This window comes from Myiozetetes cayanensis, unplaced genomic scaffold (assembly GCF_022539395.1).
Source record: "Myiozetetes cayanensis isolate MyiCay16 unplaced genomic scaffold, myiCay2020 scf5-8, whole genome shotgun sequence".
NCBI classification, from domain to species: domain Eukaryota; kingdom Metazoa; phylum Chordata; class Aves; order Passeriformes; family Tyrannidae; genus Myiozetetes; species Myiozetetes cayanensis.
Genome location: NW_026087742.1, coordinates 47,244,994 through 47,387,661, shown reverse-complemented (window position 1 = coordinate 47,387,661; position 142,668 = coordinate 47,244,994). Strand labels below are relative to the sequence as shown.

Sequence of the window (142,668 nt, the reverse complement as noted above, 5' to 3'; positions counted from 1 at the left end):
GCAGGATGGGTTGCAAAAATATTTATGTGAGGTTTTTAAGGAGATAGAAGTGAAATAAAAATAATAATTGTAAAGCAACAGTAATACGTCAAAACTTAATTGCTATGTTTAACACAGCGATACATGCTTGCTGAAATTTTATAGGATGAATGAAAAACATTTTTTAGTAACAGGCTGTTGCAGGCCACTGGAAATAGAGACTGAATGGCTGTCCTTTACATCCTTTACGTCCTGTAAGTAGCTACTTGCTTATATTTGGAAACCCAAGAACAGTTATGTGGTCTGTAATAGAAGAAATAACATAGTATTGAGAATTTCTTTTGTTACAAAAGCTGTCACCATTAAGTTATATAACAGTTCAAACAGTAAAAATCCATAGCTTCAAAGAGGTTCTTGAAAGTTTTACTCTTTCAGTACTTCTTTCTAAAGGAGTGGCTATTGATTTTTATTTTTATTCATACTTGAAGACAAGGTTGAGTTAAATTTACGTGAAGGAGACTAATCAGATGCCTGCCTGGTCAGTGTATCTCAGCTTACCCAATTACTTCTATGCATATCATGCATATCAGCGTCTGAATTGAATCTGCACTCCCAGCCCCACACTTATTCCTCCTGGAAACTATCAGATTTTCATTAAATTGAACAACTACAGACTGTTTAAACTCTCAGTGCTGCTCATCAGCTTAATGCAAGTTTGTCTAATGTTGTGTCTCACAAAAATTGAGGTCTTTCTGTCCAAACTGACTTGCTTTTTGACTTCAGAGGGAGTATGTCTTTCTGTTACGGCAGCATTCCTTCCCTCCGTGAAACTTGGGGCATATGCAGTAAAGGACTTCGTTTAGTACAGCAAAATGAAACTTCATGGAAACATGGTAAATGAGGAAAAAATGAGAATTAAAACAATGTAAAACACTTAAAATCTTCTAAAAATCCTGGAAAAGAAGTAAAGGTGACTAAGGACTGAATAGAAAGGTAAATGGCCTCTAGTTTAAAAAGTGCTAAGATAAATAGATTTAGGCTACAAGTTTGTGTATGTGAGTTAATGAAAAAGTTATTACTCAGATTTCAGTAGCACTGGGTAGAAGTTGCCCCCTGCAATGATGAACTTACAGAGCCCTTTTCAAAACAACTATTTGCTGTTGGAAAAAGATGAGAGAAGTGCGCATTCCCTTGAGTGCCTTCTGGTATCACAGGCTTAGTCAATATAAAGTATGTAATTTCTTACATCCTAGGTTGCCTCAGTTTCTTCTCCTGAGTCTCCCAAATCCTAGAATAGAACCATTAAATAAAGGGAGATTTCAGCACTAGGAAAGAAGGTAGTAAAAGAAAAAAAAAAAAAAACAAAAAAAAACCAGGATGATTATGATAAAAGCTGGAGACAGTCTCTGTGAGAATACTAGTGTGACTTCATTTCTCTGAACAGCCATTTAAGAGGTGGTCCTCCTTCCTAAACCAGTAATAAATTGGGATGGGTGCATATAATGGTAGGTATTTGACCAATGCAGCACCCAATGCAGTGCAATATATACTGGATAACTATTCTGGGAGTGGGGGGAAAGGGGTTGTAGGTAGGAATTACTTTCTCATTAAATAATGCTACTAAGGAGTATTTGGTGAGCAGGTACACCTGCCACAGCACATTTTTCATCTTACATTTGCACAGGAATGTGGAGAAGAGAAGAGAATGGGGAAAGAAAGGAGGGAGATGGAGAAAGGATAACAGCTTTTTGAGGCTTCTTGTGCTCTTCCAGGATATGTTCCTTGCCCTCCTAAGTGGTTACTCTGATAACTTGTAGTACTTGTAATCTTCCTTGAGCACTGTATCTCATTGGGAAGTTAACAAGTTCATGAAGTTTCTGGGTACGTGGACAATTCCTTGGCTGAATGAGAAACACTCCACTGTGTAGCACTCCTTGTGAGGGATGAGGCAGACACTACTTAGTGACAGCCACATACACTTGGCTGTGCTCAGCAAAAGGGTAAGACTGTCCTGTCAAACTATGCAAGTTCCTTTTTTTGAAGCTGTTAGCAAATGGTTGTTTCCTCCAGCAGTTCCTGTAACTGTGTGCAGTCTACATCACAGTAGATGCTGTGTAGATACTAAATAGTGATGTGTGCTGCATCCCCTGTTTTTTTGGATATCAACACCCCTTAAGTTCACCTTATTTTCCTGTTTTGTGGAGATAAGTCTGTGGTAGGCTTTCTAATATGTTGGTGTTGAGGTGTCATCTTCATACTCAGAAGCAGATGGTTTAGCCTGTGTTGCAGAAGGAGATAGAGTCTTGTATAAAGGATCAGAGTAGAGGTCAGGTGATGTTTATATATTGTGTATTTTCAGAAAACATATAGATAAGGGAATAGTAGCTCTGTCCCAGCACTATACATGGCTCAACAAATCTTTCCAATTTGACACATAGCACTGAGGTTTATCTAAAGGAGGCCTGGATGTGAGGGTACATATCTTGTTGAATCTTTTGGGCTGGATAAAATAGGAAGGAAGAGATTCTCCAGTATTTTTCATCTCCTTAGGCCTGGTTGGATCCTGCCTGTTCAGGTGTAGAAGTCTAATAGTGGTGTCAGCATCAGAAGCTTAATTGTCTCTTGACTGGAGTGAGGGAGACTGAGTACTGACGCCTTTAGAGGAGTGTCTGTGAAGGTGGACAGTAGCATTTTGGGTTTATTAGAAGCAGCTGTTAACTCTTATCTCAGTGGTAGGCTTGAGTGTACAGTACATAAATGATCTGGAGATTTTGGAGGGAATTGAATATTTGATGCCATGTTTCCAGAAAGTTGAAGAGATAAGTGAATGTTGCACTGCATGTTGTGCTCTCAGCAAAGCAAACATCTCAGCAGGTCAGCGATTTCAGAAATAGTGCAGTCCTGAAAGAACATTTTTTGAACTCCTTTCTGCTGTTGAAGCTGAACAGAGTTCCCATCTGTCTGAAACTCCACATCAAGAGCTTCACAGAAGCACTTAAAGAAGTTATGTACTTATGCATAAGCAATAAGATGCTAAAGGAATTATATTTCATAGTAGTAAAGCTCTTAACCTTACCATAAAATCATTACTTTCTGTACCCATGTTCACTGTAAAAAATGTTCGTCATAATACTGATCATCAGAAGAAAAGTCCACACTGATGTATCTTCTTCCTTTTGCCCACTTCATAAGGTGAACAGTGTGAGGTATACACTTTTGCTACAAAAATCTGTTTACTTGGATACTTTACTGTATATCTGTTAATTCCTCAAGAAGCATGCAAATCTTCATGTTACTCATTTTGTGGATAAAAGCACTGTGTAACTACTGACCCTGATTTAAGAATGTATCAGCTCTAGAAACAGTGGAATTGTCTGCAGGGCTCACATGTCAGCAAAAATTAGCTGGTTCACACATGAAGCTTGGCAAGGAAATCACTGCAGCGGCACCAGTGCCATCCCTGCTCCCTGCCTGCCTCTCCCAGACCGCTTCCTTTAGTCAGCCAAGGTTACCTTGTGTGTCTGCCACTCCTCCACAGTTGCTACTCACTGGCACACCACTAGCCAGCCACTCATCTGCAGTGGGTGGACAAATGGTCTTCTGAAACCCTGTTGGTTAATGGAAGAGAGACAGCTATATATACAGATTACCTGACACAACGTGAGCAAATCCAGACAGAAAGGAAAAACAAAGCAGATTCCATACATTGTTACTCTTCGCAGACACTCCAAGTCTCATTTCTTTGGAGTCTTTCTCTTCCAGAAATGATTTTAAGGAAATATTTAAAATATCTCCCAAAAATTTCAAATAAGGCACCAGAGGAAAAGATCGGTTGCAAGTCTACATCTTATAAGCAACTGAGAACTGTGTTCATTTGGGCTGTCTACAGGCTGGCACTGCAGCCTCAGGAAGAGGGCAAATATGGCCAGTGCTTTTCTTCAAATATGCTGTGAACAACCTATCGACCGTGTGACTGGAAGTGTTAGGAAGCAGCAGTGACAATCCAAATTACCAGCAGTTCCATCGTAAGTATGTGTGCCCAGGTGCCCTGTCTCTGCAGATGTTTTGCTCCTGGTCTGGGCTGAAAATGTAACATTTTTGTTGAAAAAGGCTTTCAGATCTCGTTAAAAATAGCCTAATGGGAACTTTGGATTTGACTGACAAGCTACTTGTTACTGTGCCATTTTGCCTGTAGTAGTCTCTTAATTTTGACCCAAAGAAACAATGATCTCATTCCTTGGGAGGGAGGACAGAGTGACAAAATCTGGAGGTCCTGTGACGACACTGAATCTCTTCTTTGTCAAAGCAAGTTATGAAATCATCTGCCTTCCAGCCAAAACCACTGGGGAGTAAGCAGAGTCCTTCACAGAAGGCACAATTTGTAAGAGAAGGTGGGGGGCATGGGAGGTGTGCTGCCCCATATCCTGTGTCTCCTGGAATTGATGCATTTCCCCACCTCTGTCAGCAATCACAGTACTAAAGTGGGCAAAAACTTTTAAGGTTCTTTATATACTGTTATCCTCAAAAATTCTGCTGGAGTAGTCTCACCGAGGTGTTTCACAGTTATTTTGGGAGCAGGGGAGAATGAGATTCCCACTCTGCATCTCTCTGGATCAGGCTTTACTGCCAGCCAGGTAGTCTGTACTTCTTGGGATTCTGCATCCATATTTGTCTTTGCTAGAGAGCTACATAAGGGATGATCTGAAGTGAGAGGATAATTTTAATAAAATAAAACTGTTTGCATCATTCAGTTGGAACTTTTCTGTTCCTACTCAGCAATACATTGTTAAGAAGAACAGTTCTGTCTTTAGAGAGGCCTCTCTCTGTTAATTCTTAAGAAAAATGGAAACAAAAGATGCTTTAAGAAAAGGATGAGTGTGTAGCTGATGTTTCCATCCAAGTTCAACTTGCCTTGAATGGAAAATGAGTTGAACCAAAAGGTTCCTTACCAATATTTCCATTAGTTTCCAAGTGATTAGCTACAAAGGATATCGTAAAACCTGAAGTATTTTAAAACATTTATCTAAATTGAGACAATAGTCTTACTCTTGCTTTGCAATACGACATCCAATCCGTGTGACTTTTCCCAAAGTATACTCTAGTTTGCAAAACACAAAAATTACTAAAGAGAGGTTTTGAAACTTCCTGTGCAGATGCGTACTTTTTTTTTTCCTGGAGCAGTTGTACTGGGTTGTTATGACCCAAATATTCTGTGGGCAAAGCCTCTGTGCATGAAGTCAAAGGCATCTTGTGTGCCTGTCTTGTGAAGTGTAATTTGAAACAGATTTGAACTTCAGTGAGGCTTGCAGAAGAAGGCATGTTTGCAAAGTATCAGAAGGGATGTGGCACAGCATGAACAAGAGAAGAAACATATACTGCTTCCTTAAAACTGCTACTGTCTGCAACCAATGAGTAAATTGGGGTTTTTTTGTGTGTCATCAAGGGCTGCAGATGAAACCCACTGGGATATGCAAACCTGTACAGGCCTCAGCATATAACCAGCAGAGATGGAAGAAAACCTTTACAGGAGTATGTCATGTAATTGGAACCTCCTCATTGCTTGCTTTTTACTACAGTTTTTGCTCTAGACCAGCTGGGAATAAAAGCATTTCTTTGCCTTCCTTTCAGGTTTGGTTTTCACAGAGGAAACTTTAAAGTTCAGTATGTGCAAAGCTATCAGCTTCTGCATGCTAGGCTATATAAGTGCTAGTGATTTTTACAGTTTTCTTCTGCTCCATATTCTGTATAAACGTTTAAACTTTAAGACACAAATCAGAAAAACAAAAACAAAACACCTAAAACCTTTCCTTTAGACAAACATTAGTGTTCCTTACTGTTCATGTATTTTTGCAGAATTTCAGGTGGCAGAACTACTGTCTTCCTGTGTCCATTGGCACTTCTTCACAAATGAGGCAGTTTATAATTAGGGTCATTACTGGTGCACTGTTCCATAAAGCACCATGCCTTGCCAAATGACTGATGATTGTGATAGAAGATTTGGAATTTGTTTGCCTTCTCACCAGCAATATCTTGAAAGAAGTGTCAGCTCATGGAGAAGAAAGGTGGGATTGGGCACTGGATCTAGAACAGAAATTACTGGACTTAGGTTGTAAATAAGGGGATCAGATGAATACATCTTAAAAACCATTCTTACCTTGAAACTGTTTTTACACTGGCAATATGAGTAACAGGTGACATTAAGAGGCGGTCTGTATCATCCTTAAGTCTTTTAGGCCACCTAAACATGAAAATAGGACAAATCCTCGTGTGTCAGATCACAGACCCTTCCAAAACTTCACAGATAGAAGATTTTGAGAAAGCGTTGTTGAAATCAACTATTAAGGCATGAATATTTGTGACCAAGGTACACCTCTTTTCACTCGAGTTTCTCGTACTACAGTGAGGGGGTGAAAATGCCTTTCGGGGCAGAGCAGTGGATTTGGGTTTTTCACCGCAGCGCTCCTCCCAGGGTTGTTTGCATCAATAAAGCAGATGTAAACAGCGAAGCTCACGTAAAGAGGTATTTCTCCTGTTCACTTGTCCTCTACAGTTGACTTGTGCGGTGCGAGTGACAGTAAAAAAGCAGGGAGAGGAGCGGCAGCGAAGGACAGGTGAGATACGGCTCAGCCCGGCCCTGCACCGGGATGCCCGGGAACCATCCGTGCGGGACCGCTGAGAACTTAGAAGCGGGGGGGGGCGCTACCTGGCCACTCCGGCGGGCTCCTTGTCACCCAGGGGTGAAAAAAACCAAACCCACTACCTTCCGGTTCTTATTCTGACATGTGATTTACCCATTTCTAGGAGAAAAAAAGAAAAAAAATCGGATAAGCTCCCAAGCAACAAAACAAGACATACTCCCCCCCCCCCCCCCAAAGGTTGAGGAGGGGGCAGCGCCGCGGACCCCACCGCGGCAGCGCAGGACAGCGCCGTGTGCCGGCTGGAGCCGGGCGAGAGGAGCGGGAACACGCGGGCTCGGCGCGGCTCCCGAGCCCCGGCTGTGCCCCGGTTTCCGCGGCGGGGCGGCGCGGCCGCACGGCGTGTTGGCGGGGGGGGGCGGCGCGGGAGCGCCCACGGCGGCGGCGCCTCGTTGCCCCCGGCGGGGCGGGCGCGGGGTCCGCACGGAGCTGCGGGGGCCGGGCGCGGTGGGGCCCGCGGCCCTCGCAGTTGGCAGCGCAGCGCAGCGCCGGCCAAGCAGCCCCGCCGTGCTCGGGCCCCGCCGCCGCCCGGCTCCCTGCGCTCACTTTTATATTTGCGCGCCCTTTCCCTGCTCCGTGACGTGTCCCGCGCCGCGCCCAACCCGCGCCGCGCTCTGGTCAGGACAATGGGAGCGCCTCGGCCAATGGGCGCGGCGCTCGGCTTGGCGGCGGCCAATGGGCGCGGGGCTGTGCTGAGAGTAATGTTACCAGCGCCGCGAGTGTGAGGAGGCTGCGTATCGATCCCGCGCTCAGCCATTGCGGTGCACCGGGCTGCACAGCGACCCAGCCAGCGCTGGGGCCGGGCGGGCGGCCGCGGGAGCGTCTCTGGGGCTCGGGGCCGAGCTAGGGCTGCGTGCCGACTCTGTCTGACGCGGGTGAGTACGCGCCGAGGGCCGCCGGGCCGGCCGGGCGCGCTCGCCCGCCCGCTCGCAGCCGGGCGGTGAGCCGGCGCTGGCCGTCGTGGTGCCGCCGCCGCCGCTGCCTGACCGCGAAGCGCGGGGCAGCGCCGGCTCGGGCGCCCGCACACAAAGGCGAGCGGGGCTGTGCCCGGGAGACCCTCTCCCGGGCGGCGAGACCCCCGGCCGGGGTGGGGCGGGGGCGGTGGGCGACTTCGTTAGAGCGGGGTGGCGGGAGGCTGGGAGCGAGAGGGAGAGAGAGACGGGCGAAGGGAACCGGGCGAGTGACCGGGGGTCGCCCGCCGCGGGGGGCGAGGGCCGCGCCGTGCCCCGCCGTAAGCCGCTTACACGGTGCCTCGCCATAGCCATCGCCGCGGCGGCGGAGCAGGCGGCAGGGCGGCGGGGGCTCCGGGTGGGCCGCGCCGCGCCGCCGGGGCTGCGGGGAGCGCGGGGGAGCGGGGCGCGGGCCGGGGCGCCGCTGGCCCCGCGGCCGCCCGGCTGTAACATGGCTGACGGGAGCCGCGAGCGAGAAAACAAGGCGAGCGGCGGCGGAGCAGCAGAGGAGGCGCTCGGGCGGGCGGGGGCGCAGTTCGGGGGAACTTTTTTCTCCAGCAGCCGCCGCTCGCCCAGGCGCGGGGCCCGCGGCTCCGGGGCCGCATAGCTCGGCAGGGGCGCGGGAGTGAACCGGGGTCCCCGCCGGGGCTTCGCCCGCGCCGCCGGGGTTCAGGCAGGCGCTGGAAGCGCGCCGGCCGCCCCCCCCAGTCATCCTTTCCCCCCGCTCCCACCCACCTCCCCTGTCTCCCGCCCGCCCTCCCCGGCTGCAATGGCTGAGCGTGTGCGCCAGGGTAGCGGCGCGCTCACACAAAGGGAAGGGAAGGGAGGAAGGAGCCATGTTCTCTGCGCGGCGGCGGCAGCTGGCGACGCCACAGCGGCCATTCCGCGCCACCCGGGCTGCGCTGCCGCCGCCGCCCTCGCGGGCGGGGGTCGCTGCCCGGCCTCGCCGCGGCCCCTCTCGCCGGGGGTCCCGCGGCCCGGGCTCGCCGCCCCGCCCGGCCGCGGGGGGTGTGGTGGCGGCGGAGGGGGTGGGGAGCGGCCGGCTCTGCTCCTCAGCGCACAAAATGGAAGGAGGCTCGGCGGCGGGTGACCTCCTCCGCCAGGAGCCTGCGCCATGGCGGCCGCTCCCGCCGACACCGCCGCTGCGGCGTCGCGGCCGGCAGGGAGGGACGGAGCGCAGGCCGGGGCTGCCTCGCCTCATGGCGGCCGGAGCGGGCAGGGCTGGGCATGGGGACGTCCCCCCCGCCTCGGGGGAACGGGGGCGGCGGCGGGAGAGCGCTTTGTCCCGCCGGGGCTGGGGGTCGCCGCCTGCGGGCAGCCGCACCCCGGTGGGTGTCCGGCGCCCGGGCATGTGCTCGCCGCCCGCCGGCCTGCTGCGAGCCCTCGTCTGAACGCGACATAAAACTTCCACAGCTTTTCCCTAATAACGGGAGTATTTTTTTTCCCCCTCTTTTTTATTTTCTTTTTTTCCCCCTCCTTCCCTCTCACCCCCAGCAGGTCTCTTGAGGGACTTCTGAAGTTTCCCTCTGCCCCCTCACAGGGAAGCGTCCAAAATGGCGGGAAGGAGGAGGCTTTTAAACGCCAGCCCTTGGGCCGCGGTGCCCGGTGCTCCCCGCGGCCCCTCCGCGCCCTCAGAGCCCCCTGCCCTCACCGCCACCCCCGCGGCCAGCTGGGAGCGCCCCGGCCCGGCCGAGCCCCGGTGCCGTCTGGCGCTGGAAGCGTCTCCATGGCAGGCAGGAGCGGCTCCTGGGTTCCTCAGCCTTCTTGTTTACTTGATAGAAACTTCAAACCGGACGTGTTTAGTCACAGAGCAGAAATCTGTTTCTGTCTATCCGCCAAACCGATAGGAAATGCAGCTTCTGTGGCAGTACGGGCAGACACTGCGTGCCCTTTTTTTTTTTTTTCCCCTTCTTTTAATTCCCGCTGAAGAGCAGAGATTGTCAGGGTGCAAGTGACTTTTTCCAGGGAGCTATGGAGAAATAGTCTAGATGACTGACTTGGGTGTGAAAGTTTCAGGAAGGTATTTTTCAGTCCTTGAAAGAATCAGATAGTCCTCGTGCTGAGCACAGCTTTGCTGGCTGTGTGTAAATGTCATGCTTTTCCCTGCCTAGGTTATAACAAGTTTGACCAAGTGCAATGTTTCATTACTGTATTTCTTCTATATACAAAGAGAGAGTAGGTTTTTGCAGTACACATAAAGGACAGTGATAATATATGGCACATAAAACATAGAAAATAATAAAGAATACATATATTTTGTAAGTGAGCACCCAAGGCCTACAGGGATGTAGAAACATGGGCTGTAGAAGGAAAGAATTTAGTAACCCAGAAGGTCAGCTGGGACAGGATAGCTGTGTACTTTTTCCCTCCTCTTGATAGAATTTATTCTACCCAAGCACATGATTTAATACACTGGTAATAATCGTAGTGTGCAGTCTCCACTTCAGTACTTGCCTTCAGATTTGTTAGAAGGAAACTTTTTGTTTGTAGGAGACTGTAACTGGACATTTTGAAGGCCCTTGGAGATTTGAGGTTGCTTGCATCCAGGTCACCTCAGACAGAGATGACAGAAATCTTCAGTAAATTTTCCAGAAGGGAAACTTCTTCCCATTGTATGATTTGGGAATACTGCTCCAGCAGGCCTTGTTTGGCATGATCCTTCATTGTGACTTATTTCCCACCTTGGTTTGTTGAAAGTACAAGTTCTAAAGGTGTCTGTCTTGCTTTGTTACAGAAAATCAGCAAAAATGGGCAAAGGCGATCCTAAGAAGCCGAGAGGTAAAATGTCTTCATATGCCTTCTTTGTGCAAACCTGCCGGGAGGAGCACAAGAAGAAACATCCAGATGCTTCAGTGAACTTCTCAGAGTTCTCAAAAAAATGCTCAGAACGATGGAAGGTAGGAACAGTTGCTTAAAAAGAACCCTTAAATGACTGTTTTGTGTGAAAATACCATTTGAGATTGTAAATGCTTTATTTAGAAATTCAGGTTTTAGGTAAGTGTGAAGTGCAATTGAAAGATTAGTGGTAACTGTCCATTGTCCTTGTCTTACCTTTAGCTCCCCCAGCTGAAGTTTTTGAGTGGACTTCAATACGTTTTTGAATTTTGAATCTTAAAATACTGTTTTGACCCATCTGTATCCCTTTTGAGATATTCTGTAATTCTAATTACCTTCCAGACTATGTCTTCTAAGGAGAAAGGGAAGTTTGAAGATATGGCAAAGGCTGACAAGCTTCGTTATGAAAAAGAAATGAAAAACTATGTACCACCTAAGGGGGAAACAAAAAAGAAGTTCAAGGACCCAAATGCACCGAAGAGGCCTCCGTGAGTAGATCTCTAGTTTTAGGTTGTCTTGTTCGAGACCATCACACTGGTGTATATCTATAAAATGATAATTTTATCCAGGTTTAGGAGCTTCAGAAATACACGACTACGTGTTTTTCCTGCATGGTGGTTTATAGATAGGTTGAAATATTAGTTATGAATGTTTGGCTTTTATTTTCAGGCAGACTGTCCAACTCTCAAAGTTGGAGTAATGGCAGCCTTTAAAAGTAAATGCAAAAATTGAAGATGTGTGATGCTGACTGATATTTCTGATTTCTGTAAAGAGAGTAATTCTAGTGTAATACAGCATTATAGTGTTGTGGGCATCCCCTGCTGGCTTGAGCAGAATTTTTGATTGACAGTCTGTTTAAAATTAGAGACTTTTACACTGAACAGGTTAGAGAGATGAAAAACCAGCTGGGAGAATTAAAACTTCAGCTGCTACATAATGACAGCTGGCTTCAGGTTCTTCTACTACTACACACCAATGCTTTCTAAAAATATATTTTTGTGTGTGTGTGTTTGAAATGGAGCTAATGCTGAAAGGAACAGGGAAATTCCTTTACAAGCTAATGTTCTTATTTGGGCTGATGCTGTCATTAGGAAATCTTAACTTCCAGAACAGATGCTGCAGCCTCTTAGCCTTTAACAGTTCTGACGTAGCATTTGCTCCCTAGTGTTATTCACTCATTCTTTCTTTTTAAGATTTCCTGTGTATGGTATATAAAATTTGCTCTTCTGGGGGTCCTACCAAAAATGGGACCAGATGTGTGGCATTACTTAACAGACAACAGTGTGTATAAGTTCACAAAGTAGCTCGTTCAGTTCTAATACCTTCCACTGTAATCACCATTTCTCTCTCTTTGGGTGCTATTCCGAAATGCTCCTAAGGAACAGTAACAAAGGTCTCAAAAGTTGCTGAGGTAGTGAAGTCTAAAGTTAAAATAATCTTGTCTTATTTTTCCTCTGTAGTTCGGCTTTTTTCTTGTTTTGCTCTGAGTTTCGTCCAAAAATCAAAGGAGAGCATCCTGGTCTGTCTATTGGAGATGTCGCAAAGAAACTGGGAGAGATGTGGAACAACACCGCTGCAGACGATAAACAGCCTTATGAAAAAAAGGCTGCTAAGCTGAAGGAGAAGTATGAAAAGGTAACATTGATATCTATGGAGATGGTTGGAGGGGGGGGTCAAGCCTCAATCTAGACAGTTGCAAATTCATAATATTATCCATAATTACAGATTTCATTGTATTTGTTGTAAAATACCACATAAGGGGGTGTATGGTTCATTGCCGTAACACTAAATTGCAGTCCTTTGTCTTGAACTATTGGCATTCATTTGTAATTTTGGGCTGTCACTGATGGCTTAATAGATGCCGTGGTGTTTGTATCGTTATTAAATTCATAGGTCACGGTGGTATGTGAGTTAAGGGTCTAGTAAGTAACACTAGTAAAGAATGAATTTGTTCTCCCTAATTTTGGCCGTAGTGATGAGCATCCCTGAACATTAGGATAATTGATACACATGGATGCATTTTAAAATTTATTCTTGGGATAATGACAAAACACTAAGGAGATGCTAGTTTTAGACATGTGTTTTTCCTAGACCTACTTTGTGTCCATCTCCTTTCTAGTAATTAACTTAGTTAATTATACATATAAAGCAGCTTGTCATACAGTTTTTTTAATTATTAAAGCTAAATCCCGTCATCATATAATTGGAGCTGTAGAATTCTGCTGTGCACACAGGGTTGTGCTGTGCGTGGTTTTGTTTCTAGAGGCAGATTCCCATCCCAAGTATGCAGGAGCCAAGGGAGGAGGGAATGCACATTAGAATCCCCTGATGATGCTTTACAGTGGGTCAGTGACCACCTATAGCTAATGAATAGCACATATGTCTGCCTGTGTGCCATGGCCTTCCTCTGGGTATTGCTTCTGCTGGCAAACAAATCCATTTCAAAATCTTAGCACTGTAGTGAGCAAGGTGGAACCTTTGAGCCCTCATTACATGCTGGAGAGGAGTTGCAGGTCTAGAAGCTTTCCCACATGATGCTTTGTGTACAGTATCATGGTAATTGTTTGTACCTGCAGCCAAGGCAATTCATAAGACATTTTCTTTAAATGGTAGAATTATTAGTCTTTATACAGAGATACTTTAATTTTCACTAGTATTGTCTTTATTTCTTACACTTACAAATGGGGTTTTAAGTGGAGTTATCTCAATATTTCACTGCTTGGCCTTTGACTTAGTGGCTATTGTATATTCTCAGAATTTCATGCTCAGCTTCAAGGGAGTCCAAGGGACCTGTAAGATTAGTGGTGTGGTGTTTATTAGGTGGGAACTATTTAAAGGTTTGTACCATCTGCATACACTTGTTGACATTGCTCTGTAGCTGGTGTGTTTAAGTCTTGTAGGTCAATTCCCTTACCTAATTGTTCTTACTGTTGTGGCACAAAGTCGGGAAGTCTTAACTGCTTTTCTGATTAGGCCTTCCAGGTACGGTTCTGGCTTCCCTGTAACAGGAACTGAGTTTTGTGCGTTATAAACTACTAGAATAAATTTACTGTGTGCAGAAGGTGGCACTGTCTACCCTTTAATCAAGTTCTTATACCTTTTATTTTGTACATTTCTGTTAGGCAGAGTTTTGTGTAACTGCTCTTCACTGAGGCACATAACATTGGAACTGTTAGGTTGGGTCATTCTGTGTGTTCTGGGTGGATAATTACAGTTTTGTGCCTCAAACAAGGGTTTTCCTGTGCATTTCTTTAGGCATTGTAGAAGGTAGGGCTAGAAAGGGACCTTAAGAGGTCTCCCTACTTCATTTCCTTATGGGATAGTGGACTCAGCTGTGCCTTTATCATCAGAGGCAGCAGCTTATCTGTCCTGTTTGCAGAAGCCTAAAACAGTGGAGATTCCTTAGCAGTCGTAAGCAGTGTGTTGTCTTGTGCCAGTATTCTTTTTGTGTTAGAGGATTCCCCTCTCTTTGGCATTGGGCTTCTGTTCACCTTGTAACTGAAGCTGCAGCTCCCAGTCCTACCCCAGTGGATGTGGAGAAAGGGCAGATACTTCGCTTGCTCTGGTTTCACAAGTACTGTTTGGAAGTGGCTCAGACTGCTTGGCTGGTTAAATCTTTGAGACTCTTCCTGCTTTTTCTCTCCAAGGATATTGCTGCATACCGGGCCAAAGGGAAGGTTGATGGAGGCAAAAAAGTAGTTGCCAAGGCTGAGAAGAGCAAGAAGAAGAAGGAGGAGGAGGAAGATGAGGATGAAGACGAAGAGGATGAAGATGATGAAGAGGAGGAAGAAGAGGAGGATGAAGATGATGATGATGATGAATAAGTCTCTTTTAGAGCAATTTCTTTCTTGTCTATAAAGCATTTAACCCCCCTGTACACAACTCACTCCTTTTAAAGAAAACAAAATTGAAATGTAAGGCTGTGTAAGATTTGTTTTTAAACTGTACAGTGTCTCTTTTTTTGTATAGTTAACACACTACCGAATGTGTCTTTAGATAGCCCTGTCCTTAGTGGTATTTCAATGGCCACTAACCTTGCCTGGTACAGTGTGGGGGTTGTAAATTGGCATGGGAGTTATAAAGCAGGTTCTTGTTGGTGCACAGCACAAATTAGTTATATTCGGGGATGTAGTTCATTTCTCATCTTCAGTTGTCTCTGATGCATCATAAAAATAATTGTTGTTCTGTTAACTGAATACCACTCTGTAATTGCAAAAAGGAAGAAAAAAAGTTGCAGCTGTTTTGTTGACATTCTGAATGCTTCTAAGTAAATACAATTTTTTTTTTATTAGTATTGTTGTCCTTTTAATAGGTGCCCTTGAGAATCACACTTTTTCTTTTCTCTCTCTTTTTTTTTTTTTTTTTTTTTTTTTTTTTTTGAGGGGAACTCATCTTTTGCTTTATTGAATGCCCATATGGGATCACGGGAATATTACAGTTTTCATCTTTCATATAACCAGCTGATAAACAAAGCTTTGATCTGCATACCCTGCATTATCATGATAGGGTAAGAAAAGAAATATATAGGCATATGACGAAAGAATATACTTCCATAACTGGAAACAAAACAAAAAAATTCAATCTCAACAAAGTGATACTTGTTCTGATTTTTGTGAAATGTAATATTCTATGGAGTTGCATGAATTTACCAGTCTTGGAGAGTTGAGAAGTACAGAGTTCAATTTTACAGAAATTAAATACTTTGGGGGGTGGGGAGGGAGGGAATGTTAAATTTTGTCCTAGAAGGACCCATAGGAAGAGTGTATGTCCATCCGGTGTAGAGAAATTTACACGTGTGACTCCGTTACCATGTAATGGAAGTTATATTTGTAAATCTCTGAACACCTGCGAGCGATGAGCGTACCTAAAATGTGTAAAGTTAAAAGCATGAAATGACCATATTATTTTTTGGTGACAGGTCTGGTGATGGCCACGGGCTTTATACCATGAAACTCCTGGTAGCAAATGGCCCACAAGAAATGAATTTTCTTTCTAAGATTTCTATAAATGATACCATTATTATTTGTTAAATCTATGTAAATTCATATTTGTATTCTTGAAATTCTAGTTTTAGCCCTTTAAAAAAAGTTGTATATTGTCTCAAATTGAAAATGAGATAAGATGTATTTTTCCTGTTAGGTTTTATACCGCACTCTTGATGTTTGCCCATTTTTAAGTTAAATATAGTTGTATGGAAAAGTACATTTTATTAAATTTTGCATTAAAAAGTTAAATGTTTATGGTATACCAACAATGTCTAATTTGGTCAAATACAGTTCTCTTCCAAAACCAAAGCTAAGGGGTTTTTTGCATATTTAGTAAAACTTCAAGTGCTGGCAGCTGTAACTATTTTCACATATACCTGCTTACCAGTTTGGGGGACAATTTGGCAATTTTGTGGTTACAAAATTATGGTTCTCTTAAGTGCCAGTGTTTAAAAAAAAAAAAAAAAAAAGCATTCTTGTAATTTTACACGCTTTTGTGATGGAGTATTGTTTTGTTATACAATTTTGACTTTCAGATTCTTATTTCAATTTGCATTTATGTATAACTTCAGGAGAAATATTGAACATCTGAAATCCTGGATGATACTAATAAACTAATAATTGCAGAGGTTTTAAATACTTAAGTTAAATGGCTCACTTAATATCCTAAGGATTTGGGGTTTTTTTTGTGTGTTGGTGTTCTCAGATATGTACATCCCTGCTTTATGTTTCAAGCAGAAGAATGATGCTATCTGCAAGGTCTCAATATAGAAAGCTTAGGAGAGAGACTTTTTTCTCCTTAGACTGGATATTACACATTCAAATGCTCGTAACTGATGACAAATAAATTTTCTGTGCTGAAGGGTTTTTTTGTTTCCCCAGGTCATCAGAGGAAAGTAGACACATTTCTTGTTTTTGGAACAAACATACTAAATGAGATCCCTATAATCTTTTGCCTTTGTTCTCAGTACTTGATGTTGACAGAAGTAACTTAAAGGATTCAGCTGAACTTAAAAGATGAGTAGCGAGTGCTTACCCGGCAGTCAGGCGTGGCCTATTCCTTGTCTTTGGGGTTAGAACATTGATAAAGTGTGTAAAGGCTGAAGAGGGTCAGTAATACAATAACTATAAATGCTGGAACCCCATCTCGTGCTGCAGAGGCTGATGTTGGGTAGGAGCAGCACCAGCACTTAAATAATCCTCTCGGTCAAAACTCTGATTCTTGACACAGGTAGGTCAGACTTGACCATTCCAAGATTCCTTGATCTGAGGTCAGTTACTGCTGACACTTGAGGTTGAATATGCCTCCCCTTGATCTTTAAAAGTGAGCGCTTTCTGGGGAATAATGAGCAGTGAAATTGCAATTGTGTAGGCAGTGGTTCCCTACAAAGAAATTGGACAGCACTGGCATCACTGTTAGAACAGTATAAAAGTGTTTCCTAGGGCTTTAACCTTCACATAAATGCTAAATGCTTGATGTAGAGGAGAAAAAAAGGCCTTTCCTATTCTAAACAACAAAAACGTATTGGTCTGGAGAGAACTTGAATGTTAATAAGTGGTAGTAATGATACCTTGAATGCCAAATGGAGCCAGAATGATTTTATGGGTGTTTATCTCAAGTTGGTCACGAAAGGAGATACAGCTGCAGCCGCCTGCTTTCTAGGTATGCTCTGTAACTTTAAACTGGTTTAACTAAACATAGAGGCAGCGTTCATCCCTTCTGCCAAGATTGCAGCAATCACACCAGCCCTAGTAAAAAGTTGAGCTAATTTCACAAAAAGTTTCTGTCCAGGCAGATGGGCCCCCGCAAACCTAAACTAACAGTGGCTGATTTCTGCAGCCTAATTACGGTGCTGCTGGCACTGCCGACACTGAGTCTCTTTACAGCTGCTTTTGTCAGTGTAACCAGCCCATCATGAAGGATGAGAAAGGCCAAGTAATAGCTGGGTTTAGGCTTGCTAGAAAGTAGGAAGATGGATTTGAGTGACTCCTCCAGAAGAGGAGCCAGGCAGACTGCAGCCACAGCATTAGCTTCTCTAGATGGGTGGCAAGCCGAGCTTGGAAAAAACCTCTCCTAATTCTTGCTAGCCTAAGGGTTAGACCTGCTAGTTAGAATAAACATTCCTATTCTGCCTTCCTAGCTATGCCTGACAGGAGATTAAAGGAATAAAGCCAATGTGCTGTGTTGGGTTATAATTCGTTATTCAATACAGTGTAACAGAGACATGGCAAAATACAAAGATAGTGTTTAATACAAGAGACGATTAATTTTTACCGTTTCCACACTGTGCCATTAGCAGCTGACTAGCTACAGGCTTTTAGGACTCAAATGTACCAACTGTTTCATTAATAACAGTAAAATGCCAAATACTGTCAAACAACATTGCTTTATGATATTCTGTAGTTTACAGGTCTGCCCTTGACTACAGATCACATTTTTTGGGGGCTGCTTTAGAAGAAAATAACTGTGTGTGCCATTTTCCATTGTCAGGCTGCAGTAGGCATTATTTTAGCACCTGAAATACATTAAGGGACATTTTACAAATGTGTCAGTCCAATGTGGGACCTAAATGTGGGAGTGTGTTTTCCCCAGACTTTGCTGCTGGCTTGCACTCTACATCTGAAAACCACTTTTGAGATGGTATTAATTTAGTCTAGAATAGATTCTCTTTAAATTAACACCAGCCTTTATTCCAAAATAATGTACTTGTAGACAAGCTGTCAGATTTTCTTCCAATATCAGAATAAGAAGAAACAGGAAAAGTAAATCTCTGAGAGTTTTTTTATCATTTTGCTGAAGTTGTCTTGTATTTTTTATTTTGTATATGTCGTGCCCTGGCTTTTCTTTTGACAGTACTTCAAGCTGAAAAACAAAGATGGATTTTTTTTCCCCAATGAATTTATTATGAAGAATGAAGGTCAGATTGCTCTTACGGCTGCTTTGTGCTGCTGAAAAATACAGCGTGGCTTCTGCTTCGAGAGCACCTAATTTTGAAATCCATCTTGCTGAAGCAATTGCTATTAGAGGTGACCTGCAAGAGGGAAGAGCCTTCCCTTTTCCCACTTTATGATGGAATAAAAGACTTAGGCGATAAATTAGCTTAGTCTACCTGTTTGCCACATCAGAAGCTCAAGCCTTCCCTGCAGCAGGAGTGCTCAAGATCAAGCTAAGCAGCAAGACGGCACAGCAGCACAGAGCAAGGAGGACAAGCAAATGTGGGGGTTTTTAGCTACACCTTTTAAAATCTTGCTTCTATTGTTAAAAAGTGTTTGACTTAAATGACGGTCATTTGGCACAAAGGAAGTTCATCCCTATGCTTCCAGAAGCCTTTTACCTGTTAAGGCAGCAAAACCTCAATTCCTTTATTTCTGACCTCCCAAAAGTTCCCTGGGAAAAACAGGAAAGACCAAGCACTACAGCTTGAATGCCTGGAAAGGACCCATCTCCCCGCATATCTTACAGCAGCAAGAGGTCACCATTTAAATGGTTTTTGCAAGATGCCATTCAAAAAATTAGGGAAAACCAAGGACGTGTGCTGTGATGTTTGTCAAGTGCATTTGTTACCAAGGATTTAAAACCATCCCAGGCCAGGGGGAAAATGCCTATCTCCTAAACACCAGCCAGAGGCACTACAGATGATGCAGGCGTGCAGCAGTGCGGGGACACCAATGGCAACTGGAGTGGGGGGGTGCCCTGGCTGCCCCTTCCTTACTGCCAGTTTGCTCCTGGTACTGGGGAGATGCTGGGCATGAAAATTGCTAGGAGGAAGGACAGTGTGGAGTTCCAGCCCACGGCCACACCATGCAGAGCACAAGTCATGGGTCGTGCCAGGGTTTGGTGCCTCACACCTGGCTTGAAAATGCCAGATGCACGGAGAGCACAGCACCAGGCTGCAAGCAGGGATAACAGGCACCAACCCTCTGAAGACTTCAGTTACACAGTTCAAAGTAAAATCACAGTGCTCTTTAAAAAAACCTCTCAAATTTGTGTGGTGGTGATCCTAGAGGAGAGAACTTTGTTGCAAAACGTGCGCTGGTAAATGATTGAATTACAGTGACTCATGTTTTATTATCAGACTTGTCTGCAGCAGCGCTTACGCTCGCTTTGGTTTTGTTGACACACATTTCTACTGACGCCTGCCAATAAGGAAGGTGCTGTGAACTAGCACTGTAATGTAACACTGGTACTGGGAAACACAGGTGAGGACTGATCACAGCCTGAGCCCCTCAGCACAGGAGCAGCTTTAACGGCAGGTTTTTGGGACTGAAGGCTTTGGGTTTGCTATGTCACCCACCGGTGGTGAAGTGCTAGTGGGTTTGTGCTCAGGGGCGGGGGCTGAGAGGCACAGCACCTGCGTGGGTGTCAGGGCATTTCACAGGACTAACCCCTTGGATCCTGCCTGGGACTGATGGCTGGTCCAAGAGTCTCACGCTGGGAGGTGTAACAGTTTCCCAGTAGGAGGCTGCCGGTAAACCTGCCTATGGCAGGGACCCCTCCTTGCACCAGCCTGGCTATGACTGAGGCTCCTTCCAACACTCTGTCCTTTGAGGTGGAAGAAGGAAATGATCTATTTTTGGGGAGCATTTGTACCAGATGTTCAGTAACAGCAACACCAGCTCTAGCATTTCATGCTCTGATTCCGTGCAGGAGCACCAAGGCTCTGCCTCTGCCGGGGGTCAGCCAGTAGTGACCCTGCCCCTTCCTCCTGCCCTGCCTGACATCCACCGCTGCCAGCCCTGCTCCAGGAGGAAGTGGTGAGTTCACCTCCCCCCAGCTGCTGGGGGCTGGATCTGCACTCCCCAGATAGGACAGGAGTGTTGTCCTGTTGCCCCAGCACCCCCAGGCAATCAGTGCCATTCCTGTGGTGCCAGGGGTGCTCAGGGACACCCCTAATACCAGGAGCAGCACCTGCCTTCCACACACCCGCAACACAGAAGGGGAAACCATGTGCTATCACATTCTCAGGATGTGCTACTGCCTGGGATTGATGCCTCTGGTCTGTTGGCCTCGACACTCGTCTTTGAGTCCCCTGTTCCTACTGACGTGGGTTTTTCTTTCCATCTGAATCATTCAATATGATTTTGGAGCACAATGGAGCTGTGATTTTTTTCGAAGCCGCCAGCCTGCAGGAAACAGAAGGTCTCTGAATAAAAGGGAGGCTCTTGTTACAACTTCCCTCTTATTTACTGTTCCCAGTAGCAGAGAAGTAAAAAGACAATGAATGAAATGGAGGATTAATCATGCGTAGCACTGAAATATAAACAAGGAGGCTACACATCCCAGAGCGCTGCTCCAAGCAATGACTCGTGCCTGCAGCGTGCAAAAATCTTGCAGCCCCATGACCACCTGGACTTAATGAAAAAGGGCAAAAGGCAGAGGAGACTCCATAGGTGGTTTTTCAAAGGTAAACTTGCAAACTGGGAATTTTACATGGACATTTCTCTGTTCAGTGCTGTCAAAACTTGAATTCAAGTTGATATCCCCTTTGCTTAATCACTGGTCCATGACTTTTGCAGAGGAAACTCCTTATTTTCCCATTTTTCCACATTAATTTTAAAACAATAAAAGTTCAGGACAACTCCTTTGTTCCACAGAAGACTTTAAAAAATGCTTCAGAGAGAACCTACTGTGCTGCACGTTGTGTAGCTTTGCTTCTGAAAGGAGCCTAATGTTGTCATTAGGCTTGCTCCCTTTTCCACTTGCTTTTGATTTGGTATCCAAATAGCAAAAGATTACTAATAATTTTCCTTACTTGTTTTTTTTTTAATCAGAGTATTGATTAATACAGTAAAACCTGTATTTGATTTTCAGCTGTAGATTTTAAGCATTCACCCCAGTCTTTGCAAAGGTGTTGAGCACCTCACGTTAATTGGTAATAAATTAACCTTGGGAGGTTGTTTGTGTGACGCAGATTACATGCATACACAGCTTTGTGAGGGACTTCAGTGAAGTCCTACATAGAAACAAATGTGAAAACGAGGATGCATAACACAACTCAAATTGCCTGAAATATCTGTAATAAATAGTTGAATAGTTGTATCCAAATATCTGCACCGGTCAGGTAAGTTGATTTTTCTGGCCTTGGAATGATGTATTTAATGTGAGATTTGAAGTGAAGTGGAGAACGTAGCTGTAAAACTGATTGGGAAGCTGCTCCTTATCCTTATTCAAAAACTCCAACAGAGCTCTAAACTGTTCTTTTTACAGTTCTCTTTAGAAAGCACACATGAAAAAGTTAGTGAAAATTTATTTGGGCCACCTGCAATAATAACACTGAAGTGACCCAAGTCTGAAAATACCACAATACGTCTCTAAGTGAATATAAAAAGCCAGAACATGTGATATAATTAAGCTAAGAACCAAACCCAACCGATGTGTGTTAATACAAGGCTTGGAGGATTATGTGAATACAAGTCTAGGAAACCCAAGCGGCGGTGTTGCTTAACTAATCCCTGCTGTAACCCCGCTACCCAGCCTTGGCGGCCCGGGGCAGGCAGCGGGCAGGGAGCAGTCAGCGGGCAGGCAGGAGCAGGAGCACTGCCAAAGGCTCCTGGCCTTGCTGTCTCCCTGCTTGCCTGAAGGCTTTAACAGCTTGCACTGAGGGATTTGTTTCACTTTCTCTTTCCGCTGTGCAAGGCTGCACTGGATGGGTTGCAGCATCCTCCATCAATTATTTACCCTGTTTGCATGGAAATCATAATAAAATATATATTCTTTTTAATAATAGAATTAAATTTTTTAATACTATCTCTGAAGCCACGCTGATGCTGCACTAAACTAGTCAGTGATACCCTTTTAAGTGCCCTTTTGAAATACTTTCTAAGAGGGGAATTGCATTAACCTCTCAGCTGCAACTCCCCTGTTTACACACAGCAAAGGTGCTGCCAGCCTGGGCCTGCCAGGTCCATCCTGGCCAGGTCAAGAAGGGTGACCCCTGAAGGACCCACCACCCCAATTCCCTGGCACTTGCATCCTCCAGGTGACTCATCTCCAGAAGTCTGATTTGCCAGTGGTCTGTGGTGAGGAAGAGAAGGTGAGGAAGAGCTGCCTGGAGTCTCTCATCACAGTATGAATGCTTCCCAGACAGGTCCTTCATTGCTTGCCTATTTATTTTAGGGTAATTAATAACAGAGAACTCCTGAGCAACCCAAATTTGGACAGTCTTTGGAGATCCAGATAACAAATTCTGGGAAGAGTCTGTGTTTTTAATCCTTCTACCCACTACAGCAGATGTTGGAGGATCTCAAGTCAGGATGTGGGTTTACCGTGTGACCTGCTGGGTCCCCTGTGGTTGTGGCATCCCCTGAGCTGGAGAGACTGGTTCTGTGCCAGCATTTTCCCATGAGAATGTGCACACTGACAGCCTTGGGAGATCACGGAATCTGTGTAGCACTGGCTGACTGAACCACACACTGCCAATGCAGCCAACAGCAAATGTGGCTAAAAGGATGATTTTCCAAAAAGCTGCAGTTCCTCAGGGCAGTGAAATACTGAGTTTGACTCAATAGTTCATCCCTATAAAAAAACCCTCCACTCCTTCAAGAAGACTTACATTCTACACAAATGATTTTCATCACATGCCAGTGAGTTGCTGTGAGGGAGGGAGGAGCTGTGATGGCAATGGAGCCGACTCTGCACTGATGCGGCCTCACTTTGAATATTGTGTGCAGTTTTGGGCACCACAATATAAGAAAGATATTTAGCTCTTAGAGACCACCCAAAGGAGGGCAATGAAGATGGTGAAGGGCCTTGAGGGAAAGCTGTAGGAGGAGTGGCTGAGGCCACTTGGTCTGTTGAGCCTGGAGGAGACTGAGGGGAGACCTCATTGCAGTTACAATTTCTTCGTGAAGGAAGGAGGGGCAGGCACTGATCTCTTCTCTGTGGTGACCAGTGACAGAACCCAAGGGAATGGCCTGAAGTGTCAGGGCAGGTTTAGGTTGGATATTAGAAGAAGGTTCTTCACCCAGAGGGTGGTTGGACATTGGAACAGGCTTCCCAGAGAAGTGGTCACAGCACCAAGCCCGACAGTTCAAGAAGTGTTTGGACAATACTCTCAGGTACATGGTATGACTCTTGGGGATGGTTCTGTGCAGGGCCAGGAGTTGGACTCAATGTTTCTGGTAGGTCCCTTCCAGTTCAACACGTTCTGTGATTCTGTGACTTGAAGCAGGTACTCTGAGACTAGGAACTGCAAAATGTTACCTACATCAGCAGCACTGCTGGGGAGGTGGGGGGTGGTCAGAGTGGGGCATAAGTAGGACTCTGCTTTCATATCTTGTTGTTGTAACTGAGCTGCCAGATTTAATGTATTCCATTTCCAGGGGTTGATGGAAAATGCAGGGATGTTCGTGGTGCTGGATATATTGAGAACTGCAAAGAAATAATGGTACAAGATGACCTGACTCCTGGACTTTGCCCCACTGCATCTCTGCTGGCCCAACGGGTCCATCATCAACATGGCCCCATTGTCCCCTCATACCCATGAGTGGCAGGTGTTGAGTGGGGCTCTTGGCATCCATGGGGCTCCTTTTGGAAACCCAGCATGCATCGCCTACTTGCCTGCTGCTCATCCTGGTATTGAGATTTCATGTCAGTCTTGTCACATTCCACTGCTAGGAAATGCTGTTGGGCCCCACAGTTTTGGACCTCCTGGACAGACATCCCATTGCTCTTACAGGCATTTTCCCTGAGGCCTCTTGAATTCAGGAGAATAAGAAGATGTTAAATGAGCTCTGAATTTGTACTGAAATACTTCCATAAAATCATAGGATCATAGAATCACTTAGGTTGGAAAGGACCTTTAAGATCATTGAGTCCAACTGTTAACCCAGAACTGCCAAATCCACCATTAAAATGCCACAACACACATCTTTTAAATACCTCCAGGGTTGGCAACTCCACCACTTCCCTGGGAAGCCTGTTCCACTGCTTGAAAAATGCTAACTAAGTGTGCTGGATTTTTTTTTTCCCCTTCCCCCCTAACTTTCTAGTTTCAGATTCCACTAGCAGAACCTTGATGAATCTTCATGATGAGAAGATTCCCAAAGTTTATAGAGCTTTGCTTGCTTTTGGACTTGGTCATGACTATTCCAGCAACTCACCTGGATTTTTATATAACTGCCAGTATACAATAGATGGAAAAAAAATAATTATATATTGTGATAAAGTTTGAGGGTCTGTCCCTGCCAGGGTCCTCACAGGCTTTACTCTCCTTGCCAAGGCTTCTGGATGCAGGACCCCTGGCAGGGAGCCTTAAACCTCAAAATTAAGGGGAATTCTAAAAAGGAAGGTGTGTGTTCAGTGTATCACCCAGCCAGGGTGAGGAGGAGCACAGGGAGAGGGGTGCAGGGTGCTGCCTGCTGACCCAGACTCCTGCGCCCCTCTCCTCCTGTGTCCCCCGGGATGCCGTGGGTAATAGGAGCTGCACAAGGTGGTGACAAGCTGCCGGCATTCCGGGTGTTTGATCCGAGGAACTCACCAGTGAGATGGGAAATGTCAAGATTACGTCACATGAATAATTTTTTTTAAAGCCCTGAAAAAGACCTTGTTAAAGTCCGTGTCTCTGCGGTGTGATCCCAGCTGCTTTGGTTTTGCTTTGCATTTCCACTTTATGGGAACAGGCAGCCATATCTTCCCCCCAGATATCGCTTTACTTTTCCCTTCCTTTGGTTTTACAGAGGTTTTGTTCACCATGGCCTTGCCACTCACTGGGGTTGGTGGAGCAAGTGCCCACTTTGCAAGGCCGCCCAAAGGAAAGATGTGTGGGATGCCCTCCGGGCCTCGTGGAGCAGCCCATCGCTCCAGCATCTGAAGTCCTCAGCCAAGTGCAGGCCTTGGGCCTTTGGGGGTGCTGGCTGCAGCCCAGCTTATCTGCACTGGGAAAGGATGGAGAGGACGTGGGAGTGGAGCTGCCAGCCCCTTCCTCATGTGTTTGCTTATGTTCTGGGTGGACACCCTGGGCAGACGAACAGTGCTGCAGGGAGGTGTCAAAACTTCATAGAGCAAAACTGCACCTCGTTATTCCACTGATTTTGCAAAACTATTAAGGAGCATCCAACAGAGTATGTGACCCACACATGTTTAATTTCTTTTACTGTTTCTGTTATGATATATGCTGGATGTGTTTTTATAAAATGAAGATTTATTGGAACCTGGAATTTTATGGCTTTAAGGTTCAATTGAGTCCAGATTGTGAGTTTCTCCTTTTGGAAGAGGAGAGGAAGGTTTAAAAGAGCCCATCTGCCTGTGGCACTCATGAAACTCTAGGCCAAGGATGACACCTTTTCCCTTAAATTCTACTATAATGTCAAAGCAAAAATTTACCATCAAATATTATGTCTTCCATGTGTGACGCTGTAGATATAGATCACAGCAGTTCTGTTTGGCTTCTTTCTTTTAAGTTACTATCTGTCCCATAAGAAAGTCAGGACTCGGTGTAGGATCCAAGGAGGAGCGGCAAGACAGCACAAACCCAAACCATGCGTAATTATTGACAATGTGCCTTCACTTCAAAACGTGCTCTTGCGCTCTTGATTTTTCTCGTAAAAGCCTAGCGATGCCTTTGCTCCCTGCAACGCTGAGGAAAGCAGCATGTTTTTAAAACATTGTAAGAGTAACTATTAAACACATTCCGTGTATTCATGTAACATTAATCACAAACCAAAGCATTTTCTTGGATGGTAAACATAGCTTAGAAAAGAATAACATCACTTCAGAAGAAAACTCAGACGTTTGCTCTGGGATCTGCCCAGGGAGGTGGTAGATGCCCCATCCCTGCAGACATTCAAGGCCCCTGCTCATTGCCAGGGGTTTGGACTAGATGGCTTTTAGAGGTCCTTTCCAACCCAAACCATTCTGTGATTCTAGGAAGTAGCTCTATTGACTTCTGCAAAGTTATTTTGCCTTTGTGCCTGCCAGGCACGAGCAGGGCTGAGGGTCCTTGTGCTGGGGGATTTCAGTAAGAGAAGGTCTTACGGCTGCCTGCTCAGGAGCCTGGGGGAGCCAAAGTGTTTCATCATCCATAAGCAACATGGCAAGAAAATAAGGAAATGCTGTATTTCTGCTTTGCTGCCAGTGTCAAACAGCCCCAAATGCTCTGGTAGGAAACAAACAGCATCCAAGGAAGCGGAGCCTGAGTCCAGCTCTCCGGTTACCACGACATAAGTAAACAAACAAGTTTATCACAAGTAATGAGGGCATTGTGCCAGCTTCAGTTAAAATAATGAAATGAAAAAAAAAAAAAATTCAAACCCAAACCAACAAATCATTACAGCATGAGGAAAGTCCTGAATTAAATTGATTGTTCATGCCAACTCCAGAAATACATCTTGTCATAAACTAGGGCCTCCACATCTGCTTCAGCACCAGCAGATTCTTTATAAACAGCCTCTTTAATTTTATCTAACAGCCTGTTCGCAGACATGCAGTCCAAAAATACATCTCCTTTTCCTCCTCACACTATCCTGAGCTTGGCAGGGCACCAAACATGAGGTTCAGCTCCTAGTTCAAAAAAGCCCTTCTTTAAGCATCGACTGAACTTGATTTAATAAAAACTCTGTCCAGCTTCCTCCAGGCAGCCCTAATGGGATGCAGAGCCCTGCACTTCTCAGGGGCTGTTCCAAACCTTCTCCCTGTCAGGCAGTAAGATTTTTTTTATGGTGAAACAAAATTACCTTGCAATGGAGTTGTGGAACATGCTGGTGTTCTCCAGAGTGTCTCCTCTGAGGAGTACAGAGCTTTGCTTTCAGCTATGCCACCCTCTGAAAATGAGAGTAAGCAGGCAGGACAAGCCAAGCAGAAGCCACACCATGGGATGTCCTGGTGCCACAGATACCCCAAGGGATGCTCCAGTGCCGCTGGTATCCAGCTCCCCCTCCTGCTGGCCCTGCCTTCCCTAGAGGAAGGAGAGAAAAGCATCAAAGCCCTAATTTGGCTTCCAACCCCCAAGTTCCCCTGAGAGGGGAGATGAATCCATCATGCCCCCAGTGTGACACTGCACTGCCAAGTGCTTGTAGGTGCTCCTGAAGGAAAGACTGGGTATTCACTGACATAGAGAGGGTGTTACACTGGGGCTTATTCACAGAGGTTAGCCCTGACACCAGTTGCAGGACAACCACCTTTGCACCTCCTGATGCTGATGTTCCCAAGCACAGCACTGATTTTCTGTCTGCTGATTGCCTGGGAAAGCTGGAAGGGACATTTGGCTGCCTTTTAATGCCAGGATAAGAGTAGCTGATGTCACCTTAGAAGATGAAATACCTCCCTGCTTAATTGCAGGTCCAAATTTCCCAAGGAAACTCGCACAACATTGCATTCACCACAATGCAGGATTTAGTGCTCATTAGCTCAGTAGTTGAAAATGTTTCATAATTATCCTGTTTGACAATCCAAGGCACGGATTTTGAGCCTCAAAGTTTGCGGTGATAAAAAAATATTAATGGCCTGGCACATCATGATGTCCAGGGGAAAAGGATGCTTAATAGTTTCTCCTTATGGTTCAGTTGTTTATTTAAATTACTTGGAAACTAAACCAGCAGCAAACATAACCATTGCAGCACATTGGGCAGCACAGTTAACAATAAGTAGATTTTATTTAGCAAAGGATTAAATGGAGTAAAATTAAGGAGGGGGAAATTTCTTGAGAGTTCTGTATGGCAGATCCCATTGCCAAGACATGGAGGAGGATCAACAGAAATCCCCCAGAGCCCATACAGTCACTTGGTCCTGCTGACAGAGGCAAATAAACAGCACAGGTGTCAACAAAGGAAACTACTGCTTTTGGCAAAGGCTGCTGCAGGTCTGTAGTGATGGAGGGACTCTCAGTTGGTCTGGGGGATGCTGGTGGCACCCTGGTGTTTTTCATCACCTCCTGGGAGGGATTTTCTGACTCATCCTTGTGGTTGTACCAGGGAGGCTTGGGAGCATTGTGTTGCTTGGCTGTCAGTCCTCAGCAGCACTTGTCCTCTGCAATAGGAGGAAAACTGGGGTTTGCTGTGGGGGGCTTGTGGTGCCTCCAGTCAGGTACCAAATTCCACTTTACAAAGAGCACTGCATTCATCCTATGATACCTTACTGATCTGAACATGGCCGATGCCAGTCAGATGAATTTCAGATGAATATTTAGAAGAAACAAATCAAAGACAGTTAAATGAATGGGAGAAATGGGTTTAGCTGCCCAGCTGTGAGCTGCAGTACACTGATCCTTTCTCTAACATACTACACCAGGAATGTAATTCAGTTCTAAATTATTAAAAGTCTTTCTGTTTTGTAAATCACATTTCAGAAGGTATTTTATTTATACAAGAACCCACTTGTTAGCAGTATCAAAGTGCTAGTGACACCCATGCACGCTCTGCAGGATTTCCTGTCATAACTACATTTCACATCTCCCTAGCACAGGTTCAGATAAGCCCAGCTGAGATGTACACATGGATCTTCCTGGCACCTCTTTTTTTTTGACCAGTCCCATGACTGGCGGGGTCAAATGGAAAAGCCACTTCTGAGTGAAGAGGCCCAGAGGGATATGGTGGGCAGGGGAGCAGGATGTAGGCAAGCACAGGCACATCTACTCAGGTGGTGGCTCTGCCATCTTTGGAGAGTTCCTAAAGTTGGCTGGATGAGGCTCTGGAAAACCCCATCCCTCTCCAAAGTCTTGCTGACTCCCACTGGAGCTTGCAGGCAGTGATACTCTGGCTCTGCCCATTCTGTACAGAGTGCCTCTCGAAATGCCCTCATGCAGAGATGCTAAAAGCCTCCTCCCAGTGAAGGCTGGAGGACCCAGCTCACTTGGGCTTAGCTGATACTGCACGAGGAATGATAAGGAGGAGGCTTGAAAAGGTCACACCAAGGCTGCAATTTCCAAACCAGTGTGAAGGAACTGGATGCCTTAACACTCTCCAGCTTAAACCCTTTTTCTTGGCTGTTAATGGAGTGCGCTGTAAAACAGCACTTTCTTTACCTATTCAAGGAGAATTAGAGGGAGGGACCTGTTAATACCCGGGAAAACACTCTTTGTCTGCAGAGGCTGTTCTTCCCCACTGGTTGCTGGCAGAAAATAAGGGCTTGTGAACAACCTGAGTCAATGTGGCTGCAACAACAGCAAAAGTGGAGGAAAGGAAACACAGCCTCACAGGAAACTTTGACAGTAAACATAGAAATAACAGATCTGAGGCACCCATAGGTTTCCTGGATTCATTTCCCTCCTTTTCCAGCATTTTGCTGAGCACTATAGTACTGTTAAAGCCACTATCACACTAAGAAGTTTTTTGGATTTTCTGCCTGCACTAATACTCATCACTTTTACATTGAAGGCATCGCTGTCTTAATTCTGGTCTGCAGCCAGAGGGACTGGAAGCAATAGAAGAAGTGTGAACTTTCTCCTTCATCTCAGAGAACATTAACTTCAAAGCCCAGCCATAAACTTTCAGATGTAATGACTATTTGTCCAAAAGAGAAACACATCAGTCTGATCAATGACTGAAAGGTTAAAACACAGAGGTTACATTTGCTAAACACTTGGGAAAAATACATGGGTATAGTGGGGTGTGTGTAGGCGGGAGTTACTACTGAATTATTTGGTCAGGTAGGCCCAAGGGGCAGTGTCAAGGTTGTTGTGGGTGGTTGTAGGACCAGCACTGAGTGCTTTCTGTCCCAGAGGAGGATGGGTTGCCATGTCAGAGTGTGCTTCAGTGCGCCCTTGGATGCAGACCTTCATCACTGAGTGGGGACCTTGTGGCTGTGCTGGCAGCCACACTACTCTGATGCTATTCCAAAATACTGTGGGAGAAAACATTTCTTCTTGCAGCTGCTCAGACAAAGCATTCAGGACCACCATCACTTCCCTCTTGTGTCCTTGCTTCAGCTGTGTGAACACTGACCAGAGAAAAACCTGCCTTGGGTGCAGCCGCCTTTTCCCTTGAGCACCAGGGCACAGGGTCCAGGCAGTTGGTGTGGTAGCACAGCTGGTAAGGCATGCTCAGAGATTTCAGGCATCTTTGGTAAGATTCCCCACATCCTTCTTACTTTTTTTTTTTTTTAACACGCTTTCCATTTTTCTGATGAAAATTCCATGGAAAAAGAGCGTAAGGATGTATTTTTGTTTCCGTGGCTTGTGTATGAGGAATCTAGATGGAAGAGAATTATATCATGTGACTTTTTTCCTTAGGATAAACATTGCCCTTCCTGATAATGTTCCTTCACCCCTCAGCCACTAGGGCTTGTGGGAGGAGCCCAGACCTCATCCTCTCCCTGGGCGGTGGGTGCATGATCCTTGTACATGGCACGCAGTGCTTGGGGTGAGCACTTTGTAGGATTAATCAACTATTCGGTGAAAGTGTTTTCAAAAGAAGTAATTGGGATGACTTGCTGCTAGGCACTGGCTTCTGCTTACTGGGGCTCCAGGGTTGGGGAATGTGGTCCAGACCTGTGTGATTCCTGTCGGAGGATGGAGAGGAGGAAGTGCCAGAGTATGAACACAGATTCTGAAAGGTTTGTAACATCTTCTGCCAACATGTTTTTTGAATCAGCCTTGCGTGAACAAGCGAGAGCCCGGAAGAGCTGTGTCATCCTTGAAGGACAGCTGGGCTTGCTGGGGGGCTGCTACATTTGGGATGGGAGACAAAGGGTTGCTGCCACTGAGGGGGGAAAAATATATGCTGGTGGGGTTGCTGGCTGCTCCACAGGCTTTGTTAGCACCTTGCTTTCTGCCCATGCTGTGCTTGCCTGTTCCCTGTTGGAGGGAATGGAGCTGATGGAGTGCACCCAGGCTCCTTGCCATACAGGTGGTGTTGGGAGGAGATAGTGGCTCAGGTGTTGAACCCTCTACCTGCCCCTAGATGTCCTCTGGCCTCAAGGAGGTCTCAGTGCCTTCTCCAGGCTGTCCCCTCTCCCCCCCTGCATTCCAAACTGAGCTCCTCCCAGCATCCTGGGGAACAAGCTGTGGGGGTGGCCATGAAGTGCTGGAGCTGAGGATGGCAGTGAGAGCTGAGATGACATGCTGGAAACGTAAAGAACTTTGTGCTGAATCCACCTGGTCATCCTTCTCCTCGTGGCACATCACCTTCTGCCCTGCCTTGGTCCCAGTGGAGACTCCAGGGACAAGGACAGATAATAGTGGGTAGAGGTGGGACAAGAGAAGCAATAAAGGGGCAGGTAAATAATTTATTTTAAGGGGCAGCTGGCTTTATGCAGGTAAAACCAGTGCTATACCAGCAGGTTCCCCAGTCAGTCGATCCCCATGGGTGTTGGTGGAGCAGTGCTCAGCTTCCCCTGTAACACCACTGTTGGAGAGAGGCAGTCGAACTCCTTCCCCCTTTTAAGCCGTACCTGTGCTTTGTAGGTGTGTTTCAGTGCATTTTGGTCTGGTCTTTGTGAAGGGATCCATTATAGCAATCCCTTTTCAGTGCCTGGAGTCCTATTTTCTACCTCCACTGGATCATGTCCTGGGCTTCAAAGCCTACAGGGAGCAGTGACCCATTTTATTACACTGTCATAAAAGCAATGGCCTTTCTCTGTTCCTGTATAAATAATAAATAGTAATTATATTTGTACATGGAGGCCTGCCAGAGGCCATGAGTAGGAGACTTGAGATTTACTTTGAAAAAAAAAGAAGAAAACAAGAATCCTGACAGCTTTTTACCTGGCTGCACAGCTGTGCTGAAAGAGGTGCCCTGCAGATCAAAGGGAAGCCGCTCCTGTTCTCCCCAGGTGCTGCAATGCTTCACCTATTAGAGCAGATATTAATTATCAGGCAGCAGTGCTATGAACAGCACAAATGTGCACTTTGCTCTTCAGAGGCTAGGGAAGCCAGAAGGATGCCAGATTAGATTTAGGAAAGCACATATGGATGTGTTGCCTTCTTCAGCCTTCCTCCATTGCTCTGGAGGAAGACAGAAAGCACGGCTGTGGACAATCACAGCTGTAGAAGCATAATTGCAATTGCTGTCTGAGAGCTGCTTAGTGCTTCTGATAATCCTTGAGACCTGCAGTGAGTGACTACAGTATGAAAGGATAGTATTTGGGGGCAGGGATAGAGCATAGGAACAACTCTGCAGAAGGATTGAAAAAAACACCACCTCTAACCTTTCAGTGTTTACATTTCACTGAGGGAAAAGATGGTCTGAGGCAAAAGCACAAGTTCAGAGTAAAGCCCAGATTTCCCCATATGGGATTTCAGGTGTTTGGAAAGTGTCTCTTGTGCAAAGTCCTATACCGTGGCTTTCTCTAAAGGCTGAGATGCCACTGTACCTCAGCTCTCAACCTTGTCACTGGCCAGAACTACAGAACCAGTCCACTGACAGCAAACTCCACCAGTTCACTTCATACGTTCAAAGGGATGTCTAGCTTCTGGGAACGTACTGGGAAGGTGACAGCAGTGAAGTCTCATTTCAGTGCTGGGATCAACTGTGTTTCAGAAAAACCTCCCTCTAAACCTCATACACTGCGTAACAGATGGCACATCTGTTTCTATTTCCAGCATGATCTCACTAATCACTTTTTAAGAATCTAGCATCCAGGGTTAATCAACATGAGCTGAATTACAGTAAAGGTTCCTACAGCAATGGAAAAATCCTGTGCAGCTCCCTTTCCTCAAGTTATCCTCTTGGATAGTGAGGTTCATCCTCTGTCTGAAATCTGCCCAAAGCCTCAAGATCCCTGAAAAGCCAGGGCCTCTCTCCAAAGAGCTTCTGCCTCTCTAGGCCTTTGTCTATTTGACAAGGCAGATCTGGCAATAATTGATTTTCTGTTTGGTAGTCAAACTAAAAGCTAAAAATGCACGATACAGGTCAACACCAAAGCCCTCACAGGAATGGAAGGGCAGATTCCCAAGGAGACTTTGTCCTCAGCCCCAAGGCCTATGAAGAGAAGCTATCATCCATTGTAACCCACTGTCTACAACATAGGCTCAGAGCATAGGATGCAAATTCAAACCCCTTCTGTTTCTCATATGGAAAAGTATTTTAAAAAATGTTTCCTTGAAGCAGTATCACACCCAGTGTGCCAGGCAGCACCTGAGGCATGTTGAGAGAGAGGAGAGCAAGGCAGGAGACTGGCTTAGCCTGGCCATGCATATGCTGATCAGTACAAACAGGCCAGAGCAGAATGGCACTGCTGAGCTCACAGGCACCGTGCCTAAAGCTTACTTCCTGAGGATAAAATTTGTCTTGGAAACAGGTATTTGTAGTGATCAAGATTTGGTTACTTAATTTCCATATAGAGGATTTTTAGCTACTATCATTGGTGTCTCTATGCCTTTGTCTTCAGGACACAAATCTTTATGATCCCATCAGGTTATGCCATCTGTTGTCTTTTATGTTTTAAACACCTTCCTAGGGACAAGTACAAACACAGCAATGTTAATGTTTGTTACCAGGATATGGCAATGGGTCTTCACAGGTGGTTTAGTTGAGAATGGCCACAAGTCACAGAATCACAGAATGGCTTGAGTTGGAAGGGACCTTAAAGATCATCTGGTTCCAACCCCCCACCATGGGCATGGATGCCACCCAGTAGACCAGGTTGCTCAGAGACCTGGATGTCCTCTGAGGACAAACTCCTTGGCCCTGATTTTTTCCCACCTCCATCACCATAGGCACCAACATCCGTCACCAGAGTCCCCCAAAGCCCACTGGAGTCATAACAGGCTGTTAAAACGGCAGCCTCGGTACTTGTAGGTTGAGTACAGCCAGTGGGGGTGACAGCCACATGTTTGTAGGTATGCTTCTTTTAAAGCTGATTTATTTCAACAGGGCTTTTACAGTGTCCAGCTAGCAGTGGTGGCCAGCAGTGTCCAGGATGAGAAGACACTGGGGCTGGTGAGGGACTCCTGGAACTCTTTGGGGACCACCTGGGTTAACCTGCTTTGGCCGACCCTGCTCGAGCAGAGGCAATCTTGGCCTAGGAATCTCCATTCAGTGAGATTTATTTAAACCTCTGTCATTAAAGCACAGTTATTTTAAAGTATTCCATCAATTCTCAATTCAGTACAGGAAATGTGGCTTTCAAGGCCAACAGCACATTGAACCTTTACCTGTCTGTGATGTCAGAGATTCAGAGGGGCTTTAACATCTTAACAAACCAGGGAGTACAAAATGTGCCATACAAGTCAGATGTTTCTATGCAACAACCATATGATCCAAAGTTTCTCACACAAAACCAATTGCTGTCTGGACAGAGTGGAGCCAAGTCAGTGTGATTCAAGTTTTTAGAGTCAATTTTGTAAAACATCAGAAGGAGTTACTTAGTGCCACCCAGTGTTGGCAGAAAGAAAAAAGAAGGTTAAATATGATTGCAACTGGGTGTAGCCCATTGAAACAGGAAAAAAATCCCAGCTCTTGCTTTCTGTATCAGGGGTGAGTAATTCCACAGAAAACTGTGTAGCATTGACGTCCAGGAGATAGGTGTCCTAGAGCTGAAATGAGGCTTAGCCACCTTGCTAAAAAACCCTACTGCTTTGTATCTTCACTTTTCAAAGCAGGTAATCAGTTTGAGATGCAGATGGTCCCTTTTGTCATAAGACTCACTCCCCTAGTCTGACATCAGTGTAAGTGAGAAAGTTGTGCTGACTTTTCTGGTTAGGTGCTCAGGAGTTTAGATGAGAAACAACTATATAAGATGTATAACTTTCCTAGAATAAATAAATACAGTTAAACATTACCTTTTCCCCTCTTTGTCTCAGATGTTGCACATGACCTGACTTTTCCTTGAATCCTTTAAAATTATATAGGATCTCATGTATATCAGACATGAAAATACTCTCCCAGTTAGGATCTTTGGATGGCTGAATAACTGCACTTATGCTTTTGTCCTTCAAAGGACTATATAGAATCACAGAATGGTTTGGGTTGGAAGACACCTTAAAGATCATCTAGTTCCAATCTCCCTGCCATGGGCAGGGACACCTTCCACCAGACCAGGTTGCTCAGAGCCCCATCCAACCTGGCCTTGAGCATTTGAACACGTCACGGTCCCATTTAACAGCTATGGAAAGTGAGATGCTGAGCAGGCATTGTCTTCCCCATCGGATGGGAGAGCTAGGGCATGGCCAAGGGGGAGTGGAGGAGACCTGGAGCCAAAAAGCCAAGTGGGAAAGCTGGGAAGGGGAAAGCAAGGCCCTGAGATACCTCAAACCCATCAGATACTGGTGGGTCAGGGCTTTCCAGGGTTGTGGCTTCACCTGTTGTGTCCATGGCAGAGAAATCCTCCTTCTACTATTTTGGGCTCCTTCACTTTGCTCTGAAGTATTCTCATTGCCCAGAGGGAAAAAACCAGACAACAGTGGTTTGAGTGGTTCTCTGCCAGTTCTTTATTATTTCAGCCCCTAGAAGAAAAATGCCGAGGGGAGACTGACACAGGAGTTTATCTCAGATTGATACAACAAAAACCCAACATCAAAGGGCAGGGTGGCTGCCCTTTGAAGCCACATCACCTCCATGAGCTTCCATGCTGGTGCTCCATGTTTCTGGGAGGGAGGGCTCCCTACTGACATTTTAACTTTTTTCCCACCCATGAAGCCATCTACCAGTCACACAGCCGATCCCTTGGATTTCTGCCTGCTGACAAGTCTCCTTTCTCACTTACCTTTCACTGAGTGCTGGGAAATAGGCCAGGCAGTGCAGCCACACGTTACGTGCTGAAAATTCCTCTTCTCGGGCCAACACACTCGGGGTGTTTTTTTCTTTTCTTGACAGTCTCGTGAGGTTCCTGGGGGATCTGGGAGCTGGGTTGGCTCTGCTGGCTCCAGCTGAAAGACCTCCATGATCATTAATTGCATCTGCCTCACTAGGGCCCTACATATCCTAGGTGCTCTCCACAGCAATGAGAATCTCTGTCCTCCTCCTACAGAGCTCATAATTTAAAACCCAAGGCAGAAAATCACTAATTCCTGTGACGACTGCTCAGCTTGTGCCTCAGGAATTCATCAAAAAGATAATTTTCCTAAAGAAGGCCACAGTACACAGTATGCACAGAAGGAGTTGGTGGAAGAAGGAGACCAGACAAATACAGCATTCTTGGGAAGAAAAAAGTATCTGTGTGTATCCCCCCAGTTAGGAAGGTTTACAGCGTAGGTTCACAAAGAGAGACAGTCTCTGCTCCGGAGGTTTTACAGTCCCAGCAATCAGAATGAAATAGAAGGAATGGGAAAGGCAGAAGCAGGAGACCTGTCAGTCCCTGTGTTACACAGAACAACTCTGCTCAGTTTGCAAGTCTGAGGCATTTTTAAGCCTATAAATAAACTGGGAACGTTAATGATGCCATTAATCTCCACTGGCTGCCGTCCCAGCTATTTTCAGTGGCGAGGTTACCTTGCTTCTCCCAGCAAAAGTAGGTCTCAAGGGGAGGGTCAGGCGAGCAGTGGGGATGGATGCTTTGTGCCCAGGGCCGGGGCCAATACCCTCGGTGTTGGGACACTGCCACCATCCTTGGCAGCCCACAAGGAGGAGGTGTCCCAAGTGCCAGCACGAAACAGACAAAAACAGACATCAGATAATAAATGATGGGAAAAAGCAGAGTGCTGCTGGCTGCAGAGGAAAGCCTGCGACTGCCCCAGCCTGCAGCCCCTATAGCAAAGGTGTCTTCTCCATCTTCTGCAAGGAGATACCTCGATGGAGACCCTCTGCTCCTCTGTAGCTGCTGGGAGCCTGCTGCACCACCTCTGCCTTTCCAAGGACAGAAAGTGGTGGGGCTCAGAGCTACAGAACAGGGGGGAGCCCAGGAGGGGACAGGCCAGGGTATCCCAGCACACTAGCCCAGGGCAGGGAGTGGATGGGGTGCAGGTCCCTGAGGAGAAGAAGGTCTGCCCTGAGACAGCTTCTTGCCCATCACTCCAATAGTCATTGCTTCCCTCATAGGGAGAGGGAAGACCTCCCTTTTCTTTCCACCCAGGGGGAGCAGGAATGTCATAAACCTGGACAGCAAAAGGTGCTTTTCCTCCTTTCCACAAACACCAGGGAAAAAAAAAAAAAAAAGGAGGTGGATACGTGTTGGTCTTCCATTCTTGCATGAAGCCAAACTGAGATGGGTCAATATAGAGGTGTCCCAGCACATCCTTATGTTTGCAGTCTGGTGTGATACAAGAAAAGCTCTGTCTCTGCTTTTCACTAAGGTCTCACTATGGAATCCTGTGATGAGAGAAGTCCCAGGACAACATCTGCCAAGGAAAAGAAGGAAAAGAACAGCCCTGCACCTGACCTCAATGCTTACATTGCACCCAGAACTGGTTTGCCTCTAGACAATACAGCTCTGAGGTTCATCTTACAAGTATACCATGCATTTGTTTATTTTATTATTTTTAGTACAATATGTCAGGAAAAAATATTATTCCTAAAAGAAAATGAAGTTCACACTTACTGGAAAAAGGTGCTTTCAAAAATCAAACCTACACATTGCTTTCCTTTGACCTGCCCGCTCAGACATCCAAGACAGTTGTATACCACCACAGAGGGTTAGAGAAATTAATGTTCCAGTACCACCAGAAAATAACACTGGCCAGTTTTTCTTTTCTCTTCTGCAACAAGCTCAAGATGTTGAGACATTCATCAAGAAATATTACAAAAGAATTCGTTCACACTCTGGTCCCAGGTGACATGTGGCTGCTGTACCTATTAGGACTTACTCTCCCTAAGCATTCACTGGCATAGGATTCAGTTTTCCAATCTTCTCAGGAAGTACCTACTGTTTTTTGTTCTTTGTGTTGCTTAGTGTTGTTTCCTGAATTCTTATGTCTATAGTGGTCTGAATGCCTTTATAATGTACCAACTAGGAAAAATTAAGAGAAATTTGGATATTTTTCTTTTCTTAACAATGATATTTTGGGGCCAAAGTCAGCAACTTCTCTGTGGAAGATCCGGTCTGCATGACCTGGATTGAAGCTCACAAACAATGCAATCTGTTCTTCCTCAGGAACTGCTATAAAATGCATTTAATTTACTTGAGTTTTGCTGTTTTCCCTCAGTTACATCCACTGGACAATCTGAAAGCACTGCTGATGCTATGGCTTCCATGCTGCACCTGCTCTCTACCCTCTTCTAGGGGACATGCAGGATATGATCATTGGTATAAACTGCAGGAGCATCACTCTCAGTAGGGAACTGGGGGAAGAAAAGGCCCTCAAAGGTATTCTGGGTCTGGAGAAACAGCATGTCCAATAAGGAACGAACTTGAAACTGCAATCTTGCACAAGATACACAGAGATACTTCAGACAGACTTAAACATTCACCTTGACAAATTAATCAGCTTGTCAAGCAAAGGAAGTCATTGTGGTCAGAGTGGTCATGGAAGGTAACTAATACTCTCCATCTGCAGCATCGGTCAATTAAGGACTTAATATATTACCAGAGAGGAGAATTGAGATGTAAGAGAAGAAAACATATACACAGCAAAATATAAAGGCAAGAAAATGGAAAAGAAATGCCAGAAATATTTCATATTGACCCAAATAAATAACAACCTCAAATGAATTGGTTCAGGCTTGTTTCATATGGTAAAGATACAGGCTAAGCCAAGCAAATTGTCTCAGGCTAGTAGCACAGAAGAAATTATCTCCCTAGAGCAAAAAAGGCATCTGTTTATTTATCTCAGTTATGAAAATGTCCTTGCCAGATATTGGCTGAGCTCTCTCAGGTCACTTACCTCCTCCCAGCTTCAGAAGAGACCCCTAAACCACTATCCCTGCAAACACAATGAATCTGCACATCCTGAGCAGTTATCCCTCTTCTCCCCAGGAGCACTGAACTACCTGAGTGGTTTCAGAAGGCACAGACCTTCCCTATGCCTGGAAAATCCTGCTACAGAAAAATGTGCCTGCTACTAGTAGTAATACTGGAAGAGATCCCTGCACTCCCCTGAAGCCTCACTTGCACAGAATCACTCTGTGGGGACAAGGTTACATTAAAAGTGCCTTTCATGGCAATAGCAGGCAAAATAATTCCTCTTTGCTGACCCCACTGCTGACCCCAGAGCACGGCTCTGTTCCAGTGCTTTCTGGCATCAGAAGGGAAATACAGAGGACCAGGGTCCACAACTGATCAGTCATAAATAAAATCCAGCAAAAACTTGTTGTTACTTAGAAGAAATCACCAAACAAAGAAAAACCTAAGTCAGGGAGTTCCCTGCTTTGCACATCAATGATGAGGTGATGCACTGCAGCTCAGAAGTTGGAGGGAGCAGCTAGAGAGGTTGGAAGGAGGAGGGAGCAGTGGGCATTGCTGCCAAAGTTTAGCCTCAGACTATGGCCAGTGTTTCCACATTTCCACAAGGATAGGGAGCAGGGTGACACTGTCTCAGAGAGGCAATAGGTGGATCGAGGTGGGAGAGCTGAGCTCTGCACCCAGGTTTAAGTGAATTGATACACACAAGCCCTGACTGACAGCACTGGCGTCTCCAGGAAGGCCTGAGGACTCACACCTGCTCTACACATTTTAGGCAGAAAGAAAAGTAGTGATTCATCAGATCAGTCATAAAAATATGAAATTCTCTTTTGTTAATGCTGACAACTAACTCTTATGTTTACCTGGGACCATGGGTCCTGATGCCTTTCCTCAGGGATACTCAGGTATGCGGCAGTGGAAGCCCATTTTCGCCTTCTATAGCACCAGGATGATTCTGTGCTGGCCAAGCAAGAAAATGATGTTGGTGCTCTGGTTCTAAGTAAGTGCTGAACAGGACACAAGAACACTGGAAATGCCCACAGCTGCATAAATGTGGCATTCCAGTGTGCCCTGAAGCAGCAGAGCCTCCTCCTGCTCCTGGTCTGAGCGGACTGCGTTAGTTAGTTTGAGTTTCTCAGGGTCCTGGAGGAGACATTAGAGGGTTGTGAGATTCAGTCTCTAATTAGGTCCCTGTAGTGGTGAGATTGCTTCCTTTATAATCACTCAGTGGGAACTAGTACTTTATCCTCTGTACTCAAATTTTTATTTCTTTCACCCTCATTTTCTCTCCAATGCCTGGAATCTCCAGTCCACTGGATGACAGCTGCAAAAGCCTCTGACATTCACTTTAAGGATGATTCTTTTAAGCTGCTTCACATTTCCTTCTGACAAGCTCTTCTAGTGATATTTACTGCAACTAATGAATTAACTCACAGCTAGACCACTTGCTAGCCTTTTCAATCCAGAGCTGTTTTAAATCTTGATTAGCTCGTTTGATTTGTAAATCTCACAGGACTGCTAAGTCCAAGCTGTTCTGTCTTACTCTGTGTTCAGGAGACAGTTCCCAGTTATGCAGAACAGCAGTACATTCAGGGGGACTCCACCTCTCCAGCAGGTAGAAAAACAATGTATTATCCAGAGGAAGCTGCTCAGTTCACAGGGAAAGTTATTTAGATAACTGGAAAAGAAAAAGTCTCACTAATTTAAGCGTCTGTGAAAAACAATGCAATGCAACATTTCACAAGCATCTTGCACAAGTGATATTACACAAATGCACCTTTCTCCATATTTTTGCAGATCCTCTTTTCTGTTTCTAGCTTCTGAGCACATCCTTAGTAGTCCAGCATTTCAAATTAGGGTCCTTATTTGAGTTTCAACATGAAATTAGTCTAATTTGTATATATTCTGCCCTCTCAAGTCCAAAGCTTCTTATAGGGATCAGCAGGTGTTCGGCTCTTGTGGCTGTCAGGTCATTTGCATTTTGGCAACCAACTGTGGGTTTAGGCACCTGATTTTCAGCGATTTGACTCCCAATTCTAAAAATTTGTCCTGGAGGTAAGCAGCAAACTGGAATTTGCAGCCCAGAGTACAGGAACATGCTAGTTATGTAGTTGCCTAAGTTCAGGCTGAAAAGTGAATGCACATGGACGCTCTTCACTTGTCTGAAGACTTACAGCAAAACAGGAAGTTATTAATATAAGAGCCCGAACTGGCTTGAGAGTCAAACAATATCAAACAAAAGGTGTCACCCCCTTTTCCTGTTTATCTCTTGCTAGTTTAGAAGACAGGGGAGATAAATAGTCAATGAGTTTCTCAATTTGGTGCAACAAGACAGTTGAAATCAAACTGGCAGACTGTACATCATCACAGTAAATATATGGCATCTCTCTCTTCAAGACCTTAAAGTTTTTGCTGTACTTTTAAACAAACAGGCAACCTGTTTTGAAATGATGGGGTGTAGCAGGACAAAAGAATGCAGTGCAATAGCATTCAAGAGTTTAGACAAAGTGAGCAATAAATGAAACTACAGGGGAGGGTAATCGGCTGGTTTGATATAATTATCTCAGGAAAACACTGGAACTAAAGAACTTCCTCCTCAGAAAGTGTCATTTGATTTTCAAATAACACAGGTCATTAGGACTACAGTTCCATGTTGTGTCTGCATGATGGTTTATCAAAGCAGGATCAAATTATGCCAGGGTCCTGAGAGGAAGCTCTAGGGTAAAGAAAAAATACTGTGCAGGCTGGCTTACCACAACACAGTGTAAAATGAGCAAAACTTGCTGGACTCATGGCCCAGCCTCATCACATCAACACAGCAAAGCCCAGACTGCACTTAGCCCTCCGTTTTCACTGCTGGTGAATACAATATTTTCTTTCAAACAAGGACAATTTTAAAAATTGTCTTTTCTAAAAGGGAACTGGACACAGTCCCTCCTTGAAAGATGAGATTGACCAGGGAACTCTGCACTGAACTGCATTTAGCATTGGGGAAAATGGAGTGCTGACCTGTTGGGATGTGGGGCCATTGGGTGCCTGAGCTCTACATGTTTCGTAAGCCACTGTGGAGGTAACAGAACCTGTGAGCTGCCTTCCTGACCTCCATATTCTCAGAGGATTTCTCAGAAGACTCATGCTGGGCCCAGAAAAGCTGGTACTGAACAGACAAAAGGTAAACTCCAAGAATATTTATTTGGTTTGACTTAAAATTGGGAAGGTGATACTTCCCAGTGTAAGTTGGGTTTTCTTTAAAAAACTAAACACAAAACACTATCAGTAGGTGTCAGTTCCCTTGGAAAGGTTTCCTTTGTCTTGAAGGAACAAGAGGACTAATGTAAGGACTAATTTTTTGGGTTCTTTCACTCTTTCAGAGTTATCTGGAGGTTTGGGCCTCTTTTTTTTTTCCCATACTGTCTTGCTGAGCCACTCACAGCTATGCAAAATAAGTGTCTAGAAGGTGATCACTCTCACAGAACCCTATGCCTCTCAATTTACACTAGAAAAACACTCTTTGTACTGCAGAAGATTAAAAAAAATGGAGGTGAATCTTCTTTTCTGCCCTTGATAAGGTTTTAGCTGCAAACGCAAGCAAGAGTCACACCATTTTCTTTCCACAGAGGCTGTAGATGTCAGACAAAAACATCACAAATTTCCTTGCTACCTAAAGGAGATCTGCTGTACGTGTCTTGCAGGTACCACCGTCTCTGACGAGATTTGTTACCTACACCACTGATGGATGAATCCTCAAGGGAAGGCCCAGCAGTTGGCTGTCCCCCAGACAGGCCTCTTTTCTCCACTCAGGTCACTTTAGGGGGTGCTGAGTAAAGATGGGTAACAGCAAGCAGCTGCCAGGATCCCAAACAGATACTTTTATGATTGTGGCTACAGTCCTTACTAGACTCTTTCATTGTCCCAAGCTTCACCCCTACAAGAGAAGGAAAAGACTGTTAACAAGAGGGCACAGGACCATGGGATGAAAACACGGATGACCCCACCAGCTGGCAGATGCTGTTGCATGTTACAGCTCAGTCAGTCTCACAGCTTCTTGCCATAGATGTGGTCAGCTCCTTACTGGCTCTGGTCCTGTGTTCCCACTCCTGCCTTTGCTGACTCCTACCCCCTGCAGTGAAATGCTGTTTCACAGATCTAAACCAAAGAAATCAAACTAAATCAAGTAAGTCTCGTGAGTCCCAGGCTAGATTCTCAGCTGCTAGACCTTTCGTACAAATTGGGAAAGGGAAAAAAATAAGAAGGCAGAGACAGGACCTTTAAAGGCTTGGATTCACAGTGATCCCATACTATTGGCCCTGCCCCTCCTTCTCTCCCCAGCTATTGCTCCAGCAAGCTCCAGTTTCAGACCACAGTGTTTCTCACAGGGCTAGCCCATGGAGGAGGATCCAAGCTGCTCACCAACTCCTTGCTCAGAACACGTTGGCCTATCCTGTAACCAGCAAGCACAGCACTGATGGAAGGAATAACCTCTCACCTCAGCATCACCTGGGTGCTGAGCAGGAGGCAGGAGCTGGGAAGCAGGATCTGTAAATCCTGAGATTTATCTGCCCGCATAGTCGTAGCAGGTGTCACAGTGATGGGTGATTCCCACCTGAGATGAGGAGGAGGAGACAAGGAGGAAGGACAGTTTCAGATGAAGTGGAATTAGGCAAAACAGAAGAGTGGTTACTAGCAAAAGAAAATGAATTATACAAATAAACCTTTCCCCGTCAGGTTTTCTGTTGCATTCTGCCCGAGACAGAAGCTGTTTAAGCCTCCCCATTACTCTGCAATTGGCATGCAGTATCATGGGGTATCTCACTGTTTTGGACGCTGAACTGAGTTTTTGACTCAAACAATTTCATGTCACTTGTATCTGCTTTCTGAAGCTTTACAACCCCTATGAGCAGCTGACAGAAGGAATATGAGTGTGTAAGAGCCATCCATGCACATGGTTCAGGTTTTACAATTTTGCTCACTCTGAGATTTTTGGTATCAGGGCAATTATTTGGGTTGCAGATGATAGCTCTTGAGGGCAACGAGAATCTGGATAGTGAGCCTGACCTTATGCCAGCGAGCCTAAAAGATCTGTACGTAGCAGAAGCTGCTTTATAGGAATGAGGCCCTGCAAATTCATTTATGCAAACTGATGTCCAAAGTGCTGCTAGAAGCATTTATGCAATAGATATGTGACTATGTGTTCATGTTCCAGTGCTAACTATTCCTATGTGTATCCTCTCTTCCTGCCCTTCATGGCTTTGCTCTGAATACAGTGATACATAATACTCCTGAGGAGTCTTGGGAGAGAATGCAGAGGGTCAGGATTTACTTCAAAGCAGATATTCAAACATCTGTTTGTACTTATGGCAGGAATATTCAGCACAGTACAGCACATAGCTGCCTGTAGCTTCAAGGCAAACACAAATGCTAAGAGGTATTAAACACTCATAAACCAGATATCCTGGAGCAGGTTATCAGTTAGGTGGTAATGGGTGGGCAAAGGCTCGCTGTATATATAAGGCCTAGTTGTTCTCCCACTGAATTTTGCCATGTCAGTAATGGGCCAGGGAGAGGAAAACTCTCATGTGTTTTAGCCTGGGAATATTGCTCAGGTCAGTCAGTCCTGACTTGCTCCTGCGGTGGCTCCTGCTCGCTGTTGCACCAGGGAGTAAGGGCAGCCTTGAGCCAGCCACCCTCCGAATCAGGAGAGGAAAGAGACAAGGGCCAATGCCAGCTCCATTTCTGACAGCCGGGCCACCACTACGGCAGGTTACTCCCGTGGCAGAATGGAGATTACTCCAAAGGGTAAGAGGCAACATCCCTGGCAGCAGAGGCCTTGCTAGCTGGCCATATAGGAGCATCTGGGGGAGACTCTGCCCTCAGATTATTGTTTAGATGGAAAACAAATGAGCAGATGAAGACATTAACACCTGCTGTTGCTTGATACCACTCTACCACCAAAGGCTACAGTGGAGCTGAGACACAAGGACGCTTTTACTATTATCTGAGAGAGAGGTATCATGATTAATCTGTTAGAAGTTAGTGGTGTTTTAGTCCCCTCCATATCTTCTAGGTGAATCATTTGGCTGGCTTGAAGTCTCTATATCACCTGTTAGGATCAGATGATTGCCAGTTCTGGTGCAAAGAGGGGACAGAAACACAGGGCAGAAGCTGTAAGGACATGAGGCACAGAAGCAGTGTTGTTTTTGGTAGGCATAAATCACTACAGACCACATCTGAATATCTCTAGTTCACAGTCTTCTATCTGGTCTAATCCCACATCTTTGGAGATTTCAACTCAAATGCCATTTGGAGCAGCTCTGCCCTGGACATATGTTGTCTTCTGCCAATTCTGCTGCAGGGACTGTAATGTTCACCAGCAGAGCAGTAAAAACAGCTGGGTGGGTCACCTCTTCGGTCACCTCTTCAGTCACCTCACCATCATTTGCCAGAGCTTATTTGTCAGAGGCCTAAATCACAACACAAACACTAGAAATCAGCCCCAAATGGATACAGCTAGACCACAAGACCTGAAAATTCTCTAAAAATGTGCAGTCTACCTCAATAAATAGTGCCTTCCCTGGAACAGATAATTTGGGTTCTCCAAGCAAAACAGTGTCAAAAAGAAAAGCAAATCACACCAATATTTTTGGCAGTATGGAGACATCCTTGTATATTACAAGGTACTTAGTACCCAGGCAGAAGCTTCCAACGTAGATCCACATTCACTTCTGCATTTCTGGAGGTGAAGAGGGGTTTTCAGTCATGTTGAGCTAATGCAACTGAGCCAACAGGAATTAAAGCTATGCCCTTTTCTGCCTGTTGAGACATGGTGAAAGAAAGCAGCTACCTTAAATCAAAGGGTCCAGATTCAGGGAGGTACTCCAGCTAGAAATCAGAAGGCAGTTTACAGATACTTTGATAACTTGAGCTTTTATCATTCCACAGGCCCCCAAGATCAGTTGGTGAGGGCTGAGTAAGTTTCCTCATATGGTATTTGAAGGCAAAGACAATCTACATTTGCTTCCCACAGGCAAGCTCAGGCAGCTACAGCGTGTTGTAAAAAGGGGAGATTAAATGCAAGTTTTGCAGCACTACTGTCTGAAAAGATACAATCACATCTATCATTAGGAGCTTAGGAGTTAGGATTTTAAATCTGATGTAGGCACCTTTGAAGCACCAGTTTTGTCAAGAATATCCCATGCTTTGTCCTATCTTGAAAACTGAATTGTTTAGCTATTAAAAGAGATTAATGTAATCTCTGTGTCTATGAAATTGGATTTTGAAACTGCTTGCTTACTGTACTATCTCCAGTGCAGTGAATGAAATCTCTGCTGCTATTCACATTGCTATGAATTACGGTTCATACCTTGTTTGAGCCCAGCATGTTCTGGCATCGCCAACAGGACAAAGTGCCTGGCAGGCTGCAGGAGGAGGCTCAGAGCTGGCAGGGAGAGGGAAGCTGCTGTTCTCCAGAGGCCACCAGCAACATACCATGTTGCTTTGGACTCTTCAGTGTGAGCAGGCCCAGTAAGAGGTGTATTGGGATGGCTGGGGCAGAGTGTACATGGCAGGAGTGGAGCTTGGGGGAGCTGGGTGGGTTTAGTCCATAGGCAGGGGGATGGAGGGTAATCTAACAGCATCCTATTGCAAATCATGCCTCCCTCAACATGGGACTGACAGAGCCCAATCCCTCCTGCAAGCAACAAATGGACAAATGAGGGACAACAAGTGCAGGCTGGAGCTTGGGAGAGGAGAATGGACATTAGGGAAAACATCTCCCAAGACAGAGACTCTCCACTCTCCACACTTGGAGGCTTTGAAGACTTGGCTAGACAATGCCAAAGCTGATCTTATGTAGTGTGGTAATCCCGTGCTAAGAAGGATCCTGGCTGACCTTGGGCCTTCAGAGGACCCTTTCAACTAACATTTCTGTGTGTCTGTGCTTTTCCTAGTGAAGCAAATGAGCACTGTTCAGCTCCATGGACATGTGTCTTTTTGTGCTAGCTAAGGAACTGGTCCTGCAGTCTTCCTTCTGAGACACTAACAGTAAAGGCTAAGAAATCCTAGCCCCTCTCCTCCATGTTGCCTCCTCCTCCCACAGCCAGCATGTTGTGCTCTCCTCCAGCCCACACTTTGCCACAGAAACATGACTTGTACGTGGTCTTGCCATGAGTGTTGACAGTCCAGCTGCTTCATTCAGATTTAGATGGTAGAAGAAGCGATATCCCAGGGCAGGAGGCAATTGCTGCTGGGATTTCTGCTTGTTGTCAACTAACCCAGACCATGCTTCCTTGCAGCAGGTTCTGTTCCCTTGACAATCTTGGTGATAGTCCTTTTGCTTCCACCTATGCACACCACAGACACTTCAGCAGTCTCCTTTTCTGTTAACAGAGGGACCACGAAGCATTCTCTGGCCACTTGAAGCAATTTCTCTCTCTGGCCAGAGACTGGCAACTTCATGCCCCAAACTCTGTAATGCTTGCTGGTCCTTTGCATCCTCTGGATGTCCCCTGCCAAGTTCCCCTCTTTTGGGAAAAGGGGACCTATTTGCTGAGTTTTTACTTACTCATCATGGCAGCACTGGCAAGACAAGCTTCTAACAAGGCATCCCTCTGCAGTGCTGCAGCCCTACAGTGCTGCCCTGGTAGTGGGTAAAAGTAAAAACACAGGTTTTTAAATGGCTATTCTTCCCTTTTTGCATCAGCTGAAAATATAACTTGTTTTCTCTCTTTCCCAGAAGTAACCTTGACTACAGTGGCTTGAGAAGTAGCAAGGTTCTTATTAATGACTGATTGCTGCAGGGCAATGGAGGGCTCTGATACAGGGAGAATTGCAGAAGAGAAAGAAGTCAAATGAGTGGGTGCCTGTAAGTTGTTATGCTTCTTCTGATGCACCTGGCAGAGACTGCAGAAATGGCTATATGACGAATGGAAGTGCTTGTGCAATATAGGTAGTCCCACAATCCAAAACACCACAGGCACAGACAGTGTCACCTCCAGCACTGCTGCCCAGCACTGATGGAAGGGAAAAAGAACTGGCATCTGTGTTCTCTGCTCTCAGACCGGAAAAAATCTTTTGTATTTTGATTTCTTTTGGACTTTGTAAACAGTTTTAGACACTGTTTATATACAACTTGTTTTGTCCAGTTGGATACTTGTTCTGTCTATTCTCTCCAGCTGTAAGCACCTCCTCACTAATTGCTGTTTTTTTGACCAAAAGCTTTACTTTTGCCTTCTGAATTCCATAATGAATTGACACATAAAAAGCCCCAGTAATGCCCCCAATGTCTCCCATGGCTCTGAGATGCCCTCAAGGCCAGATCCAAACCTCAAAGTGAAGACATGGCACGAAAGTGCTGCCTGACTCAGAGCTTCTCTCCACCCAAGAGCATGCCGGCAGCTGGGTGCTTGTGCTAGCCTTTTCACCCCAAACTATATTCAGCCCACGATGACTTGTTCCCGGCAGCTCTGTTTGTTCTCCTCACCTGGCAGACAGCAGCCCCACAACCTTTGCTCGCTGTCCCAGGTACCCTGACAGGGCCAGTCATTTTGGGGAGCTGTGCAGCAGCAGTAATTGTGGTAGTGTCATGGGTTCAAGTGGCTGAGTTTTCGGTAATAGGGGGCCATAGAGATGATTTTGGTTAGAAGCTACTAGAAGCTTTTGCTGTTCTATGGAAAAGCCAATGATAGCCAGCTCCAGGATGGACTCCCTACTACTAGCAATGGTATGCACTTCTGCGATAACATATTTAAGAATACACGAAGAGAAAGCTCGTGTCGCAGAAGAAATTCCAGCTGGAGAGGAGAGCAGAGGAGAACATGAGATATCTCCAATGTAGACTCCAAGGTCAGTGTAGCAGGAGGGGGGAGGAGAGGCCCAAGGGCCCCCCTCTCCCCCTCCAGCAGGAGAAAGAGTTAGAACTGAAATCCCTGCTGCCTGTGAAAGATTACTGGGGTGAGGAGACCCCTCTCTCTGCAGCTCATGGAGGAGCCTACATTGGAGCAGAGGGGGAAGGAGAGGGGAAAAGCAGCTTTCAGTGGGTGTTTGAAATCTGGACAGGGTCAAACCATGACAGGTAGCTACGATGATCCTAATTAAGACTGAATCAAGACAAAAGGGAAAGCAAAGCATCATGGAAAAATACACACAGAGCAGCTACAGTTCCTTCAGAGCTGCACTAGCACCAAACACTGCACCTTCCTGGAATGTGCTGGTATTAGAAAGCCCACCTGCATGAAGCACATTTTCAGCTGTCAGGGATACTGTCACAGGGTCTGGGGGGAGCTGCTACACATACTGGACTGTAAGCAATGCTTTGGAGCTGGAGGAGTACCAGCAAGTGCTGGGAACTGACAACATTTTATATGCACATACAGCTTCACGTGGTCTTACTGGTATCTGAACATTTGCTACTGCTTACAAGACTACTAAGTTCTGACTTACCTACAGAAAGGCTCTTGGGTATTGTTTTTTAAAGGCATGTGGATAGCTCAGAATGGAGTTATAGAATCATTTGTGTTGGAAAAGAGTTATAAGATCTTCAAGACCAACCATTAATCCAGCCCTGCCAAGTCCACCACTAAACCATGTCTCTCAGTGCCACATCCATGCATCATTTACATACTTCCACGGATGGTGACTCAACCACTTCCCTGGTCAGCCTGTTCCAATGCTTGACAATTGTTTCAGTGAAGTATTTCCTAATATCCAATGCAAAGATTCCTTTCCCACTCTGAGACAGGTGCTCAGTGCTCTGTCTGTTACCAGCAGCAAGGCTGTCATGTAAACCAACCCACAATCAAAAATGCCAAAATTTTGTGGTGACACCAGGTTCAGAGCCAGGTATTGATCTGCTGGCTCTTTCTGTTTCTTCCCCATCATTCCCTGCAATTGGAATGATAAGGGACAACACTACCTGTGCTCCTGACCCCTTAAGCAACCATCCTGAAGCCCTGAAGTCTCCCCTGGTTGCCCTTGGACTTTTTGGTACAACTTCATTGATGCCTACCTGAAAAACCAATAATGGATAATAATCTGAGGGCTCTATGAGGCTACTTAGGAAAAAGCCCAAGTGACTGCTACACTTTACATTTGGCTCTACCTTCTCCTCACGCCATGATCCTGCCCGTATCCATCCAACTTTTTCTTACAGTGAACTGCCTTGGAGCATGTGTGTCTTGTTCCTCACTGAGAGGCCAATGTAGCATGATCTTGCTTATGAGCACAGGCTTTTAGGGACCGTAACAGTGACATTAACAAAGTTTGCAGAATCTCTGTGACAAAATGCCTGGTTATATTATTAATAAAAATCCACATATCTATAGAATTATTAGTTAATGCCACTCTGCCTTTGGCTAGTGAAGCATAACTAGGTTATAAAGACAGATTTGTATTGATAAGGCTTCTAGATTGAAGAATTATGCTTACCATCAGCAATGTGTTGCTAAAAGTATGAACTGAAAAACTCACTAGTCACCAACTCTTAATATTGCCTGAGCACCAGAAAACACGAAAAAGAAAAGTCCTTGACTCTGGCCCAGTAGGGCTGCCACTTAGATATTTTTGAAATTGAATTGAGCAAATGTCATTCCTAACACAAACCATCTTGCAGTGAGCATGCTTTTGAGTGCTCAAAGCAAAGCAGAAAGGAACACTAGAACCCTTAAGAGTTAGAAATTGTTCCCATATTAGGTACTATTTCCACAATGAGCTGCATTCCTAGTTTATCCATTTTCATTATGCCAATTTATTGGATTTATGTGCTAGAGATGTGCGTTTGATTAAAACCTCATTTTTGTAGGTGCTACATGAACAAGTCATAAGACAGTCCCTGCTCCTGCAGACTCCAACATAGTGCCACGATGACCTGGAAGCAGAGGATAAAGGACATGGCCAATAGGGAGAATCTGCAAATTGATGTGTCCAGCAAAAAAACACATTCTTCAGAGCAGGCGAAACCTTGCTTTTAGGAGAAAAATTGCACGGCACGAAAATGCACATAGGCTATATGGACATCTCACTTATATTTAAGGGTAGGTGTAGTGCTTATAAAATGAGACAGATTAAAAGCCTGAGAAATTTCAGTCCCCTCCATCCAGGGAACAAGTGTATCAGGTGGCCGTGTTCCTCCACAGCGACCTGCCAATCCTAAATTTAAATGGATCTGGGAAGGAGAGGACACTTCAGCCTCTGTACCCATTGCCGCTTGTGCTGTCTTTTCCCACTGCCAGCACCAGCAGCATCTTCACCACTGCAATCTTCGTATTCTCAGAAAAAGGAGCTAAAAGAACTAACACTTGTGCACCTCAGACGTGACGATAAATCCCCCCACTGTGTGCAGTGATTTATAACAGCAACTTCTGTTTTCCAAAGGGATTTTGGCATGGAGGAGCCTGAATGTGATTGTAAATGTTTGGACATCTCAAGTAAATGACTGTTTGAAAACAGGGCTCAACCATGTAGCTAGAAAGCTATGAAGGACTTCAGGATGTACCTACACTGCACCAGGTGAAGGTGCTGCACGGCCCAAGGTGCCCCCAGGTTTAGGTTCAGCACAGCCACGTTGGTCAAAGCCTGGCTGAACAAACTTTGCTTTCAGTGCCATGTAACTGCAGACATACTCCCCTTCCTACCCTCACTAGCACCTCTGCCTGGCACTGCGCAGCAGCTCGTGGTGGTACCAGCTGGAAACAGCTGCTGCAGGGCTGCGGTGGGGACACATCTGCAAGTGCTTACACCCCCCTCTACGTGGGTCTCTCCTTAATTCTCAGAGATGGCCTGAGGGTCTGTTTTCTAGGAGCTGGTAGGACCCTTGGGCACAGATGGGACACCCAAAGTAGCTTTAAATCCAGTGAGGGGGGAAAGGCAGATGAGAGCAAGTAGTGGTGAGACCAGACACTGGAATCTGAAGGTACAGGCAACAGATTATTAATGAAGAATCTTGTTTAAGTGTCTTGGTAATGTGGCAGTGAGAAACCTTGTTATTACTGCTTCAAAAAGAGTGTATATATAACATGGTATTGTGAAATCTTGAAATCTTTGTACACAAATACAGTTAGGAAAAGAAAAAAGAAAAACTTAGCCATATTTCTGAATATACCCTCTTCTTCTGAAAATAATGTTGACACAGGCCTCCTATATTCAACTCTCATGCACATGACCTCATTCCTATGGCTTAATAATCATAACGAAATATGAGGGGAAGGTAAATAGTCTTCATTCCACATCTCCGAGGATAATAGTAAGAAGGAAGAGATTTCAAACGTTGTTAATGACTTGTAGAGCCACACATTGCTTAAAACATTGACCACAAGCCAAGAAATACCCCTCAAGGCTGCAATCAAAAAAAGTTTTTGGCTCTGCGCTGTGAACAGGAACTTTATTTGATCAACAGAGTTATTGCAACAGACTTGCTGTTGAGAGTCTGGAAGCTCGTCTCTAATGTGGCACCTCTCACTGCAGCCAAAGCCTCCTGCATGGCAAAGCTCTGGGCTCATGAAATGCAGCTCTGGCTCAGAGCTTCAGGTTAATCGTGATGACCGCTGAGGAGAGCTTTGATGCTTCCCCCTTGGCTACCATAGAAGTCTGTGTAACTTTTCATGGGGAAATAAGAGAGATCTGAGACTGGTAAAAAAACTCCTCTGTTTTTGTGAGCGGATGTTGAGTTGGGAGAATAAAATCGGCTGAACTGTTTTTTGTGAAGAGGTTCAGCTTTCTGCTCTCAGCAGCTGTACAAGTACAGGGGCAATCCCTGGCCTATAAGCCTTGAGAGGCTGAGAAGAAAACAGATGTGTATGAGGCCCCCGGCCAGAAAAACACCCACCTGCCAGAGAATACTGGCAGAGAGAAAAGGAAGGAACTGAAAATTATTTTTAACAGAGTTTCTCACAAAAACGACAGACCTTCTCAAAATATTTTAGATTTTTTTTAAATGTGAAAAGTAGACGTTTAAGTTGAAATTTGGAAAACTGAAGGTCTATTATTTCTATAAATATCTACCAACAGGAATGTGTTTTCCTCAAAAAAGAGTTTTGAGAAGTGGTTAAGAGAAGTTGTTAAGAGCAGAAAGTAATTTTCAACAAGAAACAACAAGCTATACTGACTCCAGAAAACCAAATGATACTGACTGCTCCTGAATACCACACACCAAACCCTATCAAACTAATTGCTTAGGGACGTGTGGATATTTGGCATCTTCGTGCTGATGGTCTGAAGATCTGGCAGAAGGGAACCTTCCCCAACCATGGGAATAAAATAAAAAAAACAAAACAAAACAAAACAAACAAACAAAAAAACCCTAGGCTTCTGCTCAGCAAAAAGAAACCAGTGGGGCACCGAGAATTCTATCTATGTCAGAGACACAAGAGCTCTGATGAAAACCAGACATGACTTGCCTGAGATCCTTGGGAGAGAATAAGGAATTTCAGACTAATGTGCCATAGGATAGAGTCCTAGAGCCCAGACGAGCAACTGGGTGCTCACAGAGGTCATGAGAAAAAGGGTGAGAATACAGAAAAACTGGACAAAGTGAAAATAGATGTATTTTGTGTGAGGTATGCTGACTGGCACCCCAACACTGGAACAGGTTGCCCAGAGAAGTGGATGTCCCATCACTGGAAATGTTAAAAGTCAGGTTGGATGATCCAGTGACAGATGTCCCTGTCTACAGTAGAGTGGGTGGACTAGATGATCTTTGAAGATCTCTTCCAACCCAAACAAAATTATTATTCTATGATTTCCTACTTCAGTACTAAAGTAAGAAGCCTAAAATTTGCTGGTTCTGACAGTCTGAAAAACCATTAAAAGCAATGTGCCTTTTCCAAGTACCATCTGTGGTGTGGTTTTTTTCAAACAGAAAAACACTAACATCACCTCTCTCCTCCCCACCTTGTCCCCTGCCCCCTTTCCCCAAAATGGGGTAAAACAAGGAGTTTGCAATAAGTTTTAGAGATTGTGAATTTCTTATTCCAATCCTGCTAGTATGAAAAGAGGGCATAATAAATTATGTTCAAAGATTTACCTTTCTAACAAGAGGGAAGATAGAGTGGTGAAGTTCAAAAAAGGGGAAACACTGGGAAAGAGGAAAAGCATGTGTCCAGTGTTGCCTCCAGGCTTTATGTTCGACAGAAAGAAAACAAAACACCTAGAGGAAAATAGAATGCTTATTTCCAGAGAGAAATATACAGCTTAATATCCCATCTAAAGCCGGGTGGAGAGTACAGCAACTCTGTGTATCCTTGTCATATGGCCAAGGTGAGCTTTTGCTTTCTGCAGAATGGCCTTGGATGGGCAGAGAGACTTTTTCTGTATATGGGAGATTATGCGACTGTTATACCTGATTCCTACTTCAAAAACCACACAGTGTTTCCATAGCACGGTGATGGTCGCAGGCAGAGGCATCAACAGCAAGTTAACACCAGTGAGCTTTAGAGAAAGAGGGGAGGGGACACCCCAGGCTGCTGGGAGCAGTTAAAGCCCATAAGAAAGGTTGGTAGCTACTACTGTGAACAAAAATCTCATTTTTAATTAAAAGCAAATCCCAGGAAGAGTGTGTTGCATCAGTTGGCAGCACACACAGATTTGGGGCACACTGGGGAGTTCTTCAGTATTGACACTGTATCTTTCGTCTCCTGCCTCAATAAGCCATAGAGGTGTTCAGATGCAATCCTGTCAATGTGCTCTAGGACCACCCTGCTTGAGCAGGGAGGTTGGACCAAATGATCCACTGTAGACCCTTCCAACCTGATCCATTCTGTGATTCTGTGTTACTTGGGAATTACTACTGAGGTAGACACAGCACTTCAAACCCCCTGTGCTTCCTCAACAGGGTGCTGAGGACCAACAGTGCAGCACTGTTCCCATTCATGCCTCTGTGTAACCATGGACCTGTGGCTGGACTCCAGGTTTGTAAATACTTCACCTGAGATCAGGTGCTGACCTGGTCCCCAGCCAACTCTAGCAGTAGAGGACTGTGAAGGTATCTCAAAAGCTTGTCCCTTCTCTTGTAGTAAAGGCAGTCACTGAAGCAGAGGCTTCCCCATTATTCACAAGAACTACTGAGACCTGAGAAGCAGCTGGGCTTTGGCCCAACGCAGTGCCCACTGGTCACAGAGAGACACCACAAGTAGGGCCATGGTTATTTCTACTGCTTCAGGAAAAGAGCGTCCCCATGTTAAGAACCTGCTTTCCTTACACGGGCTCTGCATGACCCCCTCAATCCCCAGAGCTCCTGCCTGCCAAGGAGGGGAGGGGACCAATGACAACACAGTGGCTTCCCAGCATGGGTAACATTTGGCCGTTCAGGAGAGTTGGGAAAAAAAAACAGGCCTGAAGCAAACAGCCCCATCCCATCCAGCCATGCAACATGACTCAACAGATCCACACAGGCAGGGCTGTGCAGGCTGTGAGCGGAAACCAAACACTGAGCACGCGGTGGGCTGGCAAGCTGGGCTTTTCTCTCTCTCTCTTTTTTTTTTTTTTTTTTTTTTTTTTGGTGGAGTCTTATCCTTTTATTTAAGCAACACTTCCAAGAGGAAGAAAGGCTGAAACACACTACTGCCTCATCACAGGAGCTTCTCACCAAGATCTGCAGTGCAGCTAAGAGGAATTTTGCCTGTTTTCCTAAAAATGTGTACAGCTGGTGCCTTTGCAAAAGGACAGAGAGGAGGAGCCTTGCATGCAGAGAGAAGGCTGAGATAGGCAGTATACCCCGCAGCAGAAAGAAGCTCCTCAGCTTGTGTAAGTTGCCAGGGTAGAGAATTGCTCTGACAAGTTGCACAGGCTTCTACAGCAGCTTTGAATTTGATCCTATTAAAAAAACAAGTATCAACAACTTAATCACATGCCTGGGTCACATGGAAGCAAGGGCAACACGCAGTAGCAAATGTTGATTTTTTTTTTTTGAGTTTGTTTGTTTTAAAGTGAGAGTGAGGAGTGAAATTTGGGTGGGGCTTTCTACTATTCAGAGGGAGGAAATAGAAACGCTGTGAAACAGCTCCTGCCTTGCCTAGGTCTCCCCTAAGAGCACAGGGCTCTCTACGCTGGTAATAACTGGCTTTTTCCAGGATTCCCAGCCCCCAGGTTGTTCTGCAGCTCAGAGGAGCTCTGACAGTGTTCTCACCAGGTCTCATCGACTGAGCCGAGCTGGAGTGGGCTGAGGGCAGGAGCTTTGGCTCAGTGCCTAGCACAGCCATGAGCGGCTGGCAGCAGTGCTTGGCAGGGCTGTCTTTGGAAAAAGATGACGGTATCCAGAGTGGGCGATGTCAATCCCACGGCCCGCGGAGGGACACGGGGATGAAGGCTGTGCAGGGCAGCTGCGCGGCCGGGAACCTGAGTCATGCCGGTGCACAGCGCCCGTGTGGCAGTACAGCCCTCGTAACCTCACCGCAGCCGGGAGCACAGGCTCGCCGAGGCATCAGGCAGCTGACAGCGCTCCCATCAACACCCGCCTCTTCCCAGCAGCGGGATGGAAGAAATGCTGGCTGCAGCCCGTGGCGAGGCAGGCCTCCCTGGAGGCAGGGGTCGCACCAGCAGCACTGCCTCAAACCCAGATCGCTCACTGCCTGGTCACGTTTTACCGGTCACAGTGGGTTATTTTTTTTCCAAAGACACATGTCAAAATCATCTTGTCTGAAAGTGTCTCAAAGTGAAACAGTTCGTTTTAACTCACAGAAACCTCTGGGTTTGATACTGTTCTGTCTCTACCTCTCTTTGTTTTCTGGGGTTAACAGAGACCCCAAAGATTCAAATCAACCAACAAAAAACTTCCCCCCCCCCTTTTTACAATTTCTCCCCCCCTTTTTTACAATTTAATTTTTCAAATGAAAACCCTATCCTTTCTTTTCTTTACCTACTTCTGTCATTCAATATGTAGTTACAGATCTAGGTCTCACACTTGCGGTCTATTTTCAACCATCCTGTTCATGTTAGACAAAATAACGGAAGGTCAGCAAATAGTCTACCTGCCGGATTCATCACAGGGAGTGCAGCAAAACAGCCCTCCCAGACGGAAAGCAATCAAAGCTTTGTTGCCTTACACCATGAGGTCTTCATGTAGATGCAGTTATTTTGGCAAAGCTAAGCTTTACTGATGAATCTCGTGTGCACACACGTAAAACAGCACAAGTGTGCATACCTGAAGCTGGAAGAGCTGCTTAGAGCCAGGCTCCTGCCTCCTCACATTGCAGCCCACACTGCTCAGCCAGTAATCAGCTGTGGGACATGCTTGGCTCAGCTCTTTCCTTTTAACTCCTCTGGTACAATTAAAGCAGCGTAGACTGAAACGTGGCTGCAGTGATGCTGCTATAAAAATACAGGAAGGGAAACTAAATTTAACAGAGTATGACCCTTCATACTTGCATAACTGTTCACACTGATAGTTGTACCAGCATCAATCTCCTTATGAAAATATAAATTATGTCCCTAGCTGAAAGTCCTTCACAGGCACAGGCACTATGGGAAGACCCCAGTGCTACTCAGTAGGAACAGTTTGTGTCTTGCAAAGTATCCTTCTACTTTAGAGGAGCGAGAAATATAAAGAAGAATATTTGCTTTTCTTTTAAAAATAGCTTATTCTAAGGAATGTCTTTTTCAACCACGAGAGGATACAGGATCTAATAAACCACCTGGAAATACTCTGTGGAAAAGCAGTTCAGTCAGTTTGGGGATTGTGCCAAAGAATTATCAGACAGGCCTTGCTTGATATGATTTGGGTTTGTGGCAGCTTTTACATCCCAGCAGGATTTCCCAAAGCTGAGGTGCTTTTAAGCTGCCTGGGTATGTGCCTGGCCCTTATTGCCGTCCTGGCTGTTGGCCAAAGTGATTTCTGGTTGTGAGGGAGTGAACAAGTGAGGATTATTACGATTTGGAAGGAGCTCAGTTCTTGCTTGCTGAGAACTCTGGAGACATAGAATGGGACAAAACAAGTACAGAAATGTATCACAGTGGGGGAACTGATAAGGAGACGGCATACTCCTCCACATTTCAGCTATTTGGGACATGGCCCACAGGCTGTTGGACAACTCGCATGCAGAAGTGGGTAAACCTGGATGCAGGAGAACATGAGATTTTCTCTAAGGTCTGTGTGTATCTCCCACTCGGAGGCAATCATACATCAGCAGATTTGTATTCTGATCATGGAGGGGTGAATCCCAGTGGCTTCCCCATAGCTGTGATTCTGCCCCTCATCTTTCATGGCCACGACTAACCATACGGCCTCAGGAACAGCGGCACAGTGTTAAAAAACATGAGAGTCTTCAGAAGTCTACAGCAGAGCCTCTGCTGCACTCTTTTCAAGAGGAGGGAAAAACAGTTCAATGAAAAAGTAAAGATGGGACACCCCCCTGCCCCCAACCCCAGTATTTTTTCAAGGTACAAAAGGACTTCTAAAGAAACTGTCCCACCTCCTGCAGAACAGGACAATTGAACTCTGACATCCATGGGGCATTTCCAAATGAAAATTTATGATATTTTAGGAATCTTATTTTGGGGTGTGGGGAAAGAAAGGAGGAAAGAAGGAAAGTAGGTTCCGTGGAAAGCTGCCATTCTTCATTGAATCAAAAATAGAACTTCTTGGAAGTTTTCCAAACAGGCATTTTTGTGTGGAAAACACTAACTCTGCAGATTGGGCACTGTCCAAGTTAAAATACACATCAGTTTTGGACAGGAATAGAGGTAGGGGTCTAGATGTGTTCACTCTCAAATACCTGCCAAATAGTCCCTGCTATAGCATGACATGAGACACTCACAAAACCTGTTACTTTTCTGTAGCGCATTATAAGTCTGGCTTTGGGTGTCCAGCTGTGCATCCACAGGGTTTCTTGGAGGTCTTAGGGAGTCCTGGAGTGTAGTTTGCCTTTTACAGTCAGTGGAGATTCAGTTGGTACACTTACTGGAGTCCCTGAGCTTTTTTTCTTTTTGTCTGAGTTTGACACCTGCTCCTGGAGAGATGACCTGTGCCTGGCACCACAATGTGCAGTGAGGAGACTGAAGAAGGGATGTCAGTGTGGTTTTTCAGGAATGATAACAGCACTGTTTTGTTCAGTCCAAGTGTCTTTTTCTGAAGAATAAATCCATGTATAGCATAAGTCCAGGCACAGAAGGAGCAGGAAACAAGCTGGGAAACTGGACACCCTCTGGGCTGTGATGGAATATGGCATTTTCTAGAATTTAAGGATTGCTACGTTGATATCTACTAGGGTTGGTGTTTCACACTTGATATTGATGCTTGCCATGAGTCTTTGGGCAGTGGCTGAGGACTGGAAGTGGGAACAGTTTTTAGCTTGGGAGGCTTCCTCCTCCCACTAAAAAGTCCCAGACTTAACCTTGCTCTACATTTGATCTCATGTATGGTAAGGAGAATTCTGAGTTTTTTTCTAGCCCTCTTCAAACTCTTCCTCTTTCTTCAATGCTTGTCATAACAGTATTGGATCACCCACCTTTTCTATCTGCTTCTCTGCATACACCTGCCCATGGAATTCCTCTGTGCTTCACCTTGTGCTGAATGCGATGCTGTTCTTGGTGAGTCAAATCCAACAATGCATCATCAGGATGAAATGACCTGACTTTCACCTAAGGAAGGCATGGTGCCGACACTCCTCTTTGGTTCTACACCATGAGAAAATCCTTTATAGGATAGGTTTGTGTTCCCTTGCTCCACCTGTCCTCAGTCTCACATTATCTCCCTTGGAGCCACACACTGCATGCACCCCCAGCGAGCAGGGCTTGGCCACCTGGGGCTGCACTGAGAATACCTGATTGTTTCACTGTAATTTGGAGGGAGAAGGCTGTGTTCTTATTCTCGCCTGGGGCACAGCACAGCTCTTGAGCAGGACTAGTATTTCTGGTTTCTTCACAATACCAACTTTATCAGCCAGATGAAAGCTGAACGATTGAGTTTTTCCAGAGGGTCAAAACAAGCTTGGCTAAAGCCTTATGCCAGTTAGCTGTGTCCTCCGAGTGCCCATGGCTGGGGCTGCCCAGAACACGGCCACTGGTGCAAGCAGTCTCTCTCTCTCATAAACACATAGAGCAGCTCAGCATTCTCTTGCTTCTGTATTTTCATGCTTCAGTTGCTCAGAATGATGCCAGAAACAGAAGGGGATTCAGTAGAGCCAATATATATATGTCTGCATATGTATGCAGGTAGGTGTACACAGGTGTATGAAAAATGGGCTAAGAACAGCTCTTGCTTTTGGATAGTATAAAGCTAGCATTTTTGCCAGTAGTAACTTCCAAAGTGTAAAGAGAAGTCACAGCAGAGCTGATCCCACATGGTGTTGTCACTGATGGGGCAGGAGAACTGGCTTCAGTCATACTCCTAGCACGTGAAAGGTTATGTTCCTGTTTGGCAGCCTGTCATTTAGATAGGGATAAGCTCCAGCAAGACTAAACCAGAAGCTAAGGAGAGGGGGGAGGCATGGAATGTATTGAAAAATGCCCTGAGAAGGGAGGCAGAGGACACAGAGGAGCCAAGCTTGTTCCTCTGTCCAAGTATTGAAGTATTCAAGCTTGCAAGGACGCGAGTCATATGATCTGTGCAGGCCACAGGCATCTCTCCTGCAGAGAGGGCAGATGGTACACTAGGTCAGGATGTCTCATGGAGAGAGGCTGAGCACTGAGAGAAGGATGGCAGGTTTTTAAGGAGCAGTACAACCCATAGCTCTGAGAAGCAGGGTCTGGCATGTGTGAGCAGACTGGGATGTTAGTTCCTCTGAAGAGGTACTACATAGCAGCTGAGTAGAAAAGTTAAACTGTTTTTTATCCACTGAGAAAGTTCTGGAAGGTGATGGTTGATCCTTAGGAATAGGATTAGTGAGCCAAAAAGCAGCTGTGATTAGGGGGTGGAAGTGCTACTGATGCACTCTCTCAAGGCTGGGCATGTGGTCCCTCATGTCTCTGTCTCTAAACTTGGGAAGCTGATTTTCTCTTCTTTTTTTTTGGCTGGCAACTTATGCTGGTTGTAAGCAGGTCTGTCTCAGTGTTGTGCTAATGGCAGAAGAGTTTGTGGAGAAATGGGGAATAGGAAGGAGCTTTGTGAAGTGGCTCATGCATTTCTTAGGTGTAAGGAAAAGTAGGAGTCAGCTGGGAACAGGTGTTTGGTTTTTGGGAACCCTGGGTGGGTAGAGGGTTTGGAGGACATCAGTGGGGTTTTGAATGATTCTAGGCAGGTAGCTCTGGGTGAATGAAAGGAAGACCTGCCTTTGGGAATTCTTGCTAGGGCTCCTTCTATGGCCACAAAGGCACAGTCATGCTTGTGGAAGCCACTGTAGCTACTGAAGGCTCATGACAGCTATGTGCAGAGGACCCCAAGGGTCAGGAGGCCGTGACAGGAACTGCACAAAAGCTTTAGATAAGACCAGCTTTCCTCCAAAATGCCTGACATCCAGGAACATGGTAACCAAGGTTGTTCATTTTAAGTGCAGCAGTATAGCACAGTTTGAGACTGCTCCGAAGAAAGCTGTCAAGTCTGGGACGTTGGCTGGGATCCACCAGACACAACAGGGACATGCCTGCAGCAGGGTTAGGAGTGCCTGTGCTGTTATCTTTTGGTGGAAGGGGGTGTTGCTACCTGCCTGCCAGCCTCTCACCTGCATGGGAGACACCTACGCAAGGTAGTCCTGCAGCCCTGCAGGGGCAGAAATGACCAAGCTACCTGAGCTAGGTGTGAAGTGAGGCATCACAGAATAGTGGTGAGATGGCCTGGCACATGCCTACACTATACCCAATGGACTTACTGTAACTCAAAGGACGATTACTTACTAAAGCCACATTTGTTGACTTTTTAAAGGAAAAAGCGGTGCCTCATCAAAAGACAGTGTAAGGCAAAAAAACCCAATAAAGTCACAGTGCCAGGAAGTACGGAACAAACCCATATCCCATCACAACTAACATGCCTGTATCTTTGCATCCAAAAATATTAGTCCATTTATTGCCCATTAAAAATTCCCTTTGTCTCTTCTCAGTTGTGGTGCATGCTTGAGATCTTAAAGATGGCATTGTCAGTCATTAATATTTGAGATTAATTTACTCATTAACTTTCAAATGCAGGACACTTTGAAAACCTTTTCCTAAGGGCATCCCTGTGTTCTTTTTGAGAGAGTTACTGTTGTTTTCCCACCTCCCCTGAAGGGTTGTTTTCAATACCATCTCTCCCTTTTAATCCTCTTTTCCTTTCATGTCTAACAAACAGTGTTAAACAGAACACTGGGGGAAAAAGCAGATCTCACACATTATAATCATCCATAGTTGACTGAAGAAATGCTTCACAATTAGAGGTCTCGTTTTGTAAATTAGTGCTCAAGAAGCTTTCTCCTATGTATTTGCCAGATAAAACCTCTGTTCTTCGGAGCTCGTATGTACAGTAACTAAGATAAAGGGTTTCTGAGTTGATATGCACTCTGTACAGAGACTGAGCTGCTACAAACAGGATTTCTCTTATGAGATCCTGTACAGACAGATGTCTAGAGATGTTCACACAGGAATATGGGCAATACTGAGATGCTGAACTATGACAGAAAACATTACATTTCAAAACTGGCCATTGTTTCTGCTGGGTGTTTTTACAATATGCCTTGTTTTTTCTTGCTGTTTTTGCCCTATATATCTGAGCACTTTAAGATGTGAATATATTTTTAGTCACAATTTTTCCGTGGGATGGTGTGGAACTCCACATTATACAGATCTGAGAGGCCATAGTTTGATGCTGCACTTCTTTCAGCAGCAGCGCCAACATAAGCATCCCCTAATTTCCCCTTCCCCTCTCCCACCACTCACTCACCCCTCAGCTGTGCCAGTTTCAATGCTGTGTGGGAAACAAATCGCAGAACACATCCAGGTTAAAAATAGCTGAAAAAGAGAGAGAGAGAGAGAGATGAATTCCAGAACCTACATGTACATCCAAAGATGATACAACAAAGCCTTTTGAGCTCAGACTCAATCTGTCTGTCCAACTCCATCAATAATTTTTACCTGATTTCACATAGGAAAGGTAGAATTTTCAAAAACTATTGATTTCCTTCCTAAATTTTATGCAAACTGATGTCTGGGTGAGAGATAGAGACCTCAGTTAAAGGATTACAGCCAGCAGTCACCTGGCTAGTGAGTATGTGCATGCTGGCTGGCCATGTATGCATTAGCTGATCAGCCAGCATATATGTACTTGTCTGCAGCCCAGTAAAGGGTCTTAGAGCATATAGCAAGGCAAGAGTCGGGCTTGTTGCAGTCATTTTATTTTAGGAGAGGAGAGAAGGGAGGTGACTATGAAGCAATGATCACAGACCCACAGGAAACCAAGAGCCATTAGTTCCACTGCTCGCGAAGCAATCTATTTCAAAAAAGCCTGAAATTCTACAAAATAAGACCTCCTCTTCAAGTGAGACAGTAAATCCTACAATTTGGGAGGAAACTGAGAGCTCAGCCTAACATTCCTGTTCAGACTTCAGCAACCACTTCTTCTTTTAGCACTCCAAACACCAGTGGAAACCACGGATACTGATTTCTTTCCCATAGTCAAATATCACTTAAAGCCCTTATTTCTCCTGAACTCTTTATAGCACTTGCTTAATCTCTGTTCCTACCTGCCTCCTTTCTAATCTACAAGAGCTTGCCACGAGCTCTGCTCCATTCTCTTCTTTTGTATCCTTCATGCTTCCCCTCTGGCCAGTGAATGGCCTCAACCTTGGTACAGGGTGGTACACAAAATATTCAGCAAATTGTATGTGAAAATGATGAGTATTTTGGTGCAAAAAGATGGCTCTTCCCCACCTCTTGGCAGGAGGAAGAGACCTTGCCACTTTTGCTGACCTTCAGAGGGGACTGTGTAGAATGGGAGTCACAGGTTGGAGTGTGAGTCATGAAGCACCCTATGAACTATGGCTGCAGTCCATGGACAGAAGGGGAAGGGTCTTAATGTTCCTGTTCTCACACCTTCTTTTCAGCAGTCCTCCCAGCTGAGAGTGCCGCCATCAGCTCTCCAGCACTTGAGGGTGTGCCCTCTGCCGTGCCCAGGAGACCGAGTGCCAAGCACACAGCCATCTGGTTGCACATGCAGGATGCAAGTGGAGCTGTGTGGCTGCTTTGCCTCTCTGCTTGGGAAGGGAGCTGCGGGCTGTCTCTGAGTCAGAAGCAGACACGGTCCTTAGCACAGAAAGCTTTCCTCAGAGCAAGTCTGATAGAAACCGTGTCTACTCCTACCATCTTTATGTTTCCCCAGTAACAGAGATTATCAGCACCATAGGCAGGTCTTGGGCTTCTCCAGGTGGGAAACCAGAGGTTTTGGGCAACTAGGGATTTTCCTGGTGTGGGAAATCCCTGGGTGGCAATAATCCAGTGTATTGGGCTCTGTGCCATCCCTGCTGCAAACACTCAGAAACGTTACTGGGATCTGTTTGCAGATACTCCAGTCTCACCACAGGTATGGAACAAGGTGTGACGGAAAGGCCTGAGATGGCTCCTAGGGAATCTGCATGCGTTAATTCCCATGTCATTGCATACCTCTGCGTCTGCTTCAGTCTGCGCACCGGGTTAGCTGCTAGAGCTCAGCTCAGCTCCTGCAAGAGAAGTGTCTTCCTAGACCTTCATAGAACTGATTCCACCTCCAGAACTAGTTTCTGTAGGGATTTTTTTTTCCCCCAAAGGGAAGAATACAACTATTTTGCAAAGGTGACAGACACTAGGGACCTGTAAAGGAGACCTAAAGCAGAAGCTAGGGCTGCCTTGCTGGAAAGGAGTGCTAAAAGGTCCCAACCCCTCTCCTCACCAGACACAGGAGCATAAGAGGTGCTGGTGAATTGCTACCAACATGGAGCGGCCTCATGCAGAGCGGAGCAGACCTTACACTGCTGTAAGTGATGTTAGGATCTTACTTTATCCTTTGTCAACTACAAAATTTGGGGAAGTGGTGGCAGGGGAGAATGATCCGAAAGCTGGCAGAAATTGTGTAATTGGTGTATCAAAGGTCCTTTTCCTCTCCTCCAGTCACATTTTAACAGTACCCTATTTTATTCTATGTGTCAGTAAACAACAAAATCATTACTGATAAAACTTGCCTGAAGCAACAAGACACATGTGAACAATAAAGCATTAAGAGCCACATTTTCAAAAGTGTGTGTGCAGAAATGTCTATTGTACAATGTATAAGCAGCATGTGGTCTGGATGTGGCAAGCAGCAACGGGAGAGGAAAAGGGGAACAGATGGAACCTGTACATGAGTGACAAGAGCGGACGTAGGCTCAGATCAAGTTTTGCATTGTGCAGAGGCTGAGCTTTTGAAAAGCCTTAAATAATAACCACATTTTAAGGAGGATTGCACTAATGGGGCATGAAGATAAGTGCACTGAATGGTGGAACTGCAGAGGACATAGCAGTGGAGACAATGATATACACAGAGCATATGAAAAGTTTGGTCTGACATGCTAGCCATGCGTACAATCAAAGGTGTGCACATTTCAGAAACATCAGCCTCCCTGAAACCTCAATGACTTAGCAATAAAACATCAGGAAACGATAAGTCAGGGTCAAAAAGGTCTGAGAATTCCACACAGCTGAAATAAAGATTGAGCAAGAGGAATTAGCATCAAGAAATCAGATTCAGATGTTTAAAGCTGATTGTCTGAACCAAGTTAATATAATGCACCATGTGTCACTTCAAAACGTTCGGAGCGTGCAGCTGGGAAGCCCTTCCCAAGATTGTGAAATGCAGCAGCTCACTGTATCTGAGGAGGCTGGGGTAGACATGTCTGCCTGGACACGAGCAGGCTATAAATGATGAATTAGGATTACAGCCTTTACTGTCCCAGTTGAGGTTTATCAGTTCTCTGGGCCACTAGCACAGAAAAGAAGCCTGGCAGCAAGGCCATATGAAGCTCCTACCTTCACGTATTCTGGACTTGCCCTCTGTCTCCATTCATCTCCCCACGGACTGAAAATGGAAATGCTTTTGCTCTTTTAGCAAACTGCAAAGCACTCTGATGATCAGCACCCCTGTTCTTACCCCTGTTTAAAAGAACACCTATTCAGCTATCCAGTCTTTTCAAGGAAAATTATCCTCTGTCCATTCCACCGAGTCTAGTGTCGGAGTGCACAGCTCTAGAAAATCGTATTTACAAACCATCAATGCTATGGGACAATCATGTTTTCACTCGTCCTCACATAGGCACAGAAAAAAGCCTTTACCCGTATTAATACAGACCAGCACAACAACCACCTCTGTGGGACACTGCAAGTCTGCAAAACTTGCACACTTTCAATGCTAATTTTTTTATTCTCAGATGAGTTTATATCATTCTACAGATACACATCTCCTTCAGCCTAGCAGAGTAGTCCAAAAATCCAGCAGTGTCCACCTGAAAACCACACCTTGTAGAGAATGAGAATCCTATAGGTATGAGGGGTTTGCAGGATGGCAACCTGTTTGGTTTATGGATTTGTTAAATTATATAGCTGGTAGGAGTAGCTTTTCACTGTGACAAGATCAAACGCTCAACAGTCCTTGGGTAAGAAACTAATTAACCAGAGATCAGTATAAATTCCATAACAATACTCCTCCATAGACTATCTGCTTATGGAGAACCATTCTGGATTGGGGTGATAGTGTCCATACAGAAATATTTGACAGTACAAGTATTAGGTTTTCAGATCATAGATCTTTTCCCCTGCACTATTCACACGCATTTTCATGGCAGCTGGACATGCATTATACAGTTACAGGCTAAAACTTTCTCTGGTACATCTCTGTGACAGTAGAGACAAACGTGACACGGTGATTATCTCGTGAACAAAACAGACCTGGGTGTGTTCTGTCCCCATCAGCAAGTGGCACAGCAGAGCTTTTATATATGGCAAACTCCTCTTCCACAGCCACCCCCAAACAAAAAAGGGTGGCCAGCCTGAGGAACAGCGTCTCAGGGAGTGCTCAGAGGCAAAGGGCAGAGCTGTATCAGGGAATGCTCGAACCCAGGCCCTCTCCTGGGGCCAAGACAAAGTCACTTCTTTCACTCTAATTCCAGTACTTGTTGATTTCAGAAGACTGTAAAATTCAGTGTCTTCTGTCACTTGAAGCTGAAGTGCACAGCCTGGGTTTTCCACCCATGCTATGGGACATTGGTTGGGGTTTGCTCTGTTGCTGACAGCTTGAAATTTCTATTTGCAGCTCCTTCCTGTTTCCTTTTCAGACATGCATCATATAAACCCAGAGAAGCTGCACAAGTTTACCAAAATGGTGAGAAGAGAGGACATTCCTTACCACAATGAAACTTTTAATGTGCCTAGTCAACACTGAAGCAGCAGAGGCAGACCTGGGCAGGCATTTCCTGATCTCCTGTCAGGTGCCTGTAACCACATACCTTGGTGCCAATGGCTACCTGAAGTCCGTGTCCAGAGCTCCCATTCTTCCTGGGATACCACCCAGCATACTCAGACATCAGCACTTAGGGACTGGGACGCATGCAGGGGCATTTTTTTAATTTAAAATTTGCAGCACCACTGCTGCCTCAAAGAGAGTTGGGTCATATATTATGAGTGGTGAAAGGTGGCGTGCTGGGGTGGCATACATCTCATATGTCCCCAGCATGGGAAGAAACCTCTAGGAGAGGTCTACTCCCATTTCATAGGTAGGCCCCATGGGAAGGTGGGATTTGCTGCCTAGAGCCCATACCTGCCCACAGGGCCTCACAGTCCTGAGGTGTCCTGGCCATATGGCACCTAACTATGTCTGGGGACCTCCAAGCCATACAGCACCTCACCGTGCCTGTCAGAGAGCTGGTGGAGCCTGTGGCACTGTTCCACCTCGCTACAGCTCCACACAAGAGCTTGGGTTGTCTCCAGTAGCTCCTCACCCCACCCCATCAGCACAGAAAGTGAGTGTTGGCAGCCACATCACAAGGAGTAGGAGCTGAGGTACCTAAAACGAGAGAGGGATTTTAACCCCCTTTGCTTTCCCTTTGCTCCCCCATATTGAACCTGCCATTACAATGACCAAAGTTATCCAGTGATATCATTCATAACCCATAGCAAAGCTCAAAACAGGTAAATTCCCCATGGAAATTACCTGGGCAAACAGGCTTGTCTCAGTGCCTAGAAAAATATCTCTGACCGTTTGCTTCTCTCCCAGTCATTTTATCAAGAACTGAAGCTCATTCAATTCATGATTCACTCTCCACTCAGCACTGGCTGACTGTATTTTGCGTGCCTTGGGATAAGAATCGTGTTATTCTTTGCTCGGGTCCAGGATGGCTCTGATACACACTAGAATATCTCTGGCTCATTAAAATTAAAATTATTCCAAATTTCATGGGAGAGGCATTTTCATGCATTGCCTTTTTTATAGAGGGCTTCAGCGGGAGTCCACCCAAAGCACCAGATCAACAACACAGAGAAATCAAAAAATACCTTAGCATTGTGCTTTCCTTGCCTAAATTTGCATTAAGCTTGTTTACAGCCAGTGGGACAGGAGAAAAAAGTCATTTATAGTATCTGCTGTGGCACTGCTCGCCTGAATTTTAGGAGTCAGCAACTTTATGATAAACTCTTGACACAGCTTCACAGTGAAGAATGTCTCTCCGCCTACCGCAGGAAGCTGGTCACTGTATCAAAGATCAAAGTTGCTCCCACCAATGCAAGAACGTTATATACAAGCAAAGAGGAACTTCAAGTGCTGGATTTTGCTGCTTTGCACATATTGGTCTCTAAATTTGACTATAAACTGCTTGAATCAATTCAGAAAAAAAAAAAAAACCAGTTGCTGCAGCACCACCCAGATTACTCACAGGCTAATCCTCCTGTTGCAGGGACAAGATACTCTGTTATCAAGATGTTTGATATGACTTTGAAAAGATGGGTTTACCGAAAATCGTGTTAGAGACTTATTTAGAGAGTGTAATGACCTTAAGTGGTTGTGTTTTAAAAAGACTAACAAAGGAGTACGTGACCTGAAATAAGCATATATTGCAGGGAAGTAATTTCCCTCTGCTACATGCACAGTATCTGCAGAACAGGCAAATGCTTATCAGGAACTGAAGCTCATTGAATCAGTTAAATGTTTCACAAAAATAAACTAAGAAATTTTTTTTTTAATATATTGCAAAAAATCACAAAGACAGGACATTTTCAGAAGTTATTCTTGAAAACAAGTGTCATTGGGATAAAACACATCTAGGAATTACTGTTAAGAAACTTTTGGTCAGCTCTGGCAGTTTTCATGCAAATCTGACTGCTGCTGGAGTCACTGCTGCAGGACTGCTGTGAGAGGAAAGACTGGTAGGGGAACCCAACTGAGCATGTCTGCCCTCTTCTCTCTCCTCCACTACAGGATAAGAAATCTGAGAAAAGACAGATAAACCAGATTTTTAAATTGTTTTGGTGTCTCTAGTGAGCTCCTGCACACAAACAAGATTCATGAGCATTTTGGGTTGATTTCCTTTCAATTCCGCTCTTTCTGCATCCCTGCTCTGTTCTGGTTTACTGTTCTCCAGCTCCCTGTACAAACAGGATCTTTCCTTAACAATGTCCTGCCACATCATCTTCCTTCCTTTGTATACAGGCTGATCCTGCCTGTTACACACCATGCGGCTTCCTAAGGCACCTCATTTCTCAATGCTAGCAAAAACAGGAACCAAAAGCAAAGCAGCAATAAAACACTAAATTCTCACCATAGTTTAAAATGAAATCTTGAAAGTTTCCGATTCAAGATGACTTCTCTGTTAACGGATTTTTTTTTTTTCTATTTTAGCGCTCCGTAGAATACGTGCAAATGAGGTGTTCGTACTATTTATTAGATTCAAATGCCTTTCCGGCAAAGTCTGCAACACTGGCTCATGCCTTTCCTCCTTTTTTTGGTGTTAAAAAGTGAACTCAGCTTAGCAAAGTGCACATTGCTTCACTGTTCACCTCTTTTCTCCTGTCTTGTAAGGCTTTGCTGTCTGATTTTTTGCTCCGGGGAGATTTGACAGCACGTCTACAGGGACAAGAGAAAACCACAGGCCACAGTACATATTGCACAAATGCTGTTATTATTCTGAGGCCTGAAAAAACAAGGAAGGAAGCTTGAGGCTGGTGGTTTGGCAGGTGTGAGGCCTTTTTTACACAGACATCTGTTTTAAGTGGTAGCTCTGGGCTGGGGGGTGAGCAGGGAACGCCTGTCACTCCCACCCCTTCTCTGTGTCACAGCACAAGGGGGTTTGGGCTCCTGATGAAGCGATGTCACCTACTTGCTCAATCTGTGCTTCAAGACTCTGCTGTCTTGTATTTGTGGGGCAGGGCTGCGAAGTGAGGTGATGCCTCCCTGCAAACTCCCTGAGACAGAGGTGCTGCTGCTGCCACACCAGTGCGCATGAAATGCATGGGGTTAAAAAACATGTGAACAACAACACATATGCTAAACTCAATGCAAAGACCTGATGAAAACCCTTTGGATGCTACGACATACCCCACATCGAATTGAACTTTTCTAATCCCACTAGATTATTTCTGGTGTTTTGGGTAACACTGCTAGTGATCCCATTACAGTTTTGAATGAACTGCTTAATTTGGCAGGATGTTACAGCACATTCTCCATGAAGCCTTGCACCATATTTGATGCAATTCATTAGTGTTTGATGGTTAATTATCTATGCAATAACATTTCTGAGATTCCCACCTCAGAAACAATCTAGAAAGAAACTGTACTTTTTAGGGTTGGATCCTGATCTGCTAAACCACATGTGTAGGAAGGAAAAAAAGGGTTTGCATAATATCCTTGCCAGAAGGGATTCTCTGGGACAAGTTAGTATTGAGCCACATTGTTATTTTAAATGACAATAGGTTCTTTCTCCTGTAGTTCATGGCCAACTTTAATGAACATTTAGCAGCTTAATTATCTTAAAGACTGATACTCCTCTGTTACAGATTGCTGTATTGGTCAGTGAATTCAGAAGTTACTGGGGGAAGGGCAGATATGAAGAAAAGCAAAGACTGAGATATATGTAACAGCTGCCCTCATTTCCATTAGAAATCAAGCTGAAGCCATTGCAAGGTGACGGATTGTGGTTAATTCCTCCCAACACACTCAATAATATGTAACAAAACATAATATGTAACAACTCCTTGTCCACCGGCAAGGAGAGTCAATCAAGCACCACTTTATTCTGGGCAGGAGAGGGGCTACAATTTCATGGGGACTGCTGGGCTTTATGGCTTCTTTGGAGGTTTTAAGCTGTGCTATGCCATGCTGATGTGCCTTTATTTAGAACTGAGCAAGGGGTAGGTGACATGGTGGGAGAACTCAGCTCCTGTCTTTGCTTCATGTTGCAAATGACAGAATAAAAACTACTGACATCTAGACCAGAATGGGCAAAATCCTGGCAAAATGAAAGGCTAGGCAGCATTTTGACATTCTGGGAAAGGAAGACCGAATTCCTGACATGAAGCATCCTTCTGCCATGCTTAATGATGGTCTCTAGAACTGCCATGCCATTTGTGTTGGTAACCTGTGAGAAGCACCATTGCAGTGCTCACAGAAATCTAATAAACTTTGGAGTTTGACTCCAAGAAAAAAATTGTCCTGTTATGAGGATTAAAAGAAAAAATAAGAAAAGCAAAGCCACACAAGGAAGTCTGATGGCCCTGCTTTGGTATCCTATTTTTTTTTTTCTTTCTCCTATCTGACAAATATCAGCATGACAGCAAACAGAACCCTCCCAGTTCACATGGCATCACAGCTTAACTGTGCTGGTAAGTGGTGAATTGATGCTTCACTCTAGCATGGCCCTAAATTGTACCATTAACATGTGGTTATAGTCAGAGAACACATTTGGTAGGAAATGGCACCTTGTTACTTCCCAGATTATCTGCTCTCTATGGGGTAAATATTTTAAACATCATGCCGGGCTTTAGCAGAAACTTCCCTATTAAAGTAAATGGGATCTGAGAGAGGGTAGATGCAAGCACGCAGTACAGGGATGTTAAACCTATAAATCTTCTGTGTCTTATGCTTTGTGCTTTAACTGCTGACAAAAGACAAGTGTTTGCTGCCTTTGTAAGGTTCCTAAAGCACAAAGGGAGGGTGTGTGCTCAGCATTGCTTCCTGTAGCACTGGCTGCAGTTACAGCACGACAGCCCGAAGCAGGAAGGACACAGGGATTCCTCAGCTCCTCAGTGAAGGCTGCAGCTGCAGCAACGGGAGGAGTCTGGCTTTCAAGGCGCAAGGAGTCCAGTTCACTCTGTGCCGAAGTTACAGTGATTAAGTTAGTTTTGAAACAGCATCTACCTTTAAGCCAGGAAGTATTTTAGCCAACAGCTACCTTACAGGCCCCTTCAAGATTACTGAACACATATTAAGCAATTTTTCTGTAAATTTTGTCTTTTGCTTACATCAATCCCATCACAGGTGTGGTTGATAAATACTCCAGTTTACATAACAGCAAAAGCTGGGAAAGGCCCTTTCCTTAGGGTAGCTATGTTAAAACAAATAACTTGAATTTGAAAAAAAAAAAAAACCTGCTCTCTCCAATAGGCATTGTTTCATGGTTTAATATGATACATGTAGCCTACATGTGCACGATATGTCTGGCAGCATTCTTTGTTACTTCACTAGATGGCGTGTGGCTGTGCCTGGCAGGGGGGAAAGAAGGGAGAAGAATTAATTCCCTGTGTATTTGGCTGTGCTGCTCTCCTGCCTCTGATGTGCCTTTAAAAACGTGGGTCTACGAGTTAACATTTCAAGGGTGAGAACTTAATTTCCAGCATAAGGAATAGGATGTCCAGCTGGAAACAGGTTCATTTTCAAAAAGTCGAAACTTTTGCATCAAGAGTGCCCTTAAATCATCAGTGGGGCAAGACCAGAGGAAAAAACGTTTATTAGACCAATCTATTTCCTAGGCAAACATGCTTTCAGAGACACAAGTTCTTCAAATCTAAAACAAGCCTATGTGTCTGCTTTCTACAATGTGGGCAGCTGGTCTAGTAAAAGACCTTATCTCTTCCTATAAATTCTGCCATGCTTATAGCCTCACACCACTACTGCTGCAACACTGTTGGAAAAACGTCCAAAACTTCATGTGGTTCTTCAAAAGGAAAGTCATAAGGTTAATTTCTGCTTTCACTTTCCCTGGTGTAAACCATGGCATAGCTGTCCTCTTTTGTTCTTCTATTAACTATTTATGCCTCCCACTTCGAAAAAGAACAAGACAGAGCTCTGCCCTGAGGCACTTCCTCTCCTGGGATAATGCAAAATCAGCCTTGCTGGCCATTCGCAGTGCATGAGCAGTAAGAATCTGCTCCTTTCTTGCTCGGGAAAATAGGCATTAAATCTTCAAGGTCTCAGACATGAATTGCGGAAGTAGCTGGATCCATTAAGGAGGTTACAGGCTCCCTAACACAAACACCAGCAGTGAAGCTCGCCATGGTGAGATTTGTCGGTGAGCACATCAGCTCTCTCGGCAGCTCAGGGGCTGTGCGGTTTCACAACTGGCCTAAGCTGACCTACAGCTGGGCTCCTGCCAAAAGGCAGCTCTCCCCCTCCGCTGACTCTTGTGCTCCTTTGGCTGTAGGGTCTGTGGAGGCAGGGGCTGATTGGTCTCAATACAATCCTCCCCTCCTGTTTTTTTTCCCTTTTGGTAGGATTAATTTTCAGTCAGCTCAGTTTGCTGAATTTGCTGGCCGAATGGTTGGGTGGGCACTGGGGCTGGCACAAGGAGATGGTCAGGGATGCCAAGCTGGAAAGTGCAAGACTGGCCTTTCTGCCAGCAGTGTGGGCTGAGCCACCAGGAGTCAGAGGGCTGTGCACCACAGTGGGCTTCTGCAGTGCCCGGCAAACTGCCCCAAATGCTGTGGGAGGTCGGGGCAGGCCACTGCCTTGGGATGGGATGCAAACATTCCTCTGCTCCTTTGAACACAGAGAAAAAACCGTGTGTTAAAGAATGGTGCCATGAGGAAAACACATCTGATATACATGCAAGTGAGGGGTTTTCCTGTGGTATTTAGGCCTCAGGTGTTTACTGGTTTACCATCCAGCTATGCAGCCAACCTGCAAATGTGTTCAGTGCAACACATGCACCAGATTTAACACCTACTACACCGTGGCTATAGTTACAACAGCAGCTTATACCCTGGCTGCGTCAGCCACCAGTGCCACAACATGGGCAACATTCTCTCCAAGGAACAAAATTATGTCCAAAATCAAGTGTCTTCTTTTGTTGTTTACAGCTGATGGCTGTTCCTGATGGGAGAGTGTATTTGGTAGGTGCCTGGCTTGGGGGAGAGCATCTCGTGAAGTGGCAGTGCTGCAGGTGTGTGTGGAGCTATGCAGAAAAGGACCTAGTGCTCACAACTGACTAGGGAAATCAGGCAAACACTGGCAACCACCTGAACAAGAGGCCCCCTGGCATTCCCTGAAGCAAAAGCTCATTCTTCCCTTGTGAGTCAGGTTTGTGTGGCCCCTGTAAAATGAAGCTACATGGTAAGACAAGTTCTGCCAGCGTTAATCCTCAGCAGCCTTTCCACTAACACTCCCCTAAAGCAAAGGAGGTTTAAGATGATAATGGGAGAGGAAAACCAGGGTCATTGGGATGGTTTATAATCAGTTCTGAAGGAGAGCTGAGTCGCTACCCAACTTTCTTATTTATTTCTATGAAATGCACCTCCATTTCTTAGATCAGCTCACTCAGCTACCTCAGCCTTCAAGTGCAGTTTTCTTAGCTAACCCATTTCCCCATGCCATCACTAAAATTTAGTAAGTCAAAATATCTGAATGAACCCACAAAAAGCTGCAAGTCCTTACTGTATATATTCCAAATAGCCTATGCTTTGAAAATCACTGTACATGCAACACTTCTCTGCACATAGCCACCAGTATCCCCTCAGCTCAGCCTCTTGGTCCTAGGTCCCACTCTGCTAGTCCTTCACTTGGTCCCGATAGGCTCCCAGGGTTTAAACCTGTCTGTCAGTATATTGTGTTTGAATTCCAGAATTGTTCATATATATCTCTCCCGCTAGTAAACTTACAGCTATGAGTAAAGATCCCATTAAGAAATAACTGTTTGGGTTATAGAGAAATGCTGCCAACTACTGTAACAGGAAAACATTACAGCTCCCTTTTGCCCCCAAAATAACATTTTCTTGCTGTGGGTAAATAGCTATTCCAGTTCTTCTGGGTGCAATAGTCATGGCCCTCTCTTTCTCCAAAGGCAGCATGCAGTCCTCCATCCAAGAGAGAAGCCCATTGCCACAACACACGTCCAGACAGCATCGGCCTCTGCCCAGGAGCGAAGGTAGCAGAGGATGAGAAGAACGGCAGAGAGGGACGTTTCAAGGAAGTCGCTCATGCTCAAGACAGAAGCTAAAAAAGCATTCCCCACCAGAGCAGCACTCAAAGGACTTCATCTGGGCTCTTCCCTGCCTGGGAAGGGATCTTATTTGGTTTCTTCTCCTTCTACTCCACATCCTGGAACCTATAACTCTAAAAGTGAGTCAACATCTACAGTGACACAGATGGCATGTGAGCATCCAGAGCCCTGGGCTGTGTTTCATGCAGTGCCATCTCATTTCTGCATCTTGAGGCAAGTCTCCATGCCTAGCTTTATTTGCCCTGCTGCGCAGGAAGGTCACAGGGCCTTGGGCCATAAACCGTGTGTTCAGAATACCTAGTGAACAACAGGTTCCTTGAGCTGGGATTTCCAAGTCATCATCATCATCATGGCTAGGCTTCACAAAGAAGATTTGAGAAGGGCTCTACCCACGCTTGCTACAAGTAACGCCATTTATCAAACTCAGTTATACCACAAAGAACAAATAAACAGAAAACAAAATCAGAAGTTAGTCTTCCACCTGTAGTCTGGTTTTAGTTTGTGTGAGCTTTGCCCTGAGGACCTCTTTCCTCACCAAAATGATCTTGATCTTTCTGGCATTATCGAAGTGTCAACCTGTAGTAATTTCCAAGCAGCTACTCAAGTTCCATTAGTATTAATCTACTTTGAGATGAACATTTGCCTCACAAGGCTTTACTCTGCTTCCTGCCTCACCGTTCACCAGTGAGATAACAGCTGAGAAACAACGCCGGTGCTTAAAGCAAAAAATCAGGACAAGTGAATCCAATCCCAGCTCTGCCACTCACAAGAGACAAATCCATGTTCCTTTTGTTTTCCCTTTTCCTGTCCTTAATGGGAGTAATACTGATATCTCTTATGGCAGAGGCACAACTACTTGTTCACAGAACACTTTGAGAGGATACAGCATATCTCAACAAGAGTACAAAGTGCTACGGGTGTTTCTAAAGTGTGTGATGTGTGTCCTAAACTAATCTGTTCTGACCTGACACTTTAAACATCTGATCCCCTACCACAACTCTACTATAAAATAAGCTCTGTTTTGGGTGAACTGTTTATTAAGCATGCAACCATAAAGTTAAAAAAAGACTTTCAAGAGTCTGCTTGGTTTTAAATCACTGCACATTGCAGATTTCAGAATCTAATCTAAGAACAGCAAATTATGGCCACAAGAAAAGTTCATAGAAGATGCTCCAACCTTTCTATAGGTATGCATCATGTTAGCCCAATGTAGCCCAGATCTTTAGGACTTCCAAGGGCCAAGAAGCTGTGTAAGGTCTTTTGATCATGACAACACCATGAACAAGTGGGTTACATAACTGATAAGCTAGTCACACCTTGGTAGGCATAAAAGCATTTATTTTCTTGTCACCTAGCAATATGACAATGGATTATACCTGCTTCTTTCAAGTCTTGCTGCAAAATGTGCTTTGTCTGTGAATGCTCATCCAGCAACAAAGGGTGTACTGTAGAAGGGTACAGGCTCTGAATGCCTACTGTAAGGGCCTGCGTCTGAGGCTGCAGATTGCCGCTGTCAACAACAAAACTCATTTAAGGTATACCCACCTCCCTTCATAGTCCAGACTGTGCATTGCCATGTGTTGCTGAACTTGACCTCCATCACGTTTTTTCTCCTCTACATCACTTCAGCAAAGTGACAGGATCTCCAGCACAAAGCAGGTGAGGTCTGGGATAGGTGTATTTGAGCAGGTCCTCAGCACTGTCTCCTCTTCAGCATTATGGGGTGCTATGCAGTGTGCACTGATATTCATCACTGACACAGCAGTGACCATGGAGCACTTCCACACAGGTCCTGGGCATAGGGTCCGATTCCCCCTCTCTAGGTCTTCTGGACATACAGAGAAAGTGTATCGTGTTCCTAGCAGACAGTGATGAAGCAGGAAATGCCTTAAATATGTATCTGGCCTTGCACCATGCAATACCAGAGCCACAGCTGTCTGCAGCACACTGAGATACGCATGTCCTCTGCTCATCCAGAACTGCCCCATATTGTCTCTGCACATTACAGCTCAGCCTCTCCAGGGAATGCTGTGTTTGCTGTTACATTTGCACACCAGCCAGCACTTTGCTTCCTGGTCTATGAATGGTGCATCCAGAAATTTGCTGCTATGCTGGTGCATTTTAGAGAAGATAATGTTGTCCTTTTCCCTGCTGTTTATTGTAACCCTAATTTCTGACAAACAAAAGAGATGAATTCTGGGAAATTTACCAACAATCAAGAGCAGGGTGAGCAGGATGTACAATATGTACAGCACTGTGTGTAGGGCTCAACAAAGCCTTCTGTACTGGGCAGCTCACTCACACCAGGCCTTTAGACTGATGCATCAGTGATAAGAGCAACAAACCTTGTCTGTTCTGCAAATCGCAGCCAGACATCATAAAATTTCCAAACTAGCAACACAACAACCGCATGGAAAGCCTATGACATTAAATGCTTTAAAGGAATGCCTCAGAACTATGAGAACGAATTGAGTACCTTCAGCACAGAATGGGTAATCCTCAGGGGACTATTTAAAAATCAGAGCATAGTTATGCCTGCCAGTTTAATTTTGTCAGTCAACAGAGACATCAAAAGTTTGTACAGATGAAGTTTTCTCAGGTACAGAAGAGCACAGCAAGACTTTGCTTTTTGATAAGTCACTTGGCTCTGCCGTTGGGGTAGGAATCTTTCAGAGATCTTTTGGGGTTTCTTTTGTCATTTGATGGGTTTGCCTCTGACATATGAAATCATGTGAATAGATGGCTGAGGCAGGGCAGTTATACCAGATGCAGTTAGGATGTGCATGGCAGGGTTTATTTCATGCCAGAGCCATAACATGCAGCATGCTCTCTCTACCTGCAGTACGGCCCCAGGTGCTCTTGCTCCAGGACCCAGGTAGAGATCGTGGGTGATCTATCCCTCAACTGCCTTACATATGCAGAGCTCAAGACTGCAACCTGCACTGCCCTGGGGATGCCCAGGAGACAGATTGGGCTATTACTTTGCATATAGAGCATCCTGGCCCTTCCTCATGTTGCTTCCTTCCCTCCACCAGCCTCCTTCATTTCTGTTCCCCATCCATCCCCTCCCTCCTTACCAACAGCTGCCCCTCAGCCCTAAAACCTGGATGGAGCAGCGATGTAGACAGGGCTGTCAGCGTAATGCAGAGGAACAGTGGCAAGAAAGGGAAGAGGCAACACTAAGGTAAACACTCTGCACCCTCTAAGCCCTCTTATTACTGTTGGGACATAAGCTAAACTGTTCCAGCCAATTCGTCTTAGTCCTAGATACAGGCTGCATGAAGGCAGGGCCTGAACACAGCAGAGAAACCTCTGATATGTAGTGTGCACTGGGGCAATGCCAGTTATGTGGGTAGAGTTCACTGAACAAATGTAGAGGTTTAAATGGTAGGTGTCCATTTGGGAGTTAGTCACCCTAGGATGCCGTTTTAAGTCAGAGAGAAACAGACACTTTTGCCATATGATAGAAATTTACGCTCAGTTGAGCTAAATTGTGTCTCATGAGCTCCTGCTTCTCCCTGCTGACAATATATGGAGTCAAGCATGACTAGCTCACAGGTAAATGCCTGTACAGCACATACCAAATGATGGGCAAGATCAATCACATTTTGTACAGCTTAGTTTTGACACAGGGATGTTACATATTATGGGGCTGCTAGAAGGGAGCTTCTTAGGGTGTCTGGTGGGGCACATTCTGGCACGTAACTGCAGAGGCCAGGGAGCCATATGCAGAGGAACAGAGAGACACAGTGACAGACACAGCAAAACCCTTTGGGAACGTGGCTGCTGAAGCAACCATGACTTCATTAGACTTGCTCAAGATGCCCTCTAGCCTAGACCTTTCACCTCATTTAATGGTTTCTTGGCCTCAATCCCTTACAATTCTGAAATGAAAAAAAAATTCTCTTTTGACTCCTGTTTTCAAGACAGGGCTGTTTGATTTGGAACACTGCATTGAAGTCTGTGCTACTGATTGATTTCAGGTTTATTATATTTTCTCCTTTGAAACATGCTACAGTAAAAAAACCACTTTGTCGTTTTTCATGAAAACCCCCCCCCCTTTTTTTTTTTTTCAATCTTAGCAAATGCTCAGTCTTTTCCACTTCAATAGCTTGAAATTCTCCCCTGGGAGCCCTAAGCTCTTTAAATATTTTTAGGTTGCCAGATTTCTTATGTTCTCTCTCCAGGAAGCCAATTTTGTTTCTAAGCTCTTGAGAGTAGTCCAGCTTCATCTTTTGCGCACTCACTGCATCACAATAAAATGCTGCCTAATTGCTGCCTCAGCTGAGTCCCAAAGGTGCTGGAGTTTGTCTCTAGGCTACAGTTGTAGACAATAAACTCTTCTCAGACTGGAGTTAAGCCTTTTTATTATTTAAATCTGAGTCATGTAAAATTAGTTTACTAGCAAGTTACCCACAAAGATCTAGTATGGAAAGAAACTCCCTCATATTGTTTTCCAACACAATGAAAGAATGATCAGATATAAAGATTTGCGAGTGGCTTGTAATACAAGATGTACATAGAAAGACCAACACTTAATTTAGCCAAAAAGAAATGAGAATGTTTCTGTGAGCCTAGAAGTTACTCTCAGATCTCATCTGTTTGGTGTTCTTTACCTTCAAATGGAAATTGGTGGCATGAAAAACACAGCAACTTTCCTCTAGCTTATCCATTGCTTGAAATACCTATGAAAGAGTAAAAGCAGCTGAAGATAACAAATGCCAGATGTGCAAAAGCTTTCTGTTCACAGTCTAGCACAACAGCGAGAGGACTTAGTGAGCATTTTGCTAGAAAATAAGCAAGACTATACTAAAACTAGATGGCTGCACCCCCATCAAGCTTGAGAAGACCCGTGCAGCAAGGCACAAATTGACAATACAGGGAGTGACAATGAACACATACTCTTTCTCTCATCAGCACCTCTTTCTTTCATTCAGCTATCCTCAACAGCAGAAGCAGACATCCATACATGGTATTTTCTCCCTTTGTGTTCCTTTTTGTAATCTGTATTTTAAAGTGCTTATATTTCTGTGGTAAAATATGGCTTCTGATGAAAGTGCATACTCCTCGGACATTATAGTAAAAAGACTTATTGATCATTCTTTTAAGACTCTAATTCCTTAAGACAACAGTTTCTTTGGGTGCATCTGGTGCTGTGTGCCCAAATCCACAGTATTAACTAAGCAAAAATGAAGCTGGAAGAGACTTGCTAGATTGTCTCAAAATGGTTAGACTCTCCTTTAATTAAAGAGGTCAGGCATGATAGTAGAGACCTGACATAGTCTTTGTGGTGGTCTCTGTGGTTGCACACTTGCAACCTGGGACACTTATAAGCAAGGACAGCCGATCCAAATGGCTCTTCATGTATGGCTCCTTTTGTAGCACAGAGTGCATGCAGGCAGATGCATCTATCTGCAGTGACTGCAAGGAGACTGCTAACCACACACACACTCACTGTGCAGAGACCTCCTCCTGTTGCTGGGGTCTCTCATTCCTCATTTATATTTGCCTTGATAACTTACTGAGAGCGAAATGGCAGACACGGCGCATGGACCGCAGAACCTTCATTACTAACGGTGATGCAGAAGACAGGAAGGATGCACAGGTCTGAAGTCGATTTTGGCAGGCAGCAGCTAGAAAAGCTAGGACACAATTTCAGCCTTATTCAGATCAATGGGAATTTTGCCACCGATGTCAGTGAGATGAAGATTTTGCTTCACGTCTGCCTGTAATCTGAGAACATGTATTCTGCGAGTCCAGGAGACTCAGTGAAAACGGGACTCCACAGAGTTCATCTCAGATTCACTGAAGAAATAAAACTACGTGGATTCTTTGTGCCCCTTTCAGTTATCTGTAAAACAAGTATGATAATGCTTTGAGTGCTAAACAATACAAGGTGTGTAGGAAGACACAGTATCTTTTATTAGGCCAACTGAAATAGTTGGGGAAAAACAGACAAGCTTTCAGGCTTGTCTGAAATGCTTTGAGATGCTCTGATGAAAGGTTTTTGAGCTGTGCAAGTGATCATTAAATTACATTCTTCCTCTCTCTGGAAATCATTTAGTGATATTTCAAAGAAAGATACTGTACAGAAATAACTGATTTCTATTGCAAGTGCTGTCTGGTGCTAAGTATCTTCTTTCCTCTCTCTTTATGAACTAATCTAAAGACAAATATGTTTCAAATTAGCATGTTAAGAACAATTTTGTGGTATAATGTATAGTTCTGTGAAGTGTTCTGTGTTAAGCATAACCACAAGATTCTTAAACATATTTAAGTACATTCAAAAAAAAAAAAAAAAAAGCAAGCTGGATTTCTGTTTAACACTTTGCAGAAATTATGAAGTTATCACTGTGAAGAAATAAGAAAGCATAGAACGACAATGAAATTGGCAAGTAAAGAAAAACAAAGGCAGATATGAGTAAAAAACTACACTACACTTGTAAAAATTGGCTAATGAGCCCCCAGACTATTACAATTGAGTGTGGACATCATGCATTTGAAAGCTGTGAACCAGTTAGTATCCATAAAAGAGCGACATAAACAATCAAACTTAACCCTCTCCAGGAAGGACAAAATGAGTTGGGAAGGCTCACTTGAAATTAGACAGGGGTGAGAGACCAACACCATTATGGTATCACTGTGAGTGCAGCAAGATATATCATTGCCATCATGGAGTCAGTGGACCACTGAGGTTACTGTGGCCCTTGAAGGGGTAGGTGAGGGAAGGTTTAACTGTACATAAATCCTACTAGTACCACTTTACTAGTAGTTTAGTTCAGTGTCAAGACATAAATGGTGTCAAGAACAGAGAAAACTGGGGGCAGAGGAATCTTTAAATATGTGAAAAGTACTTGCAAAGAAGGATGAAATAAATTTGTGTCTATTAGAACAAGAAGAAATTGGGGTAGTTGCAGCAAAGCAGATTGACATTAAACCACTCAATAACTGTCCAGTATTAAGGAAAAGTAAGCATTGGTAGAGATTGCCTAGAGACATGGTGAAACTTTATTAGTGGAACATGTGAAAAATGGCTTAAATAAATGTAATCAAAAGTTTCACTACTGATGATCGTTCACTGAGGCAGAGAATAAACTTGGAGATTCATCCAAGAAAGGTTACAATGTGTGACCAGGTCTTCCTGGATGTGTTCTCTTTCTCCTACCTGGAAGATGTTGTTGAAGAATTTCTGTTTGTGTGAGATTTTGAGATGCGCTCCTCTGAAAATATTTGTTTGAGAGAGGAGGGGCCATTCATCTTCTTAAGTCCCTGTTCTTTCTGCTGATCACAGATGCAGTCACAGATGACTGCCTTGGTATGGACACCTAGTTACTGAATCAGCAAAGTCAGATGAGACAATTACCATCCTTAATGACAAATGTTGTCCTTTCTAATATATTTCCAGATATAACACTCAAATCTTCATTACTCATTCCAACTATAGTTACTTGTTGTGCACATATGAGGTGGCACCTATAACACATAATCATAATGTTATTTACTGCCCTGCATTAGTAATTTTATCACATTATATTTAGATGCCATATGGTGTGATGGAGAATGCAATGAATGTTTCCTATGCAGTGGATAGAAAGCTCCTAGAAAACAATTAATATAATCTATTCCACTTTTGCATTGCATTGCTATAGCACTGAAGTATAAGATCTCAGTAAGGAAAATTCTATTTTTAGATCTAAGACACAGCCAAAGCTCTGCTGAGTTGCAGGTAGAGCTACTAGCTAGGAATGTAAGTGGCTTTATTTCAGCAGTATGTATGAAAGAATAAGGTGCTTCTGATGTATAGTATCAACCACTTCTGTTTTCATAGTCTGTATGCAATAACACATGTGCTCAGCTCATCTGCATGAATCTGTGTGTTTATATTGTGCTCAGCTCTCCGACAGGACTAGAAATGGGCACTTTATGTCTACACTGTTTCCCACACTGAGGTCATGGGAGGAAGTCTGAGCACCCAGATGTCCCCTCTGCCTAATTAGTTAGCTCTGTCCCTGGGGACCTGTTCAGGTACATCCTGTGCAGTCAGGATAAGGCATGGATCTTGAATAGTTTACTCCTGGGATTCCTCTCAAACAGCAAGGCCAAGAACATTACATTTAGCTCCCTCAGACCCATGTTGTCTTTCAACACTATTCCTGGAGGCTCCGCACTCTTGTGAGTGCCGAAGGACGCCACAAGGCACATAAATGTGAGATCCAGGATACAGGGCTATGTGGCGTGGACAGAGCAATCTGTAGTAGCCCTAAGCATCCTGGGTGTGAGTCAGCATGCGTCACTAAGCCTTGGGATGGAAAACTGCTTCCTCTCTTCTGTGGATACACACTTTGGAGCTTGGATACTCACTTGCAAATAACATCGCAGGCCGTCTGCCCATATCAGCCAGCACTGCACTGAACAGTGGTGCTGGAGACTGCTTTCATCAGGTAGAAAGGTCCCAAAGACTGTCTTAGTAGGAGGGGGATTTTTTGGTATATCAGCAAAACAGAAACCCAGAATAAAAATGGTAAAAGAGATAAGGAGAAACAGCACAGGATCACCTTTCCCATCCTGAGAAATCTGTAGAATATTATTCTCCTGAGCTCTTGGAACAGCTTTTTAAATAACCTTTGTTCTTCTTTTGTAACCTGTAATTATGGAAACCTCAATCTTATATCTTCTTATGCACAAGTACCCTCAACATACATGTATTTCTCCAGTGTAAAAGAATGTGAAGAGTTAAAGCTCTGTACTGATTTTGGCTGGCATAAAGTTAATTTTCTTCACAGTAGCTGGTATGGAGCAGGGTTTTGGATTTGTGCTAGAAACAGTAGTAACACAGGGATGTTTTCGTTACTGCCAAGCAGGGCTTACACAGCCCTCTTCTGCCTCTCACACCACCCCTGCCAGCGACTGGGCTGGGGGTGCACGTGGAATTGGGAGGGGACACAGCTATGACAGCTGACACCAGTTGACCAACAGAGCATGTTGCTCATGAAACCATGTGGTGTCACGCTCAGCTTTTAAAGCTGGGGAAAGAAGCAGGAATGGGGAATGTTCAGAGGGATGACGTTTATCTTCCCAAGTAATCACTGCGGTGTAACCTGACATTCCTGGGAGATGGCTGAACACCTGCCTGCCTATGGGAAGTTGTGAATGAATTCCTTCATTTTCTTTGCTTTGCCTATTAAACTGTCTTTATTTTAGCCATGAGTTTTCTCACTTTTATCCTTCTGATTCTCCCAACCCACTGGGCAAGGAATGAGTGAGTGGCTGTGTGAGGCTGAGCTGCCTAGTGGGGTTAAACATCAACAGGCTCATTTCTAACTTCATTACATTTAAAAATGCATTGAACATGAAAGTTAAATGCAACCCTTCCCCTCTCCTTTTTTTTCTTTTAAGGTGATATGAAAAATTACTTGAATGAGGGAATGCATGCAGGAAGACAACAGCAGATTTAACTCCAGCTCAGCTATTTAGTTAAGCTTCAGCTGTGCTTCCTTGTGGATTTTAGCTTCTTCCTTACTTGATTCTTCAGGAATGTTTTCATTCTTACTTTCATGGAGAAGGACCAGAAAGAGGTGAGAGTACTTCAGCTAAAAGAAGCAATTAGGTAGGTCAAGCTACGGAAGGTCACAGATAAACATAATTAAACAATCTCTTCACAGGTTATTAAGATGCCTACCTGATGACTACTGAACTTTAAAAAGCAGCACAAGATACCATGCAAAACTTAGTAACTATTAAAAACTACTAATAGTTCTCTTGCCTCACTGGGTTTGTGGCTAGAATTCCTAACAGATGCTTGTTTTAAAAGAATACTGTTTTATAACAGGACAGTTAATTCTGTAACAACATGAAATACCTCAACTGCCAGGGATTGGAAAAGTGTCCTGGTGATGGTCACCAATGGCATCAAGTCTCTCTGAACTGGAATGATGTTTAATAATCAGAAAATTAAGCTTTAGTGACATATTAACAGCTGAGCCTGGGTGGTTTTAGAGGTTAGCACACAATTGAACATCACTTGTTGTAACCAGCAGTGCTCTATGTACAAGGAGCAGCTGTGCAGCCTGGAGGTGGGATTCAGCTGGCCAAATGTAGGTATTTCATATCTAATATGAGTATCTCTTACAAGTCATATGAAGCATCCAGAAGGCATTACAAGATTTTCCATTTGATTTTGAATTGAATTTTAGACAACCAGCTTACGAGCAGGTGCCTGCACTGTAAACCATTAAAGTTAGCTACGTTACAGCTAGCACATCTGTTGAAACATTAGCAGCCCTTAGCTGACTGGTGGGCAACTCCTTAAACTACTCAAACTTTACTGCAGCTGCTCTATGTTAGTGGCAACACTATGCTCCTAGGCTTATTTATAAAGTTTAGCATATCTTTTCATGGTACATTTGTAAATACCATAAATAATTTAACTGAAATTATGGCCATTTTTTACATGGATAACAGAGATACATGGCTAGACTATATATCTTTCTTACAATTATGCAAATCATAATAAACTTCTATGACATTTGTGAAACTATAATGGTATAAAAATCTTGTGTTTGAACAGAATGATGCTTAGATACAAGACTTTACATCCTAAAGCTAAACATGGTGGTCTAGTGGTAAAGGTGCCGCGCTGTCACCGCGGAGACCCGGGTTCGATTCCCGGTCAGGGACACTCCTGGGCAGGTGGAGCTCGTTAGCCCTTAAAGGCAACCCACCTACGTCCTAAGGACCTCGCTGCCACCGTCCAAGCTTGCTTGGCCCCGGCAGATGAACCTTAGGATTAAAGGGTGGGCTCAGTTCCGCGCACACTGTGTCTCACCTAAAAAATCCAATGCACAGGCTGGAAGGTGTAAAGACCTTCCCCGGATCTTCGCTTCCGAAGACTGGCCATTATTACATTACTAGGCAAATAGGTCCCTGAATTCAAAAACGCATTTCTGTGCCTTGCTGAAGCTCATCCCTTCCTCAGACATGCCTGACTTGTATACAAGGTCATGCAGTAAACAAAATCAAAGACATGACCTAGGTTAAAAGTTACACCTTCTTTTGCAGGGTTCCTTTAACCCAGATGATTTCACCAACCTAGTTGGCAGGGCCACCACAGCAACAGCTGTACGCGCACAAGCAACAGAGCGACACATAAAGTAGAAGGCAAGAATGAGTGCTGAGGGGTGGAGACCAGTTAAGTCAGTTTAGCTGCCAACAAAAAGATGCAAAGAATAGCACAGACTGGCATTCAAAGTTGAAGAGGCTCCTCTAGATGATAATTCAGAGCAGAAGCCTAACTAACAGTCTGAACTACTCTCTGGAGGAGCCTCTCTCATTCCTTCAACTATGCAAGGCATCTAGGGAGAGAAGCCTCCTAATTTAGGCATCTAAGTCAGATGTTTAAATGTAGGGAGTGAATATTCCCCCTGAGAATGTGAATGGGATGTTATAATAGGTTAAAACATGTTTAACTGAAGCTGTGATACCAATGTCTGTTCTTTTATGATACTGTTCTTTGTGCCACTGATCCTCTACTGACACAATCATGTTTCTCATTTATTAGATAAATGAACAATATTAACAAAATCCATATTGTTCAACTCCAGTCCAAATTTTGAAGTTAAAAAAAGATTCCCAATTTTACTCTCAAAATACAAACCAGATTAAGTTGTTCACATGGAAACCACTGCTGCTTCCTTGTAGTAATGTTAGGGGACCAGAAAGGGAAAAGAGATTCCTCACAGTGATCACCAGCATATATTTAACTTTCTTGCTCTCCTCAAACATTTTTAAGTTTTCAGTTAGGAACTTTGATCTGTAATTACATCTTGCCATATACTATATTGCTCCTACCTATTCAGAACTTTGTACATATTCAGTGATAGGGATTTAAGAAGGTACTGATAAATGGCAGAGGCTGTGAAGTTGTTCTTTCAATGCAGATGCATGGCTTACCTCTTGCCCTGCAAAATCCCGATACTTAGGCACACACCAGAACACAAATTTTCAGTGCATCTTTCTCCAATGTAACCATCCTCATTGCCATTGGTCACAGCACTATTCAAAAGGCTATTTCAGATAGTCCTGGAATTACTACCAATATGTTACGGAATGCTCTTTAAATGTGTCTTTTTTCTGTCCTGGATGAATAAGTTTGCAGGAGTGGATTGTTAATACGAATTTATTTTCTAGTGTCTCACACTGCAGAACTGGAACTAACACGCCTAAGAAATCAAAAATCCTGGGCAAACCATTAATATGTGCTTTGTTTATTCTAGTGGTTTGGACATCTAAACAGTGTGTGCAAAAAGCTGCCCAACAGCTCCCTTATTTGCAACTGCCACTGTTAAGTCAAAAAAATATCTACAGGAGAATGAGAATAATATATACCAGCATGACTTAAAATTAATGGCCATGCCTGAGTTAACAGGCTCAGCTGATGTAACTAGTTCAAACTATCAAAGCCCAGTATCCTATGGTTTTCTGTCCATTTCCACTTAGCCCTCATACCTTCAATAAAGCTGCCTATGGATCATACATGGTATTGTAACTGTGCACAGAAGTAGGTACTGCAGGTAGCCCTAAATGGGGAGCTGTTGGTCATTTCACACAGGCAGACTGGGCAGCTTGTCTTGTGCTCAGCAGAGCCACCAGCTGTGTCCATTTTTTCTACTGTGCTACTTACTACAAAACTAGAAGGAACTCAGTTAGACCACCATCCTTTTGCATATGCAGTAGAAACTGGCCAGTGAAGTTCAAAATTATTGCAATGGGACAGACAGTGTGCAACTCCAGAAGTGTCAAATCTTTAGAAAAACAGCTTAAAATTCACACTGTACCCTGAAAGAGTTATGTTGCCAAACAAAAGCACATCACGAGAGATTTTCTCTCAGTTGTCAACTCCAGCAGACAGATTAAGGGAACTTTGCTACTTGATACTGTCTAGTGCTCTGCCACAGGACTGAGATTCTCTGAACAAACTTTCTTTCCATGTCCAGGTTTTCACTTAACAGTTGCTGACACACAGCTCCCTAGGCCTGACTCTACTTTCTCTGATGTTTCTGTCCACGTCTTCCTCTCTCTTACTACTGTAAGCTACTTTCTTATTTCTTCTCCAAAGCGTTATACTCTAACATATGCAAAATGCTTCTGCACGTTGAGTATTAACAGAAAAGAAACACGATATCCTAGTTCCTGTTAATTCTTCTAATTTCTGTCTGCAGACTCAAAGCAGAACAGGTGGGGTTTTTTTTCAGTGTACACTGAGCTTGCTCCAACCCATTTCAAAGATGTCTTCTCTTCCACCTGTGTCTTCCACTAATGTGACACTGGCTTGTTCCTTGTCATTTTAATCAACCAACTCAAAGCTGCCGTGACAGCTTTCCCTTGCTATGGCTCTAAATATACAACAAACATACTAGGTAGGACTCCTCTCACCTACCTTTAGGCATCTACAGTGCAAACACTTATATATATGCTTATCAGCCAAGTTGGCTAAAAGCACTGGAAAAAAACATTCAGGGCACAGTCCATGTTGGTCAAAACAGGAATTGTATCCTCAAAGTATCACTCTCTCTCACTTAAGAGGAAAGCTAACTCAGAGGCAGAGACCTACAAGACAGATGTCTACATTGACCAGATAAATAAAAACACCCTTGTCCGTTCCTACTCTCACTTTCTGACTTAACTGAAATCCCATTTGAGAATCAACTGCTTTCTATTAAACTGTTCTCTCTATTAACAATTCACAGCACTTTGAGATGTACCTTATGGGAAAGATGGTGATTAAATGTTTCTGTGTTGCCAACCCATCACAATTTCTCTAGTTCAGACTTTGAGGTTCTTTCCTAGGAGAGAAATTGGTGGATATGTCACACTGATAAATACCATAACATAAAAATAACTATGCAGAAGAACAATTACTTTGTATGTATGAAAATTAACAGTCTACAGATGCCTTTCCTGACTTGTGCATAACTTTCCTTGGAAGGTTAATGCCTATGAATACGTAACATGGACCTTCTTTTCCCTATTGCTTCCCTATTGTTTTTCACTTTCCATTATTACAGCATTTCTCCACACAGCCTGTAAGACCTTTAGTAAAGAGTTACGTTTGCATGTGAGTATTAAAGATTATTATGAAGGCACAATAATTCCTGTAGTCTGGTTAAATGTAATTGCGAGGGGAAGACAAGACAAAAGCAAAGGGCAGTTCATAATTCATAGACTTCTCACATGTTTTCAACCTTCTCCTGCAGAACTTTGTGTGTGGGAGGAGGTTACAAATGAAGCTCTCTGCTACTTTGTGCTAAAAGCCTGTGCCAGCCCTCAAGTCACTGGAATTTATGTAATGATAACCAAATCAATTCAGAAACCAGTTTTGTTAATCTGACACAGACCCTAAGAGTGGATAGCTTTAAACTTCTCTGACAATGTCTGCAATTACTCTAGCTGAAGAGACACTTCTGAACCAAACCTAATGTTCATGGCAAAGGAGTTACATTAATTTATATCAGCTCCTGATTGAACTGACTAGAATAAATCAGAGCGAGAGGGCACACAATCAGCTCTGCTGGCAGATTTGCAGATTGCTGGAAAGGGGCATGATAAGTCCCTGAGGTCTGGCTGTGAGTAATGTCTCCTACACCACCATGGCTAGATCCTGCCTAACCACAGCTGCTGACACCCACCCACATCACATCTTATCCAGAGCTAGGTTTAAAGCCTCTATCAAAAAATAAAAAGATGTAAGCCATGAGAATATACTCACAGTAGAACAAGTCTCAGTGGCTTAAGGTGTCACACGCCTCCCAGAAATTTCTTACCTTCTCTTTGCCTGAGATTACTGCCTCACAGCAGTCAGTGGAATGAAATGCATGCACTAGTCCAGCTGCTTCAATACAAGGTCCAGCAAATTAGCTTAAACTGCTCCCAAAGATGACTTTAATACCATATTTTTTAATAAAATGGATTAGAAACATTACTGTTTTCCAATCCAGGGACTACTGTGAAGGCAGGAACCTTCAGTAAGGAGGTGGAATAAATGGTCAGGGTAGCAGTATTTTTTGCACCACTCCAGCCAGATTTGATGGAGTCTGACCATGGCAGCAGGAAAGGCTATGAAATTTTCATGCTCACAGCTGTCATTCGTCTGCCTTATTAACAGGTTTATGAACTTCTGATTGTCTGGCTGAACTAGATGACCTCCTGAGGTCCCCTCCAAACCTGAATTATCCTAACGTGCATAGCTAGGAACCTGGAGACACAGTTCTCTTCCTCCTGACCCAGTTACTTAGCATACCTTGGCAAACTGTGTCAACCCATGCATACTAAAATTTCCCTCTGAGGGGTCCAACGAGGTTGACGCTGGTATTGCTCTGGTGTTGAGCAACTGCTTTTCAAAGGGAGGTCAGCAGGAGTATGGGCACCCTCTGCCATGAGGAAGCAGCCCTGCTTGACTCAAGCATTACTAAAAAAAGGGATGGGGGAAAAAATCACCAAGCAAACAAATAGAGATTATGACCAAATAACCAACCTTCTTTGTGTCAGTTTCCTAGCTGGGGGATACAATCCTCACACAAAGCGGCTAATGTGTTGCCTTATGTGATAAGAGGTACATAGTCTAACGGGAAGGGATGTTATGGCAGTGTTGGGAACAGGATGTTAAGCATCTGCTCTCCCCAAGAAACACTGAACTCTGCAAGGCCTGTACAGCGTCTATGCTTTTGGGTATGTGAAAAACCAGCAGGAATTGATGTCATGGGCAGGCAAGTTTGCAGAAATCTGGAAAAGGGGGAAGCCAGAGTTGCAGCTGTTATGAATTCATCACGATTTTGGCCCCAGTTCTAAAATAGTCACAAAGACATAAGAATCTCCACATGCTTTTGAGGGAAGCAAGATCTGTAGATACATGAGTGACACATTCGTACATGCTGTATTGTTTAAGAGGCATACTGAGCCTTTAGTTTCAATCCCTGCTCTTTTACTTCTGTCAGTTAACATTTCTGAGAACCTTATTGTGAGATACAACCTCATGCTGCTACCTTAAAGTAACTACAACAGACATTTTCTGGAGAAATCACGTACTACTCTCGGGAGCGTTCACAAGATCATCATCACTGGGACACTCTCCGAGCTGTCACAAGGCAGTTCCAGCAGCAAGGACTCGCTGCAGTGGCGCAGCTGCACATAGTAACACAGCTCGGATCCACTGGGATCTCAGTTGGCTGTTCCTGCCTCCACATCTACTCTGCCTTCCTCTGTGGTAGCTCGGCAGGCTCAGCTAATGAACGAAGTACATCCAGCTGAACTTGGGTAATTTTTTGGAGGGGCATAACTGCCTCTCCACCAGATCAGATCCCAGGCTTGCCTTGCCAGATGGCAACATCAGTGTTATTGTGGTGTAAATAACAAACAGGAAGGCATGGTCATGATCAGAGAGGAATGCAGGATTTCCCTTTTTGGTGGCAATACAGACATAGGCTGACTTGCATTAACTGTGAAATTACATCCTTAGAAAGGTTTATAACTGCGCGGCTCCCCTTGCAGGAGACCAGGCTGCTCATAATAACCGTGAGCTGCACACTTCAGAAACACCAGGTACATTGACCCCTAGCAGAAAGCACAGACTGGGTGGTGCCACTCTGTGAGGCTGCCTGTGATCACCAGGTACCACTTCGGTCCAGGAAAAGGGTAAATCCCCAAATCTGTTCCTTTACTGTACTATAAAAGCAAGATGGTGTCCAGTGCCCTTCTGCATGCCCATGCAAGACAAATGCACATTCTGCCTTTCCCAGCCGCTCCCTCAGTCGAGGTGGAGGCACACGAGGTCTGCATTCAGAGTGGGGAATGAACTCTGAATGTGAAGTCAGAGCTCTTCCCGGTGGTGCTAACCACTAGGACACGAGGCAACGGGCAGAAACTGACGCACAAGAAGTTCCACCTAAACATGAGGAAGAACTTCTTTACTGTGCGGGAGACCGCGCACTGGAGCAGAGAAGCTGTGGAGTCTCCCTCACTGGAGATATCCAAGAACCATCTGGACAAAATCCTGTTCCATGTGCTCTAGGATGACCTTGCTTGAGCAGGGAGGCTGGACCAGATGCCCCGCTGCGGTCCCTTCCAACCGGCCCCATCCTGTGATCCTGCGTGTTCAGCCACTCCGACCCGAGCACGGGCTCAGCAGCCAGCCCCGCCCGGGCGCTTAGTTCTGGCACTCGCTCCTCTGCTCCCCGCACGGGCACTGCGCCGCTCCCGCAGCAAGCGGGACGCTCTCCGCCCGCCTCCGCCTGGGATGCTCAGCGCGGAGCGCTGCCGAGGGCTGCCCAACGCGGTCTGGGCGGCGGCGCCCGCGGCCCCCTCCGCCGGCCGGGCGCGGCGGGCGCTCCGGAGGCCCGAGCCGCGGTGGCGGTGCTGTCCCCTCCCTCCTCGCGCCCGCCGCCGCCGCCGCCATGGCAACCGCCCGTCGCCGCGCGCGCGCACCCCCTTCTCTTCCCCGCCCGCCCCCGCGCCTCGGCCCCCCGCCCCGGGCTGACGGAGCAGCAGCGCTGCGCCCCTCCCCGCGCCGCTCCCGCCCGCGGACACGCACCCCCGGCTCTCCCAGGTAACGGCAGGGCCCGGTGGCGGGGCAGCCCCTCACGGCGGCGCTGCCCGCAGCGGGCGGCGGTTCAGACCCCGCCGCCTCCCTTAGCGCGGCGGGGATGGAGAGGAACCAGCGGTAGAGGCTGGCGGAGGGGTGGAGTAGGGGGAATCCCCTGCTCCCGCGGAGCTTGCCGGAAATGTAGTCCGCGCCCCCGCCGAGCCCTGGGGGCTGCCGGGAGAGGCCGCGGGGGAACTACAGCCCCCAGCGGCCTCGGGGAAGGGGGGGCGAGATGGATGCTGCGGAGGAGACCCCTGTGGGGAGGAGAGGCTCGCTCTGAACGAGGGCGCTGAGGGGCTCGTCCATCTGGAACAGCGAGGGCTAAGCCCCTGTGCCGCCGCCGGGGCGGGAGGGGCTGGAGGGAGGGGCGGTGCGGAAGGGCTGGCTGTGGGGGGTGGGCGCGGGGCGGTGCGGGGCGCTCGGGAGGAAGGCGGGGGTTGTGCGGGGGCTCTGCGGCTGCGGGAGGGAGGCGCGGGGTGGGGTGCGGGGGTGCGCGACAAACCCGGGTGGGAGAGCGCAGTTCGGGGCTGCGGCGGGGGCAGGATGGGTTGGGTGGTGTGTGGATGCCGATGGAGGACTCCATTGGAGGTTGAGGATAGAATACCAGGAAAGAGGCACATGGGAACCTGGGTGGATAGATGGATGGAAGGGGAGAGGTGTGCTGAAGGAGGAGTGGCAGAGCAGATGGGAGGGCAGGGATGTGCAGAAGGCAGAGGAGACCGGAGGGCCGGGTGATGATTGTGGAGGAGGCAGTGGTCAGAGTGAGGCCTGGAAAGTTTCTCCGAGTAGTTGAGGTTGTAGTTTCGAGTTTCATGTGTCCTACAGCCACGCTTAGGCTCTGTTGGTTTTGTTGCAGTAGGTGGTCTAGCCACAGTGTTACTTTTTTAAAAATAATTTTGATACAAAATTATTTGGTACAATATTTCTATTCCACACACATTACTGTCATGATGTCAGTATTGGCCTTTTTCCCTTTTCTCTCTCCGTTTTCTCTGATGACAGTTCTAGTGTTTATCTTGTATTCTCCAAGAGCCATGAGAGGGAATAAAATTGCAGTTTCTCTCATATGTATGATATTCTCTCAATATCATATTTAAAATATACGTGTTTATGATTGGTATGTCAGAGGGTGTTATTTTTCCTTTCTGAAAATCTGTATCCTAAAAGCATCATTGCATTAGTACTCCCTTGTATGTGGATATTAAATGTCTACTCCTACTACAGTTTCACATGTCACAAAGCTGGGTTTCTTTCCAAGGGATATTTGATTTTTATTGCAGTTGCAGATTGTTGAGTGGTTTCTTTTTTTTCCCTTTCCCCCCACCCCTATGTCAGCTACATCCTAGGCAGACTTAGGCTTCTTGCAGCTCCTGGTACTTGCCAGCCTGCAGAAGTGAACACTGCAGCTGCAGCGTGCTTCCAGGGTGCTTTGCTCTTGGAGACTCGGGCTTTTGAGCAGGTAATGGAGAGAAATGGATCCTGCCCTGAGCAAATCGCAATCTCACGAAAGAGAACTAAATGGAAGACAAGGAAGCATCAACAAGCCTTTGTCTGGTTTTCTGTGTAAATAAGTGTAAAGAAAAAAAAACCCACCTCATTCTTTCAGGACTGAGCTGAGAAATCTGAAGACTAAAAGCATCTCTGTAGCACTAAGAACAATATGCTTATTACTGTATATTTAAAATAATATATACTATTCTTTAGAACAATTCTAAAAAGCAAGATTCTGATTAAGAAATACACATTCTTTGTCCTAAGAACTCCATTCTTTGGAATTCAGAGGGGAGTTCAAAAGGTGGAAAAGTATTCAGGCCAAAATTCTGACCTCATGAGTCAGGGTTATAAACACGTGTGTGAGTCCTTTAAACCTGCAATTATTCATGGAAAGTTTATCTGGGTTGCAGATTGGCTGGACTGGGAATGTAGCAGCAGCAAACCGAGCCTTTGTGGAGCTGACTATGGGTTGTCAGGGCTCCTGAACTGCAGCATGGGGTGGAGCATGGGTGTGCTGTATCCAGGGCCAGGGTGCAGGAGCAGTTTAACTGCCTTTATTGGCACAGAGCCTGACCTAGTAAACACTTTGAACCTGAGCTGGCTCTGTACAGACCCATATTGAGAATCTTTGGTGGCATGTTTGCTCTACCAGAAGTGCTTACACGTGATACACAGAAAAGCAAGTGTCTTCACAAAGGACCAGAGGGATTATTGACTTGCACTGAGTTCCCCTTTGTTGACTTCTGGACAGGCCCTGCGGATTCCTTCAGGTATCTGGGCCCTGCATTCTGTCAGAGGAGTCTGTCAGGATTCTCTCAGGATCCATCACCTCAGGGCTGGTCCCACCTAAACATGGGCTTGGGTTTGATGTGGCACTAATGCCAGAACTCCTGAAGGCTGTGCTGAAGAGGAGAGAGATGTGTGGAGCCAGCCTGGGTCCAGCAGGGCTGAGATGAAGCAGAAGCTAGCAAGCCTCTCACTCACTGCCTGAAGTGTCTGTGTATGGAGTTACACTCCCCAGAGTGCCACACAGCATATGTGTTAGCTGTTTTCCTTTATGTTATCCAGCCTGGCCAATGAACACCTCATTACCCCAAGGAATGGTGATGTGACCATATGGATGTGCCTGAAACCTGGTGCATGAGGTGCCTGGAGAGGGATATGGTTTGCAGTCAGTTTTAGGAATAGCACAGCCGTCTCTGATTCTCCTCTTTCTAGTTCTTCAGAAAATTGTAGTACAAAGGCTCTGCAAATGGCCATTTCATTCTCCAGGATACTTTCTGTTTGGTTTACCAAATTAATTAAACCTCAAATTTAAATCTCTGAATTAATCTCTAATTAAAACACTGACCAACTGTTTAGTGGTTTCTTATGTGTTTATTTTTAATTTGTGGTGAATTTCTTTACTTCATTCGATGATGGCGGGTTTTTTTCGCTTGCATTTAAAGTAACTCTCTGTTTCAAGTTAGCTCTCAGAAGATTTCACACAAAAACAGTTTGAGGCCTGCATGCCTGCTTCTTTTCCTTCCCTCTTCCATACACATTTCCCCATTAACTGCACGTCTGCTATGGCAAAACAGTTTCAGTGCAAAGAAGCCAAAAAACAGCAGAAAGCAGTTAACTGACTTGAGAGATCCCTGGTGCTGGGCTTCCTGGGCCGCAGTATGTGTGTGTATGTTTTATCTGGCGTGTGTGCTGCTTTGAAGAAGCACAGGGCATGAACACTCCAATGGCAACCCCCAGGGCCACCACTGCAGTTGTAGCCATTCATGTCACTGTTGATGAACACAGCAAAAGGAAGAAAATCGCACTGGCACAGCACACTTCTCATCTTTGATTCATTTACATGTAGTTTAAATCCGATTCTGCTGGAACTGAGGCACGTTCTTACTTACAGACATATTTTTAACAGGAGTTCTGATCCTGTGAGGTCATGATCGTTAGCTTCCACACCAGTCCATGGGACCACAGCTGCATGTGTAAACAAAGCCATGTTAACAGGGAGAGATGGATTTGGCTGTGGAACTTGGCAAGCCTTTTGTTTGTTTGTATTTTATCTGACAGTGCTCAATTAAAATGTTGGGTTTGTCGTGCAGACGTAATGTCTGATAACTGTCAGCAGTATCAGTGATTGCATCTGAACAGGGACAGTTAATTATTAGAAATAAAGACATGTTGTTCTGCACCCAAGTCCAAAATAAAAGGAATAATCTTTATAATAAATCAGAAAAATCTTATTTAATTTTTTTTAATAATTACATTTTTAGTAACTTGTTCTTAAAATTCAAATTAAATACATTAAGCACATGAAAAAATACAGTCTGTATTTCAGTCAGCAATAGACTTCTGTAGGCCTCTAGTAGGAACTGCATGTCATGCAGGGAAAAAATACCTTTTTCTTCCTCTGACAATGTTCCAGTTAGTATTACTGTTTATGCTTTTCCAGGTAAGGCATTGTCATATAGTTTATGTCTCTATTTTAACAACTTCTAACTTTGAAGAGAAAACTGAAAATAGGATCATTGTACTATTTGAAGCAAAGATATAATTAGGGGAGAGGAAGCTGAAACTGGTCAAAGCTGGCTTACAAAACCAATATGGCCTTAACCTGAGAAGTGCAGGTTTCAGTTAATTGCAAGGAAAAGCTTCTAAGCAGTAAGAGGAATTTGAGGAAAGAACAACTTCAGTTTGTTGCTTAGATGTGGAAATGGATGCATACAAAAAGTGGATAAATCCAAAAATCAAAACCTATTAACACTGGAATTCACTTCCTTGCTTTGCTCTGTGTGGCAATTGACCTGTTCTGGGGTTGTGCGGTGGCAGAGGATCATTCTGAGTCTGTCTTGTAAAAGTGGAAAATGTATAGTCGTACCTTAGCACTGTATTCCAGAAGATGGTGCCTGACAGACTGACTCTGTCTAGTAACATTAGCTGTGTCTCTTACATTGCATTTTGGGATGCCTGACATCGTGCTGCATGACTGATTTATGGAAAATGAGAAACAGAATTAGTCACCAATCTTCATCTGTGTATGTTCAGGCCATTCCAGATGTTCAGCTGTCTAGTCAGCAGTACTGCGGAACTGCTATGACGTGAGAGCATATGTCCAGCAATCTCTGGGAACTGTGGAACATTTCTGTTTTGCTTGGGTAAAATTTTGATCAGAGAAAGGCACATGTCCAGAAAAATCCAGGTATGGTATAGCTCTATCCATGAGGAATTAACATCTGATTTGGAGAAAAGTCTGATTAGCAGACATTAAATAAAGCTTGATGAGACTGTTGAAACAATGAGAGTAAAGCAAAAAAGAGTAACACCTCATTAAATGAGTCATCTATCCTGTTCAAGAGTTGAGTGCCTGTGGAGAAAATGGGATGCAGTTGTGTTCCTGATTGTGCCAAAACACATGCATAAAAAAGACATGTAAAGATAGCAGAGATGCCTTCTGTTTTGGCACTTGCAGAGTGATGTTCATGATCAAACAGTAGGATGAGCTCTGCTACAGACCCCCTCTATAGGGGAGGGCATTTGCTGCCTCTCTTACCTCTGTGGTGAGGTAGTGTTGAAGAATGTGAGCTGAAGTGGGTCATTCGTCCTGTATTCATTCTCACTGGTGTTGCACACAAGTTTGCTAAGCAAGCTGTCCCCCTTTGCCTATCATTCACACAGTCACTGTATCTGCCTGTGGAAATGCTTGTGTGTGTATATTGCTTTAATGTTAAAATAGAGACTGTCTTTGGATCTTGTTGAATTGTGCATTGCTTTAGTTCTGGGAGAAAAATTCTTTTCTAACCCCAGATAGGGATCAAGTCAGCTTATGCTCCAAAGAATAGAGATTAATATCCCCTGTGACCTTTTAGCCTGGCTGCTGCAGGGTTTTTAACAAGTGGGCTTAAGACCCCATGTGTGGCAGCTATGCTGACATGAATGTCTGTAATGTCTCTTCTTGTCAATGATCCATGAACTAAGGAATCTCCAAGGATATCTTGATGTGCAGTGGAGCTGTTATGGTCTAGCGCAGGAAGGAAGCGCGCAATGCTAGAATGAAAAGCTGGTGTCACAAGTAATGTGTAAGCTGTTGTAAATGTGCTTGACAACAGTTGTCCCTGGCTGTATATTTACTTAAAAGATGTGGCTGTGGTATGGTAGGAAAACCAAATATTTAAACAAAACCTCAAGTAACAAACAACAAAATGTACTGTTTAGGATTTCTGTACTTCTGGTTCCTTGGACATTTCTGATCTTGTGTGAAGTCTATAATATAATGTAGATCAGATAATAAAAAATGAGTACATGACATGAAAGAGCCTTCACCTAATTCTAGCTACTTCTTCCTCCCCACCCCTGATGCTGAAGAGTAGGATGTCCAGAAAACAACTCAGGAGGGAATTCCTTCCTAAAAATAATTTTTTCCTTAATTTTGGACATATTCGTTTTGATTTGTTTTGGTTATTCTGAAGTAACATTACCATCACTGGTGTGCATAAGAGGTTTGTATTTTGTTTAAACCATTCTTAGCCATTAGTTTGAAATAGCAATACTTTTTTCAGTAGAATCTCAGAGAACTGCCCGGGATTCCAGAGAAGCACTGATTTAGGACTGAGGTCTACAACTGCTGTTTCAAACATGGCTCAGGTACATGGGTGATGTTATATTCACCTTCTCAAACTATATGACCTGCATTTGTGTCTAGGGTAGGTGATAAGTAAAAACTGAAGTGCCTGAATCTAAGAGATAAAGATCCAGAGGCTTTTGTCAGCCTAGCTCTGGAGGTATTGACTGCTCAGTAGGTATGTAGGTGTACATCCTCCAGACTCCCTGTATACTCCAAGTTTCAAGGCCTGTTGATGTTTATAAGCTCACCAGCATGACACACCGGGTATCAAGCTCTTGCTTAAGCTTTTGTGTCAGCAGCATGAGGCTAGAAGCCCCCAAACTCTTGGTAGCTGGAGGAAATGGGACAGTCTTGTTTGGTTTGCTCCTGCAGTTTTAAGACCTTGTAAGCTTTTCTGCTTACCGCTTCCCATCTCTCTTGTCTAACCACTCTCCTGAAGTGGGCATATGTTTGCGTGTCTCCTGTGCCTTGCCTTCTGCCCATGGATTGGCCCAGCTTCCATCAGATACAGAGACACGGAGGTTGTCTTCTCTGCTGAGCAGGGGACGATTCTGGAATCAAGGGGACTTGGATGTGAGTGTCAGCCCTCTTAAAGCGAAAGGAAGTTAAACATGCCCATAGGGTGGAAACTAGCTGTACCAAAGAGACACAAGAGGTTGTAAAGTATGTTCTGTTTAGTAGAGTTCTAGGAATTCAGTGCAGCCATTCCTTAGAAATTATTTATTCTCTCTTTTTCACTATATGTGGGGAAAACCTCCAGGGATTTGAGGGCTGTTTTCCTTATGGTGACAGGCTGGTTGTATAGCACTTGGATGTATTTGAAGACAGGTCAACAGATTCTGCCCCAGGTGGTGTTTTGTTCATTTCTAAGTTGACTCATCAGATCTGAATGGTTTGTAATCTATATTCAGTTCCTATCTTTTTATCCATTTCTATTGCAATGTGAGTGACATCAGAGTTTTTTCCTATTAGTTATCATCTTCTGTATTTAAAATTAAATGGTCTTAATTGCCTCAGAGCTAGAGCTCTCTAATGATGTGTTCTGCCTGTATCAGGATACATCAGCATTGAGAAAAGAAAATTAGCATTGTCGCGCTTTTCACCTTAGGCTTTCTCCTGCCCAGAAGTTTTTAACAGCCAGTGAGAATGATGTGCAAGCTGAAATGTGCAGCACAGCACAAGGACAAGTAAGCCCCAGTATGTCCTGCTGTGCTTCATGGAGTGTCAGCTGTGGGGTAGCAGCGTGTTTTTGCCATCAAAGTCTTCAGTCATGTGGAACCTGTGTGACCTGTGGGTTTAAGTGAGGGTGACAGGCTTCCCTGGCTTGCTTGCCGGGAGCGGGAGTGACGAGGTGGTGGAACAGACCTGATGTGCAGATGCAGGCAGCAGTAAGGACCATCAGTTTGGCACTGTTGGGAGGTGGGGAGTATGTTTGCTATAGGCAGCATGCAGGGAGGGCAGAATGAAAGTCATGGGGATATCTGTTTAAATTGTTGTGGGTTTGAATTCTGCTAGGCGCAGGGAATACAAAGCGTAAGACACATCCTCTTAGTCCATCTTGATCTTGTCTTGCTAACAATTTTATAACCCACTAGGATGTAAAGGATTGTTTCTCCCTATTCTGGCTTCTGTCTGCTACCACCTGTTTCTTCTGTGTGTACCCTTGTACCACAGGCTGTCTTCAGCTGTGCAGCCTGAACTGTGTGCTAGGCCAGGCCCTGTCTGATTGTATCCCTCATTCCCTGTTTCTTCACCTTCTGGGTCTTACCAAACCCTCAATGCAGCTAGCAGACAACCCTCGTGAGCTGGTCTCCTCCCTCTTGGTTAATGCAACTCTGCACTGCATGGCTATGGTTTCCAATTTTTTATTTTTGATTTCCAGAGGTTTATATCTGGGTCAATGTCAGGGACCCCAGCCATCCTGAGTCAGAGAACAAGGAAAAGGAACTGATGCTCTTTTTGTGTGGTAAGGACCTAGAATTTTGGTCACATGAGATTCAGATAAAAGGGCAGGCAGTGCTTTGATCTTGAACCTTAAATACAAACCTAGCTGTACAACAAGGTTTACTTCTGAATGTGTGGGTTATTGTTTTTTTGTGCATTCTATTGCTTTCTTGAATGGTTACTGGGAAAAACTGGGCTTTGGGTTTGCCTTAAAGTCATGCTGCAATTTACTACTTGTATAAAAAAGTTAGTAGAATCTGTAAATCTTAAATTGTTTTGAGGACTAGAGGAAGGTTGTACTTTGGGAACCACTGTTCTAAGGAATCTTAAATTTGGATTGTTAACTGTGCCATAAATCCCAAAGTGACATGTTAAATTTAATGAAAAAATTCAAGTCAGCATGTGGATGTTAGAGTACTTTGAAGGGATATTTGAACAGAATGAGGCTCTCAACTTTGTCTGTAGTAGAGCAGTCATTCAACCATATCATAATCTTATTAGGATGAGGGCTCTTGAAAATGCTAAGCATAGACTTCCCTGATGCTGGTTGGCACATTTAAGCACATATGTAATACACCAGTATAAAAAGCAATTTAATGCCTCATGTGGTTTGTGATTTATGGGTTGATGGCTACCAGTATATTGTGGTGATCTGCAGATTAAAGTTTGGTTTGTTGGGTTCAGTGTGGGTAGGGCATTTAATTTTCTTACACTAATTTAACAGGATTGGGGCCAAAGGCAGCAAAGAAGTTGTATTTTTTATCACCATAAAAAAGTTATGATTCATGATTTGAATCCGTAGGTTGGTAAAGAGAAACTCTGGAGCTAAATGTTTGTAGAAGAGCAGGACTGGATGGGAATGGGGGCAGAAAGACCCAATTTAGCTGTGAGGGAAAAAACAAAACTAAAGTGTCATGGTCTGAATTATTCTACAGCACATAAAATTCATTTTTCTGACGATTATGTTCTCTTTTAGATTTATGAGTGAAAATGAACCTGGCAGAGATTTGTGATAATGCCAAAAAAGGAAGAGAATATGCGCTTCTTGGGAATTATGACTCTTCTATGGTATATTACCAGGGTGTCATCCAGCAAATCCAAAGACATTGCCAGTCGATCAGAGATCCAGCAATTAAGGGCAAATGGCAACAGGTAGGGTGAAAGAAGGTTGCCTTTATTCTATTACTTGATATTTGAAAAGCCCACTATACTTCCCAAATCTTTTAAGATGTAGATGACTTATATTTCAGTGAAGTTTGCAACTTTTTTTTTTTTTTTTAATATTTTGTCGATGTGTATGAGAAAATAATTTTTGTAGCAGGTTCAAAAAGAATTCTATTGTTCTTATTGAATCAATTTTTTTGTTGTTTTCACTTAGGATATCTCTCTGATTCCCAGTCTGTTTGTGTGTGCATACTGCCTGTGATTGCATAATTTGGAAAAATGAGTATTTCCTTTTACTATTTTATCTTTTGGCCGTCTAATGTCCACTAAACTAAGATGTGAGTGGGTGGGTTAGCATCACTAGAACAGTTGTCTGAATAACAATTTACTATAAGGCTACAGTGCACAAATTTGTACCAGGTTTCTAAAACTTCAACTAATACTCTTAGCCTAAGTCTTGCACACATTCATCCCCGCTAAACAGAGTACCGCTGAAGCCAAGGAAGTAATCTGTAGGTGAAATGTAAGAACCCCCAAGCACCCCCTTTTAACACTTTCAGTATTTAAGTCTTTCTTACATTTTCGGTCCCATTTTTCGTGGTAGAAAATGTGTTCCATTAAATAAAAAAAAAAGGAGGAAAACCATATAAAGGTGTTTTCCAGAATAAAAAATTCATGTGACATAAATACTATGTTTTGAAAGAATAACGTAGCTGCTATAAGGGATAAAATTTTGCAGTAGGTAGCTGAAGAGATGGTTTCAAGAAAAGTTTTTCTAAATATCATATGCTTGAGTGGTATCACTTAAAACCAAGCAAATTTTCTTTTTTATTGCAGCAGGTGTTTTGGTTATAGGTTTGTGCTTGAAACATCTGACACTAACATAGAGTATTTTGTGTACTGATAGCAACACCACTGTTAGCAATCACTTTGTAATAACAGTACTATTCATTGGTGTTTATCGTAGAACTGTAGAAGTCTGTTGATTAGCAGCTTGTCTGCCAAGCACGTGCATGCACAAGCATCAGCAATAGTACCTACCTTTCCTGGTAATGTAGTAAGCTGAATGCTGTGTAGAGGATACTCACATTCAAGTACTTGTATTCAAGCTCTTCCCCACCCCAGGACATGCTGATACAAGGTGTTCATGCCCAATGCATGTCCTTAGTTCCTGCCAAACTTATAGCTGACGTGAAGGTAAAGCATGAGGCTTTCCTCATTCTGCAGCTGCATCACTGCATTGTCTTCACATCTAGTATTTAGTGTTTCCTCTGATCAGATTGGTTCTTCCATTAAACATTTAACAGCTCTTATCTTGTGAAGGTCACTTCAAATCTTATGCTATCGTGTGTTGTTTGAACTGCTTCGGAGAAAACTGTGCACCGTGGAATTCGTGCTGCAGTTTGGAGACAATCCTCACGTACAAAAGAACCATTAACACAGTTTCAGGATTATTCCCTGAGGAAAGCAGCTGGCTCTCTAGCAGAGGATCTGAAGTTGGCACCTTCTCAGAAATTATCCTTTTTTAGGTAAAAGAGGAATGGCCCCCTGACCATGTCCCATAAAGGCTTTAGAGAACTGTCCCCAGAAAGATCAGCAGCAGGTGGGGTAGCATCTGTCACACGGTGCACTCATGTGAATTCTGAAACTTCCCAAAACAGTGGGGGCAGATGAGCTTTGTCAGAATATTGCTTTGCCATTACTGGTGCCAGTCTTGGCTCGGGAACGAACACCAAAAAGCAAAAAGTGTGACTGAAAAAAAAGAAGGGCTTCATCCCTTGGCTGTTTGCCTTCTCATTCATTTATAGGAACAAAATGATACAACCCTGGGAGCAAACAATGCAGCCCTGGAACCACTTCTCCATACCTGCACCTGAATGGTTTGGTGACACCTATAGAGGTAGACCTACTTTCTTACCCACTCTTCATAAATAATTGTTGTGCTTTCTCACTCCTTGAGACAGATTAAGAGGGAGTCTGATGATGTGGATGTTAGCACTACTTTCCAGCTGCAACAGCAGCTACATCCAAACTGTCAGTCACATTCAGTAGCTGTCTTGACAGACAACCTGTTCTGAAAAAAATTTAACCCAAAAGTTGGATCATAAGAAACATTCATTCATAATATTAAAATAATATCTGGATATTATTTTTAGATCATTCTCCTTAAGGTGTTATGCCATACACATTATGTAAGCTTAGCAAAATTCAGGTCTAACCCACTTGTGCAGAAGCAAAAAAATTCCCATACCTGTGTGCTGCGTGCAAGTGGCTGGAGAAGCAAAGCAACTCTGAGGTCATGGTTAAGGGGATTTACCTGAAATTCTGTCTCCTCTAGCATATGGAAGTAGCCTGTTCTTTAGGTTCTTCAGTTTCTTCATCGTCTGAGGAATCCAAAGAGGATTATACAAATACCATTGGTACCTTTGGAAGGTGGCGTTTAGTAATCATTAGCAGACGCTGCATAGGTAGAGCTTTTACTGTTGTGAGTGGTCCACAGAATGTCCATGTAGATAGATGCTTGAAGGTGAAGATTGTTACTTACAGCAGTTCTTCCGTGGGATATACTCTCTGCATACACATCCACAATCTTGAACCTTCCGAAGGATTCCTGGGACACCAACTGACAGTATGAAGCATGCCCTTCCTTTCTGTATATTTGTGTGCAGCACACTAACAGGGTGTTTGTCCTACTGCTACTTCTAAGGCAGTGAACTAAGTTTCAGGTTTTTGTGTACATGTTCCCTTGTAAAACAGAAGTGTTCATATGAGGAACCTCTCAAAGAATAGTTCCAGCTGTGACTCTGCAGCTGACCAACTCACACCTCTTACATGCACCATTGTTCTTCCTATTTGATCTCTTCTCTGCAGTAGGTGCTCCATCCTGGGTAGGTACCTCATGCCTAGTGGATCTGTTTTATTGTATTGCCTTGTGTACTACAGAGGATTTTTCCAGCAGTTTATTGAGCAATGCAGAAGCAGAGGTGAGCCAGAAGGAACTGGGATTTTGAGTGAGATTCCCTAATGGATCTACTTCTCTTTGCTTAGGTGTCATTGTTTTCAAATTTCAACAGGTTGGTCTGGACAGAATTATATTCTGTGTAAATATTTGGTGGGTTGTATTTCATATCACACAGTCAGACAACTTCAACTTTGCAACCTGGCACCTTGATTACAAGGATTTCTTTTGTGTGATGCCGATAGTTAGGATGAAGAGAAATATGAACATGTTCATATTTCTGCTCCCCTGGGAACAACTGACTGGCTCAGTTATACTTGATGCAATACTGCTTCTGGGAATTCAAAATTAGTGCTGACCAGGGAGAGGGATTTTGTTATTAGTCTGGCACAACCTGCAGAACTTCAATAGGGCAAAAGATGCATGCTTTGAAGGGTCTGCCAAGGCAGAGATGTGACAGCATAAGAATTTCCCTGATCCCTTGGAAAATTCACTGCAATTGATCATCTGTTGACTAGTTTGTCTTGGAGATATCAAGGGTGACCTGCTCTTGAGACCCTTACTTGTTTTTCATCCAGGGAGTTCCCAGCTTGTTCTTGGGTGGGCTGAGTGTAGCTCCATTCTTATCCTCACTCCTAGGCCTCCTGAGCTCATTTGAAAAAGAAAAAGTTACTTTGATGTGCTTTGAGGTTTGGCTGAGAGATGGGCATATTCATCCATGTAAATGCAGGCTGAGACTGGAAAGGTCTAAAACCAGAAGCAACTCATTCTTACCAACACCAAAAGGTAGGTTTACTCTCATGACCGCTACTGTGAACTTTACTTGGGTTGACATTCTCCCTGTTTATTCTGAGAGAGTTTCTTGGCTGTTGCAGTCTTTTTACTAGACAGCTGGCTTGTAGGAAAGAGCTGCTTCAGTGACAGTTCAGCAGCTGCAGAATGACAGCAGAGCATGCCCCCGGGAGATAGTACTGGCTTACGACAAGGCCAGCGGCTGTCGAGCAAAACCTGCTGCGTGTTATAACCATGTGCTCCGTGTTGCACAATAGCTGAGAGCTCAGGAGCCTCAGCCGGAGCTGAGGCAGTTCAATGATTTTCTGAACACTTGGAGCAGCCAGCAAGGCACCCTTATTGACCATGGTCACTGGTGCAGGTGGTTAGGTGCACTGTACTCTTGCTTCAAGAATAAAGGATGATTTTTACTCTTTATTATTTTAAGCACATTTCAGTCAATCTATGCTTATGTTGTTTTTCCTTCATGACTGTTTTGTTAATATTTATTTCATGATTCATTAAGGAATATTCTGCAGATAACTAATGAATAGTTGTGATTATAGGAGCTATACCTTCACTCCATGGAATCAGACTGCATTACAGGGCATCTGTTTTGGATATGGTTTAGGGAATTGTTGTGTTCACTTTTTGAAAAATGGGGCCTGAACAACTAATTGCAAGTGGTAACTTCAGGTTTGGAAAACATTTCTATAGAAACTTGATTGGTTTTGTTTCAGCATAATAGAATTAAAAAAATCCCACACATTATTTGTATTTACCAAGGTACAAATCCCATGCTCGTTGCTATGAGAAGTTGTATAGAAGTACAAGCTCTAGCATAGCAAATAAGAGCTAGTGATGACAAAGGTACAACAGTTGCTAGATGGTGAAAGACAGAGGTTTCCCCTGAAATGGGTTTTGGAACTACAACTAAGAAAGAGTGAACTCAGCTCTTGGTCATTGTTTTTATAACCATATATTAGGATGAGTTTTCTGCTTGGTTGCTGTAAATCCTTGGGACTGGAATGTCAAAACAAAGCAGTGGGACCATCCCCTGAGCTGAAAGACTTTTTATTGGGCTTTCCAACATCACCCAGTGCCCACAATGCTGCTTCAATGGAGGAGGTGATATGGCTGGTAGGGGCAGCTGGTATACCAGAGCATGGCTCTGGAGAGCAGACAGTTTCACATGGTAGGTGAACCCAGCTAACATCCTGCCATGCTCAGAGAGGCCAAGCTCTTCTCCACCTCATCTTCCCTCCAGTCAGCACCAGCTTCTCTCCCTTCTCTGTCCCCTGCCATTTTTTTCCCCTGGGATTCACCTGATCACAGGATAGTGTGCAAGTGCAGCTTGCTAACCCAGCAGAAGTGTCCTTTATTTTCTTTCTACCCTCCTTAGCCAACGTCTTGTTATTTTACCAAGCTGTCTTATTGTACTGAGATGCCAGAATTGGATCCAAAAGACCAGCTTCTGTGGTTCTGCAGAGTGTGGTTGGGGAGAAAAAGTGAAGTGAGTTCTTCCTATTTGGCAATGGTGAACTGCTAACTTGACCCAGGCTACATCCTGAAACTGCTTAAACATAAATAACCTAAAAGCTTTCTTCAGGCTCTCTACAACCTGTGCTGGAGCTCCCTGAGGGTTCTGACACCCAAGGGTGTGTTTGTGATGCAGGGCAAAGAGACTGGCCAAGTCCATACAAGTGATTTTTCTGTTTGCAGCCCTACTAGGTTGCTTCAGAGCAACCCTAGTAGGTTGCTTCAGAGCAGCACTGATCACTCAAAGACTCTGCTCAGTCTACTCCATAATACAGCCCAGCCTTTCTTGGCTCACATCTGGGTTGTTTCTCAACTACAAGAAAGTCACTCTGCACCTGTTTCATCTGACTCTGTTTCTTTAAGGAGTTTATCACTGGTTTTGCTTTGTGGTCCAGTTGTTTGAGCATGCAGAGGTTTCTTTGTTGGTTGGTTTGCCAGGTATTGACTCAGCAAGCGGGTGCATATTTCGGAGTTTGAGCTGCTCAGGTCTGGATAAGAGATGGATAGCAGATGTTAGTTTGTTTTTGTCTTCCAAGGCATCAAAGAGTCACTTTCCCTCAGTTTTCAGATACCATCCTCCTTGCTGGTCCAGTGAGCTGCATGACAGCACTCTGGTCATCAGTGCTACAAAGTTGTTTTCCACCAAATTTTCTGCATGTGTTGGAAATCTAATAGAAGGAATCCTGTCAGTACTCCTAGAGTAGGAAGTGGCTGTCTCTTATGGAGCAGTGCCCTGGAGAATTTATGCTGTATCATTCCTTTGTAGCTCACAGCAGCTGTTTGGCTGGATTTATTTTTGGGCAGGAGGGATGCGTGTTAGACAGTTTGAAGGAACTGAGTTAGTAATCAATCACATTTGTAACTCAGCTGGAAGCTCTCGCACTGGGGAATGTGTCTGCTGATTGTGTGATGAGAAAGCAAAGAGGGCAAAGCAGGGTAGGAGCAATCCTGCCTGAGCTGGATGTCTTGTGCCTTTGAAAAGATAGAGTTACCCCATCTGGAATGAGCAAGAAGGCTGCTTTGCTCTGAAAAATGATCAAGTTCTTCCTGTACCTAAGGCTCCTTTTGCACAGATGCACATAGAACTTCTGATAAAGTAAATGCAGTGTTACAAGAACTGTGCAGGGCCTTGGAGATTTACCCTTCTCTTTGCCTCTATCCATACTGGTATCTTGCTGATGGCAGTCACATATAGAATCATAGAAACTCTCAACTTGGAAGGAACTCATAAAGATCATTGAGTCCAATTCTCTGCTCCTCACAGGACTATCTAAAACGAAGCAGTATGACTAAGAGCATTGTCTAGACACTCCCTGACAACTCTGGCAGACTTGATTCCATGACTGCTTTCCTGGGGAGCCTGTTCCAGTGAATGACCACCCTCTCAGTGAAGAACCTTTTCCTAATGTCCAATCTGAACTTCCCTTGAAACAGCTTCATTCCATCTCCTTGTGTTCTGTCTCTGGCCCCCAGAGAGAGGAGATCAGCAGTTCCCTCTCTGCTGCCCCCCTTGAGGAAGTTGTGTACTGCTGTGAGGTCACTCCTCAGCCTTCTCTTCTCCAAGCTGAGCAAGCCAAGTGACCTCAATTGCTCCTCATAAGTCTTGCCCTTGAGACCTTTCCCCTTAGTCTTAGTTGCTCTCCTTTGGACACCCTCTAATAGTCTGATGTCCTTATACTGTGGTGCCCAAAACTGCACAATATTCAAGGTGAGGCTGCACCAGTGCAGAGCAGAGAGGGACAATCCCCTCCCTCAACCAGCTGGTGATGCTTTGCGTGATGCCCCCCAGGACACGGTTGGCCCTCCTGGCTGCCACTGCTGCTACTGCCCTCCACTGCTGACTCATTATGCAAGTTGCCATCTACCCAAACCCCCACATCTCTTTCCATGAAGCTGCTCCAGCCTCTCATCCCCCAGTTTGTACTGGTTGATCCTCTCCCATGTGAAGGATCCTGCAATTGTAGGGGAACCTGCATGGTTGCTCTCTAGTCAATCCAGATCTTTCTTTAAGGCCTCTCTACCCTCAAAGGAGTCCACAGCTCCTCCAACTTAGTGTTGTCAGCAAACTTAATGTACATTCAATTTCTATCTTTTTAAAAGCATTGAAGAGATCAGACCACAAGATTAAGCCCTGGAGAACCTCACGGGTGACTGGCCACCAGCCTGATGCAATCACATTTACTACAACCCTTTGAGCTCAACCCATCAGCCAATTGCTCACCCAGTGTATTATGGACTTGTCTAGGTGTGCTGGACATTTTGTCCAGAAGGATAGTGTGAAAATATCAAAAGCTTTGCTAAAATCCCAAAGCAGCACATCAGCTGGCTTTCGTTGGTCAACTAGGTGCGTGTTGGAGTTGCAAAAAGGGGAGGGGAGAGCGAGGCAGCCATGCCTCCACAAAGAAAACATCTATGTGACAATAGAATTGGTAAATTTTCTTTAGGAAGATCCATATCAGAAATGGATCAGCTGAGAAATTCTGTAGTAAAAGTCTGTGAGTAGAAAGATTCATTTCAAGAAGGATGTATCATCTTCCTTAAGTAGGTGGTGGGAGCCTTTTTGCAATCCCATTGATTGTTTGATGTCAAAATGGGAGACATCTTTCAGTAATATTGTCATGTCTCTGTACTGAACCTTTAAATACATCCCTCATTCATGTTCTTTTATACACTCTATGTAATAATTCACTTTCAAATTGATGCTAATTAGAACTAAACTTCCAGCCTGGATATAGTGTTTTAAACCAGAGAAGAATGTCTTTGTGCTGCTGAAATCTAGTTGTCCTTGTAGTGGGAAAATTCCTGGAAAATATTACAGAGCAGAACAATAAATTACTATGGGATGTACCTGGTAGCATTTTAGAACTGTAGCTTACAGAGGTGATACGTGTTTGTTACTGACTGCTGCCATTTTAATCATTCACTCTTTTGGACACCTTACCTTACCTTACCCAGTAGTAAGCACAGTAATAGCACCCAGCACCAAACAGTAAGTCAGGTAGCACTTTTTGCCTTGAAGTTGCCCCACGAAAAGTGGGGGGCTGATGCTGCTGTTTTCAATATGTAGAGTGGGACAGGTGAGGAAAGGTGAGGAAAGATGCCATTCTGAAAGGGGAAACGAGAGTGTAAGAGAAATGGGGGTAGGAGATAAAAGTCAGGCTGGAAGAGACATGCTCCTAAAAGTGTGCTGACTAGACAGAGCACCCTGCACATGCCCAGTGTAGTTCATTTCTGAGGACACAGGGAGAAGGGAAGATCTCAGGCTAGTGGCCATATCTTTTCACCAGTACACACCATTAAGAAGAACAGACCTAAGGTGTGATGCTGCTTAGTACGAGTTCCCTGAGTTGCTGCTGTCCACCTCATATAGGCTGGATTTGCACATCTCCATTCTCCTGATACTGTTGATTACTAAAAATCTGCACAGTAGGGAGAGTCTGGATTTCAGGCAACATTGTTGACATCTGTTGATACTGTCCTCAGTTGCTGCCTTCTATTTGCCACAAAGTGATTCCCAGGCAATATTTTTCCCAGCTCTTTTTTATATGGATGCATGACATGAGCACAGCTGGATGTCTGGTGTCTTTCCTTGGCTTTCTTGTAAGCTGGCTTCAGATCCTGTCTTTGGATTAAGTCTTGTAGGGTATCCCAACTCAGTAGTATGCCTGGCAGCAGCCTGGAAATATCCTCACTGCGGTGTTTCTTCATGAGAACTTTTAGAGCCTAAGTGCCCTTCCAGGGGACAGAAATGTTCAGGATGTTTCTGTAGATCTACCGGTGAGCTTATAACAGGCAAGATTCATATTGTCCTAAGGTAATCCTCGCTGTAGAATGCCAGTACTGATTTCCAAGTGTGCACAGCAATGCATGAATTCACTTTAGCTGTGCACCAACACTTCAGCAAAGAGGTGACATCTGGGTGTTAAGACCCTCACGTGGGGAAAAAACAAAGTAATCATGGAGGTTGGCCCCACAGGATAGAAGTCATCACTGAGTGGTAGGTGGAAGACAGGTAAGATGCAGTAGAAGTGCACTCAGGTGAATCCTAGCACATCCTAAATGACTGCACTGAAAGCTTGTGCTTCTGAGCAAGAATGTACAATGCAGTTTTGGGCTGCTGGTGTATACTAAGAACCAGTGACCTCAGCATCCAAAACTTGAGCTTATAACAAGATATATCACTTAGAGCAAATTTCTGTACAGATTTTACTTTTCCTAGGCTTCACGGAGGAAAATTGAAATGAAAAAATATCAAGTAAATAATCTTGAAATTACTGCAGTACTTCTAACTCCCTGATTAGTGCCAATAGAAACTTCCAGTATAAAATTCAGCTGAACAATTCTGCAACATGATTTCTTTCTGAAACATAATTTCTTCTCATTTTTATTTTACCTACTTTACTTATTATTTGAACTTATGCTATAAAGTGTTAAAGTTCCCATGTTCTGTTCTAATCTTTTCAATCCACCAAAGAATTTGCTTGTGCTTTGACTGTATGGTGCCCCTCCCAGAATTAATTTTGTAAGATTATATTTTAATGATTTGGCCAGTTTTTGTAACTAGGACCTTGGAGAGTAATCAGAGAACATCTTTTATGCTCAAGTAGTAGCATATATACTATAGATCTGCCAACAACACCCTTATTAGTATAAAAATTTGTGTGCATACATGTCAACACGCAAACATAAATCTCAGCATCAGCACGTGTTGTGGAAGAGTGATCGCTGCATTAGCACTCATGTCTGGTTGTGACATTAAAAAGCAGGAAAATGAATTCAACAGGGATTCAGTTGTTTATGCTGTTGCTAAAGACATACTGTCAGCCTGACGGGTCTGGGGTTTGTGAATAGAGAGGCTTGGGAGTCCCTGCCTTTGAGGGCAGCATGTGTTTTTGAGGTACTTTCTGTGTTTGGTTGGTTTGCATTGTAACAATTTTTAAATAACGTCTGTATTTCTCAAGGTCCGACAAGAGTTAGTTGAAGAATATGAACAAGTTAAGGGCATTGTCAGCACCTTAGAGAGTTTTAAAATGGACAGACCTCCAGACATCTCTGTATCCTGTCAAGATGAGCCTTTTAGAGATCCAGCTGTTTGGCCTCCTCCTGTTCCAGCTGAACACAGGTAATGAGAGGCTCAAGCAGAGTGGGTGGAATAAAGTTGGGTCACCATAACTTTATGTTCTGCTTTAAATGCTTTCGTAACATGAAAATCATATTTAATTTACTCCTTAGTCATTTTTAATAAAGAATAAATCAAATTCATTGGGAAAAAGATATTTAAACTACAGTCAGATTTATTGCCGACATTCTAGAGTCACTCTTTTATTCTGGTGGGAGTGACTAAGTGCCTGGAATTAGAGTCTGCTGAAGAGGTTACTGGGCTTTTGCTGACAGTTCTCATGTGCAGGGAGAAAACTTTTCCATTTCAGTTTATTTAAGCAGGTGAATTCATTGATGGCTGAGGAGTCTGTAAGGAGTTGGAACTTAAGGATCTTGAAGGACATAGTGGTTAGAAATCACTCCTCAGCTACAGATAATATGACTTGTGTTTAATCCATTGGTTAGTTTAATTGCTGAATATGTTCTATTATATATAGTATTTCTTTTCTGTAACCATATTTAAGGTAACTTCAGTTAGCTAATAGATTTCTTAAAATAGATGCTTGTGCATTTTCTGAAATCCTTATTTTCACTCTAATAGAGTTTGGCACATTGTTGGAAACATCAGATCCAGTTTACAGACAAGAATAACATTAATCATACCGACATTTTTCTAACATAAGAGCAGAGAATTTTAACATGTGCATTCTCATATAAGCAAAGGAGCAAAGTAAAATGAGAGATTTTTGTTAATGGAAACAATTGCCAAGTTTATTTATAGTTTTCTGCACTTTATGATTATCAAACAGATCTTTGCTTTTCAAAAAACCCTAAGAAGGTAAGTGTAAAATAATATTAATGCTGATTGCTTTTGTGAGTGGTAGAAATGACTACCAGAATTTTTGTGGTAATGTTATGTAAAGTTCAAGATGTATTTACTTATTCTTTATCTTTCTTAGATACAATATCGTTGTATCGTTTCTTAGAGGTAGAGGTCCAATAGTTCATCTGCTTTTTTAAAGCTGAAATTTAAATCTTGAGCAAATAAGGAAGGAAAATTAGCCACTGTTCTATGCTGTTAAGTTTGAAGAAAATGCATACAAAGCAAAATGTTGCAGTTGTATCCAATAGTGTGTTTAAGAATGTACTGTTTTTAAGCCATCTTCCAGGAAAATGTTTTTGGAGTTAACAAATTCTGAGTTACTCAAAACAGGAATTAGAAAAAGATTTAATAGTGGACACTTATTAAATTTGGGTGACATTTGTGGTCATTTATTTTAGTTATGTCTTTCAAATCCAATCCCTTTCAAATCCCCAAATCCAATGACTGGGACACCTTGTCTCAAAATGAAATTCTTTCTGCTTATGCTGCTACTGAGTTCTCTTTGACATTGTGGGTGATGTACATAAATATAGGAGGTTGCAGTTCAGCTCTATTTGCTTTTACTTTCAAGGCAATTTTTATGTTTTGATGTTTTCACCCAGGGGAATGAAGTCAGAGGTAGGAGGATTGTTTTAAAATCCTCACTCCTTTGTTTTAGGACCTGTCAATGCTATTAGACAGCTTTTTTTTTTTTCTTTTACCAGGAAAGTCATCTGATTGTGTAGAACTTGGGAACATGAATGTAGCCTAATATAGTCTCCTGGTTTGGAGTCAGCGGAAATTACAATTTCAAGACTTCTACTAAATTGTTTCCTCTTTTGTTACATGGGTGTTCGTTTGTTGTAAGTTTGGTTAGGATTACTGATCTAATAGTGCTGTTAATTTTTCTTTCATATTTTTTTCTTTGGGTGTCAGACAGAACCAGAAATATGTTGCTGGATTTGCATATATAGTGAGATGAGACTTAGGGGCCTGGCAGCTTTAGTAATAATACCAAAGGGAATTAATGAAAAACTAGAATCCTTCCTTCTTAAGGTTGCTCTCTTCTTCCTTTTTTTTTTTTTTTATTTGCTGTTTTTAGCATGTTTTTGTTGTGTTTGCTTGTTAGGGCTCCACCTCAGATAAAACGTCCCAACCGAGAAGGAAAGTCTTTGAGGAAAGACTCCCCAGGACTGCAGCCACGTGGGCCCGCAGGCAGAGCACATGTGGTATCCAAAGGTGAGAAGTCTGCAGGCAGCCGTGAAAGGGAATCCAGAGCTAGAGGAAGAGATGACAAGGTAAGAGGTGGGAAAGAACTTGGCAAGGAAGCATTATGATGGAGCAGGTGGCAAAGGGAAGCACTCTTACTTTTAGTCATTTATACAGATAATAATAAAAAGCTACAATAATCCTATGCAGGAAAACTTAGTGCTTTCCTTTTTCCCCACGATCAAAACATGTATCATGAGGATATTTATTAATAATGACAGCAAATTAAGAAAAGTTCTGTCATGTTTGCTTTGTCTTGGTGTAAGTTTTTTTGATGGGGGCAAGCATAGTGTCCTGTTGCTGGGGGTTTCTCAACCTCTGGGTTGGAGAATGGGCTTGACTCTAATCTGTAAGTGTCAATTGGGCATAAAGCTCCTCCTTTTCCCCCACCTTCAGGTCTTTTATAAAGATACTCATCAAAAAAGTGCAAGAGTGAGGCCAGTGCCCTTCTCTAGACCTTAAGCATTATGAATGGAGTTCCACATTGCCTCTACCATACCACAGTAAAATTTAGGTGAGCCTAGAAGTCCAGGGCAGTTCCATAAATGCATTGATGCTAGGTAAATCTGTGCCACGTTATTTGAAGTTATATATTTGAAAATTATATGAGGGAGATGTACTGAAAGAAAACTCTTAGCATCTTTCATTTTCTTTGGTTTATGAAAATGGTTTTGTATTTATTATAGTGTTTAGGAAGAAGCTTCTTGGAATGGTTTTGTTTTAAAATAAAAACAATTAATTAAATTAGAGTAAGTTTGAGATTCTTTCTTCTGAAAAAGAAGCAATGCTGAAGTGAAAGAAAAGGAGAAACAATGATTCACTATGAAGCAGTCATGTCCAAGACAGGACTGTTTTTTTGCTGGAAAAAGTGTCAGAGTCCAAATCACTGTTTCTGAGACACTTGCATTTTTAAATTGAACCATGGATTCAGCGCCAGGAACCTAAGGACTCTGTGGTATAAGTTATACAAGTTGAGAGTGTACTGAAGTAGCATTACTTTCCTGACAGACAAAGATACAAGACAGGCCTTCCTGTGGGGGCATACAGTATTGTACACGTCAGATGAAAAAGAAAATATTTAGGCCAGTTTTCTTCCAAATTAATTTGGTTAGTCCCTTTGCAACCTTTCTATTACAGGTTGCTTCTTGACAGCGCAAGCAAGATATGCTTTTTCCATCATGAATTGTTTTCTGATACACAGGAAAATTATTAAGTAGTTCCAGTCCTTATTACCATCAGTAAATAGGGCCAGGCCCATTTTCAGCAGTGCCTCTGAGTGACTGTACAGATCAAGCAATTTTGAAATCTCTCTACCACAGATCAGTAAGATTTAAAATAACAAGTGTGCATCCTACAAGCTATAAAAAACTTGTGAAGATCTGGGAAATTATTTAAAGTTTTTCCATCTATGTGGGGAATTGGAGTCATGGTGTGTGACAGGTTCACCAGATGTGCTTGTGTAAGGCAGCCTTCAAAGTCTTAGCTCTAATGAGGGTGAACTCTGCTCTCCAGGCTTTCCGGTGATGAGCATTATAGGGCTTTACTATAAGGAGCCTACAACATGACTTGTATAATACTTATCTCTGGGAATAATGTGATTAGCAACACTACTGCTGTGAGGTGGAGGAAGAGTCATAAAGGTGTTCCTTTTAATATGATACAATTTAAACACTGATCTTATCTGAATAAGTTGGTCACTAGGTGGCAGAAGTAAAATATGTCTACTCCTCAAAAAATTCCAGTATGTGTGCTCTTGTATTCCCCTTTGTCTAGCTACTTGGTTATTTTACTTCCTTTGTCTGAAGTATGTAAGTGAAAATCACCCCAGGTTACAAATTCTCATGCATTATATAATGATTCTTGTAAGGGATCCATGATTTGCCTTTGAAGAAAAGTCTGAATGAAAAAGGAAGTAGCCAGGTGTGGGAAATGAAAGAAAATAATGCAGCTTTCTATACTTTACACATAGGCATGAACATAAGTTTAACTTTCAGTTTTATCTTTTCTTAGTACAAGCGTTTGTTCTTCAGTTTCTAAATTTAAAGCATCAAGAAGCTTACTTTGTAGCCTAGTATGTCAAATCAAAGAGATTTGGTAACTCTTCACGTTCAGTTAAAAATAATAGGGCAAAACTGAAGCTTCAAATTAAGTAACCAGGTATCTTGTCTCATTCTAAATGTCTCAGCTGTATAGGTTTTGGGTTTGGGTACATGGCTAGGACTACTCAGAACATGTAATGAACTCTTCATTTCCTAAGACGTTGCTGTGGTATAATAAGCTATATGCTGTCCTGGCTATAATATCACATTGTAATGCTTTCTCTTTTTTTTCCAAGGTATACATAGGTATAGCATGTACATTTTAGAAGTGTTTTGCCTCGAGGCAAATGCCTTCTTTCACTGTTTCTCCTCCTCAGACCATAACGTCTTTTCATTCTGACAGTAACCATCTTGGGATAAGGAATTTTAACCTGACTGTGCCAGAAAAATGATCTTTTGTAGTGCTGTATAAAATAATATTGAACTACAACTCACCAGATGGTGTTTATCCACCAAACCCTTATATTTACTTGTCCTTTTTTCTTAAATACTGCTTTCAAGTGCTTCTTCCTTCTTAGTTCCACTGGAAATGATTAGGCTTATACTCAGGGTACCCTCTGCTGGAGCATTACCAAGAGTTTTAGCTTTTGTTTAGTAGTTCAACTTAAAGAGACAACATGAATGCTATCTGTATGTCTTCTAGAAATGTCATAATGCCATATCTAAGAGCTGAAACACTTTTTTAGGAGTACTCTTTAGATTATTTTAGCTTGTCAGTGGATAAGGACAGTAAATATTGTGAAGGATATGAAATAGTGAAGGGCTGCACTGCCGTATCAGTGAAGTGAATATTAAAATCAGAGAAGGTATGAATTAAAACCTTACATTTTTTTTGCTTCATTATTCTCATATGCATCATCAGATGTGAGATGAGGTAGTTGTATTTATGCGGAAGCATAGACCTCCATGCACTGGGACTGGAAGGCTGCATAATCTCCATCTGAAAATATTGAAAGAACTGGTTGGTGAAATTGCAGATTTACAGTAAAGTTTATTTGGTCTGCTGTTGTCTCGTGAATGGTGAGTTGTGTTAACAGTGCCTGTATTGAGAAGGGCAAGGGAAAAGTGATCCAGGCAACTGGAGTTGTTAATTTTATCTAAACAGTGTACTGAGTTCTACAACATTCACAGAAGAGGCAAATGAGGCTGTTGTACGGGAAGAATTGGATGACTCTGTGCTGGAGTCATGGAAATGGGATAATGTTCAGCGGTGCAGAGCAGCAGGCTGTGTAGTTGGAGACTGTAACAAGAATTTCTGCTAGAAGCTGGGAGCTCAGCCATAGAGGAGAAAAAAGATTTGGATATATCAGCAGAAATCGGATCAGGCTGAACCTCCGTTTGGCACATCACCTTTTCCTGTGGTGATGGGACGGGCTGTCTGCTGGAGCGAGGAACAGCCGGGTGCCACCTTTGGCTTTGGCAGCAAGCAGTGGACAGTGCATCTGGCAGATGTTGTTTGGCATCTGTGTGTAGTGGGAAGAACCTGCAGGAAAGCAAGACATCTTCAGGGCCCAGTGCTGGTCTTTGCAAATAACCTCAGGGTTTTCCTGTGTGTTTGATCTGTCTGAGGTTGACTGTAAGGGTGCAGTATGATATGAAGGTTGCTATGGATATGAATGTAAACAAAATCCTGGGCCCAGTTTGTTGAGGTGTTACCAACAGAGAGAAGAGATACCCATCCTGTTATAGGAGGCTCTAGTGAGAGCTATTTTGTGTACAACCATGCTCAAGAAAGATGTGTTAATATTAGAAGGAAGAGGAAAAAAAGGATTGCCAAAGTGAACAGGTAGTTGTGTTCAGCTTGTGTTCCAAAATGAGACTTATTTGGTTTGGTAAATTAAGGGAGAGCACACCCGTGATGCAAGTATGTTAGAGTGGTGGACACATTGAGGAGAGATCTGCTGAAACTAATGCACAAACTTAGTACAAGAGTAGAAATATCATCAATTTTGGAAATAAGGTTTTTGTTCCAGTGGGTTAGTTCAAGTCTGATAGCTCTTCCTGATGGAAAGCCCAGCAAATTTCTAAATATGTTATAAATGGAATTGGTTGCCTGAGATTATGTGATGGGATTGCCAAGGGGACTGGGTGGGAGTAGTCTTTTGCAGGCCTGCATACCTGTCTGTTGGCATACCTTGTTAGAAAGAAGCTATCACAGCAACTTTATTTAAAGCTGTTTTAGGAAAGTAATACCAGAAGAAGACATGAGGATATGACTGAAAAAATTATGCTTACTCCTGCTGCCTGGATTCAGGTGACATTTTTAAAAAAATCATTATTTCTAGCCTATGCTCACCTGCTGACTGAGGATTGCAGGTTGGACCAATTTGGGACCAGCATTAATAATCTTATTACACGTGAAAACTGCAATGACTTTAAATCTTGGTTTAATTCTGGAACTGGGAAAAAGAAAAAGAGGAACCGTTCAGTGTCGTGTCACTACAATGACAGCCGAGGTGATGCTGAGAGCACTTCTCGCCGCTGGCCGCCCTTCTCCCGCCCTCCTCTGGCGAGACGTGCCGCAAGGGCAGGAAGAACAGCGGTCCCTGGAGCAGCGCGTCCCCCGGGAGCGGGCACCGGGATGCAGGAATGGGACGCGGACGGGCCGGGACTGGGATCGGGGCCGGGACTGGGATCGGGGCCATGCTGCCGCCCCGCGGCTGCGCCGGGACTGTCGGCGCCCTCCTGGCCCCGGGCCGGCCTTCCCCTTTCATTCCTGTTTTATTCCACTGTCTGAGCTGCGTCACCGGCCCCGCGAGGGCGTGGGGCGCGACCTGCCGGCCGGGCCCCCGGAACGGCTCGGGGGCTTGAGGTGCTGCCTCCGCCCCGGGGAGGTGTGCTGCAGCCAGCGCCCTGCCTGCTCGGCGCTGTAAAGCCTGCCTTAGCGCGGAAAAACAAAACAAAACAACCAAAACAGGCAATTGGTTTTTGATGTGCAAAAGAATTCTACTAGGAAAACCAGTCCACTGCAGAGCAAGAGAAGTATGTAACAGACAGCAAATACCTTTCATTTCATTGTCCTGTTTTTAACCCTTTCCTTTTTTTTTTTTTTAATGGTTACACTTGGATTCCATTTTATCTCTCCTTAAATCTTGCAAACTCTACAGGGCTTCTCTCTCCATTTCCTTTCTACACCTGACCATTACATTTTTTACATGAACTTTTTGTTTAAACACAACTTTCAGCTTTGTTTCTATTGCAAAAAGCTGATTTAGGAGTAGTGAACAACACAAGGGTTCACTTGGAAACAAGAAATAAAAATAGTGGGAAGATAAACTACTCCCTCACAGTCATCATGGGCAAACAGCAACTGGGAGGGGTATAATCGCTAACCTTTTTATTTTTCCACTGCGAGGTTATTTGTGTGTCTCCAGCTGCCTCTCAGCCCTCCTTCGCCTAGGATGCTTTTGTCCAGCCAGCTGGGATTCTTTAACTTGCTGCTGATAGTGTTTAGAAGCTGAGTTAAGAGTCCTAAAGTAGCTCCCTACTCAGCCCCCTTGGTTAAAACAGCGCAGCTGCTTTTCAGGCGCCCCGAATGCTGCCATTGAGCTGGGAGGGGAAAGCGATTTCCTATGGAACGGAGAGGAGGAGGAGCGTGAGCCCTGATGCTTCGAAGGGAAAATGTTACTTCACCTCCATAAGCTTAACAGCACCGTGGAAATATTAACCAGAAAGTCTGGGCCATTTGGGGCAGACACGAAGTGTGGCTTGGTCACTGAATGAGCATGCTGCAGAAATTAGTCTAAGAAGTGACTTGGGAGATTCTTTAGGGCTTTTGGTACAGCCCTTAAGTAAAAATGACCTTTTGAAAGCATTTTAGCTGTTTATGGAGCTGGCCTGCGATTGAGAGGCAAGACACAGATAGTTTGTAGTTGAGGAAAGGAGATACTGCTGAGCAGGAGGGCTTTAATGAAGCAAGGGGACCGAATCTCTGTTTTCCTCCACTGAAGACAATGGGTGTAAAAGTTTCCATGTTTCTTTGCAGTGATGATGAATGATGATGGTGCCAGTTTTTTAACTCTGGCAGATAGTGTGGCAAGTGCAACATCTTCAAAATATGCTTTGGATGCTCTGGTCTTCAGCTAGGAATTAATGTAGCATTATGTCGTAACACAGCCACCATTGTGAGGCTGTTCCTGCATTCATTCCTTTGGCTGGCTGGGAAATGTGTCAGTTATCTGAAGAGTGGTTTAGCACCATTAAGAGGGTCTGGTTTATGCGCTAAAACCAACCAACCTACCCACCATGATATGTAATGAGCTCTGATGGGGTTTTGTCACTGTGAGCTGTATCTATGAAAGAAACATGATGCTGTTGTGGTGGTAGCAATCACAGGTGATCGGGGGACTCTTTGCAGAGCATAGGTTGTAAACACATAGGTTTTGCTGGCCATAGTGGTGCTGAGATAGCTGTGTTCACAGAATCATAGAATGGGTCGGGTTGGAAGGTGCCTCATCTGATCCAACCTCCCTTCTCAAGCAGGGTTATCCTAGAGTACAACATCCTAGTGCTAAAGCTTGATATTTTCCTGTGGCTTCTACAGAGGTGAACTAGACAGTCTTGCTACTAAAGTATATGTTGAAAGAATAATGTATTCCCCTGTATGACTTTCACTTCTAGGGAAAGAAAATACCACAGGAATTTGGTGATGGGGAAATTCCAAAATTTGATGGAGCAGGCTATGACAAAGACCTGATCGAAGCTCTTGAAAGAGACATTGTATCAAGGAATCCAAGCATTCATTGGTATGAGGATTTTCTCAATTCAAGTGGGTTTGCTAGTGTGGAAAAGGAGAGAAAATAGCCATCTTTTACAACAGGGAGACAACATAGTCTTCTAAAGATAGCCAAACAGAGTCTTTTGCTTAAATAGTTTATTAATTTAATTACAGTTAAGCTTTTGTTGCTAATTGATATTGTGTGCAGTACATCCATTACAGGTACTATTGAAATGAGCGTACACTCCAGAGATCTTTAAAGATACTGCTTTGGAGTTCACATTATCCAAAACAATTTTTAATTAAGCAGCTCTGGGTAACTTGGGGTGAAAAAAAAAATTGTCCCTATCTTCCAAAAGTGGATTCAATTTTAGGTCGCAGTATTATAGGAGTGCTCTCATGAGGCATAACTTGCATGCTGAAAGAGACTTGCATGCTAAGTGAAGAGCTTTTCTATTTTTCTTGTATAAAAATAGAAGAAATACTGTTGCATGGGAATCTTATACAAGCTTCTTTACTTTGCACAGGGATGACATAGCAGATTTGGAAGAAGCCAAGAAATTGTTAAGAGAAGCTGTTGTTCTTCCAATGTGGATGCCTGATTTCTTCAAAGGGATCAGAAGACCTTGGAAGGTGGGAATTTATTTGGTGTTTTAGTAAATGGCAAGCTGTAGCTATCTATGTATGCTACTGTAACTTGTGGATGCCTGTAACAGAAGGCTAAAAAGGTAAATGGGAAAGGTCAAGAATTTGTTCAATAAATCGTCTCATAATGATTTGTGTAAACTGCACTGAAAGAAACACCTGGAAATGTATGCGGCCCTTACAGTAAACAATATTTTTTTCTGTATTTACTCAGTTATAACTTGTTGATGTTATAATACTTCCTATGCATCAATGTGTGAGCATGTAGGGTATATTGACTAAAGCAGAAATGCTTAATAGACAGCTCTTCGTAGGATTATGGTGACCAACTGTTATCACTTCCCAGAAGAACTCAGTCCTTGGACTGTTTTGTTCCTGATGTGCCAAGTATCTCTCAATCAGACTGCAAACTGCAGGCTGGACTGTTCAAGGAAGCAAAGGGAGAGGGGGCTAATCTGATGATTTAGCTTTGCAGTTGCATTTGCAACTGGGCATAGTTGCTGCTGGAGAGAAAGTCAGAGGAGGAGAATGAGTTACAAATAGGGCAACAGGAAGGATATAGGACTGAACTGGCCTAGGCTGGTGGACCACAAGTGAGCGCAATCTGGGCCTTGCTTAGAGCTAAAATGAAGAGGAGGGAGGAGGCTGCTGAGCATTTCTGTAAAGAGCAAACAAAATTATCTTACTTCTGATGTGGGATGGATTGACACTTGTTTGGGGAATAATAAGTCACAGCTCAAGACCTTTTTGGTTACTGAGAAGGATTACTGGGGAAAAGAGATTCTTGCAAATTGTCTTATTCAGAGTCTGCAAGGCAGCGGCGTGTGTAGGGAATATTGTGTGTGTGAGTAGTTTCTGTGGTTTCCTACATTGGTTCAGCAGCATTTATTAACATTTGTCCTGTCTTTTCCTGATTGGTCCATGTGCTTCCATGGGTTATACTTAGCTCAGACTCAGCAGGAACTGGGAGATTGCTGCTTGAGGGCTCTTCATGGAGGTTTTAGAGAGTTGCAGGGAGGGAGCCCAAACCTAGAGTCAGTGAAAACCTAGCCCCAGGCTACAGGACCTTGGAATTTAGAGTGCTTGTGGGCAGTACCAGTGGCCTTGAGGTTAACCTGTAGGTTAACTGAGCTATCGTCTTGGGCAGAGTCAAGGTATTGTGGATTACATATGCAGGGTGAGATTTTAGTATATTTTGAATAGTTGAATCTCTTTTCTTCTTGACTTAGAGGAAGGTGATCCATACACTTATAGACTATGGGTGTCCTGTCTATCCAGTCTTCAAAATCTTTTAGGGGAAAGAAGAGCTCCTATGGGTTTTTTTTCACCTGTTAGCATGCTTAGAGGATGTAGTGGTCATCTGTCTTTAAGGCAGGTATCTCAGCAGACTGCAGAAAATGTGAAAAGTGCCTCTGGCCTTGTCTCCAGGTATTGTGGCAGTGGATAAAGGAACAACAGCCTGGTCTTTTAAAGAGTTACAATCTATCTCTGTGTGAGATTATCTTTTCCTCCTGAGCAGTGTCACCTCTGAAAACCATGTTGTAGACATGGAAAAAAAAAAATCTAACATTATTTCCTCTCTTCAGTCTGAAATGCAAATTGATTTCTGACAAGTCCATGAAGAGTCTTCACTGTTAGCCTTTTCCCTGGTGACTTGTGAAGCTGTAACTCTCATGAATTTATTTTTCACACAGAACAGCATGCATTTTCCCTACTCTTGACCTCTGACTGTGCTAGAAGGATGAGAAGTATTGAAGTGATGGCTGTTTCTTGCAGTAATCAGCGTAGCAGCAGGCATTTGTTGAGCCTAGGAATTCAGGACAATAATTCAGGGGAAAAAGGCAGCCAAAGCTGGTTTTGGATGTTCAGACTCTCCTGAGAACAATTCCCAAGACAGCCTTCACAGTTTCTGCCTGTATTCAGAGGACGGTGCCTGTCTGAAGGAGCCAGCTGTCTTCCCTGATTCAACACAAGTGCTGTGTAGTTGCAGCCATAGGTTTCTGAGTGTCCATGGGTTTGCTCTTTCTTTTTCTTTGAACTGTTTGGTGCCAAGAAAGCCTGGTTGCTCGCTGTGCTTCCCACTGCTCTGCTAGTGATTGTTACAACAACAAGAAGTAACCCTGCAGTGATTTCATCAAAACACTTACTCCCTGTGGTGCATTTCAGCTTCTTATTGGAATACTTTGGATTAACAGAGCCTTAGAGGAAGAATAAAGAAGTCTTTGTGTTTGTCAAGGATTTTAAATAGTGAGTAAGTGGCAGCCTCCTCGTTTGCAGAGAGAAAGAGCAACTTGATCCTATGTGTTTCTGTTTGCAACCATGCATGTCTTGTTTTGCTGAGAACTCGAGTTCTTTTATTTTTTTTTAACCGGTATTTCTATTGTCTCTATCCCCAGGGAGCTTGGTTTTCCCCTGGCTTTACACCTGGTGTGGCTGCTTTGCACCTGTATTACACACATATATAATGCCACCAGTATCTCGTGCAAGGTAACGCTCCCTGTAATACTTACACAGGAGGTGCAAAGCGACGGGCTTCAGTTTTGGCAGTGAACAGGATGTGTAACTGAAGCCAGAATTTTAGACCGAACCAATATCCAAAAAATGTCTCTAGTCCTCTGTACACCAGGTCCTGCAGTTAACACAGTGTGTCACTCGGGTCGTGTGTGATTTGAATTGAGGTGAAGCTTGTCTTAAAATATTAAAACACATTTGAAACTCAGAGAGAACAGTAAGTCGTCTCTGACCTGCATATCACAGGCTGAGTAATTTCACCTAGTCACTCGAGGTTGTATTTGCAATATTATTATAATATCAGTATAACTGTGCAACATCTCAAATCTGAGTGTCTGAATGTTCACAGGGAGCAAAAGTGTCCATTTACTTTTTGTGCTTGCTGCTCTGGAGCTTAGGAAACCTTGTACAGCCTAAGGAATGGCACTGGACAGTTAGCTGTAGAGATGGCGTGTGAACATTCCTAACTTAATTTACCGATGAATGTGTGTTGAGCTTGCGTTAGCTGAGTGTTAAATGGCAATAAAGGTATTAAGAGTTAATGGAAAATGGAGTACAGAGAGGCTATTGCTTTTGAATAGTACATTTTTGAATAATTGCATTCCCGGTTGATTTGTTTTTATAGATCTCTTCTGTGTTATTCTTTGTGCTTTTTGAAGTAAATTTTTGTGAGGAACAGATGAAATCTAATTTGCTATATGGCTTGCATTTAACAGATATTTTATTGCTGTGGCATTTTATGTAAGTTATTAATTGCAAAGCACATTATGATGTGCAATTCTAACTCTAGCTAATTTGATTACCCTTGCAATACAGTACAATTTTAGGAAACTCTTGTTAGCTTGTTACAAGATCTTGCAGTTCAGAGGGGAAAAAAACAACCAAGCTGCTTGGGCACATTTTCACTGATTTACTTAAAATCACAGTGCCCCATTCTAGTGCTGTACAGACATGGAACTGTGTGTTGTTCTTCTCAAGCACTCCTGCTGAAAGGGTTGGAAAGACTACCCATAAAGATGGCTGTATATAGAAATACTGTCAAGAGTGACTTACCCATCTCCATACTACAATCTTAACATGACTTCTTAGAGCACTGTGTGTCTAGCCAAAAACCTGCTTGTGTAATGATGGGTAAAGTGCTGAGCTGCAGAGATGTGTGCACCTTTCTCTTTCAGAGACCACAGATGGAATGACAGTCTGAGGACATGGATACCAACCTGGGACTTAACAGCTGGAGTTCAGTTTTCTAGTTTAAAGCTTTCTGAATAATCACTGAAGTTCATATTAGGCTTTTGTGAGACTGAGCGATAGTCCACATGAACCACAGTTGCTTATCTGTGAAATAGAAATAGCAGTGCAATCCAGTCATCCAACAGCATGATGAGGATGATGCTTAATCCAGGAATTGCTAAGATGCAGTAGTATGGCCAAGGAGCGCTGAGATGGGGAGATTAAACAAGATAACAAATTATTGTATTTGGTAAATGCTCTCATGCATACTTAAATATAAAAATCAACCAGATTCATACATACACATTGTCAGCATTTTTTTGGGAAATGTTTTTTTCTGCAGAAAAGTGCTCAACTGAGGAAACACAACTTACTGCAAAAGTATTTTGATTTCTGTGAAGTTTTCTTCATGAAGGGGCCTTTGTTCCAAAAAAAGAATTTACTGTTTTCATCTGTCTCTGCAACCCCTCATCAGCTGTGAAAGGCCTAAGTTCAAGTCCAGGCTCTCTCTGATTCAGAGCAAGGCTGTAAATCTCGTCTGCTTCCTAGGTGTTAGGTGCAGCAACAGTTACTGGGTTTTGTGGTTCTGACTCCAGTGGAGTGGTAAGAAGAAGTGATAGAATACTTCCACACTGTTCTTGAGAGTAGGATTTTTGCCTTTTGTCTTCCACTGATGATGATTATGCTACTGAACAATTCAAATCCAGATCTTGCCTCATATTGAGATGTAGTATGAAGTGTACCAACAGCAAAGTTTCTGTATTTGTTTTTCACTACCTTTGATCTCATCTCTCAGGGTGTTCTGATGGTTGGTCCTCCTGGCACTGGCAAAACAATGCTAGCAAAAGCTGTTGCTACAGAATGTGGAACGACATTCTTCAATGTGTCTTCCTCTACACTGACGTCTAAATACAGAGGCGAGTCTGAGAAGCTGGTCCGCCTCTTGTTTGAAATGGTATGTCCTCGATGATGTGATCTGGGGATCACTAAGGTGAGAAAGGACATCACTCTTGGTTTCCTGCCCTTCCAGTAGCATGTTGGAAGCATGGAGTTCATTGAACTGACACCCCCTCAACCAATTAGGAAAACATAATCTCAGTGATTCCACAAATGGTATGTTGTTGAGGATTAAGAAGGAAGTGGTTCATCACCCATGTTGAGGATTGCATTTTCCAGACTAAATATAGAGTTGCAACCTTGACAGGAATTCAGTACTTATTCGGTGGTGTGATAACAATCCTATAGAAAGTAGATTTAAAATTGGGAGAGATTTGGAACTGTTATTCTAGAAGCAATATATGTTTTAGTTCCCTTTCTGTTCTGAAACACATGATGGTCCAAGGCTCTCAGTGAAGCCATGGGTGCAGTCTGTCATGTGGGGTACGTGAAGGACATACCCATGTGGACCTGTACTGAAGAGAAAGGATACCTCTTTGGGATCCTAACTGCACTTCTGTAATATTCTCAGTTAAAACCTATCTCTATTGAGATCAACTGACCCCCTCTTCTGTCTCTTATTCTTACCCTTCACCAGCACAAAACATGGACATGAAAACTGCCTGTATTGAGATTGTGTTCCTTTTCCTCTTTGCAAAGCTGTTTGCTGAGGAAAGCTAACCAACACTGCAAGACCTCTGACCCAGAGAGTACAATTCAAAGTGTATAAACTTCAGCATATGACAGACAGTTTGTAAATCAGGTTCTTAAATTCTTTTCTTGTGATAGGCAGGGAAAATATATATATGTGATATGTGTAGCAGGACTGGGTTGTGGTCTGATGAGGGCCTGTGCTTGCTGCTACAGCCTTAATGGTGATGTTTTCATTTGAACAAAGGCACGGTTTTATGCTCCAACAACAATCTTCATTGATGAGATAGATTCCATCTGCAGCCGCAGAGGCACGTCCGACGAACACGAGGCCAGTCGCAGAGTCAAGTCAGAGCTGCTTGTGCAAATGGATGGTAATGAGTCCTTACATCTGGGTTTGGGGCTGGGGTGTTGTTTCTTTACAGGTGGGAATGTAAGAACTTGAGCCATCTGGAAAACCTAGTTTAATGGATAGGGGAAAAATAAGGCAGAACTTGAGACCAGTGTATTTTTGGAGTGTTCAAAGGCAGATAACTGAGAAGGGTGTTATGCTTTTTTTTTCTAAAATGGCTATTTTAATGGGGAATTGAAAACTCATGTTAAAGGACTCTAGGAGAAGCAGATAATGGAGATTTGTGCAGGTTAATGCAGGGATTTTATTTGTATTCAATTTAAACAAATTTCTTCCTTTTGCTAGAGCCTCCAACTGTGGAACCCCATTGTGAGATCTGATTTTGCTGTATTCTGTGGTGGCAGCTAATATTACCCTTTTAAGTCAGATTTAATACCTGTTTTATGCAGGTCCACACAACAGGGATGACCATCTGAGGAATATTGTATGGTTTAGAGGTTTGAAAACTGCCTTTATATTGCAGCTATTGTTTAACTGCTGTTTAAAATGTTCTCAAATGTGCATGTTCATTGTGGTAAACTCAGGGTAAGAAACTTTTTGCCCCAAAGTGTTAATTTCTTTGCAGTCCTCATTTGGTAAGCTGAGTAGTGATTCCTGTTTCTACCATGACCAGGTTTGACAGAGGTAGTGCTGTCAGTGGGACTAGTAGGGCTACACTCACATATGGCTGTGTTATTAGTAATGTCAAAGAAAACCCTCCCCCGACTCAAGAGAAGATCTCTCTGTGATAATGATGGTCTTGTGTCACGTAGGCTATGGAAAGTTTGGGAAGGAACACTAAGAACTTTGGAAAGGGATGCTAGGACTATATGGAGCTGTTGCTTAGCTTTGTGCAGGCTTATACAATGTTTGTGCAGTGTTTCTCAGCAAGCATCTCAATCAATAAGAGCTTTGGAGTGAAATTGCTCTGACTTGTTGTGCTTGCAGGTGTAGGTGGTGCTCTGGAAAATGATGACCCTTCCAAGATGGTTATGGTATTATCTGCTACAAATTTTCCGTGGGATATCGACGAAGCTCTCCGACGGAGACTGGAGAAGAGAATTTATATACCTTTGCCCACCGGTATGTTTGATATGACCATTTTCCTTTCAAATGGTCTTTGCAAGACAAATTTGGGATTACTGCAAGAATGATGGGTTTGTGAGTAGTCTTGATGGTTTTTGTGATGAGCAGTGAAATTCAGGGGTTAATGTTTGTCTGGGTTCCTTTATTTTTAAAGAGAGTGAGAGAAAGGAAAAAAATGCTTCTTGCTTGGGGGCTTAAAAACAAAGAGCTGCGGCATTTCATTGCAAGTCATTGTTGGGTTCTTATATTTTGAAAAAGCGTTAGTTTTAATGAGCCTGGAATTATTTTAATGTTTAACAGTCAGTACTTGAGTGATCATCAAAGGCAGCTTTTGGACATGTTCACAAATATTGCAAATGAACTCTGTGCCCTTGCAGACAAATGCAAAGAAGTGGATCCATGAATTTTCACATACAGTCTTAGTTCATTGCAAATCACTGCTTGCTCACCTTTATTACTGTGCTTTGAGTCACTCAGAATGCAGCAGGCCGACTGCTTTCCTGCCTGAAGACGTCTCGGCTTGTATTGTCTTTCCTAGCTGTCATTCACCTGTCCTATTAATTTTCAGATTCCTATCACTTGAAGTTTGCATAGCTTCTTTTCTTCTTGGTACAGTGGATGCCTCATCTCCCTGCATGAGCACTCAAGATAACAAGATGCGTGTTCGTGGTGACAGTGGTTGAGATTGAGTTTTGCAGGTCTAAGGACACTTAATAATGGTACAGCTTGTCTTTGCAGCTTACAGGCAGTAACAGCTCCTAACAGGATGCCTGTCTTTATGACCAATTAGTTTAAAATCCTATCAGCTCTTCCTCTTGTTTCTAATTAAACCAGATTGTTTTTTGACACAGTGTATTACACCCTGGACAACATAGGAGATGTGATCCGGTTTTATTTCCAATCTTAGGTTCTGTTGCATTCTATTCTGTAAATAAGAATATTGTGCTGTTCTGGGCAAGTCTGAATGATTCATTTATAACTGTGCTGTGTGATTTGACATGGTCAGGCATTTTAATTGAAAAAGTGATATGTCATAGATACACCTGTATTTTGTGGAATTTTATGCAAATATATATTCTGTAGTGTTTAATTTTCAAAATACAGCAAAGTCTTCCTTACCCCATAGCAACGACTAGGAGAATGTTCTCTGATGCACGTATGCCATATGTATGTTGTGCTCTGTAAATAATAAATCTCCATTTTATAGTTAGTGTCAGTTGTATGTGAGGGATAAGTCTATGCTCTTGACAGTAATGCAAAGCACACAAAACCAGCAGCTTTAGAAAAGGTTTCTGTTTTCTTTTATTTTCCCACCCTTCCCCAAAGTAAAAAAAAAAAAAAAAAAAATTAGGAGCATCAATAAATAAAGCATCATGTCTTTTATTGGACATTTTCTTAAGACTTTTAGCCTTTCCTACTGCTACTTCTTCTGTTGTGGTTGTCCTTTTTTCTAGGTCATAAAAATTGGTCACTTGGGGAATAGTGATGCTGAGCTGGCGTATTTTTGCTGTACAGTAAAAGCCAGGAAACCATTCGTCCTCTTTTACCACCCTTGTGCAGAGTAACACTGAGGCCTAAGCTGTCAAATGTGAATTCCCTCTTATAAGCTTAGGCTGCTTAACATATGTACCCAAATGCACATATGCATATGCCTTCTGCAAGAAAAATGGTTAATTGGCTGCATAAATACTCATTTACACAACTGGTTATCACTGTGTGCACACTGTGTCCAGGTATGAAAGTGGGATACCAGAATATTTGTATTGTAAATATGTTAATATATGTTTACCGTATTAATGTAGTCTGTTTTCTGTTGAGCTTCAGCAGCTTTCTTGGGTCCTAACAAAGTGAAGTGCTTAAAGATATGCTTAAAGTTCAGCTTATTGTTAAGCAGTTTTGCTGTCCGAAGCTCTGTTAATACAATCATTGTGGTTCTAATGAAACTGGGTGAATAATATACAATCAAACCCTTGAACAGCAAGTTAATTCAAAGGGATGTGAGAAGAAGCAGACATTTGTAGGATTGTTCTTTTGTGCCTCTGGGTAGTATGTGACTAAATGCTTTATCACCTGAGACATAACAGACATTTTTAATGACATATGACTTTGACAAATATCTCTAGACCATGCTGTTTTAATGTACTGCATTTAACTTTACTGTATTTGATCACACACTTTACTATGCCTTGTTCTCTCTGTTTTCTTTTCTTACATTGAACTCTTTTGTTTGTACTTTTCATGGAAAAATTTGTGTTTATATTTTCTTTTAATGTAACTCTTGCAAGTTTTCAAACAATTATCTTTATGTTCTAGCAAAAGGTAGAGCAGAACTACTTAAGATTAATCTTCGCGAAGTAGAACTGGATCCTGATATCAGCCTTGAAGAAATTGCTGAGAAGATTGAAGGCTATTCTGGTGCTGACATCACTAATGTTTGCAGGTATCTCATTCCCTTAATTTGTAATTAAAACTGCATGAAAAATCATCATTTGCATTGTATGATAAAAGGCAATACCGACTACAGCTGAAGCCATGCTAACAGTGTCTGGTTTTGAGACCCAAATCTTTTTACTGGAACCATGTACTACCATCACGTGGAGCCTGTGAAATGTGGTTTTCTTGGATCTGAAGAGAAAAAAATTATCTGAGCAAATCTCCTATTACTGTTGGCTGCATTTACTGTAGTTGGCTGCATCTGTTAATGTAGTGCAAAACAGGTTTGGATTTTTATTTTTTTTTAATCCCATTAGTTTAAGAGCTGGAATTTTCTAAAGTAAAAAGCTCCTTTCACAGAATACTTCTCTGGGGCTTCTGTATACTGCGTATTTGGACAGACATCAGTGCAGCACAGTCTTGGTAACTGTCTGAATCTTCTAGGTGTAAGGGTGATACAGATAGTTTATAGCATTAGAATTTAATTTATTACCACCCTGTTCCCACAATTTATTTCATTTTTAACAAATTAATCTTTTCTGGTGAAGGATAGGTATTTGAAGAAAATTATCAGAAAGAAGTCTATGTCCCTTAAGAGCTTTCTCAAGAAAAACTAATCCTGTAAGACCATGGCTTGGGAATTTTTTTTTCTTCCCCTGCTGCTTTTCTGAAAATGTGAAATCACTCCCTGGTTTTGAAAACTTGGTGTGTCATGTAGTAATGAAATTACCTGTTCTCCCTAAGGCCTGTGTTATCCCTTGCTGGGAAAAACCTGGGGCAAGAGAAAATGTAATTTCAGACTGCCTGTGGGCCGTGGTGTGAGAAAATGAGCAGTGTTCTCCATGCCAGTGAGCCGCGCTGGCAGCATCTGAGCTGCGGAGGAGTCGCAGAGCAGGCAGGGCATGAGAAGCCACAGACACAAACAGCCTCAGCACTGCAAGGGCAGGTGATGCTGTGTCTGATCCCTCTTGCTCTGCTCTTCACAGATTCAGGTGCTATGGGTGAGCAGGCAACTGAACTGGGCTGCACTCTGAACACTTGCTGACTGCAGGGAGAAGGTTGAAATCTAAAAGGAATGGGTGTAAAAATTCAGACTACTTTAAAAAAAAAGTCTTTGAGTGCAGTTTGTCTCCCACCCTGCCCTTTCCTGCTCTGAAGTTGTAAAATTTCATCTCTATGAATCATTGTAAAAGGTTTTCAGTTTTATAGTTTTAATTATCTCTGCACATTTACCATATGCTTAAATGGGTTTTGGTGCCAGTGCATTCTTTATGTTGAAATAATGTAGTGATCTGGGAACATGGAAGCTAAGAAAGATGTGAACCACAGCTTCTATGGTAAATAGATGATGTCTAAGTGTTCCTGCCAGTGGTTTCTAGCAGAAGAATACAATCAAAATTCATAGGCTTACAGCACATGCTGCTAGCAATTAGCTCCCATACGTTGTCCTGTATTTCCAGGGATGCATCTTTAATGGCAATGAGACGACGTATTAATGGCTTAACTCCAGAAGAGATTCGTGCACTTTCTAAAGAGGAGCTTCAGATGCCGGTAACCAAGGGGGACTTTGAGCTCGCTCTGAAGAAAATCTCCAAATCTGTTTCTGCTGCAGACCTGGAGAAGTATGAAAAATGGATGGCGGAGTTTGGATCTGCTTAATCTCAGTGACAGTTTTCCTTTGCTGGAGTTTTATGTCTTTTGTTGTTCTCACTTGCAAAATGAGTTAGAAATCTTTTTAAAGGTTTAATAAAAGGTCTGCCTCTGCTCTCATCCCATCCCCTTCTGGTGACAGGATCTTTTAAACTGTTTGCCTTTAAAGAGAATGAATACAATAATGAGCTGATATTGTAAAATACATTTTATCTCTGAAATAGTTAAATAACACAAACAGGAAGGGAAAAATGATACTTATGAGGGCAATCTTTTGATTTTTCAAATGAGGATTAGTGTTACTTAACTTCCTCAGAGTCATCTTTCATGGCTGGAATCAATTAATCACCTGGGGGATGTGACTCCAGAGAAACAAAAAAGGGCTCGCTGTACACCCTGCTCTTAAGTGCTACATTGCTGTTGAGCTGCTTCTGCCTCCCTTGAATGTGGCTTCCAATGTTACTATTCTCTCCCTCTGTGCTTGGATATTCAGAGCAAAGCCTGTGGATTAATTGGCATTACACAGAGGAAATGAGGATCAGTTTTCCATCAAGGCATGGGCTTGTCTCTCCTCTCTTGTACACCCATTTGGAACTGATGTCACTTCAAACTGTAGTGGTTTTACCTGTGATGACTTCTGATGGAAATGAGAGGAGAAGAAAAAGGCATTGATTGCTCTCAGTCTGGTTTATACTTGATCTCTGAACATAGCTTGAATGTGTTTGACAGTAGACACTTTGAAGTTTGACCAGTGGGCACTTTGACTTAGGTTATAACTTGCACTTCCATGCTTGTATATTATCCTATGCTTTGTCTGTGTTATCTAAATGTGAATGTTATTGTTTTAATACTAAGAGTTTAATACAGTAAAGACACTAATTTCAAGACTGTATTTAAAACTCAAGACTATCCTTAAAACACGTGGCTGTGAACTTCCACTTCTGATTAGATATGAACTCTTTCCTAGCTTTACTAGGCAATGGAACTTGTACCTATTTATGTTGTAGAACTGCTCATGCTTTATTTTTTTTAATGAAGATTTCTTAAAAATGTATAAATATTAATGATTCGGTAATATTTAGAAACTAATCTGTACGATTTCATTTATGTTCTTAACTGTTTTTTCCCTTCCCTCAAACAAGTGCAGGGATTAGAAGGGTTGAGTTATAAATTCTAGCATAAGAAATTGTCTCTGGAGTCCTGTCACACTGACTTATAAGAGCTTTTCACAGACTCAGACTGCAAGTCTGACATATGAGGGTTTCCTGTGGTAGGAATGTGAAGGGGTGGTCAAATGATCGAAATTTACAGAGGAATATGCAAGCTCTCAAATTTTTGGTGAATTTGTGAGCTAGGCCTGAAGCATCTTGGTGGATGTATACTGCCATGCAGTTTGGTAGGTATTCTTCCCTTCAGCTCTCTGCTGAGACTCCTCGTGGCATGGACAGATGAGACGAACTGGAGTAAGAAACAGCAGCTCCTCTTGAATGGGAGTATATCCTTATTTGCGCCTTTTTACTAGTTCTTGGAAGTTCCCAATAATATCATACACTCAGCACACTGGTCTCTTGGGTGATGACATGTAGACCACTAAGGCAAAAACCTTAGATTATGTACTTGCCTATTTTTCTCAGGGAAGTGGTAGAATCACTATCCCTGAAAGTGTTTAAAAAATGTGTAGATGTGGCATTTGGGGACGTGGTTCAGTGGTGAGCATGTCAGTGCTGGGTTAACGGTCGGACTCCAATGATCTTAAAGGTCTTTTCCAACCTTTATGATTCTGTGATTCCTCCCAAGGAATAACTGGACCTTTATAGAGAAAAAGCTTCGAAAGCATTGATATGGTCTGTCATTTCTTCCTTACAGAAGCTGTAGACTGAAGCAGTTATTCTTTGTTTGTTTGTTGTACTGCAGTAGAAATTAGTAAAGCTACGCACATCTTTTGTGGCCAAAGCCAGATTAGCACTACAGGGTCTCTCACTAGAGAGGCCATTGCTGGCCAAGGAGCCTAGTCCGCACAATCAAGATGTGGAAGGGAATAGATATGAATGCCAGTAACCAACCCCATTCAGCTGCCCAAGAGCAGTGCTGGGATTCAGCAGTTGCTGCTTAGTAGGGTCTAAATACAAGTTTGCTCAGTTTCACGTTGGAAGCAGCAGTGACCTTCCTGCTCATGAAAGCACAACCCTTGGGAAAAATGTTGGTCTTTAGCTCTTTGATGAACCTTCTACCTTAAGGCATTAAACTTCCCTCTTGACTGTTAAGCAAAATTCACTGTACTGGGCATTCCCTTTAGTAGGAATTATTCAGGTGCTGCAGTCTTTTTCTCTAAAGGTGATGGTTTCTACCCCAGATATGTTTTTACTGAACAGGTCCATTCATCTTTTACAGCTGCAGAACAGAAAATTGGAATTTTTCAGGCAGTAGATGTTTATGATGGTTGTGCCCCAGCATTACACCTGTGACTTGGGCAGGGCTAGATCGGGTACCCCAGAAGAGCAAGACCATCCTTTCTCTGCTGAGACCTTCCAGGATAGGGATCTGGCCCTGTGTGCTGACCCTTACATCTTTACCAAGTCATGCTGGCACACTCACCTAGGTGGGCTGGGGGACTGGGTTATTATCTCGAGGGGAGCCAGCAGTGGGGTACAGCAAGGAGCAATCTGAGAAGGGCAGTCAATGGTGGCAGCAGCTTAAGGCCCGAAGGATGAGCTTTTGGTTCAGAGTAAGTCCAGTTCATGTCCCATTGGTGGAAACCCTTGTGTAAGGATGTTGGATTCCTCAGAGGGCAATGTACGAGCATATCACAGCCTGCTGCAACAATGTGTTCAGTCTGCATCTGTGTGTGGAGACCATGCGCACACGTGTGGATGCATATATATTTATATATATACACACACACAGTGAGTGGTGCTTCAGTAGTTGTACCCAAATTGCATAAAAAACCATGTTTTAAAGCTGTGTTTACATGTTTTCTAAACATCTGCGAAGGCCCTCTTGGGTGGCACTGTAATTTTTGTACAATATGCAATCTGCTTGTATGAAGTAATAAATGTACGTGCAGAGTCTGTCTGTCTCGCTTGAGTGGGGCTACGAGTGCTTTGGTGATAACTGTTTCCAAAGCTTGCCGTATAATGCAGATCTCTTCAGCATGTCATGGTGCTGTTGGACTCACTAAAGTCCTGGATGGAGAGCAGTTAAAGCAGAATGAGTCTGGGTTTTTTGGATAACGCTGTCAGCAATGCTTTCTCTCTTAAACTGGCCTTTTGTTGCCACGAACTGTAAAATGGAGAACGCTCCAATGCCCGGCACATGCAAGCAGGGTGGGGGAGAGGGGGGCAGAGGTCCCAGCAGATGTTCAGTGTTAGCACCTGATTCAGACCTCCCAGAGCCAGGCAGGCTTTTTTACTACGTGCCCTGGGGCTGGAGGTATAATCAATCTCCAGAGAAGCTGTATCATCAGCTGCCTGCTAACCAGGAGACTTTTAAGACCAAAGCTTCTGTTAGGAAGGAGCTTTCAAACTTGGAAAGACACCCCGCATCTCCTGGGACTGAGTTGATTATTTGAATATTCTTACTAACTTCCGTATGAAAGAATGTGTAGTTTGCAGTGTTTCATAATGCCTCAAACATGAAAGAGAGAGCAAGGGAAATGCTGATCAGGGGATTTCAGGAGAGGTTAAATCTTTGCATAGAAAGTTCAGCTCACCCCGGTTTAAAAGAGACTGAAATAGGAAAGGTGCACTGACTTGTTCTGATCATGGAAAAGATGAAAGAGCTTGTGTGCTGTAAAGAAATTCTCCATAAAATGAGCAAAGACTTCACGATGCAATCCAGGCATGAGAAGTAGGAAGCAGCAGAAAAAATAGTGCATTTTTTTTGTTCTGTTGTCGGAATAAGCCACCCTGAATCAGATTGGGGATTGAGATTGTTTTCAGATCTGTAGTGACAGATAAGTACCTTATGAACATGCAGGTGACACTGTGCTGCTGGGGAGCAAGCAGGGAGCCTGCGAGTGCCAGAGCTACACGCTGGTGTATACTGAGTGCCAGCACTGTGGCGGCAGCAGAGCCCACTCTCTGTGAGCTGCCCACCCAACAGCGCTGTAGGTGCGGAGTGGAGCCAAGCCAGGCAGGAGTACTCTGAGTAGCCCTCTGATAGAATAAAACAGACTGTGTAAAGCCACCCATGCTGGTGATAGGAAAGGCAGAGAGATGCTGCATTTCAGAGAAGTGGCACACATTTTTTTTTCTCTATTCACATTAAGTATTTCACAAGAGCGCTGTGCAAAAGCTCGGGTGTGGCTGTGGATGCCTCAGTCACCTGTGCTCAAAGCCTGGCTGCTACGCAAGCCATGGCTAACTGAGCTGCAGCAGCAAGTGATGTTCCTGTATCCCACAGTACAGGGACATGGAACCCTCTCCACCTTCTAAGCCAGCCTGGTTTTGTACTCTGCTTGTGACCTGTTCTTGTGACCCACTTACCTCATACGCGGTGGCTCAGTACCTCTAATAGAGAAGCTTCTTTTGTCAAAGCACTACAGAGCTGTCTTTTGATCAGCTAAAGCACCGTGCTTCTACACATGCATCTTGGAAAGATTCAGGCAATCTTCCTCTTCTTTAGGAAGCATTAAAACTAGCATTAAAAGCATTTGGGATGAAATGTCCTGGCTAGGTTAGTTTCCGAATGCAAGAAAACTTACCTCAGCAGACAAGGAGGTGCCATAAGGAAAGTTTTGTCTTTGTTACGAAGTGGCAAAGTACGGGGATGTTCCCATTCCTATTGCACAGGCAGAGTTGGGGTTGTATTGTGTCTGAGCTCTGTTTTCTGTCTTTTGTGTATCTGTGATTTCTTTACTGTAGTAGAAACTTTTTTCTCTGAGTTAGGGGGAAGTTGTGGGGTATTTGTTGAATGTCTGGGTTGAGTTTTTGGAGATCACCTGGAGGTGCTGGGCCCATTGCCAGCATGCTTACTTTTGGAGAAAGGCATCATGCATCCTGCCTGGCTGCACAGTAAGCAGTGTAGCTTTGTGAAAAGTCACTTAAATATAATATTTAGAATATTCATTTGACAAGAGAGAAATTCTTACTGCCAGTTTGCAACTGTGCTGCTCTCATTTATAAGCAGCCCCTTCCGTATGTTGTTCAACTGATGTAAAAGAAACTGTCTTGGAAGTAAGAGTTTTTTGAACTTGACTTTGGAGGAAAAGAAAGGTAGGAAAATATTTGCCTAGAGGAAGATACCAGAGTACCCAAAACACTGAAAGCTGAAATTTCTTCTTTTTGTGGCTTTCCTTTTTGTCTAGCAATTGCACTGCTGGGTTGTGTTTTCTGGTTCCAATTTATTTTGAAATAATTACCATTGTTTATCCATCTCTCAGACAGCCTTTGCAGATGATTCAGTTCCACAGAGCCCTCTTTTGCTTAGCAGTTGGTATTCATGCACAGCATGTTGTGTGACATCTCATTGAACGGGCTGATGGCATGAGATCTTCCTTGTGAAGTAAAGGTCACCCAAATGGTGAAGGTGAGAGGAACTGTACTGAATATCAATTGGACTTGCAGTAACAGAATCCATAGCAACTCTACACAGAGCTTATAAATACAACCTAGAAGGAAAAGGGAGTAACCTTAGGGAGATGCTGATAACACCGCAGTGTGCATGTTGATAGAAATGGGGGTCTTTGCATCTTCTAGGTAAGAGGGTGGAAGTGTCTTGGTGAACAAAGGAAGCCAACTGCAGGCACTGCCAACAGGTTTCGTTACCCAGCCTTGCTGCTTAAAAACATGGCAATGTCCAAAGCTGGTTTGTTACTACTGCTACAAAAGCTGCCTTTTGGATGATCAATTTGGACTTCGTAATAGCTTGCTGCTTAAGTTGAAATGTCTTCAAACTTTGGCATGTGCTGGGACTGGAGCGTGTTTGGAGGGCTAGAAGAAGGAGGGAATGTTAATAGTTGTGCTGTTCTGTAGGGTCCTGGGGCTTTGTTGTGCTGGGTACCATTTGGCTGTGCAAGGAGAGATGCTGCAAATGCTTATGGGGAGTGAGATGGTAGAAGGATGAGGAGAGAGGTGGAGAGAGGAGAGAGGTTGTGGAGTCGGTGGAGGAGACAAAACTATTCCTCTGACTCCCAGTTCCTGACCCTAAAGCATACAGTAGTAGTTTTCAGTTGCTTTTAATTTGCAGCCTCCTAGTATTTTTTTTGTTCTGAGGCTGAAGATCCCAGTGTTGTGAATTGAACAGAGCAATTTTGGTTTTCCTAAATACCCTCTGCAGACCCTTAATAGATGCTCCTTTGGGCTCCTTTGGGAGATGGTGGTTTGAAAAGCACTGGCCTATGTCATCCTAAGCTTGCCTGAATTTGTTATGGAAGGGAGTCTATAATGGATGCTGTTGATTTTATTTTCTTATTGTTAGTTTGCTCAGAAAGATAAAGCTCAGTGGATGTGAGGTGCTTCTGGGGAGTTTATTTTTTTCTGTGCAGATTAACATTTCATCAGCATATGGCACAGCCATTTAAAATAAATATTTGGCTTTCCTTGATTTGTGCTTGTGTAGAAAGGTCCCCGCGTATGCATATCTATCCCTCTGTTGTATCTAATTAGAAATTTCCACCGTGGTGCTGGGGGACCAGGCTCCTTCCACCTCACCGAGGAGCCAAGAGCTGTGATTTGTGTGCTCCTGCCCTTGATGGATCCACATGCCGCAGCTCTGGGGAAGTGAGGCAGGCAGGCAAGCGGTCGCCCCCTTCCCTGGTGGGGCTGCCACACCGGCAGCACTGCTGGGTCAGTCTCCCTCTCTAGACCATGGGAATTTAGATTAACTTAAACTGGGAACTGCCCAGCTTGAGCAAATGCTCGGCACCCTGTCTAGGATCACCTCCTTCACTTGCCAAGGCAGCTGTGCTTTTGCAAAACATAGCCCTGAGTAAAGAGTGTGGGAGCAAAAAACAACAGCTGGGGAGATGCTTGTGGAGGAGGGGGTAGGACGGGATTCTGGGCTGTGGCCCTGTGTGCCCAGCCATGCCAGGCAAGGGATATCAGTGGTGTAGAGAGGGCGCAGCATTTCCCCAGGCATGCAGTATGGATATTTTAACACAAAGGATCTTCATTTGAAAATGAAAAGCTAATCAGTTTTAAGATGGAGTGGAGCCTGCTGCAGCCAGTGACTCAGGAGGCCTTTTCCAGCTCTGTGGCATATCCAGATGTTTTGTGTTCTCACAGATGATTTGGAACTCGTTTCCTACCTAAGTAAGTTCACACTTGATTTGTATCCATCTGATCTTGTGCTAATGTCATTGCCTAACAAATATTTCCTGCTCCCTGGTATTTATCCTACATCTCTGAATGAATGAATAGAACCATCATATAAAGCAAGACCTTCTGCTTTGTTGTACTGTATAAGCTCCTTCAGTCCCTTGAGTAAGCTGAATCCTCTTCAGCACCCCTTCTTTATGACTAAGCCTATTGTTTGTTTAACACAGATCACCAGAAGTGTACATGGTGGATCCATAAGCTGCACGCAGCAAGCTACCCAGTAAGGTAAAGAACAGAAGAAATTGCTTTAATGGTATGTTACTATAATCAAGCAAATACACTGAATATTTGGTTTTATAACCTACAGAAGAGTGGGAGACTTCGTTATATTATTATTGCACAGCAAGTGGGGCTTGTTAGATAATTGGTAGGCAGTGGGATACACAGAGAAGTGGGGAAAGATGCAGGAGTTCTCTAGGCAGAGGTGAGAGACAAGGTTTGGGTATTTTGTTTGCAGGAGATGCAGCCAGGTTCACCCAGACAATTGAGATCACATCATTTCTGGGGATGTTTGGATGCTGCCCAGACAAAAGGGAAGAAAAGATCTGGGACCAGCAAACACGCTCCAGGGATAGCACAGCCACCAGTAATCAGGGATGAATGTGAGTGCGGAGTGACAGGATGGATCACAATGACCTTCTGCCGGTCTCCCTGCCTCTGCCTTTCTCCTGTATGTGCACAGAGCCCAGGCACTCACACTCAGGTCCCTGCTGCTGGGAGTACCCAGTCGCTCTGTGCATGACACTGCTGGTACAGGATTCCCCAGTGCATGCTCCTTGATCTGGAGCTGTCCCGAAGCAAAACCAAACTGCAGCCTCCCAAAGGGAGCTGTTAAGCATCTAGCACCAGAAACCCTATTATGCAAACAGTGAACCCACTTAGACTGAGTCTGTTCAAGAAATTCCTTTTGTATCTGGTGGTGGCTGTTACAGCCAAGGTGCGAGTAAAGCTATTGCACTTCTGCTCCTCGGTGATGGGGGTCTTTAGCAGCTTTTCTGTCGTGTTGCTCTGCTGGGGCTGTGTGTGGGTGTGCCAGCAGTGCTCAGTGGCTGTGTGTGGACCACAGCTTTTCTGCAGAGGGTTTGGGGGCCCTGAGAATGCAAAGGCTTTGTCTCACGTGAGAGACCCAGCAACTCTGCTTCTCAAAGATGTCTTCCAACTATAGGTACTTTATACCTTGTTTCAACTTCCAGTCGTTCTGATAGAAGTTGACTGCAGGCTGCCTGTCCAGTATTTTCCTCTAATGGTGCAGAGCAGTGTTAAGAAGACAAAAAACTTCTGTCACACTTAAGAAGAAAATGCCTGGCCAGATTTGGTAAAGGACAGGAACAAGCTTGTGTCTGAACACACCTGACAGAGCCCACCACACAGCTTCCCAAATGGGAGTCACACTTGCTTGAAACGGTGTTGAACACAATCAGGGAAGGACTGTGGGACAGGGTGAGGAAGAGATTGGTAGCAGGTGCTAGAGCTAGTCCTGGGATGATGATGCAGCTGCCCAACTAAGTATCCCTGGCTGCATTAAGGGAATTCATCTCACCTTGCTGCTGCAGGGTGTTGGTTCCCCCCTCCTCCCTCCCCCCGTCTCTCAGGCAGCACACCACGTTTCTGTCTTTAGAAGAGGTTTGAAGCTGATTCAGAAGAGATCTTGAAGCAGTGGGAGTCCCCAGTGAGGAGTGCCCATCCCATGTCTACTCAAACCCATGCTGTGGATGAGGAGGCCAAGAGTCCATTGCCTGCTGTGCAGCACAGGGACTGTGCCTGCTCCTTGCCCCTTTGAGATGAAAGGGGAACACAAAGGAAATGCTGTTGCTGCCAGATAACAGGCATGGAGGCATGAGGTAGATGAAAAAGTGTCACTTGCTGGGGATCAAAAATCTTTCAGAGCCTCCTCCTGAACTACGTGCCTCTTGCCAGGCTGCCTGCTCCTATCCACCTGCCAGTGGGAGAAGGCACAAACCCACCAACCTCACTCTTCTCAAGGGAGGGGGACAGAGGATCCCTTTACAGGGGTATTGCTAAGGACATTGATCTTCTGGTGGGCACAGCATCTCTTCAGAGACCTGTGTTGTGTGAGGTGGTGGACAGGCACGCAGGAGTGACAACCCCGGCCTAAGAAAGAAACCGGGAACACCAGTGAGGCAATCCAAGATGGGCAAAGGAGAAGGCAAGGGCAGCAGTGGGAGATCCATCATGGAGGCGGCCAGGGTGTACTGATGGTTTGTTGCTGTCTCTGATGCTTGTTAGGAGACCTG

General features: G+C 44.0%; 2 protein-coding genes and 1 long non-coding RNA gene across 10 annotated transcripts; 2 read left to right on the top strand and 1 right to left on the bottom strand.

Annotated features, from left to right (window-relative positions):
• The first annotated feature begins 7,348 nt into the window (after positions 1–7,348).
• Positions 7,349–14,750, top strand: HMGB1 (high mobility group box 1). Of its 2 annotated transcripts, none has more exons than XM_050333998.1 (5): positions 7,349–7,549; positions 10,359–10,521; positions 10,802–10,947; positions 11,920–12,094; positions 14,107–14,750. In XM_050333998.1, the coding sequence occupies exons 2-5, from the start codon at positions 10,372–10,374 to the stop codon at positions 14,281–14,283; spliced, it is 648 nt and encodes a 215-aa protein (XP_050189955.1). In that variant the 5' UTR covers positions 7,349–7,549; positions 10,359–10,371; the 3' UTR covers positions 14,284–14,750. The 2 variants fall into 2 exon arrangements, with proteins under 2 accessions (XP_050189955.1, XP_050189954.1); XM_050333997.1 differs by lacking the exon at positions 7,349–7,549 and adding an exon at positions 7,674–7,705.
• Positions 14,751–35,648: 20,898 nt separating this feature from the next.
• LOC126649656 (uncharacterized) lies at positions 35,649–93,104 on the bottom strand. Its single transcript, XR_007631115.1, has 3 exons — positions 92,981–93,104; positions 62,862–62,929; positions 35,649–37,592 (listed from the first exon to the last, which is right to left on the bottom strand). It is a non-coding gene; the product is annotated as an uncharacterized LOC126649656 (long non-coding RNA).
• On the top strand, positions 92,909–136,169 carry KATNAL1 (katanin catalytic subunit A1 like 1). Of its 7 annotated transcripts, none has more exons than XM_050333991.1 (13): positions 93,604–94,490; positions 97,565–97,718; positions 101,023–101,106; positions 102,061–102,236; positions 112,479–112,639; positions 114,609–114,777; positions 121,468–121,592; positions 122,092–122,197; positions 126,747–126,905; positions 127,785–127,911; positions 128,877–129,011; positions 131,328–131,454; positions 132,908–136,169. In XM_050333991.1, exons 4-13 carry the CDS (start codon positions 102,075–102,077, stop codon positions 133,104–133,106), a joined length of 1,470 nt encoding a protein of 489 aa, XP_050189948.1. In that variant the 5' UTR covers positions 93,604–94,490; positions 97,565–97,718; positions 101,023–101,106; positions 102,061–102,074; the 3' UTR covers positions 133,107–136,169. The 7 variants fall into 7 exon arrangements, with proteins under 7 accessions (XP_050189952.1, XP_050189948.1, XP_050189949.1 ...); XM_050333992.1 differs by having other exon boundaries at positions 93,604–95,295; XM_050333990.1 differs by lacking the exon at positions 93,604–94,490 and having other exon boundaries at positions 96,810–97,718.
• The last annotated feature ends 6,499 nt before the right edge of the window (positions 136,170–142,668 follow it).

Coding starts and splice junctions, on each gene's coding strand:
- HMGB1 (XM_050333998.1), top strand. CDS start 10,372: ATGGGCAAAGGCGATCCTAAGAAGCCGAGAGGTAAAATGTCTTCATAT. Junction 10,948..11,919: donor AATGCACCGAAGAGGCCTCC/GTGAGTAGATCT, acceptor TTTCCTCTGTAG/TTCGGCTTTTTTCTTGTTTT. Junction 12,095..14,106: donor TGAAGGAGAAGTATGAAAAG/GTAACATTGATA, acceptor TTTCTCTCCAAG/GATATTGCTGCATACCGGGC.
- KATNAL1 (XM_050333995.1), top strand. CDS start 102,075: ATGAACCTGGCAGAGATTTGTGATAATGCCAAAAAAGGAAGAGAATAT. Junction 121,593..122,091: donor AGGAATCCAAGCATTCATTG/GTATGAGGATTT, acceptor TACTTTGCACAG/GGATGACATAGCAGATTTGG. Junction 126,906..127,784: donor TCCGCCTCTTGTTTGAAATG/GTATGTCCTCGA, acceptor ATTTGAACAAAG/GCACGGTTTTATGCTCCAAC.